Source organism: Cinclus cinclus, chromosome 15 (genome assembly GCF_963662255.1).
Source record: "Cinclus cinclus chromosome 15, bCinCin1.1, whole genome shotgun sequence".
Taxonomy (NCBI): Eukaryota; Metazoa; Chordata; class Aves; order Passeriformes; family Cinclidae; genus Cinclus; species Cinclus cinclus.
In genome coordinates, this window is record NC_085060.1 from 1,883,189 (window position 1) to 2,023,269 (window position 140,081).

The 140,081-nt window shown below is 49.8% G+C and overlaps 5 protein-coding genes across 5 annotated transcripts in view; 3 read left to right on the forward strand and 2 right to left on the reverse strand.

The window, feature by feature from the left end:
* Positions 1-11,906: 11,906 nt before the first annotated feature.
* Positions 11,907-21,519, reverse strand: LOC134050052 (ras-like protein family member 11A-like). Its single transcript, XM_062502874.1, has 4 exons — positions 21,375-21,519; positions 19,982-20,038; positions 17,603-17,685; positions 11,907-13,315 (listed from the first exon to the last, which is right to left on the reverse strand). Exons 1-4 carry the CDS (start codon positions 21,517-21,519, stop codon positions 12,848-12,850), a joined length of 753 nt encoding a protein of 250 aa, XP_062358858.1. The 3' UTR covers positions 11,907-12,847.
* Positions 21,520-27,363: 5,844 nt separating this feature from the next.
* LOC134050204 (ubiquitin carboxyl-terminal hydrolase 12-like) lies at positions 27,364-55,861 on the forward strand. The gene is made up of 9 exons (XM_062503123.1): positions 27,364-27,432; positions 40,309-40,389; positions 43,244-43,457; positions 44,264-44,490; positions 45,697-45,773; positions 46,561-46,644; positions 47,206-47,403; positions 49,646-49,724; positions 53,263-55,861. Exons 1-9 carry the CDS (start codon positions 27,385-27,387, stop codon positions 53,362-53,364), a joined length of 1,110 nt encoding a protein of 369 aa, XP_062359107.1. The 5' UTR covers positions 27,364-27,384; the 3' UTR covers positions 53,365-55,861.
* Positions 55,862-69,265: 13,404 nt separating this feature from the next.
* Positions 69,266-70,682, forward strand: LOC134050134 (G-protein coupled receptor 12-like). The gene has a single exon (XM_062502991.1). It carries the CDS (start codon positions 69,266-69,268, stop codon positions 70,310-70,312), a length of 1,047 nt encoding a protein of 348 aa, XP_062358975.1. The 3' UTR covers positions 70,313-70,682.
* Positions 70,683-85,751: 15,069 nt separating this feature from the next.
* On the reverse strand, positions 85,752-91,380 carry LOC134050122 (actin-binding protein WASF3-like). The gene is made up of 8 exons (XM_062502978.1): positions 91,248-91,380; positions 89,644-89,778; positions 89,364-89,517; positions 88,985-89,102; positions 88,648-88,823; positions 88,003-88,263; positions 86,634-87,016; positions 85,752-85,909 (listed from the first exon to the last, which is right to left on the reverse strand). Exons 1-8 carry the CDS (start codon positions 91,378-91,380, stop codon positions 85,752-85,754), a joined length of 1,518 nt encoding a protein of 505 aa, XP_062358962.1.
* A 17,475-nt stretch (positions 91,381-108,855) lies between these two features.
* Positions 108,856-140,081, forward strand: part of SLC16A2 (solute carrier family 16 member 2) — a 33,724-nt gene continuing 2,498 nt past the window's right edge. The window contains exons 1-4 of the mRNA XM_062502970.1: positions 108,856-109,189; positions 135,103-135,247; positions 139,061-139,523; positions 139,927-140,070. Coding sequence (XP_062358954.1) covers positions 108,856-109,189; positions 135,103-135,247; positions 139,061-139,523; positions 139,927-140,070 — 1,086 coding nt within the window. The remainder of the gene's footprint in view (positions 109,190-135,102; positions 135,248-139,060; positions 139,524-139,926; positions 140,071-140,081) is intronic.

Consider the following 140,081-nt stretch of genomic DNA (forward strand, 5'->3'; position numbering starts at 1 on the left):
TGGACTGAGCCAATCTCAGATTTCAAAGAAGCCCAGGCTGCTTGACTGTCTGGAGACTGGATCTAGAAAAATAACCTTTGCATTGCTGCTGTATTTTTCTTTGGGTGGATCAGTTTTCTGCCTCCATTGCCAGGTGGCTTCAGGATGTTTGTGTCAGCAAGAGGGAGAGGAGCAGCCTGTGGGGCAGAGCCAAGCAGGTGGAGGTTGCAGTGGGGCCCTACCCCCAAACATCCAATCCCATCCAAGCTCCTATTTCCATGTGCTATCTCACATGGACACAAACCCACATTTGTACCCACTCCAGGCTCTTTGGATGTCACAGATAAAAAATATAATCACAGCTTCAGCCTTCTGTGGTGGAATAGGTTTCCTGCTCCCAGTTACTCCTGTCCTACACTGAGTATGGCCAGGTAGGGGCAGGGCTGGGGCAGGACCAGGGAAGGTCTCAGGCAGCCCCATAAGTGCCACTCCCACCCCCAGCTGTGCTGTAATTATTTTGCCCTCGTATTCCATTTCCTGTTTCAGAGCTGCAGCACAATGACATCCATACATGTGCTGTAATATACTCTGGCCTTTCTCTTCCTGTGTTGTTCCTGACTGATTAAAGGAGAAATCCTTGTTCTCAGTCCCAAGGCATTTGTTCTTGCATCCCATTACCATGATCCAATTCTCCAGAGGAATGCCATTCTTCCTGTAGGGCACTGTATACGAATGGTGCCTCCCAGCTTTACAGCAGCAGCAAGTTCCACTCACGTGTTCTGACAGTCCATGCCAGGGTCCTGCAGAAAAATATTTTACAAGATTGGTTGCAAATCTGATCCCTCAGCAATTCCAGTAACTTGACCAATACCAGCCCAGTCCTTTTTTGTCCATTCTGTTATAATTTATTTTTTAAATAGTTTCCTATCTGCAGCAAAATTCTTACAGCAAGCCTTGTTTTCTGTGGTTTAACTATGATGTCCCAGCTGATATTTTGCCAAATTCTGCCCTAGCATGTCCACATGGATCAATTACACATCCATGGATATCTGGTGAGCTGCTATTCCCTTCCATTCCATCCCATCCCATCCCATCCCCAGATGCTAGTTTGGATGCCTGAGTAGGAGCAGTCAAAGCACATAGTTTGGGACTTCAGTAGTGGAAAATGTTGGCCCTAAAGTCTGGTATAAAGAAACCCCCTCCAGACAGCCCTTCTGTCCCTCACAAGTGGCACAACATAAACTTGAGTGTTCAGTGACACAGAAAAAAACCTCCATGGAAAATGTAGGGAGAATGCTACAGAAATGAGGTACAAATGAAGAACCAAGAATAATAACTTACCTTATAATTGACTTAATAGAATGCAAAACTAGTTTGCTGTTATCTTTCCTTTAAAGCCTAACCTAGCCTAGATTCCCAAATCTCAGATTTGTGGGGCTATAGAGTGCTTTTAGCCAGAAAGAAAGGATTGCCATGCACCTGCCCAGCATTTCCAGCTGAAAGATTGAAAAAGGTATTATTGATCTGCAGGGCAGCTGCAGATCTTTTGTCATGGCCTTGTAAACCATCACTGATCTGGGAAGCACAGCTGTAGCACCAGACAGTGTTCAAGCTCATTTCTTCTCCTTCTAAGAATTCAGGTTAAATTATCTTTTTTTAAAGAGGGTGAAATTTCAAGGCAAAAATTTATTCAAGAAGCTGATCCACTGAAATCAAGTGAAAAATCTCATGCACACAGAAGTACTAATAGAAAAACAGGTTGACAGTGGCAAGGTGGGGGTATTTTGGGGTTTTGTTTCTGGCTTTTTGTTGGTTTTTTTCCCTTTATAATTGCTTGAAATATGATGGTGCTAAATTTATGTTTTTAAAATTTTTGGATGTCATGAAACTAGCATAGTAGGCCGGGCCAAGTGGTTCCTTATAGTTACTTTTATTTCCTGCTCTTTTCTTCACAGGTAGTGATGATCTCTTTTTGGAGCATCTGGACTCACTGCAACACTGAGAGGTAAATTTGGTGTGAAGAATCAGAAAAACACTCACAAATCTTGGTGTTTATGTAGCTGCCTTCAGCATCAGAAACAGCAGAGGGAGGGAGACACACCAAAGAAGGAACATAACCAGAAAACTGAATTTAAATAGTATGACCCAAATTTTCCATGACCAGTTTCATCAGTATCTCCTCAGTTGCTTTTATGCCCTGCTAAGTAACAACCCAAGAGAGTCCTGTTTATTTTTATGTGAGAGCTCTTTCTGAGACCTGGATTTCTGGGCAGGCACAGCTCCTGCCATCACCAATGTTGTAATAAATGAAGATGTTTGGTGAGCTGGGATGTTCCCAGGACACTGCCACATCTCCAACTCATGGCACAGCAAGAGTGCAGCACTTGGAAAGCTGCTCATAGCAGAGAACATCTTTAAAACACTGCTTGAGCTTTAAAGGCAGGGAGATGCTGCTGCTGATGGATTCAGTCTTTGTTTTGCTCCCTGAATTCTTGCGGTCAGATTATTTACTTTATTGTGCCATTCAAAAGCAGCGGGGAGGTAGTTCTTTGTCTGTGTATTTTTCCATTGATGTTGAACAGGGCTGGATGATTACATGGGTTGTGCTTTGTTAATTATGAGCACTTAGAGAAAAATCCCTTTGCATTGTTGCTGCGGAGGGCGGGTGAGTGTGTGTGCAGCCTTTCCAGAACAAATTCCCAGCTGTGCAGCTCCAAGGGCACGGCCACATCACACAATGGTGTGAATTCTGACCAAACCAGCTCCCAAACTGGGAGCAGCAGGGCTGTGTTAGCACAGGGCTGCATTTTGCAGCCAGCATTGTTAATTAGAATGCAGCTTTCTGCTAACAGAGCTCTGCTGCTTGAAGGGCTGGGCCTGGTGTGGCTGCACTCCCTGCATGTACCAGCAGGACCCCACGACCTTCTGTACCATATAGAACCTATATGAACCTATAAATAATCCATTTGGCCATTGCTGCAATATCAGATTTGTTATGTGATAGTCCCACAGGTGGATCAGGGCTCCCACACCCCTTGGAGCCATCTGGCACTGCACAAATGGGAACTGGATATCCCAAAGGCATCAAGCCCAGTCACCAGGAATTCTTGGGCCGGGGTGAATCTCACTGGGCTATTCCTGGAAAGTGAATGCAAAATATGCACGAGGAGTTTAAAGCAAATCAGAGAGGCCACTTAACAGGCAGAGTTTTGTTTACACAGTTCTGAAACTTTTTCCGTGTGATTTCATGGAGACTCTCAGAAGATTCCAAGGCTACCCTGAACAGCTCTGGGCTTTGGGAGAAGGGTGCCCTGCTTCACCTGCAGAAGTGGGACTGCCTCCCCAGCCTCAGAGATGGCTTTTGCTAGGGATGATTTTCAGTCTGGGTTAAATCCTCTGCTAACAAAAGCCGACAGCTGGATTTCTTTTGGTCCCCAAAACTCTGGTGGTGCTATGACAATTTACACCACTTGAAAATATGGCTTAGGCATATATTAAAAAATCCCAGGCAGCAGAGAGCATTTGCAACAGGAAACCCTACGTCAGAGCAGTTATATTCCAGATCCCTCCCTTGGAGAATATTCACAAGGTGAAGAGGAGGCAGCCTGCCAACCCAGCCCTGTTTTAATTCAACTCCCTGTGAGACATCAATCTGGGTTTCTACTTCTGGGATTCACTTGCCTTAGAAACAGTTGCTCATTCCTAGGTTTATCCAGAAGCTACAGAGCTCTTGTAGCTTTTGTTTGTAATTAGAGAGCAAAGTTTAATCCCCACTTCCTGATCTATTAATAACAAACCATCAACTCTTCTCCTGCACAGGGGAGCAACAATTGAATATTGAAAACACTCTGACACCTGGCTTGCACACAGGAGTTTTGATCAATAGGTCTCAAAACACTTTGCAAAGGAAGGAAAAATAATTTTAATTTCACTGGGACTGAAGCACAGGGGTGGGACAACCACTCTGCAGTGCTCCTGACCCCTTGGATTACACTGCACCAAAACATGCCCAACAGACAGGGAATGTGGAGATATGGGGTCAGAGAAACTGCTAGTGCCCCATAAAGGACATTCCAAAACACACAGAGAAGCGCTGAAAAAGAGATTTAAATTAGGATCTTTCAGTTCTGTTCAAAGGCTGAAGCTGGATGCTGAAAACTGGTGGGTCTGGCCTAGGGAATTTTTATGTAGCCCCGTTTTAGAAATAGAATGTTTGGAGCTGTGGGCAGGATTTTGACCTTTTCCTAAATCACTCCTAAAAAGAGTTCTAGAATCCTTCTGCATCTTTAGCCAGCATCTTTATCCTGAAAGCATTAGAAGCCACATCTGCCTTAAAAATAGGATTTGTACCTCTCAGCCCACAGAAATGCTCCCTGTCCAGCTTTTCTGGCTGCATCATTCACCACTCAAAATCCACTGTTAGCAGCTCTGTTATTTAAATCTGTCTGAATCCTGGTGACAAACTGGCCTGAGGATTTCCTGCCATTAAAGGAATTTGTTTTTTTCATGCAGCTTAGGGACGAGGGGTGTTGAGCAAGAGGATTTGTCAGCTGATTCCCTTCAGACATTTGTTATCATTTGGTGGGAAGATGCAGAATTTACTATTCTCAGCAGAAGGTTGATAAACCAAACATCTCTGTGTTCCTGCCATGGGTTGGGGAGGGGGATGTCCTTATCTTTGCTCTTTGGGAGGAGTGTATTGGGCATAAATTGTGGGGTCACTGCACTGATGTGCCAGCAGCCAGTTAGTGCAGCCAGGGGCTGCAGAGGTGACCCCTGGGGGAGACCATGTTCCTGTCACACCCCATCACATGCCAAAACATCAGCCCCACAAAGGAGCACGTGGTGCTCTTGCTCAAATGTGTTTAAGGAAGAAAAACAAGGATTTGGGGTGGGCTGAGTAACCCAGGGTGAAAACAGGGAGGTCAAGGCTGTTGTGCTTGGCTTAAGAGGGAGGGCACATAGTGCATTTATTTAAGTGTTTGTGTAATTGTTTATGTTTTCTTTTTCTCTCAATCCTTGTATCAGTAATTAGAAGTTTATGTTGATTGGCAAAAAAATTTCAGTAATTCCCCAAATGAAAACTTTTGCCCCTGGCAGAGAAGGTGAAAACTACAAGGGAAAAGACAAATGTGGTGTACTGATCTGTAGAAATGTATTTTGACACGGAGACGGCCATGACTGAGTGTTCTGTCCTTGTAGGAGAGCCTGCAAATGAAATCAAACCAAGCCACTCTCAGTGTAAGAAGTGATGGTTGGTCCAAAAAATCAAATGAATTTGAAATCTGCTTTAAATTGAAGTTTTCTGCACTGGGTGGAGCACTTTGGTGCACAGAACAGACATGGTTGTGTAGGAAAAGATCCACACAGGAAGGGAAAATAAATATAGCCAGCAGTACCCCCAGAGGAGTCCCATCTCCTGCATGTGCAGGGTGCAGGAAGGACTGGAGCTGCACTTTGTGTCCGGGCACAGCAGCTGTGAGAAACTCGAGGTGCATTTTGCAACGCGGCGTGGGAACCGAGCCGGGAGCCGAGCAGGAACGCCAGGGAGAAGCAGAGGGAGCCCAGGGCAGGAAGTCCTTAAAGTCCCACACATTTGCCCATGGCTCCACCACGTCCATCCCAGCTGCTGGAGGCTGCTGGAGAATCCATCTTTTTTATTTCTCTGGATGTGTCTCTCTGGATTTAGCAGCTCACCACCCCATGCTCCCCCTCTCCTCTCCCCATCTCTCCCACACTTTGACCTCACACCATGAAACTGTCAGAGTGAGGAAACAGTTTGAATCGAAACATTCATTCCACATTACGTGATTCTAGATTAAAGGCAGGAAGCATTTAACCCTCTGTGAGCCTTTTCTCTCATCCTGGGACTCCACGGCTTTCAAACTCCTTGCAAACTATGTGTAGTGGTTGATGAGCATTGATGCCTTTAAAATGTCTTCTTTTAGCAGTGGCTCTTCCCAGAAGCCACAGCACTGGGATTCTGGAGTGTCTGGACTTTGCAAACAGAACATATTCTCTCAGCCCTACTCAAGATTTTTGATTCTTTCACCGCTGAGATGTATTTGTAGTGTGGGGAAAATGTGCACTTCCAAATGTGTAGGAATGAATCTCTGGCTCCATGTGTTTCACTTCATTCCATAGTTTGAGGTTCAGAAGAGCAAATGGCTAAAATTAAAGCTACAAAAATAGATAAAATGAGGACTTTCAGCAATTAGCACTCAGAATTTAGAAACAAAACTTCTTGCTTTCTTCAAAGCTGCCTAATAAATAACTCCCACAGAACAGCACTTACATATAAAATGTATCATTTCACAGGCCTAACATAAATATGTATTCTGGGCTTTAAAAGCTGCTCTTTTGGCAGATTAGGCCTCTCCTGAGAGCCAGCTCCTGCTCTCCAGCACAGACTGATGAACACTTGTCAGATATATTTGGTATCTGGTGCTAACTCTCGGGTTCTGCACTTCATAGGTGGTCTTGGCAACGAAAAGGGTGGAGGAGAGCAGCAACTTCAACCCTCCACTCACAGTGTTTGCACTGGGAACAGCAGCACCACGGCAGTCCTGCAGGAGCAGAAGTGACTTTGACATTGGCCTGATGGAACCACGTGAGTTTTTCACCACTGCTCCCAGTGGATGTGGATGGGAAACACTAATGGCTCTCCCAGGCCTGGGTTCTGGGTTTCCTTTTCAGCAAAGCATCTCCAGATATATAGTTCACAGAAACAACACTTTGGTTCAGCCTCAGAGAGCTGATGGTTCCCAGCAAGTCTTTTTGGGGCATCTGGGAGGTTCCTGCAGATGCTGACCTCTGCCACCATTCCCAGGTAGAGGGATTGGAGCACAGGCTGTCGAGGCAGAATTGTCACCATCACTTCCTCTATGTCCAGCCTATCACCCTTCCCAGAGCTTAAGGGAGGGGCAGTCTCCCTTATGGAAAATCAAAGGCAGATGGGAGAGTAATTTAAAGATTAGATTCCTCTTTTATTCCCTGACCCCACTGCTCTTTACTGACAGTCACAGATCTGATGGGGTGTGCCTTGTCCTGCTGAGTAAAGAATGAAGAGTCTTGTTCATTCAAAACCCAGAATCATGGAATGGTTTGGATGGGAAGGGACCTTAAATCCCATCCAGTCTCACTCCCTGCCATGAGCAGGGATAGCTCCCACTATCCCAGGTTGCTCCAAGCCCCAGTTTCCAACCTGGCCTCTGACACTGCCAGGGATCCAGGGGCAGCCACAACTTCTCTGGGCAACCTGGTCAAACACCTTTGCTAACAGTGCATGAGTTTGAGTTCAGGTCCCCAACAACTGCAAAGACATAACCTTCATCAAAAACAGGGAATCGAGGGAATAGGCCGCTACAATATTAATGTGATGATCCAAACCAGCTTTTTCATTGTGGCATAGGGAAATATTGGGTTTTGAAGTGAAATACAATGCAGAACTGTGAAGAGTGGTAGCCTCTGCAAGCATCTGGAAACCTGGATCACAATCAAAAGCGAAATAATTCAACTGTCTCTGTGAGAGTTCAAAGACAACCTCAGAAAAAACCCAACCTCTGCTTATCTGGTGAGCTTTCTAACCAGCAAAGAAGGTACAGAATGTCTCCAGATTCAGCAAAAGCCCCCCTAATATCTTTTCCAAATGACTGGTTACTGATTGTGAGTGTTCTGCATTACTGCCCAGAGAGAAGAAAAACGTCCTTAGGAACAGTCTCCACAATCATCCTTCATAACAGCACAGACATGCATAGTTTCACCCATCATCCTTGGAAAATGTGCAGCTTCCCCTTGACCTGCTGGAGGGGATGGGAAGTGTCTGTGTGATGAGATGCAGAGGCTCCATTTTGAAACCCTTTTGGATAAGAGGGAAAATGTAAAAAATGTATCTTCTAAAGAAGAGAAGATTGGTGTGACAGCTCCTGAAAGAATTGGATCCCAGGGCTTACAGTCTATCGGCTCAGCTCTCTGCTTCGTATTTGGTGTTTTTCCATCTGTAGGAAAAAGCATTATCATTTAGGATGAACTTTGTCCACTTCATGACAGATAAAATTATTGCACCAGCTACAGTTGAAGGGAGACGAGCAGTGGTTTTGCTGCATCATTTTCCATGCTCCTGTTTATTCCAAAATCTTCAATAATGGGCTAAAATCTGACAGAGCAGAAAATCACCAGCTGTTCTGAGCTTCTTCTTCACTTGCACAGCTGCTTAGAGAAGAGAATCTGTCTGATTAAACCGAAGGGATTTCAGAGGAGAGCAGCAAAATTTAAGCACTAAACAGGTTTAAGTAAGCAATGACTCTGCAACATTAATAAGCTCAACATTGTAAGTACAAAACAAGGAGAGGAAATATTGGGCTGAGCCAGTGAGAGCTCTTGGGGAGAAGTGGCAGGAATTCAAAGCACAGAGTTGTAGCTGTGCTCTAAAATGCTTTAGGTAAATAAGGTCAAAAGACTAAGTAGACACTCTTCTTTTGTTATCCGTGTTTGGAGTTCAAATATTTGGAAATAAATTTTAAACTAGCCAGCAAAAGTATGTTCCCAAGCCAAAGGAAGAAGAATTGCAGAAGTTTTTGCTTGCTAAGTTAAATGAGAGCAAAGGCATGAATGGAAAGGGGCGAGGAGGGCAGAGCCAGTGAGAAATTATCAAAGGGAGAGTCTTGCTTTGTCTCCATTAGTGATAGATTGGATCATTATCTCTACCCCATTGTCCCTGCTTTTGAGCTCTTAAAGTGAAGCTGGAGATCTATTTTAACTTGAATTCCGTGGTTTTCCTGTGTGAGCCCCAGAGGAGATAGGCACAACTAAGCAGAGCTCCGAGAATCCAGGAACATGAAATATTAGCAAGTATTTCATTGTGTTCTGCTGCCTCAGGACCGTGTGCTGGCTCTGCAAACACAGCAGTGGGATTTTGACCCCAAATCTACTTTGCCAGTGGGCAGAGGGGAATTCAGCAGTAACAATCAGCTGGCAGCCACCCAGCTTGCCTTGGAAAACAATTAGACAACTGTTTCCTGGTACAGAGCAAGTTGGTATCTCAGAAAATCATTCCTTCTTCTTCATTTGTGCACCTGACACAAATGCTGGGAGCAGCCAGGTACCCTGGATACAAATATTTCTGTCTGAGCTGTTCCCTGAAATCAGGATCTGATTTTTCTGGTTTTATCCTCTGCTCCAGGTGTAAATGTGGGATCTAAGCAACAACAGAGCTTTAAAGGAATGCAGGAGCAAGATGTGAGTTCAGACGTAAATATTTCAGCCATCCCTATGCAAATGGGGGCAATTCCTTGGTTTCTCCTTGGTGATTCTCTCCAGTGGATGCTGAGGTGTGTGACAAGTATCTGTGACCTATGGGCAGAGTTATTCAGATTAAGAGAGCTGGCCAAGATCATCAAGCGAGTCACAGGAAAAAGTTGAAAATAGAGCCTGATTTTCCCTTTTCCCAGATCACACTCCATTTCCATGGGGAACCACTGGACATGTGTGAGAAATGCAGCTGACAGGAACACAGAAACAACCATTAAGAAATATTTTCAGTGACTCCCAAGCCTGTCTTGGTGTTGCTGTAATTGTGAGGTGCCAGCCTGTCACTGAGACTTTGCTCAGTCCCTAACACAGCTGAAATTTAAGAGATTTTTCCCAACTTTTAATTACATTCCTGTGCAATGCAACTCACTGTGCTTTGTGCATACCTTGAGGGAGGGGTACAGTCTGTGAGTTCTTGTAGAGAGTTGGGAATTAATTACAAAGGACACAAGGTTGGAGTTCCTCTCAAGTACTTGCTCAGCTGTGTAACCTTGGGGCAAATCACTCAACTGCTTTGTGCCCAAGTAAACCCAGCTGTAAAACCATCTTGAAAACCAGATGGTGTTTAAAGATTTAAAATGCTCAGGAGAATGATGAGGGATGAGAAAAAAAAATTAAAAGAAGGGTTTCTGCAGCTCACTGCTGTTGGTATTGATTCCAGCAGAGTTAATCTGAATTAAATCAATAGAACTGAGAGGAGAATTTTCTTTGCTATCCAAAAATCACCCCACACTCTCAAATCCTTGTTTTCCCTCTTCCCTCCTGACTTCATGGCAGCACTTTCTCTCCAGAGGGTTAATTTTAAACCTTCAGTAGAATACATGTTTTCCCCTGGCAGCCTGAAGTTTCTAATTCAGGATCAGGTTCTACATGACTAAACTTTGATCTCGTACAGGATTATTTTTAGGCACTTAATTCTATAGCATTTTTTTCTCCCTGCTTTTCGTGCTGCCATTCAGCCTTGCCTCTGGGGCACAGTGAGGTGTCCTGGGGCTCAACTGCTGCACCCCAAATAAAAATGCTGAGCTTTATTGCCTTCTGTAGATGGTTTGTCCTGGCTTAAAACCAGTATTTGTACTCCTGGTCAATGAACAAAGGAAATACTGAAGTTTCTGTAGCAGAATAAATGTTTGCCACATGTTAGTACCTAAGAGAAGACTTAAATGTTTCAATATTTCTTGGCTTTAGCAAAAATGTAGAATTTTTTTCCCCCACAGGAATGTGGGAATCCTTATTTACATAAGGAATATTTCCAAAGCAGGGTGTTCTAGGTTGTAAGAAGGGAAAAAAATAGATTTCAGTGTAAACAAGGAATATTTAAATATGTGACACATAAATCAGCCATTTTATTAACTACTCGGGGAAGACCTTGCATATTTTTATTAATCACTAACGGAACTAAAACACTGACAGGTTTGAATTTTGGTGACATTTCTTCCCAAATCAGAAAAGATTTGAGCTGAAGGAAGTTGCAAATAAATCTACCAAGCTGGAGCACAAATTCAAACCATGTCAGCAAATTGTCTTCAGCAAATCTAGCCCTTGTTATACAGTACTGGAATGGCAAAATTGTTAATTCCTATTCAAAATTACTGATCATTTTTCCAACACAAAAATACTTCTGTTTCTGTGTGCCTTGCAAACTGTTCTATTTCTTGTTGTTGAATCTTTAGGCTCAATATTTGAGCCATTGAATCTCTAGATTCAATATCTGAGCTATTAAATCTTCACATTCAATATTTGAGCTGTGCTATTATTAATTTAAAACATTGAAATTCTGTGCCATAAATACCAAAGTGCCTGGGATGATTAATGACACTGCTCAAACACCAAATCGTTAATTAAGCATAAGCCAAAGTAAAAATTCCCTAATATAATTTGAGTCCCTTTTTGGATGATCCAACCTCTTCCCTCCTACTACCACTTCAAACTGAATTTAAAACCAGGTGCAGGGAATTTGTGGTCATGAAAGACTCTTAAATGAATCAGAGCACAAGACATTCTCAGATGAGCAGCTGTGGAAAACAATAAATAAAACAGAAAGTGAGCTGGAGATAAGGCAAATCCAGGTGATAAAATCATGGCTAAAGCTGTCTAATATAGGGAAGTGAAAAACACAAAGTACATTTTAAAGCCCTGAGCTATACAAATACTCATCAGACTCTATTTCCATTTTTGCTGCTCCTAATGAGGAAAAGTTTGATTTAGCTCAGTCTTGTCAGATGAAACTGCAGCTGGGAGTGCTTTTCCATATCCATCAAACTCGGGTTTCCCTCCAGTGTCCCTGAGTATAAATCACTGAGCTTGACTTTGTTTCATGGGCCTTGAACTGCTCATCTGCAGTGTTTGAAGAAGAGGTTGGTGCCTCAGGAATTTGACATGGTCCAAGCCCTTTCCTCCCCTCTCTCGCTGAGAACAGAGTGCTGGCAGCTCCGTGGTGTTTTATTGGTTCCAGAAATCACTTCATGGGACGCAGCCCCGAATCCTTGGACGTGCTGAGGCACAACCAGATGCTGCTGCTGGGATGTGTCCTGACAGGCTGGGATGTTCTGGGAGCTGCTCAGGGAAGCCTGAGTTTAACTCAATCAACAAAATAATGAATTCCCCAAGCCAAAAGTTTCAGGCATCATAAAACCTTTTCTTCTTAAAAACGCCCCAGACAACCTAATGATGTAAATGTGATTCCTATGAAGGCTTTGTTTCTTTAAAAGCATGTTGAACTTGAAGTCTAACTAGTTTGGGAAAAAAGGATTAAGAGTTTTAGGTGATCTCCTTGCTCTTGGTCAGCGCAGTCCAGTTTTTGCAGGCTTTAAACCACTCTGATCTATTTTTCCTTTCTGCCATTTAAAAAACCTTCAGAAAAATAAGAAATGCCATGGAGAAACTGACTACAAAATGCTGCCACAAGTTTGTATTTTTCCCAAATAATCGCTTTCTGAAGCAGTCACTGTGCTTTTGGCCAAAAATAATCTGAAAAAAATAGTGATTTAAAAAAAAAATCTCCCTTTAAAGAGACACTGTAAGGCTTAAGTTTGCATATGAACAAATATCTCCCCATTGCTCATAACTCTTTCTTTCAATTAATACTTTTCACCATTTATGCTCTTCATTTAAATGAATTAATTAATTTGTTTTCCATTCTTGCAGTGAAGCAGATCTGGTCCATTTTTCTTGCTCAGTACAGCTCCTGTCACTCTCCTCATGTCCTGGTGTAGTTCATTGCCTGTGTTTGGGAACACAACCATTCCCTAGGAGAGTCACACCTCTTAAAAGTAGGATTTCATTATTCTCATTAACAAAACCCACTTTCAAACACCAAGATATTTGACTGCACCCCTCTCAAAAAAAAAAAAAATAGAAAAAAGAAATAATTCGGGGCAAACTCTTTTTTTAAACCGCAGTTTCAAAATCCCTGCCCCAGAGCTGAATGAGCAGGGACTTTTTGAGAAAGGCATGAAAGAGTCTCTCACCCAACCCCATGGCTGAATTGATGCCCCCTTTTTCCCATCTTGCTGCCTTTTTCCCCAGGGCTCTAAACCACAATTCCTGAGCGGCCGCATCAAAGCGTGGTGGCAGATTTGCCTTTGGAAGTCAGAGCCTGCTTCAAACGCCTCTTCAAGTCCTGCATGTTGGGCGACTTGGGCCTCACGAGGTGGAGACCTCTCCTCTTCTCCCCATTGCAGCTGTTGCTGCTCCTGCTCAGCTCCTGGCACAGCTGCTGGAAAGCCTCGTGCACTCCCTCACAGTTCTCCCGCGCCGACACCTCGCTGTAGGTCCCTCCCAGCTCCGTGGCCAGCTGCAGCCCTTCCTTGGAGGACACCTGCCTGGCCCGCAGCAGGTCGCCCTTGTTGGCCACGAGCAGCAGGGGGATGTTGGCGTTGGGGTGGATCCTGCGGATGTGCTGGTGCAGAGGTCGCAGCACGCGGAAGCTCTCGTAGTCCGTGATGGAATAAACGAACACGAAGCCGTCGGCCCAGTAGATCGAGCGGTTTATCTGCTCCTGGCAGCAGATGCTGTCCGTGTCATCCTGCAAAACAACAGGATTTGCACGTCAGGAAACAGCCCCGGACACAGCTCGATTTGAACGTGGGGCTGTTCGTTCGTGTGCTGTCAGAAACCTCTCTGGGTGTAGCAGGGACATTCTCAGTGTTGGTAACGCTGTGCCAGCTTGTACAGCCTGGAGAAAAGGAGATTCGGGGATCCGAAAGGATCCAAGTGTGGGCCAGGCTCTGCTCCCTGAGACAGGACAAGAGGAAACAGCCTCAAGCTGCACCAGGGGAGGTTTAGGGTGGATATCAGGAGGAGTTTCTCCATGAAAGGGTGGTCAGGCTTTCAGAGGGGCTGCCCAGGGGTGGCTTGGAGTCCCCATCCCTGGAAATGTTCAAGGAATGACTGGATGTGGCACTCAGTGCAAGTTGGGGACCAGCCTGTCCTGGAGGTCTTCTCCAACCTCCCTGATTCCATGATTCTCTGATCCCACACTGCAGGAACACAGTAATGTGGCGTGGAGAGGGGTCAGAGTAAATTGGTGGAAGTGAAAAGCCAAAACACTGCTTTTAAAAGTCAATTCTGAGTTCTCTTGTACCCAACCAGTCAGAAACTCACACCCTTATTGTGGATAAAACTGTGATGGGCAGAGTAAGAGCATCAGAAATCCATCAGGTTTGTCACACCATGACAAGTGAACAGCTGTCCCCCAAGGCGACTTTTAGGACTTTTTCCAATTCTTTATTCAATGTCTCCATGGACAGAGTCTCTCGCTAGCTCTGTTTGGTGGAGCCTGCCAGGTTTTCCTGCCTTGCAGGTCTCCAGATAGTCAAAATTCTGGAAAAAACACCAATTTGTTACCAAGAACCAATGACTGGAACTGAAAATCAGGTGAAATCTCATCGGTAATTTGTGGAGCAGTGATGAGCTTATGTAATTTTTTTTTTGGTCACACATTTCTTGAATCCATCACCACTCCTATTTAGAGCCCCAACAATCACCAGCTCTGGGAATACAAAGCTGAATAGAGCACAGTGGGCTTGAAAAGAGAAGAGCACACTTGTCAGGATGAAGCTATTTCCAGCTAATCCTCTCCTCTTTGTTATCCCTGCTGGGTTAGGGATAACCCAGCCAGAGAGGGAGATCCCTGCTTGCTTTGGAAGAACTGATACTCCTATCAATATTACATTTCTGCAATGTTGTAATATTTTTCATATACTACAAGCATATTCTGGGTACGTGTCCATGAAGCTGGTAGAAATTGTGTATTTTAAGGGGAGTTCAACATGACAAATACAGAGCCCAAATTTTTATTATTGTTGCTAAATTCTACCCAAGAAATTTTCATCAACTTCAGCAAGACTAATAGAAAGCACACTCCATTATGTATTAATATATAGAATACATATCTGCTATTCACATTAATTCTAACAGAATTTTGTACTCAGGACTCTCCCAGTCAATTTTATTTAGACCTAAATATGAATTATAAAGCCTAACTTCAGAGAGCAGAGATGGAAAAGAATGAGTAAAACAAATCAGTTTTCTTCTGGTACATCAGATAGCAAAAGAACTACAGACAAGCTCTTCTGTGAGGAGGAAGCAGAATTTCTGAAGGGTTAGAGTGTAAATTAGGCTTAAAACTTTCCTCAGGAGTTCTGCCAGCCAAGTACCCTCTGTAAATATTTCATTATTGCCCACAAAGGCACTGGCTCATCACACCTTGAGGTTCTTTGCCCTTGCCAGCTCACAGCTAAATCCTATGAGCAATGAAATTGGTCATCAGATGCTCTTATCACTCCTTCCCAAACACCTCAAAGCCCAAAACAGAATGATGAAGAGGGATCCTCCCCTGCAGCCTTGTTGGAAAGGTTAATGAGAGTGAACTCCAGCCAGGCTGGGGCAGGCTGTGGGAAGAAGGGCAATTTGCACTGTTGGGGTCTGGGCTGTAGCCAGTCTGGGGATAATTAGCCACTCTCCATGTCCTGGAAGTCTCTTTTCACCAGCAAAACCCTTTTGTAGCAGGAAAAAAAAAAAAAAAAAAAAAAAAAGAGAGAGAGAAAAAAAAGAGGAACTAATTGCACTGGCAAGCTTTGAAAATGGGTTTGGAGAAGGTGCACATTCAGAGAGTCCTAACAGCAGAAATTCTCCCTCACTCCAGCTTGGCCCACCCAGTAGTGAGATGGATGGATGGCTAATCCCAAGTGGAATGCTTTATTCAGGAAATCAAAGGCTAATGGGCCACTTTTAAAATGGAAATCTCTGCTCCAGAATGAATTTTGAAACACACACAGGCCAAGCAGCAATGAAACACCCAACAAAACCTGCTGCTGTTTCTCTCTTACACTTCCATGTTTCTGGGGGCTTGAATCCTGAGGGCTTCCACATGATTTCCTCCTGAAACACTCTACTCAGCCTGCAGAGCGCAGGAATCTCTCATCCTTAAGGATTTTAATAAAAGAATCCAGCTTTTTCTCAGTCTTAACCTGTTCTGTCACAGTGCCTTCAGTTATTGCAGATAAATAATTTCAAGCAAACAGACACAGGGTGAGATAAGGGTGTCTATGAGAGATCTTGGAACAGCATAGACCTTGGACTGGGACAAAGAAAATTAAACTACTTCCTAACTAATTTAAAATAATTTCTGACTAAGCAGCCTCAGCTGTTGGCTTGACGAATTTTGTGCAGTTCTGGAGTCACTGGACTTAATTAAGGGCATTATTAATTTAAATAGGAAAATAGCATTTATGTGGTCTGAAAATGGGAGCTGGATTATTGCAATCCCTCCTTTCTCCATGGCACAGAAGAGAGAGGGGATTCCTTTTGTTAAGTGCTTATCAGACAACCCCAGTGGTGCCCAATCTCCCCCCACTGCTCCTCTCTGCAGGACAAACTGGCAAAGACCTTTGTGCTGGTAAATCCCACTTGAATATTTGGAGAGTTTCCACTGCAGTTTTTTGTTTGCTTCTGAGTGTCCAGAGCAAATGAGGGCTCCTGCCCTCTGCTCTGTGCACCCCAGCACAGCAGAGAATGGGATTGCATCAAAGCTTTCCCCTTCAATCCACCTCCAGTCTGAGAAGCTGGAAATGGGAATCACTGGAGCTTTGCTTATCCCGTTGTGTAAATTTGGGATGGAAGAGTCCCATGGCACAGAGATGCACACGTGGGTCTGTGCAGGTAAAACAAAGGGTGCAGAGTGTCCAGAGCATTCCCTGCCACATGAGGAGAGAAGGTGCTGTCCCCATCCCAACATATATTGGCCAAATCTCAGTTTACACTGAGGTTAAGGTCACACCTAGAGGTTTAAGCTTGGTGGTGCAAGGAGAATACCTGATTTTGTCATGAAATCTCTGCTGCTCTGTAGGAATTATTACTCATGAGATTTCCACCATTCATATAACCCCAAATTTCACTACATTTCCTGTTGCTTTGACAATTTTTTCATCCTCTTGTTCTGCGTATGAAGCAGATCTCCAAGGAGAGACAGCATAAATCCTGCTTGGAAAAATATTTCTAGAATGAAGTTCCTGGCAGAATTTGAGAATATAGTAGAATTATCAAATCATTAAGATTGGAAAAGGTCTTTAATATCATAATGGAATTATAGAATCATTAAGATTGGAAAAGGTCTTTAATATCATATTAGAGAATCATTAAGATTGGAAAAGGTCTTTAATATCATAATGGAATTATAGAATCATTAAGATTGGAAAAGGTCTTTAATATCATATTAGAGAACTATTAGGATTGGAAAAGGTCTTTAATATCACCAAATTCAACTCTCTAAAACACTGATAGAAGGAGTGTGATAAATGCTAACACCTTAAAAAAAAAAAAGGAATTAATTACATTTAAAACCAGAGTAAGGAAAGCAGAGCAAAGCACCATAGCTGGAAATGACAACTGCTGTGAAGCCTGGCCCCTTGCAAAGAAACACTTCTCTAAATCTGAGAGACTTTGGCTGTGGGGGAAGGTCCAAGCTGAGCCAGCTGGGCCTCTGGGCACGTGAGTTTTATGCCATGCAGGGACAGAAACCACTTGACAGAAAATAAAACACTGAAGCTGTTGGCAGGAGGGAACCAGATAGAGATTTTACTGCTGTTTAGTAATGTGTTGGAAATAAAACTGTTTTGATTTTGACTTGCTCCTGAAGGAGCCTGATTTAACACCTTCAAGAGCTCATTTTGGTGGAGTATCAGGTACCTCGATTAGTCTCGTGTTTGAGCCCAGGTATTTTCCTGCTGCTAAGCAGAGCTCATTACAGATGGAAATGCTGGCAACAAACATAAGACAGAATGTGTTGAAAAGCACAGAGCAGTTGTTTTACCTCCAGTGAGACAAAGGGAGTGTCCTGCACCTGCAGAGAGATCTGCTCCCCATCTATGGTGAACTTCCTGGAGTACAAAGCACCTGGGGGAAAAGGAAGATTGTTAGTCAGGGACTGTACCAGGAAACCAAAATTAGAAAGGAAAGGTAAAATGGGACTGTTGAAATTCAGAGTTTTGAGGTTTAGGATGTGGAGTTGCCTGTAGAAAAGTGAGTGGCCCTGGAGTGTTTGTGGGGCTGTTTGCTCAGTGAAGTGGGGCTGTGTTTGTTGTGTGGGGACATGTTCCGAGTGTACAGCCAACCTGGGGGCTGGAAAGGGCCACTTGGGATTGAGTCACATCCTCAAAGTGGGCACATAAATCCCATTCAGGCTCCCAGTCCATATTGTTAACTTTAAATATAAGTGCAGCTCACTTTTTATATCACAAACTAGGATTTCCAGGTATGATTGGTGAAAGGTGTTTAGTGTTTCCTGCTGCATTTTTCTGAATGCCTTTAAAAGAGGAAAGTGCTCCAGTTTTAGACACACTGAATGACTGTATACAACCCCCCCCCAGGTGCTCTTTGGGGTTTGTGTGATTTTAGCAGAATTTGGCTGAAATCCCCAAAGACTGGGCACTTTAAACCTGACTTTGGTTAATCTGGAGGGCACATATTTACAGCCAAGTTCCAATTCTACCCACCTAGACCTGATCTAGCTCTGATCTAACCACTGCTATCCCAGGCTTGAAATTTATTTTGTTACTGCATGCAGCTGAGTTAAATGACAATGAAAATTTAATATTGATCTTACAAACTCTCTGTGGTTGTAACAAGGACAGCTTCAGAGGTTGATGTCATCATCATTTTTCTTTAGAACTTAACACAAGTCACGTGGGGGTGTGAAGAAATGCTAACCCACAGCTGCTGTGTACAGGCCTTCTGTCTTGCCCCAGTACAACTGTCATTGCTGCCTCCAGAACAATGTCAAATGTGGAGAAATCCACCCACTGGAGAGTAAGGAATTCACATCAACAGGGAGCCCAGCTAGTGACAGTAATGCCCTCACTTCTGAAAATCAGCTTTGTTTCAAGGAAACAAGTGTTTTTATTCCAGTGGAAAAGAGTCTGAGCTCACAGAGCATTTTCAGCACGAGGAAATTTAGCATTGAATCCCACCTTTCCTATTGTGGTTTAATACTGTGGGGGGATCCAGCCCTGGTGGGATTTAGCTCGTATTTTAAAACGGACCTGATTTAAAGCTGTAAAGAGGGTTTTATGAGAAGACACTGCACCCCTGAAGCAAGAGCACTGTTCCCATTCCATGATGCCCTGCAGAACCAAGGGCAGGTGCTGTCAGGCACGGTCCCTGCTCTGCCCGATGATGCCTGGCACAAGGAGAAGCAGGGCTGGGTGACCCCAAGGACACTGCCACCTGTTCCTTCTTGCTGGAATATTCACTTCTCCTGCAGCATGATCGTGGACCTGGGAGCTTAATGGGAAAAGCATGTGGCTCCCAGAATTGGCTCTGGCAGCAATCGCTGCACAGCTCCCAGGTCTCACTTGATGTACAACCTCCCAGAGAAGAGGTGACACAAGAGAAGGAGCAAAAGTGCAGCCAACCATCAGGGTTACTCGGGGTCAGTGAGGGGGAGCTGGAAGGACGAGCTTTCAGATTGCATTTCCTCAGTTCAAAGGTGTCTTGTGCTGCTCCCTCCTCATCCTGAGCTCAGCAAGCATCTCCGAAGTGAAGTGTTTTCTGAATTCTGCCCACCTTCACCCCAAAACTGTGAGGTGGCCAATGTATAGGATGTGCAGCAGGGGTGAGCATGGGGTACATGGATCCATCCTACAACACTGAGTTGACATCCTACAAATCAGAGTTTTCCAGAAACAGCTCACACGAACACACTGTCTGGATTAAACAAGGAATGAATGGTTGCTTTGCTTGTCTTATGGAGAGAAGGCTTCAATTTCAAAGTCTCCCTGGTTATAAAAGCCCCTGAAATAAGAATACACAGAAAAAGTTCTGAACTACCTTTTCCACCCCTCAGAATTCCTCGGCCTTCCCTGGGGTTGCAGGGGGAGCAGCATTCGGTTTCTGTGGTTTAGTTGATGTGTAGCTTGTTCCTTGAACCTGTGTTTCAGTATAGGTATGTCCCCAAGCAAAGCTTTTACTCTGATCCTTTTCCATCAAGTTGGGGGGAGGGGGGAACAGCTGAAAGGATCATAAATAAGGAGCCTTTGATTTATTGCTTTCATAGCTCGAGGCTATTAACTGAAAATATGCACCTTATGGACATCTAACACCACTTGGCTTCCCTGTAATGTGCACCAGCCACAAAACAGAGGGGATTTCTTTTCCAGCTCTCTGCAGTGCTGCTGGGGAGAGCAGAACTCACCAGTGTTGGCTTCATAGTCCCCAATAAATCTCTTTGTGAGGAAGCGCACGACCAGGGCTGCAAAACAACGACAGAAAGGTGGGTCCTTAATGAGAACCCTGCTCCATCTTGGCACAACTCGTGTCACATCCTCCTGCAGGAAGGAGTCTCACACAAAACCGAGTTAATCTCTGGATTGCTCACGTGTTATTCTGCAAGTGCTGCTCTCAACTCTCAGCACTCACAGACAAAGATCTGGGGCCAGCCTGGGATACCTAACACAGAGTTTTTCACAGCTTGTGTTGGAAATGAGCCCTCAGATTCAGGGTGGCAGCTCAGCTCCCTGTGACTGCAGGTAAAACAATCCGTCCTTTGCTCTGCAATGATTTAGGGAAAGAGTAACAAGCCAGAAGACTGCAGCTAATCCAAATTTAAGCATTTTATGTCATGCAAGAAGCAAGGCTGATGGATGGAATGGTTCTTTCCAGCCTTAAAACCCTTCACAAAACCCATTAGTGATATCTAATCACGGCCAGCAAACAAACTCCATGTGCTCTGCACCCTTGGGTCATGCTGGAGCACCCTGGGCCCTCTTATTCACCTTAACCTGAGCTGCTTTCTTAAACTCTTTGATAAGAACATTTTCCTGTTTCTGCATAAAATATTTAAGTCCCATCGTAGCAAGAGTGACTTATATTCCTGTGGTGCTTTGATCTCAGTAGACTCCTAGTAACTTGCAAAACCACTTAATTACAAGTTAAATAAAATGTCTTTTTCTGCAATATTATTTTAGAATAGATTTCATTTCAAGCAATAATTTTTCTCGCAGTGATACTGGGTCATCCTTTAGCACCCTTAGATGAAATTGCCTGTGCAGCTGTCTTTAACAAACTATTTAAAAATAATATGAAGATTCATATTATGAATCACAATTTGGCTGCTTCAAAGCTAAAACAATAAAACATTTTGCTGAATCCCGTGGAACCACAGATGTAATAAATCAATCTGCTTTTAATAATTCCTGAAATCATGGACCAGATATTCAAATGCAGCCATGTTCCCTTTATCCTCTTCCCCTCCCTTTTGGAGAATAATAAAGGCAGATCTTGTATGCTGTGAGTTGTCTGCAGAGCATGAAACATTTACAGCAGGAGGATAAAAGCCACCTTTTAGGGTGTGGAAATTCAACCACAGCTCAATAATTTGCACAAGACCAGGTAGAAGCCTTTGTGAGTACAGAACTCCCTGCTGGCTGCTCACGCACCTACAGCAAACCTGCCTCACAAATTATCCTGTGCCTTTTCTTACAAAAAAAAAAAAAAAAGAAAAAAAAAAAGTAGTTAAGCCGCAACAAATGTCCCAGTTTTGGGTGTGTCTGGGCAGTGAAGGAGCAAGGCACACACCTGCGACTTACCTGTCTTGCCCACGCTGCTGCCGCCCAGCACCACCAGCTTGATGATTTTGTTGGGAGCACAATCCAACACGGGGTACTCCGGGATGGGCAGCAGCAGGAAGTTCGTGGAGTACTGAGACATCGTATCCTCAGGGATGAGAAGCATGCCAGAAGGGGTGGCTGTTCAACGCGATCTGGGCGAGAAAAGCAGGAGCGCGGCTCCCCGGCGCCTGTCCTCGGCTGGCTTTCCTCGCAGGGAGAAACCCTCTCATCCCACTGAAGACGCTTTCCCGAGGAATGTGAGAGCGGCCGGTTCCTGTGCTCAGACAGAGCCTTGGGAGAGCCAAGGGAACTTTTTTGATCAGCCCCCGTGAAAACTGACTCCAGCATCCCGCAGCCAATCACGAGGGGACCGGGACATTCCTGCAGCCGGGCACCGAGCGGGCTGCGCCTGCATCCAGCGCTCCTCATCCCTCCCCACGGGCTGCTTGATGTGCTGCCCCTTGGCTGGCTGCTCCAAAACCCACATTTTGGGGCTTTATGGCCGTCACGGGAGAGCTTTCAGCGCGGTACAGTCACCCCCCACGCTCTGCTCTAATTCCTGCTTGGAATAATCCCGTTCTGCCTGTCCAGTCCCTTTGCCTTTTCAATGGCTGCAGCTCCACGCTCTGTTGTTCTCCCTGTGCCGTTGTGTGCTGCCCCTCCGCAGCTGATGGGACCCTGCTCTTCGGGATAACAAACACATTTCTATCCCCCCGCCCAGAGTTTTCAGGCAGCTGTAGGATATTCCAAAATCCCAGCTGACACGTGAATCCTCCGGGATACATTTGATCTTTGTGCGTGCTCCGAGTCCTAAAGGGCAGCGCTGGGGTGGGACGCTGCAAGCTCTCCAAACACGGGGAACTGAATTTAGGGCTGGTGACAAACTTGGGAAGCTGAGGAAGTACTGGGTGTCTTTTAGAGGGAATGAAGAGAGAATGGCTTCGCTAGGAAAACTGAATGAGGTTTTAGAACGGCGGACAGGGTCTGTGGGATGACAGCCTGGAGCTGAACACTGGCTACAATCAGCTCTCGGTTCTCTGGGATAACAGGGAGGGAAGAGCACTGGGGAGGGAGCGACCCAGATAAAGCAGAACTGCAAATAATATGAAACAGATGTAAATTAAACTAAAAAAAATAATAATGTAGTTGGAGCATTCATCTTTGGAAAACTTCTCGGTAGGGAGCAGAGGCAAGGCTGGGACATGGACTCTGTCAGGCTGTGTGGGAGACATGGATGGGATTGGGAGCAAGGTAATCCCCCAGAGCTTACAGAGACCTCGGGATGCAGTTTTTCTGCAGGCAGAAGATGGGCTTGGCTCACTCTGGAGAGGCTGCAGCCACCAAAAAATCCTCTGTGTGCCCAGCTGTTCTCAGGGCTCTGCTCTGACCCACAGCACACACCTGAGCCCTCCCCAGCAGGGTCCAGAGCCAGGGTGGCTTCCCAGGGGATGGGAAATCAGGGCAGGGCTCCGGATCACTGCCCCTTCCCAAAGCACCCATCCCAGTTTCCACACCAGCATCACCCGGGATGTGCTGAGTGTGAACTGCCCCGAGGAAAACCCAGCTTTGGGGCACAGCAGTGCACTGAAATCAGCACAAGAATCCCAAGGTTTATGGACCTAATACTTTTCCAAAGTTCTGTTTCCCCTCTAAAACCTCGTTGTGCAGCAGAATTTGTGCAGCAATGCTCTGCAAGCTCCCAGCCTTGTTCCTTTGACCATCCTGGAAGCTGATGAAGAGGAGGAAAAAATGTCTGGAGGCTGATGCAGCTCATGGAACTGGGAGAGAGCTGCTGGATCCTGTGTCTTCTGGGACATGGCTCCTGTGGGAATGGTTTGCAAATCTTTCAGTGTCAATTTGCTTCCAGATTTTTGCAAAACCCCAAACACTGAAAAAAAAATCCAGGAAATCTCATTACCAGGATACTTTAATATCCCACAGGTTTTGTAAGAACAGGCAAAATGACAAGAGGAACAGGAAAAGAAAGCTCAAAATCTTGCAGTCAATTAATAGGGCAGAACTTTGAAATGTGTTATTGAGCTGGACAGTGATAAATTTGGGATTAGTTAGCAGCAGTAAGTCACTGTCTGCCTCTTGGAGTGCTGGAACCTTTGTTACCATTTGCTATTAAAAACATATGTTAGTGAGTAATATAAAAACATTCATCACAATAGTCCTCCTCCAAAACCAGTCATAGATCTGTCAGCTCCTAGGTGGCCAGAAGAGCTCCAGCCCAGGAAAAAAAAAGCCAGATAAGCTCAGAAAGACCATGAAGAACATTCGAGCAAAGACATTCCTAAAAGAAAACAGCTCTGCTGGCTTTCTCCAAGAGGGAGGCACATTCAACTGGGAAAAAAACCCAAAAACGTTTTGGGTAACCAACGGAACAACACAAAAAGGAGTCAGAGGCACATGGAGGGTGAGCTTTGGTCTGGATGAATGTGAAGCAGACAAAAAGAATGCAAACTCTGCTCAAATGATGCTGAGCTTGGATGTGGCACTCAAAAATCAGGAGTCCCAAGCACAGGCAGGGAGCAGCTGCTGCATGAGGAGGGACAGGGAAGCTGTTCCATGTGTTTGGAGGGCTGGATCTGGTGCTGACACAGGACAGGGCATGTGTGGGGGCAGGAATGAGACAGCAGTGCTGGAGGAAATGTTGAACTGCTGCTTTTGGCAGCTCTGAGGGCTTCTGGTTGCTTAAAACAAATGTGAAAGCAGTTTTAGGCTATGTGTTGGAAGCAGAGCAGTGGAGTTCGAGTTCCTTTGCTAATATGGTTCAACATTAATTTCTACTGCACCAGCCCAGGCTTCTTGTGCTTCTTCCCAAAGTTCATTCCACCCCATGCAGGAATCTCTGTGCACAGAGAAGGACTTTTAGTACAAATAAAAAAAACCAATGCATTCTCACAGAGTTTTCCATCTTCTCTCAAGCTCCTCCCTCCTTTTAACTTCGAGTCTTTAATTCTGAAAGGATTCAAGTAAAATACAGAATCAGACCCAGAGATTTTCAAACATGGTCCTTATCTGATTTTCTAGATTGCCAGAGCAGACTTTTCACGAATGAAGCCAAGCAGAAGGATTCACACTCTTTGAGATTGTATAACCCTTGGCATGTGGAATGACAATTGTTTTTAAAGGAGATATTCATTGTTTGTGCACAATGGACTTATATTTAGCTAAGAAACCCATGTTTTAAATTCAAATTCTCTTGGAAAAACAATAGCTTAAATTGGAGGGGGAATGTTTGCAAAACTGAGAGTGACTTTGGGAACATTTGGATGGTTCTGGAGGTTTCACTTTGCCAGCCCTTGGGTTGCTCGTGCAAAGATCTGTGCCTTTGCATGGTGCACAGATATTGTTATTTCCACACCAAATTTTTTACAAATTTATTTACTGGCCTATGTTGTTTTTGGCTCTGTTTGTTAGAAGATTTTCTATTTATATTGTTGTTGGCCCTCCTACACATCTTCAGAGATGAAGCTTGCTAAAAAATATTTGCCATGACCATAGTGCCTGTCACAGGACTATGCCAGAGTGCTTTAAAACTGGTTGTAATTATTCCTCATGAATTGCACAAAAGGAGTAAGAGATGAGCAGAGCCAGAGAGACCTTGCTAAGATTCCACCATGTTGGGAAAAAGTTTCTCCTCCTGCCTAGCTCTAGCAGAAATGATTTTCCCTCCAGAAGTTGACTTGTAACCATTACATTTGCCTCTGGTACAATCTTTCAAAGGATATATTGATGTTAGGGGGCCTTGAAAGAGGAACAGGGCTCTTTTCAGAGCAGAAATGGGAAATGTGGCTGCGGGGAAATGCCAGGGGCTGTGGCAGATGCTGAGACAAAACTCGTGGCTGGTAGCTCATGCACACACCCCTGAATTGACTCCAACCAACAAGAATTGATCCCTGCAGCTCTCTCTGCCCCTCTCTGTTACAAACTTGGGCCCCAAAGGTCACTTCTCACCCTGCACTCAAAAAAAATTGTATTTGAACCACCTTTCTTATCCCAGTAACTGAGTACCTCAAAGCTGGGAAAGGCAAAAGAGGAGGAGATAAGAAAGGAGCAGAAATGAGTGTGGTGTGCTCGAGGAACCAACCTCGGACTGTGTACTCAGAATTCCACCTTGCTGAGTTTAAATGAATTTAAAGTGCATCTCTATGCTCCAGCAGTGACCTCTGAAGACATCTGGGGACGAGACCACGATTTTAGCCCTGTAATTCTACTCAGCACCAAGCTGTTCTGATCCTGAGGCCAAAGGGCAAGGAAATGTCCTCAGATGCTGCTGCAACAGCTGTGATAAATCATTTTCAGTTCTATTTTGGGATGTAAGAGAGATGAACATTCAAATACATACTTCATTCTGGTCAAACACTGTACAGATTCCACAACTTCTGCATTTCCTGTCCCTAATTTTAAAGCACTGCCATTCATGGCAGCTCTGTAAGATGTACGTGGCCCTTTTCACTTTTGGGATATTTTTTAAGATTGGGGGTTTTGTGTTCCTGAAGCCTGTCCTTGGGGAGCCTGTAGTAGATGACGTGGGAAGTCCAACATGTGTACGAGAACATCGCTGCAGGCGAGCAGCTCAAATAGAATGGAAACATCCTGGCCTCATAAAAAAGTTTCTGCTTTGGAAACTGAACCGCTCTTCCTTCCCCACAGATATTCCCACAAGGTCAGGGCTGGAGTGTGGAGACAGCCCTGGCACTGCTGGGATTGTGAGCAGGGAGCTCCCAGTGCCCTCACCATCAGCTCTGGGTAATCAGGAGGGGCTGGAAGCCTTCAGGCTGGATACAAGTCTGGGTCAGGATCAGCCACATCCCAAATTTCTGCCCATTCCTCTCTGTTTCCCAAGGGCTGTTTCTTCTGAGATGTGTTTGCTTTCAGTGTGCACTGCAGGACGAGCTCTGTGGTGTCTCAGGAACGTTTCCCGTTTCTTCTCCCACCGGATTTACAGTGGACACTGTTGTCATTCACAGCACAGAGCTCCCGAAAAGCCTTTTAGTCACCCCCTGGAGCAGGGATGTGTGGTGTGGAACAGCACTGGGGCAGCACCACTGTCCCACTCCACCACAAGATCTCAGTGATGGGTGTCCCATAGCCACTGGAAGGAGTCTTGGGAATCACAGAATTCCACTGGGCACCTCTGAGGGGTTTTGGTGCTCTGGGGTGGGGTTTTGGTGACATCTCCCAGTTCCCAGCCCCGTCCCTGTGGGGACAGTGCCTTCATCCAGTGTCACCAGAGACCCTGCCCATCCCAGTGGGGCCACCAGCCTCCTGCCTGAGCCCTGGGAATCAGGGAATATCCTCACTGTGAAGGGGCCCACAAGGATGATGGAATCACAGACTCACATAATGCTAAGGGTTGGGAAATCACCCAGTGTCACCCCTGCTACGCCAGGGACACCTCCCACTGTCCCAGGCTGCTCCAGCCTGGCCTTGGGCACTGCCAGGGATCCAGGGGCAGCCACAGCTGCTCTGGGCACCCTGTTCCCCATCCTGATCCCGTTCCCGTTCCCCATCCTTATCCCGATCCCACTCCTGTTTCTTGATCCCGCTCCCTTCCCGGTCCCGTTCCCATCCCAGTCCCTTTGCCATCCGATTCCCGATCCCGTTCCGTTCCTATTCCCGACCCGGATCCCGATCCCGATCCCGATCCCGATCCCGTTCCCATCCCGGTGGCAATCCCACCCCTCGGTCCCGTTCCCATTCCCGTACCCATTCCCGTTCCCATCGCGTTCCCGATCCCATTCCCATTCCTGATCCCGGTCCCGTTTCCATCCCAGTCTCTTTCCCCTCCAGTTCCCGTTCCCATTTCCATCCCATTCCGATCCGATCCCGATCCCGTTCACCCCGGACCGAGATCGCGTAGGAACGTTGGTTGCGCGGTGCGGGCGGCGCCCTTTCGGCGGCGCACAGGCCGGGCCCGTTAGCGGGTGCGCAGCTGGCGCTGTCAGTCGCGGCCCAAGATGGCGGCGGCCGGGGGCGGATGGAGGCGCTGGTGACGGTGCGGAGACTCGCCGCCGTCTGTACCATGGTGAGAGCCCCGGCGGCCGCCCGGCCCCGCACGGCCTCTCCTCAGGGGCTGCCGGCCTTGTGCCCCGCGCTGAGCGGCGTGGAGGGCGCGCCCGGCGCCGTGCGAGCAGCAGAAGTGGCTCAGACCCATCGGTGCGGGAGGCCCCGGCGCCGGCACCGGCTGTCTGAGGGGTCGTAGCGGAGCGGCTGTGCCGGGGAAGGGCGAGGGGAGCGAAGGGAGCCGCGGCCGGGCTGAGCGCGGGGGCCAGCCTGCCCGGGGCACGCAGGGATTTGGGATAATCGGGCTGAAATCCCGATGGGAAGGGTGTTGGAGGCTCGGCAGAAACGCGAACTCGGCGCTCCCGGTGGGTGTGTCTGCTGCCGCCTGTGTCCTGGCAATGTTTTTCGGGCTGATGGGTGCTGCCTTTCGGAGAGGAAAGGAATTATCGAGCATTAACTGGCTTTGTGCCCGGGTCGTAGTCGGTTGTTGTGATAACTGAGTTCATTTTAAAGCTCGTTCTACTCGTTTATCAAAGCTCTGCAAACGCTCCACGTGCATGCGTGTATCAGGGACCGTCCCTGCTGCCAGGGAAAGAGGCAGGCTGGTAATTGCATGATTATGCAGAATTTTTAATGAAGTTACGCTGCTGTGTAAATAGAGCCCAGCAAGTGGCTGGGCCGGCGCTGGAGCGCAGCTGACTCACAGTGAAATATCGCAGCCCGCCAGTGAAACACCAAAAACTGCACAGAGAACTTTCTGGGAGGTGTTCCCTCACCCTGAACTCCAGCAGGGGCTGGAATTCCCAAATCCAGCAGAGGATCAGGCTGGGGGTGCCCACTTTGAGCAGTTTGGTTTTCATAATCCCACGTTTTCATTGCTCCAAGGACAGGTTTCCATCTCCTTCCTGCAGTCTCAGTGGGGACTGTTGCACACCAATTTTCTGGCTCTGTTTTCACCTGTGTGGAAAAGGATTTTCCTACTTTTCCATGCAGGTCCTGATTCCTAGTTTAACTCCAGGCACAGCTGAACTGAACCCAATGCAAACTGGATATTTGCAGTTTAACACCCCTACCAAGAGACATTAATCTTTTCTTTTCAAATCCCTGCCCGTGGAGCCCTCATTGGAAGTCTTTATCCTTCCCTAACCTCACTAAATGTTTTTTTTTTTTCCCTGCATAATTTGTATTTTTTAATTGCCCATCACAGACACAGGTGAGACTAAGGCCATGAGAGGTGAGTCACAGCTTTGCTGTGGAGTTCTGCACCCCAGAGGCAAGGGATTGACTCAATCCATGGAATATTTTGGATGCATTCCTGAGAGCAGCTGACTGAGCCTCAGCTTGAGAGGGCAGATGGAAGGCAGAGCATGTCCCTGGGACTGTGCAGCCAGACTTGAGCACATTCCACTGGGATTTTTGTATTTTTGCTCCTGTGCTTGCCTGGATTTTGATTGGGATGCTGGATGGAAGCTGGGCAGGTGCTTGTAGCCTCCCACTACCCCTCTTGAAGTTCCAGGGATGTTTTTTCCAAAAAACTTTTTTGTGTTGCAGCTCTGAAGAGGCAAATTCTCCCCACTGTGTTTCAAGTGGAGAATTTGCTGTTTCAGTTCTGTGCACAAATTGTAGAGCAGTGCTGGTAGCACTAAATAATTGCATGAAAGTGGCTTTCAGATTTCTTAATTAGTTGTTTAATCAAATGCTGTGGCATCTGTCAACATCAGTGTTTTAGGTGCATGTGTAGCTTGGCTAAACTTCCTGTCAATATTAGCATTTATTCCCTCCCCTAGCCCTGGAAATTAAAGTCTGGGTGCTGTATTGTAAAACTGGATCAGTTTATTTGCATGTCCAGCAAGTAAAAATAGTGTTTGGTCTATCATAAAGGTATATGGAAAAACCTGAGCCTTCTTTATAAAATCATTGAAATACATGAACAAAGTCCCTTTGGGAACTGCTTTCTTCAGGATTATGCTAATGTGTACTGATTGTACAGGACTTGACATATTTTTTTAGTAAAAGATGCATTTTTTTTACCAACATTTCCAGTCATCACTTGTGCTTCAGGCTGGAAAAGTGAAACCCAGGTTTGTGACATTGTCAGAATTCTCAGCATCACAGGGACTTCTGTTCCTTTGCTTCTCAGCCACTCCATTCCTTTCCAATATATCTTTAAAAATTCAGTTCTGAGCCTGAACTCATTAGCAGCCAGTAATGAGGTTGAATTTGAATCATCTCCCTCTCTTTAAAATAACTTCCCCATGTTTCAGCGTGGATCAGCTTTGCTGTGCCTCAGGCTGGTGGCATTTTCTCATCCTTTTTCCAGGATTTCATCACATTCAGTGGCAGCTCCAGCCTGGCCAGGACTGGGAGCTGGGAGGGAGCAGGGGTTGTTTATCTGGATGTGATTCACTGCTTGGGGAGGCTGCTTTCACATGGAAAACACAGCCATGGCCAGGAGCTGCTGCCCCAACTCTGCTTTCCTGCCACCACTTTTGTGTCCCAGCCCTTCCCTTTGCTGTGGGCTTTGGGGATTTTTCCTTCTGTTTGCAGGCAACTGCAGGATTGATGGAAATGGCAACAGAGAGTTCTGCTGAGGCATTTTTGCGTTAAAAAAATCGACAGTTGTTGTTTCAGAAGTGTTGGAAGTGGGCTATGTGGGTCTGGGGTGAAGCGGTGGGAATCCTCTCTTGGCTGGGGAGAGCAGAACTCCATGGGTCTGGCTGCATCCTCTGACCTGAGATGTGTTTTCTGTGCTCTGAGACAGTTGTGGAACTGAGTTCTTGAGTCAGAACTTGAGGATTTTGTTGCATTGACAGAGCTTTGGAAAAGGAGACCCGAACTTGAGAAAGGAGCAAGGTGCAAAGCCCAGAGCTGGGATTTTCCTCTCTGGCGGCTTGTGAGGAGTCTGTGGTAAGCTGTGAGCAGAATATTGTTACTTTGTAGGCAACTTCCTCAAGACTGATGTCTAATAGTTTGTTAAACCGGTAGGATATGCCTGAAGAATTCCAATCCAGGCCATAAATTGGGGGTAGTCTTACATACTCTGAATCAGGACATAATTATTGACTTCAGTGCTGGAGGGGAGGTGGCTGCAGCATTTGTAAGTCCCACGTTTCCATTTGCCACCTGAATAATTTACACTAGGCAGCTCAAGCAGGCCTGTGGTGTCCCTGGTGTGTAATGTCACCTCCCTGGTGCCACCTGTAGCTATAGGACTTTGGTTTGGCTTTATCAGGGAATTAACATTTATAGCATTTATTTTTATCACTGGAAGAAGGGAGGGTGGAATTAGAGCTGATGAAGCAGATTTCTGTCTCCTGCAATGCTCTGCTTCTTGACTGACTTGTTAAGATGAAAGAAACAAAATATTCATCTTTGAACTTAAAACCCAGCCTGAGAATAATTGTTTTAGGGGAGAAAGAAATACATAACTCTTTGGAAAGCAGGGAGGAGGTCACTTCAAGGTTTTCCCACATGTTGTGTTCTGGTTTAATGCTGTGTGTGATGGGGCTTTGTTGCTGCAGATTTGGGGCTGGAAGCAAAGCCAGGCTGCAGTTCAGGTGGACCACACACAAAGTTCCCTTGGAACGAGCTTTAGGATTTTACAGAAGTCCTGAACACAGAAATGAGCTTTTGTGCTGTTCTGATGTCTGCTTTGACTGTCTATAAACTTTTAAAATGTCATGCTTTAATTGTCCTCAGGAAAATGAGAGATCATGAGAGATCCCAACTGTGTTGAGGAAACTGGGCATTCCATGGTTCATTTGTTCAAAATATCTGATTATATTAGAGCACTTCAGAGCTGCTACCATTTAAACATGAAGTGTGAATACCTGGGGAAGGATGCTAAAATAACAGAATGTAGCTTGTTCAAGATGTGCTCTATGTTATTGAATCTCTGTTGTTTGGTTCTTTAATCAGGATTTAGAGCAAATGCTTTTATTGCCTTGGATTCATCTGTTTACATGCACATCACTCACTGTCTTGTTGCTATTAAAAAAGAAATGGCTTTCTATTAAAAAAGAAATGGCTTCCAGTGCTTGCTCCAGCAGATGTCAGTTTGGGGGATTCCTGCACTTGCTGCCAAAGTAAAGGACAGCACTAGATCATTATGGTTTGTTTCTATGTTGTATTTTATATTTTCAGCTCATTTTGTAGTGGATACTTAAAGTTGGCTTGTAAAACAGATGGGGATCAACTTTGTTATGAAAGGGCAAGAGGGAATGGCTTTAAACTAAAAGTGGGTTCATTTAGACTAGAAAGGAAGGACATTTTTCCATTGAGGTTGGTAAAGCACTGGCACAGGGTGCCCAGAGAAGCTGTGGCTGCCCCTGGATCCCTGGAAGTGTCCAAGGCCAGGTTGGATGAGGCTTGGAGCAGTCTGGGGTGGTGGAAGGTGTCCCTGCCATGGCAGTGGATGAGCTCTAAGGTCCCTTTCAACCTAAACTATTCCATGATTTATCCACTTAACCTCTCACACACTGAGTTGTGAATATATTTCCCCATTCAGACCCATTGATTGGCCCCACAGCTGAATTTTACTGCTCTGTGCCTGTATAATGTCCAAAGTTACAACCTAATTATAAATGAAACATAAACCTACTTATAAATGAAGTATAAACCTATTTCTAAATTCTTCACCTTCCTTCAACATCCAGTTCCTCACTGTCCCACAGCGTTGTCCCTGCACTTTTTGATGTGTGAGGCTCCTGATAAAATCTCACTGCCAGATCACAAAAGAACAATGCTGGTATACACTGGGCCTTGCACAGCTGGGAGCTGTTTGTGTTTGTTCTCTTGAGTCCCAGAGAGCTGCAGGTCCCTGAGAGCTGTCCTGGCAAAGCCTCCACTCCTGTGTGTGTTACTGGGTCAGTGGGAGAAACCCAAGGTCGGGAGGAGTCTTGTGGGTGGAGAAATCGGAGGGGTGGACTGGGAGCAGTGGTGATGTGGGAGGCAGTGACTGAGGAGACTGGGATGGACTGGGAGCAGTGGTGATGTGGGAGGCAGTGACTGAGGAGACTGGGATGGACTGGGAGCAGTGGTGATGTGCGAGGCAGTGACTGAGGAGACTGGGATGGACTGGGAGCAGTGGTGATGTGGGAGGCAGTGACTGAGGAGACTGGGATGGACTGGGAGCAGTGGTGATGTGGGAGGCAGTGACTGAGGAGACTGGGATGGACTGGGATGGACTGGGAGCAGTGGTGATGTGGGAGGCAGTGGCTGAGGAGGCTGGGATGGACTGGGATGGACTGGGAGCAGTGGTGATGTGGGAGGCAGTGGCTGAGGAGGCTGGGATGGACTGGGATGGACTGGGAGCAGTGGTGATGTGGGAGGCAGTGGCTGAGGAGGCTGGGATGGACTGGGATGGACTGGGAGCAGTGGTGATGTGGGAGGCAGTGGCTGAGCAGGGGAATGAGCTGCTGACAAAGGTCAGCTCTAAGCAGTGGTTCTGTATTTCCTGCCCTTCCTCCAGCATCCTTTCCACATGCTCTCTTCACCAGAGCCCAGCTTTGCTGTGTCACTGGAAGAACATAAAATGAGAGGCTTTCACAGGAGCGTGGCCCTGCTTTGCCTTTGGGAGGTGTGGATCCTGTGGACCTTGCAGGACCAGCTCCTGGTGGAATAAACATGCTTGGAGGAGTTTACAAAGCACTCTGCATGCATTGATTTAAAACCACTCCAATTAAGGCTCCATAGGAGTAAAGTCACTGAGAAATAGAGCGTTTGGAGTTTCTCTGGGTGACATGGCAGCAGGCAGGGTGCTCTGTGAGCTTTCCTTCCTGCTGGAAATGGGCACAGCCTTTCCTGGAAGAAGATGCCGTGGCATTCGGAAGCGTGGAGCCTTGGACAGTCTGTGCCACTGCTCCTTTCAGGATTATCAGTTTGTTTGGAGTGCTTATGCAGGCAAAGTGCTGCAACCCAAGGCTCAATTTACAGTAATTTGTTATGCCTGGAACACAGACAGCCTTCCCAGATCCATGAAAAGGGATCCTTTCAAACCCCGAGCTGACAACTCCTTTTATCTGACTTCAGTGCTCCACAGCCAAGGAGTTTTAAAGGATGGGGAAAACAACATCTAATCCGTGTTTAGAAAACCATGACAGTGTGTTCTATAAACTTGCAGCCCCAATCTGCTCCATTTCCACTTCCCCCCAGGGTAATTTTAATAGTCTTGAAGCTGGAACTATTATCTCTGCAAATACAGCAAGTGCAGGCAGACTTCTGCATCAGCTCATGCAGATTTCTTTCCTGAAAGGTTTTAAGTAGCTCTGGCTTGGCCTACTTGTTCTTTCCCCCTCCACCCCTTTTTTTGTTTTGATTTGTTTATTCACTCTTATAACAACCCTCAGCAGTGGATTTAAGCAGCTCCTCTAATCTGGAGTGCTGCACTGATGTCCCTTAGAGCCTTTCTGCACAACCTGAAAGCTGCTTCCCAGTTTGGTTTAAAGGCTAAATCTTCTCCTACTCTCATTTGCTGAAAGGAAACTGCCAAATGAGTCATTAGAGAGCAAAACTTGTGCACCAGGCATGTTCTGGACACTGAAATCCTGTATTTTCCCCTCTTTTGTGTTTCTTTAAGGGAAGTGTGTTTTGCAGGCAGGTGCTCTTTGGGAATCAGCTGGTTCCAGTCCAGGAGTTGGGATGGTGTGAAGTCCAACCCAGAATATCCTCAGGGATTTTATTTCATCAGGTTTTTACTCCTGGGTGTGCATCCAGCTGCAGTGGAAGGTTAGAGATACCCTGAGCCTTTAATTCCTTCATTTGAACTGAATTAGAGTAATTGCAAGAGAGAAATGCATAAAAATCAGGTAATGTGGAAATTAATATTTTGTACTGAGCTAAAATAATAGTAATTATCCTTAAAGAAAGGCTGAATCTTCCCGTTTGCATGGGCAGAATGGAGAGGGCTTTAAATTAACTGATTGTTAAAAGTGAGCTAATGGAGTTAATTGGTCTTGGGTGTGTTTTAGATGGGCCTAAAGCAGCTGAAGGGTGGTGGCAAGCACAGAAAACTACAGTTTCAACAAAATACAGTGAATAGATAGAAATTTTTCTGTAATTTTGGGAGACACATCCAGATTTTAAAAGTTCTCTTCTGACAATCTGCCACTGTCCACAAATGGACTGTAAATGGAGCATCTGTTGGGGTGTGTATATTTATCTGTGTCCATCTAAAGGAGTGGAGTGCCCAAAATAACCACAGCAAACTTTAATTTTAAAAAATAGAAACATTTCTTGTAGATTTTCAGTATTGAAAAAAGACCAAACTGAGTTTGTAGTTGTATTTTTGAAAAGATTGAAAGGACTTCACCATTTTAGCTAATTCCCTTGTACTTTAAGCAGCTGCTTCATCCCTGTTAAAAACCATAAATTAAGACCTCATGAAGCATTTGTTTGACAAGTCTTTCTGAATTTCTGTGTCTGTCAGTGGCACCAATGAAATCTTGATTACTTTTTGTCATTATATTGAGCTAGTATTGGCTATGGAATGGTTCTAAACCCACTGACAATTCAAAACCTGTGTCATTAGAGCCCCTCAGAACCTGTCAGAGGTAAATACCAAGACCTCTCAGGGCAGTGACATCTCCCCAATCATGACTCTTTCTTTGTTTTTTGGGTTTTTCCCTCATTTTCCAGCTCCAGTGCTCACTGCTGAGCAGCAGCACAGCCTTGACCTGATTATTTTGACAAGAGCTCAGAATAACAGTGAGGATCCTGACCCTGAGTTGTGCTGATTTTGGTTCCTTCTATTTTTTTTTCCCCCCCTGCAGCAGCAGCTGCTCCATACTCAGATGTCCTCACACTCTTCTTTCTGCTTTTCTAACCATCCTCACATGTGCAGACTTACCTCCAGAGCAGCAGAAAGCAGATATTTGGGAATGGAAATGTGGATTTCAGCCAAGTGGGAAAATGTTAGTTCAGGGTAAAAAATTGGGTAGTCTGTAGTAACAGCCCAGTAATTCTCAGCCAAGGTTTGAGGTGGATCAGGATTTCACTGCAACTTTGTAAAACTCACATTGCCAAAAAGGGAAGAGGTTGTAACTTGAAGCAGGAGCCAGGAGGATGCTGGAAATGTGGAATTCTCCCCTTCTGAGCTGTGGGGTTGTTCTTAATTACTTAAGCTTCACCAAAACTCTTCAAGTTGGAGCCTAATTGCAATTTCTACCGTAAAGCTAATTAAATATAATACAGAGAAAACTGAGCACTCCTCTGATTCCTGTCAGATAAATGAATGTAACCTATGAACCTTTTGTCTGTAAGAATAATTACAAATGCAGGAAGTTTAAGGTCACCTGGAAATTTGATACATTTCCAGTTTCTGAAATCAATTGTATCTAGGCTATGCAAAACACTGATTTTCTTTGCAGGAATAGGATTTTTTTTTCCTAAAAAGTATCAGTAATGCCTAATTATCCTTCTCTGTATCTCCTTTTGGTGCTGCAGTGAGTTACCACTGGCTAAGAAAAAGAAGTCTGCTACTCTTTATTCCACTTGCTTGATGCATTGAACTGGAAATAAATCTTTAAGACTTCTCTACTGAGCAAAAATCACTCAGAGCTTACAAGCTGGAAGAGTTGATAGATCTCTCTTCTGGTTCTGATTGGTCATTTTATTTTAAGTTAAAATTTCAGGAATACTGTTGGGATCATTGCCTCAGTGTGGTTTGGTTAGACAGCTCCCTCAGGTAAGAGGGTTTGAAACTGCTCTTTTCACATCCCTTTTCTTTCAAAAATTCAACAAACCTCGCCTTGTGTGTTCTCTGGGTAAATATTAGTTTACCCCAATGCTATTTTCTCTGTTCTCATCCAGCTCTGAGCATGGAATAGAGTCCCAGAATCATGTAGGTTGGAAAAGACCTCCAGGATCATGGAGTCCAACTTGGCAATTCCCACCTTGTCACCAGCCCAGAGCACTGAGTGCCACATCCAGCCTCTTCCTACAAATTTAAATCAAGATATTGGTGTGATATCCCTCACTGTGTTGGTATGAAAAAGTGAGGAAAACTTGAATATTAACAATTCCCTGTGCTGTTGTTTGACACTTTAATATTTGGTATATAAGATTTTTTTAAAGAGTGTTCTTTGTCTTTTCAGTGAGCACAAATGTTCTTGGATAGACTCTTCTTTTAATTAGCTGATATGCCTAAAATAAAGTGACTGCAGCTATGACAGGAAATATTTTATTGTTGTTTTTTGGGAGTTTTCTTGGCCATGTTTAGCTGTGTGTATTCCTGCTAAGGTGGTGATAATTGAGATGGGCCAGGCAGTTTTTCATTTTCCTGTTTGGCTGATAATTCCAAAACTGTGGAAGCACAGCCAGTTCAGTGAGTGGGGTGTGAACAGAAAAGGGAGCTCTGAGACAACACTTGAAGTCCCAGTCAATTCTTGAATTTCCAGAAAATGGAAAATCCTGCTTACAAGTGCAGAAACTCCTGTTGTCACCTCCCCCACCACTATGAGAGCACTAAATTCACATTTCCTTGTGTAAGCAAATCATTATTACCACACAGTTAAATGGGGAGAAGTTTAAATGAGGGAAAATTGTGTCTTATATAAATCTGGGTTTATTCCTGCTCTCAGGGCTGAGTTTGATGGTCCTGAAGCAGAGCAGCCAAAGAGTTCCTTGAGAGCATTTCCTTGCACCTCACAGAAGTCAAGGATGTACTTCTGGGGTTGTTAAAACATTCATTTATTTGCCTTGCACTAGCAGTGAGAAGTCAGTTCTAATCCTCTGCATTAATCTTTATATTCAGCTGGATTTTAGTTTTTAGTGTTTGCTCAGCTGTTCTATGCTAAGCAAGCTCAATTGCTGTGGATGAGGGATTTTTTATGGTATTTCTTGTTGCTCCCACAATATGTGACATAGTTTAGCAAAACTGTGATGATTTTCATATGGTTTTAGGTGTGCAAGGTACCACAAGATGCAGAACACACTGGCTATGGCACCCCAAATAATGTGCATTTCTTAATTCCCTAAATAATAAAATAATTATGGACCCTTACCACTTTGGTTAGATTTTTAATTCTAGACAAGATGTGACTTTTATATCTCCAAAATGATGAAGTGTGGATTGTTTCTTGTGAGGAGATATTCCTGTGATCTGTAGCAGATGGAAAAATCTTTTGGCTGGGGTGGGAAAAGATGTGTGACCTGTCAGTGTGACAACAAATCCACATTGCAGCAGGGAACGGCTCAGGCTGGACCAGATTTCATCTGCACTGGGTTAATTTGCTGATTGTTAATTGAGTTGCAAAGATCCCTGACTGGGAGGGGCTGGACTTTGACTGAGTTCTGGACCTTACCCCAAAACGTGACCGAGACCAAGTGGATTTGCCCCCCATGTCCTTGTTTAGTGCAGTTCTCCTGGACATTGACTCCATGTGAATCATCTGTGGGATGATTCCTCCGGGGGATGATTTTTCCATGGAATGCTGGGCATTGTGTTTCCTGGAGTTTTTTCACTGTTTAATTTGCAAGTTTGCATCTTCAGAACTATTTATGACTAATCTGTGATTTTATTTTTTTTTTTAGATTCCTCCCACTCGTGCTTTGAGTCCTGTTCTTTTTTTTTTTTTTTTAATGATTTAATGAATTTAGAATATTCTCTGGCAACAAACTTTAGAATCATCACAGAATCCCTGAACGATTTGGGTTGGAAGGGACCTTAAAGCTCATCCCATTCCATGGGCAGGAACACCTTCCACTATCCCAGATTGCTCCAGCCTGGCCTTGAACACTTCCAGGGATGAAGCATGAACTCTAAATAATACATTAAATATAATCTAATTTATTAAGGAAACCTTAATTTTTTAATCTACCTCTGCAGTTAATTTACCCAAATTTACAAAGTTTGGGCAATAAATACAAGCAAACACTTGGAAAAAAACTCTCCTGTAACCTGTCACATTAAATGGATAAAAGTTGGTGGCTTGACAACCCTGATTTATGGTAGGTTATTTAATTCTTTGTATCATACTTTTATTAAAAATTACAGTTCTTACGGTTTTATTTATTTGTTCAGATATTTATCCATGTATTGCTTTCCAAGTCAGGTTTCACTAGTTCTGTGAGGTTTGGTATCTCCTTTAATGGGCTTTTCTCCAGTGCTTCCATAATAAAATATTGAAGATCGTGGTGGAGAGGCAAGGAAACTGCAGAGAAATTGAAATTGAACTTCACAAACTCACAAGATTTACAAATCCTCTTTTCCTAATCTCCAAACATGCAGCATGGAAGAGCAAAACATCCTCAGCAGGAGCTGGTTCTGCTTTCCAGTGTGAAAATTCTGGAATTTTCACCTCTTGTGCATTTCCATAGAATTTTGATGATCATCTCCAATGAAACCCTTTCCCAAAGGCAATGTTGATCAGAGCAGTGGAATTGGAGAGATCCCTGTCAGCACATCCTCCCTGCTGATGGTTCTCCTGTGGTTTTTTAGGTTTGGTTTGGGTTTTTTGCGGGGGGAGATATTGGATTTAAAAGAGCTCCTTGGATGCAGGGAATGGCTGCAAGGAAATAAATGAAAGGAGCTGCCTGAACTGGTACTGATGCCTCAAAAATGTTGTGTGTGATTGCTGCTTGAGCAGAGCTCTGCTTGTAAATCTGTCAGCACCCTGGGAATGTTTTGTGGGGTATGGAGTACCCAGTTCTGAGCCTGCCTGGTTTTATCTGTTTTGAGAAATGTAGCTCACTGTAAATCTGATGGGGGATATCCAGCTGCAACTGTTAAACCAGATTATTTCTTGGTTTCTCTCCTGGTTTTTTTTTTAGGAAATTTTCTGTTAAAGACAATCTGGATGGAGCTGTCCTTACAGTCTCTACTTGTGGTTTATATTAATAGGGAGATGATGGAAATGTTTGCTCAGCGATTAAAAAGCATTGGTAGCTTCAGGGGAATAAATTAATTGAGTTTTGCTGGACTGTAATGTTTGGTTTAATGTTTTTCTGAGGTGTCTGAAGGTGACTCACCTGTGCAGAAAGATTTCTGTTTGGTCAGGGTTAGAGTTGGAGTGACTTGGGCATTTGAAACAGAATTAGGAATCCAAAGTGTTTGGATTCTGCATCAGAGGAGCTCAGGATTGTTGGAGGATCGGCAAGAAACATAAAAAAACAAGGTGGAGAGGAATAAGGGAAGGTAAAATATATATTATTATTATATATGGATATTCCCATCTGTAAGGTGTTGGTGGATTGAAAATGGAAAGAGATGAAGAAATCAGTTAGAATATAAAGTGGACCAAGTTAAAATTAAAAATAAAGCATAGGAATGCTTTAGTTGTTGCTTTTTGTGCCAAATAATAGCAGTGGTGTTTTTCAGTTGTATCTAAACCAGCAAATTCCATTCCCATTGTACTGCTGGAAACTCAAGGACGTGTCAAAATGCACTGTGAGCTTCATACATCACCTGGAAATTAAAGGTAGCTAAGCCAAAGCACTTTCAGGTGATCTGAGATGTGATAAAACTCTTCTTTCCATTCTTCTGGGGGTTTGTAATCAAAAACTTCACTTCTCTGTAGTATTTTGCAAAATCCAGCTATAAAAATACAGGATAAGTTTCTTTCTATTTAGAGTGCATTCTTGACTGAATTAAGTTGCTGTTTCTAGATCATTGTGGCCAGCCTGGTGTTTTAAGTGAGAACAGTTGATTGTGGTAATTTCCAATTAAACTCAAATGCAGAAAACCTTTCTGTTAGGTCGGGTAACTAATTTGACTGATGGAGTTGAGATTTTAAATGAAACCTTGGTACATTTATGATAATAAAGCATCATATTCATTTAATCCTGAAGAGCACAGCAAACACAAAATACTGATTTTCAATGGAAGTAAATTATTACCTAAGCTTTGGGGGGTTTTTTAGGAAATTTATATTTTTTCTAACATAAATATTGTTTTTTGTAGGGCGCCAATGCCTCTGCTTTGGAGAAAGAGATTGGTCCTGAGCAGTTCCCTGTGAATGAGCATTATTTTGGCTTGGTCAATGTAAGTGAATTTTCTATGCTTAAAACATTCACATCCTAATTTGGAGCTTAACAGGACTCTCTGAGAACTTGATTGATGAGAACTTCTCACTTAGAGTGGGACTGAGCACAGACACCACATCCTGCAGTGTGGTTATTAACCAAGAGACCATTTCATCTGAAATACAGGAAAATAAATTGATTTCTTGTGAAGTCTGTGAGAGAACCCTTCCTCCTCTGGTGCATGTCTAATTCTAGGATTTTAATATTTAGCTGGAAAATTTGAAATAATAACGTGTTTCTGTTGTTCATATGCTGTTGCAGAGAAGATTTTCCACTGATGCTGCAGTGCAGGGGAGGTTTTAAAATGAAAATGTGTTACTTTTCTAAAAACACTCCTCTCGTGGGAGGAGTGGAAGTTTTGTGCAGGAGATGAATGACATGGACTGGATGGATTATTCCTTCATGTAGTAATACTCCTTGTGGATTTTTGGCAGCCTTATATAGCCATGAACCCTCCAAAAATCAGAATTTTTGCAGGGCTAGGCACTGTGGGGCAGCAGAGTTGTGTGCCTGCATTAACTGTGCAGAGGATGTTGATCCTGGTTAGTTCAGAGCAGCAGTGGTTCTGTTGCATCCTGTTTATGATGGGAAAATGCAATTTGGGCAGAGCTCACTAGAAACAGAATTATTTTTGTGTGCTGATGGTCAAAGTTGTGTTGAAAGCTGGGAGATGCTCCATCTCTTCACACACCAAGTAAGGCCAGCTAAGTGGTATTTATTGAGCTCATTAGAGACCCAGTTAATTGACTTGGTGTGGGTTTCTAGCAGTTTATATTTCAGACACTCAGCTATCCAAACACACAGAATTCTGTTCCCTAAGCAGGCTGTTGGTGGCCATTCCAAAGCTGCTGAGGTTTGCACCATAATGGCAAAAATGGAATTGTACCAGAAATAGCAGGGCACTGAATGGTGTGAGGAGGAAAAACAGCTTCCTAAAAATAACCAGAATTATTAGAACCCCATCCATTCTGTGTTTTGAAGGACAAAACATGACTAACACTGTTGTGCTTCATTTTTTGCAACTGGTTTCTTGAGGGTGGTGTTTCCATTCTGGTTCTTTCATGATTTGGAATTAATTGGAGCATTTTAAAGAGGGCAGTTTCATGGCTTCAGCATCACTTAAATGTGTGATTTCACTGCAAATACAATTAGGTGGGCAATGGAGGACAAAACTTTGAGGTGAATAATTATTTAATTTTTGGATCAGTGAGCTAAAGCAACCTGACTCTGTTAAACTGTGTCTAAAGCCACTGCAGAATATGTGGGAAGCTGTTAAAATAGTTTGTATTTACTAAAGCCTGAGAGGCATAGAACAATAGTGTCATTCCAGAATTTCATCTCAGTTTTCATTTTAAGGAGCTCCAATCTTCAAATAAGCCTTTAGACTTTGGATGCCTATTTTGTGTTGTGTGCAGATTTATTTAGCATGATGCTTCTTTGTTTTTCTAGGTCACTAACAAGCATGTGAGTGATTCTTTATCCTAATTCATGTGTTTGTTTAGTTTCCATATTTATTTTCCTCGTGTCAGGAAGTTTTAACTGTTATTCCCTGTTGTTTGCATATGGTGTAAATCAATGTTACTGTGGCTATAATCTGTGACCTTTTGAGCTGAGTTAATTTTCTGTTTCAGTCAAAGTGATTTTTAGCTTGAAACCATTCTGCTGCAGTAATCTCACCAAACTTGGGTGAGCAGTGGCCATGTCTCAGTGTTATCACTTAAAACCAGTCTGCCCTGTAGAGATTTTTATGTTTTTTTGGTTTATTTCAAATATGTGCTCTTGGGGTGCAGAACGTAGTTACCAGAATATCCGGGGACTGGCAGCTGCAGAATCTGTGTCCCTTTTTTGAAGTAACAGCACAGTAAATTGCAGAGCAGCAGCTCTGAAGCCCTGGTATGTTGTTGTGGGTGATAAGCTGATATCCTGGTGTCCCTCCTTGCTCAGCCTTATCTGTGCCCTGACCCTGCCTTCACACAGGCCAGATGCAAACCAGCTGCTCTGTGCATGGCCCTGCATCATGTGCTGCTCAAAATATTCCATTGTGAGCAGGAAATATTGATTTGATTATGAATTTATAATACGTTCTGCCACTGGGATTGGCTCAGGTGGTCAGAGCAGGGTGTTGGTAATGCCAGGAATGTGAGTTTGATCCCTGTATGGATTGTTCATTTAAAGAGTTGCATTCAGTGATGCTTGGGAGTCCCTTCCAACTTAAAATATTCTGTGAAATTCATTATTTAGTTAGTTAGTTAGTGTCATTGGTACCTCTCCCCAGCAGTTTCTCCCCTCTCAGGATGATGAGTAGTGCTGTGTCTGCACAAATTTTGATTCTTTGCTGAACCCTTAATTGCTTTTTCTGTGTATTCCCAGTATCCTGTGAGTGTTGGCTCCTCTCCCTTCCCTTGCTGGCACAAAGCTCAGCATTCCCCCCATTCCCACCAGCATTTCCCCCCATTCCCACCAGCATTTCCCCCCATTCCCACCAGCATTCCCCCCATTCCCACCAGCATTTCCCCCCATTCCCACCAGCATTTCCCCCCATTCCCACCAGCGTTTCCCCCCATTCCCACCAGCATTCCCCCCATTCCCACCAGCGTTTCCCCCCATTCCCACCAGCGTTTCCCCCCATTCCCACCAGCATTTCCCCCCATTCCCACCAGTATACCCCAGTAAACAAGCTCTCCCAAGTGACACCTCCAGTTTCACTGTGTGACATTCTTCATGAACTCTCTTCCTATCATTCCTTTTTGACAGTTCTAATCCAAAGCCCTTTGTTTTCCTTCTGTTCTGTTTTTGTTTTTTTTTTTGACCAGTTCGGCAATACCTGCTACTGCAACTCAGTCTTACAGGCACTTTATTTTTGTCGGCCATTTCGGGAAAAAGTTTTGGCATACAAGGTGCAGCCTCGAAAGAAGGAAAGCCTCCTGACCTGCCTCTCTGATCTCTTCAACAGTATTGCCACACAAAAGAAGAAGGTGGGAGTCATCCCACCCAAGAAATTTATTTCCCGCTTGAGGAAAGAAAATGGTAAATGCATAAATTCTTTTTAATGCATTTTTAAGGATGTAAGATGTTGAATTCACATTTCTTTTGGGGTCTGAATTGTGGAGTTTTAACAGGTTTCTTGAAGATTTTTGTGGTGTGATGTTCACCACTTCCCTGTTTGTCCTGTGAGCTTGTCCTTATCTCAGTATCTGTGTTTCTGGATGTTTCTTGCACGTGTTCAGATATTCCACACTGGCACGGTGTTCTCTGGAGGAGCAAAGCACACTCCAGGTCATTGCTCCAGGCTCTCATGAACTCTCACAGGAGACCCAGCCACTCACAGCCTGTTCTCTCGCATTTGTGGTAGGATAAATTCTGTAGGATCAGAACTGGTGCTTATTTCCCAGGGCTGTTTGGTAAGGAAAAGTTCTGGCTGTTGATTTATCCTCTCAGCTTGAACTTGAAAAGATAACAGACTTCCAGTAGGGGATTTTTGCCCCTTGGTGCTGGATTTCATGAACCAGTGGCCCAAGCCAATGCATCTGAATTTCTTTATTTCTCTCCCTCTCCAAAGAAAATAAGAAAAACACTGCAAAAAACCCCAAACCAATCACGGTTTTCTTCAGTTCTGAGAAGTGGCCAAACTAAGTTTCCTTAATGGTATTTTTTAGCTGTTTGTTTCTTGCAACCTGAAGATAATCATTGAGAGAACAACAAAGTGCAGTTCTTCCCAAACTCAGCAGTGCCACCAGAGCTGTGTAACAGGGGAGAGAAGAGAAAAATCCACAGTGACCTGGTGTTGGGAAGGGTCTGTCACTGTTCATTCTCCTCCCTCTCTTCCTTTCCAGAATTATTTGATAATTACATGCAGCAGGATGCACACGAATTCCTAAACTACCTACTGAACACTATTGCTGACTTACTGCAAGAGGAGAAAAAGCAGGAGAAGCAGAATGGGAAGCTCCAGAATGGCAGCATTGAGAGTGAAGAAGGAGACAAGCCTGATCTGACGTGGGTCCATGAAATCTTCCAAGGAACACTAACCAATGAAACCAGATGTCTTAACTGTGAGGCTGTACGTGCACCACCAAACCACACCTCTTTAGCTTTCTCCCAGCTTCTGGATTGGTTTCCCTAACACTGAGCACCCTCTTTCATTCATTAGGCTAGATGAAATTGCACTGTCTCTATTAAAATATGGAGCACAGCCTATTTTAGGACTCTTATTTTCAATCCTGTGCTCACTAAGGTATGTTGTCCAGAAGAAGCCCAGTGTTTTCCCTGTTTCTCCTCCGTTTCCATCGAGGCAGCTGCACCTGGCTGATCCAAGCTGCCTTTTTGTCTCCATGTTATTCCCTGTGTCAGTGATTGAGAGTTTATGTTGTGTTTCTACATGAGAGTTGCTCTTAATTGAACTCTGGGATGAACTGAGTTGCTTGAACTGGAATTCTGTGCTCGTTGCTGGTCCTTGGCCACTCTGTTTGAGAGCAAAGAAAGTGGCATGAAGTCTAGAATTAGAACCACACCACCTTCAGACCAGGGATTTGTAGTTAGTCATATGTTCAGATTTAATAGTGCTAAAAAAAACCAAAAAACCAAAAAACCAAAAAAAAAAAAAAAAAAGATGGGGAAAAAAATAAAAATCCCAAGGAATGATTACAACAGTTCTTGGCATTTAAAATCTAAAGTTATGGCTATGTGGTGGGGAGAGGCTCTAAAAATGACATTAATAGGATTCTGTCTCAAGGTTTTTGCAGTGAAATGTGACTGTTCCACAAATGGAAAGATGGTTTTCCTCCCTGCTAACCCATTTAATTGAGGAGCCATCTGCCTGTTTCTGCCTTTCCTCTGAGTATTGGCTGTTACACCCTGAAATGCAGCAGAAAGCTGCATCAGGCTGCAGAGAAAATGGAGTGTGGTTAAAACCTCTCCAGTGAGAGCTCTGAGTGGTTAAATCTTGGGTTTGCCAGTGAAATAATCAGATGTGCCTTGAAGTCTCAAGGGGAAAGATCTTTTATGAGAAAGGATTTGGAGCTTTGTGCTTTTTTCCATGGGGTTTTGGTTTTGTTTTGTTGCTGCCTTTATTTTTTTTAATGCTCTTCTCCAGATTTTAACACCGCATCAGATTATTTAATCACTTTTAGTTTACCTCAAAAAAAGGCCTCTTTGTGTGCATGTACATTTATTTTTAATCACATTGCACCATTTCAGAGATGGTTAAAAGAAATCTGCCAGCTCTAAATTGTTACCAAATACCTCTTCTTATTATTTTCTTTTCAAGGTTAGTAGCAAAGATGAGGACTTTCTGGACCTCTCGGTTGATGTGGAACAAAATACATCAATTACACATTGTCTAAGGTAAACAGAATTCTTTGGGAATGGAAAAAAATACCTGTCCAGGTCAGAAGGAAAGAGCCTGGATTAGCTTTTCCTTGGTGCAACAGTTGTAGTCTTGGACATGTGGTAAAATATTGTGAGTTTTGAAAGGTTTCTTAGTGGGTTTTAGTAGTTAATAAATACCAGTGGTAGCTAAGATTGATTTTCACTTTCTTTTATGGGGATTTGAATTTGTTACATCACACAGTCAGGCTTTATCAAAAAATAAACATGCACTGTTTGGTTTCACAATAAATTCTTGATTATTTTAATTTCTTATTAAATTTCAGTTGCCTGGCCCTGATGTTTAGGGTCAGTTTGGTTTTTCCTGATAGTCATTTGCTCCATGTGTTTGTCTGCTCTATCCAAGGCTTATCAGCTGCTTGGATATTTAATTTGCATCCAGCATCTGGCTATTTAATAGCTGATAATGGATCTGTAATTGCTGGGAGCTGAAGGATCAGCCAGACTTTGCTACTTAATGGCTGTAGATGTGAACATTTAATTTCTGCCACTAAAGAAAACACAGAATGGCTACTAATGGAAACAAAACTCAATGTTTATTACCTTTCCTAGCCAGAAAATAGGCAGTGAGTAGTGTAAATTCCAGATTTTTCCAGCTGAACATTGATGCTGCATTTCAGGAATGATACAAATACACCTCAAATGTGTCTGGGAGCACCATGAATGAAAGGAGCTTCATCCTGTGCATGGCTTTTTTTTTGGGTTTTGGGATATCCCTGCTTACACCACTCTCTGATTTCCACAGGGGATTTAGTAACACTGAAACTCTATGCAGTGAATACAAATACTATTGTGAGCAGTGTCGCAGCAAACAGGAGGCACAGAAGAGGTAAGGGCCAAATATTCAGGCTGAGGGAGATGTTCAGTTAAAATTTCTGGGCCAATACACCCAGTGAATTCAGGCAAAAGTAAAAATAAGTTTCTCTAGGTCTGTGTTTGGTGAAGGAAAAGTGGAGACACAAAGTAACTTCTTGGAGCCTCATTTTGTGTTTCTCCCAGAAGAGTTTCTATCTGGTGTTTCCAGACATCCACATTTTCCCCAGTTAGCATTAATCAGCTTAAAGCCACTGGAAAATATTCCATCTGCTTTGTCTGGGAGCACTGGTACAAGAAATCTTATTTCTCCCCACAGCAAGAGCAGCAACACAGATTTACTGCAGCTCTTTCTTCCCATTGATGGGTGAAAAATTGATGTTGTCCTACATTCAGATATCAGTTAATAATTTGGAATAAACATTGTCTGTTCTAAGAGAGAAAAATCAGCATTTAAAAAACCCTACCAGATATTTTCCAGATACGCTTCCTCACACCAAAACCATCCTTGACCAAATCTTTCTTCGGGGTAATTCCCTAATCCTTATCCTTCATTTCCCCTACTTTTATCCTCCAGAATGAGAGTGAAGAAGCTGCCCATGATCCTGGCTCTGCACTTGAAGAGGTTCAAGTACATGGACCAGCTGCACCGTTACACCAAGCTCTCCTACAGGGTGGTGTTCCCCCTGGAGCTGAGGCTCTTCAACACCTCTGGGGATGCCACCAACCCCGACAGGATGTACGACCTGGTGGCCGTGGTGGTTCACTGTGGCAGGTACCTCTGCACATCCCCTGCATCTCCATGGACTTCTCAAGCACTCCCTCATCCCTGGGCTGGTTTGTGCCACTGCTGGGCAGAGCAGGGGTGCTGTCAGAGCTGGCTGGCTGGAAATATTTTGATTTTTTAGAAGAAATCTGTCTTTTTTTACAAGGTTTTTTTTTACCATTTTAGATTTTATTTTGCATTTTTGCTTTATAAATTTTACTTCACAGGCTAAGATTTGTCATTTTTTGTCATCAGCACAATGGCACATCACTTTTATTCCAAGTTCTTTCTTTGAGCTGTAGCTGACAGCAGTCATTAAAAACCCTTTTCCTTGGATTTCTCAAGCACTCCCTCATCCCTGGGCTGGTTTGTGCCACTGCTGGGCAGAGCAGGGGTGCTGTCAGAGCTGGCTGGCTGGAAATATTTTGATTTTTTAGAAGAAATCTGTTTTTATACAAGGTTTTTCTGCCATTTTAAATGTTGCATTTTTTGCTGTTCAAAATTTTACTTTACATTTTTTCTGTTTTAAGTTTTACTTCACAGGCTAAGATTTGTCATTTTTTGTCATCAGCACAATGGCACATCACTTTTATTCCAAGTTCTTTCTTTGAGCTGTAGCTGACAGCAGTCATTAAAAACCCTTTTCCTTGGATTTCTCAAGCACTCCCTCATCCCTGGGCTGGTTTGTGCCACTGCTGGGCAGAGCAGGGGTGCTGTCAGAGCTGGCTGGCTGGAAATATTTTGATTTTTTAGAAAAAATCTGTCTTTTTTTACAAGGATTCTTTTACCATTTTAAATTTTACATTTTTGCTGTTTTAAATTTGACTTGGCATTTTTGCTTTTTTAAATTTTCCTTCACATTTTTGCTTCTTGAATTTTACTTCACAGGCTAAGATTTGTCATTTTGTGTCATCAGCACAATGGCACCTCACTTTTTTTTTTCCTCAAAGTTTTTTCTTTGTGCTGTAGCTAACAGCAATCATTAAAAACCCCAAAACAGCAAAACCCCCACACCCCTAACCCTGCTTTCCATAAAATCTAAATGGAAGAAAAAGAAATCTTGGAAAAATACCTACTAAAATAGAATTAAATTATGTTTTTCATCTTGCTGCTGCCTAAACCCTTGAAGTTTCTGTAGAAGCTGGTGCCATCATGTGGAATAAACTGTGCACTGCTGGGTTTTTTAAACATCCTTATTTAAATTTTAGTTTTGGCAGCTTCAGATCTGGTTTTAAAAGAAAAGAGGAAAAAAAATTTATAAGCATTTTAGGAAAAAAAGATGGAAAGGAAAAATTATTTCTATCTGCCTTTAGGAAGTGTGAGTTTTAAAGCAATCAGTTATTACAGCACAGAAATGTTTTGAAATATCTTTGTGAGGAGGAAAATGCCAATAATGCATAGATTTAGTATAACTAAACTTGATATATTTCTAGAATATTTTTGTCGAAGTGCAGTTATAGTTTTTATTCCATTTTTATCATTTTAGGGTCTCATGTAATGCATTTTCTTGTATAATTTTTATTTGCCATACCTGTGCCTACACTTACATGTTTGGATAATAGTGATTAATAATTCAGATTATTAAATTATTTTTTTGGTTTTTTTTTTCTCAAACCTTTTATCCTATGTGGATCTTTTAGATTTCCTGTAACTCACCTGCTTTCAGTTCTTACTGGGAACTTACCAAAGGCTTGAGAAAAATGAGATTTTTCTAAATATTTTGAGTTCTCAGAACTTGTTTGAAACATTTTGCACGTAGGTTTTACTTCAGTTTAAAATTTAAATTAGGTTTCAATTTAGTTTTATTTAGTTGCCCTAAACAAAGGAATTCCATTCTGTGGATTGGAAACTTCCACCAGAAAATGGGAAGAGCTCTCACAGAAAGTCTGGCTGTGGTCAGGTTAAAGCACACTGAGAACTAAAGGAATTCCTCCTGTGAAATAAAGTATTTTGGAGCTGTTTGAATTCAAAATTTCACAGCAGTGGTGAGCACAACAAAACAGAGATTTAAATATTTTTCATTTTGGTTTTTAAAATCTATGAATGATGATATGAAATATTTATGGCATCGTGTGTTTGGAATATTTTGTATTTTCAAGTAACCAACAGCAGCATTTTAATTGAAGCAATTTGGCAAAAATCTGAAAACCTCAGCAGGGAAAAACTGGGAAGTGGAGCTGGGAGAGCCAGAGGTGATCCTGGGGAGGGAAGTGGCTCCTGGATAATAAATTTTCAATTCTTTTTCCTGCAGTGGCCCAAACCGTGGGCATTACATCACCATAGTGAAGAGCCATGGCTTCTGGCTGCTGTTTGATGATGACATTGTAGAGGTGGGTAAGACACAATAAACCACCCAAAAATTCTGATTTCATCCTATTTTTGAGCTCCTTTCCCTTGCTAACTTGCATTTCATTCCTGCACTTAAGAGCTTCACACGTTTTTTTTTTTTTTTGGAGGGGGGTTTGCTTTTCACCAACAAATTGTAGAAAAAAGTTATTTTTAGTGATGATGTTGAAACTGCTCCAGCAAATTCTTCCTTTTCTGACAATATATCTGTAAAGGCTGATGTCCACAGTATTTATACATCCATGGATTTCACATAATTATTAAGCACATATCAAACAGAAGAACAAATGCCTCAGCAGAGCTGCTTTTTGTAAAGATGAAAATGCTTTGTTTGTTCTGGAGATCCTGTGGCCAAGGCCTGCTTAAGTGTCTAAATAGCAAAATCCGTGCTTGTGTTGAAATAAAAATGTAGCACATTCCCCATTTTTATTTTTTTTCAATTTTTGCATAGCTTTGAGTATCAGGGCTGGCTTCCCAGTGTGTGTGGCTGTCAAGAGTTCCCTTTCTCCCATTTTAACATTTTGGGGTCATTTTCCTCTGTTTCAGAACAGAATTGTATCACCTAATTTGGAAATAGTGTTCAGCTCAATATTTTAAAATTTCTCTGTGTTTTCCATCCAGGAGATGAGCTTCACATTTTAAAAGCTGTAAAATAACCATCCTTTTATTCTGTATTTGTTTTCCATCAGTCACTTCTATGTTGTATCTTCACTTCTAGGTCAAAACCAAATTTCTGTTTATCTGCAAACACTGTTGACACTTTTATAGATGAGCCAAAAATGGTTTTTAAATGTGTGCAGTTATTGGGCAGTAAATCCAAGGAGCTGTCATGTAGTTCATCCCTTCTGGAAAAAAAAAAACAAACACTTTTTTTTTCCTTTATGTTGCTGTTCTATCTTTAATTGTGGCTTACTTTTTTTTCCCAAGTTCATCTTCTTTTATAGAATTTATTTAAAATGCTGTAAAATCGAAATTCCTTGGAGGTTTTGCATTCTAGGTGTGGCCACCTAACAAAACAGGCTTGAAAAGGTGAGTGCAAAGCTCTTGTTCACAGATATTGCAGCTGAAACCCCAGGAAAAGGATTTTCTCCCTGAAATACAGGAAGCTTTATTGCATTTTTTGTAAAAAGGATGTGAATGCACAGCTCCAAACTGAAAATAGGAAGGAGTTTGTCCTCATTACCCACTAAATGTCAGCAGTGGGGAAGGCAGATTTATTTGTCTGTTAGGATTTCATGGGAGGGCCCACTCCCAGTTAATTTGGAGATTGATCATCCCCAAACATCCTGCAGCATATGGGGGAAAACAGCAAATCCAGGGGGGCAAATCAGTCCAAGGGGGATCCTGAGCCAAGCAAAATGGATTGAGAATCCTGAGCCAAAGATCTCCTGCTGATTTGAATTTGACATTTGTCAGCAGAGAGCAGCCAGGGGATGCATCCCAGTGCCAGTGTTTACCTGGGAACATCCATCCATGGACTTCTCCACACTAAGGGGAGGCTCAGAATGCCTTTGCTTAAAAAGCACCTCAGAGATTTGACTGCTGCCAATAGGATTCCAGAATTTGGGTTTGGTTTGGAGAGCCAGAATGGATTTCTGGAAATGAGTAAAGGAGGTTTAATCTCAGTTCAGAAGAAACATTTTTAGTGCCAGGTGAGGCTGCAGAATGCTAAAGGTTGTAACTTTAGAGTAACAGCTGTCCACTGGATGTTACTCTAAAGTTACAGCTGGGTTAAACTATTATCTGGTCAGTAAGAATGGGAATAATAAAATCTATATCATCCCTTTTCAGTTCTACTCTGTTTTCTGTGGATAGGGAAATTAAGGAAGTCAGTTTTGCTGTGCTGAAACTAAAAATATCTGAGGCATGAATTAATGTGGATCAAATGTTTGAGTTGCATTCAGAATGAGTAGTAGAAATAGGCTTGATTGCATGGCAAGGGAGTTAGCACTTAAAATAAAACATGTTTGACTTGTCTGCTAAATATATTGCAGGAGCTGAGGAGTGTTCTTTCACTCTGTTTCTGTTAAAATGTGCCTCTAACAGTCTGTAGTAATGTTATGTTAATAAATGGTGTGAAAATGCACCAGCCTCAGCTGGGGATTTCAGCTTCCCCTCACTCCTTGAATGGAGAAAAGACAAAACATCTGTTTGGGTGGGGTTTTTTTTTTTCTTTCCTCTATTTTTTTGAGAGAAGGTGTTTAACAAAACTCTTCAAGAGAAGAATTTCTGCAGTTGATGCATCTTCTGCAAACTCCAGTCTAATTCTTGTGCTGGGAAAAGGCTGCTCCCAACTCACTGCTGCTTGGGAGTGAGCAGCCAGTGCTGCTGAGCTGGTGGTGATGCCAGAATCTGCTCAGGGAACAGAGATTTCACATTCTGCAGATGGGTTCTGCAGCTGAGGAGCTCTGCTGGAAGCAGAGCAGGGTCCTTTTCTTGTAAGGTGCAATCACAGGTTGGTCTCTACTCCTCCTGAGCAGGGCAGGTGTTCAACCCTTCTTCTTGTGTTTGCAACACTGCTGTACTTCCTCAACTTTACTCTTTACTTTTTTACTTTACTCTTTACTTACTTCTCAACTTTACTCTTTACAACTTTACTCAACTTTGCTTGGGAATAAAAGGAAACTTGAGGCTCATCTCCTCCTCAGCCTCTCATTTCTGTGGATCCAGAGTCCTAAAAGTATTAAAAAACTCCACCCCAGTGGAGCAGCACAGGTTCCTGGGAATGTTTTATCCAACTCACTGATGGGAAGCCAGTTGTGTTCAGGACCTCGATCAGGACATGTGGAATCTTTAAAAACCCTTCAAAATTCCCTCCAGTTGCTGCTTGCAGTAGGAGAGCAAAGCAGCTTTTCTGCACATAGGTCACAGTTTGGAATATAAGCAGATTTTAGTTCTATTAGTACAGCAAATCATAATTTTTCTTAAGACACAGACCTTGTGATAAACTGCCAGAAGGCTTTGGCTGGTAGGAAAGCTCTCTTTGACCAAAGATCATAATGAGACCCACAGAACTCATGAAGTATTTGCAGGACTTAAAAGGGTCACAATAACTTTGAAATGTGTAATTATTTTAGCTGAATTTACAATCTACACAGCGTGTACTTGCAGCTGTACAAAAATCTTGCCTGATTAGTGAGTGCATTTTTTAAAATTTTAAAAATACTTTAATTATAAAATACATAGGCAAGGTACCACCAGTGTGAGAAAAACAAATATAAAAATGTCATGTAGCCCTTTAAGGATACATTTTCATGGATCAGTTGTTTTATAGTCCAGCTTAGGGCTGCACCCCTTCTGAGAAGTTTCTTATTTCATCCTGATTTTGTGTTTTTTCAATAGCCCATCAGTTATTAAGTGGGAAAAAAAAGTTTTGTTGGATTGAATGATGTTGAAGTGTCACCCTGTCAACATTGCTTGGCTTTCCAGATCACCTCCAAGAACTGGGAATAATGGTTTGTCTGGGAAAAGGCTTTTAGGGTGGTGTGATTGAAGCTCATTACAACTTCCATTAATTTTCAGAAAATTGACGCCCAGGCCATCGAAGAATTCTATGGGTTAACATCAGACATTTCCAAAAACTCCGAATCTGGATATATCCTCTTCTACCAGTCCAGGGACTGAAGCAAAACATGGACACAAGGAAAAAGGGATCAAGCTTTGCCTGAGTGGAACACGTTTGTGCCAGCAGAGTTCGTGCAGTTCCTCGGTGCTGCTGTAGGACCAGGCCAGATGCAGGGGGAGGAGAGAGCTCCCTCCTGCCCCTGTTGGAGGATTAGTGCTGAACTGCCCTAACAAGAAGAGCTTTTGTTCCAGTTTCCTTTCTGGTTTTTTTTTTTTTTTTTTTTTTTTTTTTTAACGTGCTATCTTCCAAAATCTGTGTTACCTCTACTTGAAACCTGGCTGCTTATTTGTTCATGAACTCAAGAAGAGATTTCAAAGTAGCATTGTAGGATTTTTACCATTTGAAGTTGGCCTGAGGCTATACCTTGGTTTCTGCCATCGTTTTTCTGTATTTTAGCAGAATGATTTCAATATTCAGTGTCAGTTGAAGGCATATTTTAGGATATGAGCAGCAGCTGGTTGCTGGATATTTTTGGTGACTCAGACTTGAGAAGCAGTACAAAGCTAAGACATATTGGAAATGTCAAGTCTGTAATTTTTATAAAGAAAAAGCAGACAAACCCCTCTCTCTGCAGCACTGTAAACCTCCCCATTCTGCATTCTCTTGGGCTTAGAGAACGCTGACAGCACTGCTTCTTTTTGTACTCTTCTTTGTGCTGTTGTGTTTCTCCTGCAGAAGGCAGAGAACTGTCTCCACATCCAGCCTCTCCTGCTGTGCATTTTCCTTTGGAGGCAGCAGTTTTGCCTCCAGGCCCCTTTGCTGCAGTTTCCAGGGGAGCCGAGCAGCCCTGACCTGTCAAAGACCATCTCTGCTGTAGAAAAGTTGGGAATTGCAGCCTTTCTTGGAGCTGTTGCATAAACCAAAAGTGCCCTCATTCTGAAGCAGGATCTGCTCCACATTTCACTCAATTCCAAGCAAACTGATGCAAGTTGCATTTTGAATCTATGCTAATCCACAGAAACAGCACTAATTGGGAAGGGTTAACTGAGGGAAGGGGTATTTAGGGAACTAATCCAGGAGTTCTGAGTCTTCAGGGTAATGAACAGGTGAGAAGGAAAACCAGCCAGCCCACCAGACATCACCTGGTCAGTGTTGCCGTCACTGCTGGTGATGTTTGTTTCCATCTGGGAATCATAACACCCCCTAAAATGCTTCTGATTGTTTTACCTCTCTAGGCCTTGCTTCCCAGGGGAAATTGTTGGTCTGTCGAAGACTGAAACGAAGCAATTATCCATTATGTGTGTATATTCTAATCTCCAGGATAATTAGGAAGAAAAGACGAAGGCAGTTGGTGAGAAATCTCAGAAAATCTTGTGCAAGTTTCTTTTGGAGAAGTCCTGTTGCTGTGCCAAAGCCTGTGACAGCTGGCTCCAGCCTCCCAGTGGGGATGAGTGTTCTGCTGGGTCCCTGAGCTGTGTGTCCTCAGTGTGGCTGTCCCCAGCACAGCCCCTCATCTGTCCCCTGTGCTTGTTGTCCTTGAGGATCTTTAACTTATGCAATTCTGTGGCTTGTGCAGGATATTCAATATTTTACCAAAACACTGTCCTCAGGAAAGCAGCATTTCCCAGTTCCTCGTGCTGCCTGTGTCTGTTCCTTCCTCTCATGACCACAAAGGTGATGTTTAGCAATTAACTGCTGCCTTCAAAATGCAAATGAACCATTGCCATTGTATTCCAGCTGGGTACAGCTTCCATTCTCCTGGCACATCTCTTCCAGAGGATTAAATATGGACATTGGGTTTTGTAAGTCTTTTTTATTATACAGAGTACTGTCATTTTAAGAGACACATTCAACAGAGCAGCAAATGTTCTTGTCATCTTGTTCCTGTTGTGTGACAATTGTTCCTGGCTAAGAGTCTTCTCCCCTTCTCCACACACAAGCTGTGAGTCCTTTCCTGGTGATGCCACCAGAAGACTGTCATCACTGAGTCTTGCAAAAAATGAAAAAAAAAAAAAGAGAGCACTGAGTTAAAAATAATCTAAACAGTAAATACAAAAAAGTAATGTAGTACACTAGACATGTATTTTGTATATCTGGTGATACCTTTTTACAAATAAAATACCTGACTGAGAGATAATATTGAAAGATATATACTATAGATTAAAAACTGTTCAAAGTGCACTTTTGCTACAGATTTATAAGGAGACTAAAAGGAATTAAATGGGAAGAGAATGGTGTGATGTTACTTCTGTATAATAAATGACCCTTCCTGTCTCCAATAAAGGTCGTTATGATCAAACCCAAAGTGCCCAGAGGCTTTTCCTTGAATTTCACTCCTTAACTTCTCCCACCCTGCTGGCTGCCTGAGGATCCTGCTCTGCATCCCTGTAACCTGTGCAGAAATGGGTCAGAGCAGGAGAATGTAATAATTCAGTGTCAGAGATTGTAACTGCTGTGCTGGTACAGCAAGGAGAGGTCACCCAGGGTCTCTGCTCCTCTATCACTCCCTGGAGCTCTGCTGCTGCCTTTCCCTGGGATTTCTTCTCCCTCTTCCCCCCTGTGTTGGGCTCCCTAAGACTTTGTTGCAAATATCATCTGACTGATTTGGAACAGAGACGTTTAAAAGCAAAAACGGGAGCCTGTGCTTGGAGCTGTTGAGGTTCATTGCAGGACAGGTTTTCATTTCTTTGTGTTCACTGCAGTTCACCTTTGCACAGGGAAAATGGGATCAGTTGTGCTCCTGTGAGGGGGAATTTATGGGAATACAATGCAGAAGGAGCAAGGGAGATTGGAAGATGGCAGCTGCTCTGTTAGACCACATTGTAAATCTCAAATGCTGTCTGGTCCTTGTCCTGCTGGATCACACCTTAGCAAGAAATAAACAACTTGAGTTAATTTTATGTCTCTGAATGTGAGTTGGACTTGCAGGAAGAGCATTCCCTGGAAACTGGGAGAAAACCACCAAATCCAGAAGGGCTGAAAGCAAAATGATTTGAGCTTTGATTTCCACTAGGGCAGGACTGATGCTGGGATTTGGGAGCTGGGTTGGTCACTGCAGCTCTTCTCCAGAACCTCTGCAGGAGCAAGGGTGGAGACCATCCCACGGTTATTATTTCTCTATGAAATTGTATTTTTCTTCAGATTCCAAGGACCCTGCAGTGTTTGTGGAGAGGCTCTGCATCACGAAGGTGCTTTCTGATCTGCTGGTGGTGCTCGGCATGTTCTGGTTACCAGCAGGAGCTTTTAAAGTCCCCGTGCCAGCTCGGTTTAGGAGATATTTAAAACAAATCCCATTTGATTGGTGCAGGAAAGAAAAGGGACTGACAAAGGCCCCCGAGACAAGTCAGACCTTCCCACTGTGGGCATTTTGCAAAAGAAAACAATCCCTGAAATGTAATTTATTCCCAGCATGTAAAGACCTGCTGGTGTTTGCTCTCACTGCACTAATTAACCTCGGGGCTGATTCTGCTCTGCTTCCCTCCTGCTCCTGCAAACCCAGGCCTGGAATTTGTGTGGTCCCCAGAGCAGAATCCGGGTGGGATGAGATCTGAGAGGGGGAGCTCAGGGTAAGGGGAGGTTAGAAACGAGGCAGTGCCAGTGGGGTGGTGCCAGGGTCATCCTGTCCCTTTGTTCTGCAGACAGAGCTGCAGAGGGCAGTGCTTCGATCTGTACACATCATTTGTGTCAGAATTAATGGCCTCTAAGTGACACTGGGGCAGTTTAGATGGGATTTTGGGCAGGATTTGTTCCCTGTGGCTGCCCCTGGATCCCTGGAAGTGTCCAAGGCCAGGCTGGATGGGATTTGGTGCAGCCAGGGGTGGGGGAAGGTGTCCCTATCCATGGCAGGGGTGGATTGGGATGATCCTTAAGGTCCCTTCCAGACCCTTCCCTCCCTCATGGTGCTTGTTGGGATCTGCTGGAGTGTTGGGGATGTTTCTATACCAGTGGGAGAGGGAAAGCTGGGAAGGGAAGGATGAATTAATTACACAGCAGCAGCAACAGCCCGTTAAATATTTGAGTTGCTAATAATGAGTGCATTTAGTGGCTGTCAGTTGGTTTAAAAGCTCCTAAACACAAATAACAAACACAAATACAAAACATTGCAGTGGTTGCAACACTTCAGCTGGTGTAAAATCAATTAAAACATTCAGATAGTCCCAGCTGGGTCTTCCCTGGTGATTTCCAAGTCTCAGGCAATGTGAAGGAAGACCAGAAGGGCAAGGATGGGGTTAGGAGCTATGTTTGGAGTCAGGAACAGCCCAAATCTACCAGAGTTCATTTTGTTTTCCAGGTGGTTTTTAACTGGGGTGAAATGCTTTAGCAGAACGCGTTGTGTGAGGAATTTTGATGTAGAAAAGAGACATTTGCTTGGATTTAAGGCCTGGAATTAGATGGGACAAGCCATCAAGAGCTGCACTGAACTTGGGGCTGCTGCTGCCACCAGCCCATGGGAGGCTGGGGCCAAACTCAGCTGAACTTTGAGTGTCCATGAAATCACAGGTGGAGTTCAGCAGGAGCTGAGCTGAGTGAGTTTGGTAGTGATTAAGTGCCCTAATTAGCACTTGATGAAGTGCTTTTATTTCCTGCTCTGAGGAGCAGCCACAGCTACTCCAGCAAATCATTGCCAGGCAGAAAGCAGGGAAATGCTGAGGAGGATGGCATGGCATGACATGGCATGGCATGGCCCAAAGGAAGGCAAATCCCACCTGTGTCCAGAGGCACTGGGGACCACAGGGCTGCTATCCTGAAGATCTTTGTGAGATAAACCCCTTTTAAAGCCAGCAGGAAAATGTGTTTGGCCACGAATCTTACGTTGATGAAAACTCAGATTTCAGACCTGCTCAGAACTCCCTGTCTGGGCTCCTTTGCATCCCCCACAGTTTGGGTCTGTTGGTGTTTTTGGATTATTTGAAATTCCCTGGATATTTTGGAAGCATCAGCTGCACAGCAGTGTCCTTGCAGGCCGTGGGGACTGTGGCAGGTGGGAAGTTCTATCCCTGCATCCCAGCGAATCCCTGGATGGTGAAGCTCGTGTAGGTCCAACCCACACCTGTGAAAATCCTCCCTTTCCCATCACCTGGACAAGCTGAGGTAAAATACTTCAGTATTTTGCTCCATTTGGAAACTGCTCCCTTTATTCTCACCCTCACACCCTCAGCTCTTCCTCAGCAAATTCACAGGGACTTGGAGGAGGCAGCACGTGGGGGTGATCAGGGAAAAGGGTTATTCTTGGCCATTCTCCCCGAATCCTTTTTTTTGTTGTTTTTCTTCTTTTTTTTTTTCTTTTTTCTTTTTAATGTTAAACTGTTCGTTTTCAGATTTTGAGTCACAATATTTCTCCAAGCAAAAGACCACGAGTCTGGAAAGAATCCAGTTGATTCCTTCAGAATTCTCTGCCATCATTTCAGCACAAAAGAGCCAAAGCAGAGCTGGGACCTGCTGCTGTTGGGGATGGAGGGACAGCCCCGACACCTCCAGGGTGCTGAGGGTGCTCCTCTCCTTCCAGAGCCTCCTGTCAGGTGCTCAGGGTGTCCCTTGAGATGTGGGGACAAATGTGGCTTGGTGAGGATCAGGAAGGGGAATTTAGGGATGTCTGAAGCCAGCAGACAGAGCAGAATCAAATTACTTTCATTAACTCACCCCTAGGGAGTAGTACAGTGAAGAAATGAATGGAAATTTTACACTTTTTTTCCGGTGGTTTCTCATGGATGGTATAAAACTGAACCTAAACCCGGATTTAAATGGAATTTCTTGAACCTCTGACCCAGCAGAAAAGCCAAGCTTTGGTTTTATTAAAGTTTCCAGCAGGAGGAGGTTGCTGGATTTGGGAAAAACCAATTTCCCCGCACTGTTTCCACCCAGTTGGAGCCAAGCGCTCTCGGAGCAATGACTGGAGGACAGAAGGATTCCCGGGAGAGCTGGCAGCTGCGTTATCTCCTAAAAATATCTCCAGCAAAGGCTCCGACCTGTCCGAAATAAGGCGGGGAAGGAGCGGGATGCGGGGCAGGAATTGGAGCAGGGGGAGATGCGTCCGTCCTCGGAGCGGCCGCAGCGCAGAGGTGACAAAGCCCGTGACAAAAGGGCTGCGCTGGGAGGCAGCAGCAGCATCCTCTGAGGAGGTGGGAGCGGTGGGAAAACGGGAAGGGAAACAAGAGCTTGGGGACACTTCTTGTCCCGTCGCTCCGGGATCTTGGTGATCCCATCCCCTGGCAGCGGCTCCCAGTATCCCGTACTGGGAGGAGCCGTGGCTGACTGGGAGGTGGCTCCCTCATCCCTCCTCGAGTTCTGCCGAGTGTCTTCTGCTCCCTGAGGCTGCAAAGTGGCTCATGGAGTTGTTGGTTTTGTGTTTTTTTTTTTTTTTCTTTTTCCCGGGAAGGAAAGAAAATATTCACTCTCCCCTGCACCTTTCCCTGGGCGTGTTTAATGGTTTGCTTGTTAGTCACATTCCCGAGAAAAGCAAACGCTGCGGGATGCTGAGTGACAGCTCCTGGAGAGCCGGCTGGTTCTGGATAATTTTATTTCAGGGCTGAAAAGAAGAACGGGGATGGTGAATCTTCTGCGGGGGAGCCGGCTCTGCTCCGAGGGATCCCCAAAACTCTGCGGACCCACAGACCCCTCCTTCATCTCTGCACTGCTGATTATAATCAGAGAATCGTCATGGAATGGTTTGGAAGGGACCTTAAAGATCATTTCGTTCCAGGGATGCCTTTCCCAGGCTGCTGCGAGCCCCTCCCAACCACTTCCATGGATGGGAGTCGCGCTGCTTTGGGTTTCATCCCATCCATTTCCACCCTGATTTGGGGGTGTTTGAGGAGGTCTCCCTTCCCCCTGTGCAGCCTTGATGGATTTGAAGTGCTCCCCTTGGAAGCCAAAGCTGCACACCCCAGCACTGCTCCAGGGGCATCTCCTCTCCCTCAGGGGCTGGGCGAAGCTTGGCTTTTCCTTTTTCCTATTTCCCTCACTCCAGCCTGGCTTGGGCTGTCTCAAAAGCCACTCGGAGCCAGGAGCAGCACATGGAGGGATGGGCTGGCTGAGGAGTTTTCCAGCAGCTCTTGTGCATTAACTCCTCTTCATTTATCCTGCTGAGCAGATTGCCCTGCCCACACACAGCCCTGCACCCCACCAGGGTTTTGCCCCTTGCCAGGGCACCCGTGGTAGCCCGAGCACTCTGATTTGGGGAAATTTCTCCTGAGTCCCTCCTGGCTGGGAAGCAGAGCCAGGCACCAGCGCCCATCACGCTGCAGGGCACAGGGGAGGTGAGGCCCTGGCACTGGGCTGCGCTGCTGTAGGTGCCAGGGTTGGGACACCTTGGAAGGTTTTAAGGATGAAAATGTTGTAATTGGAGGGAAAAACACCCCCCTGGATTTGCCCTGTCCAAGGGGAGTGACAAGGAGGAAGGTGCCCACAGGGACACCTCGGGGTGCCTGTGTTGGGGCACAGGGACAGATCCCAGCCCGTGGGGATGCTCCAAACCCAGAACAGCCCCCGAGGCCCGGGCCAGGCTGCTGGGGTGGGTTCAGGGCTTGGGGACAGCCGAGGTCCCACCTGCCCTGGGTGCTCTGCAAACCAACCCTGCTGCCTTCACTTCCCTCCCCTTCCTCACCACTAATTGAGCTGAGGCACTAATTAATGCCACAGCACCCAGCTGTGCACAGAGGATGCTCTGAGCTCCCTGTTTCTGGTTTAACAGAGTCAGGAAATGCCAACACCTTGTGCTTTGGAGTGAAATCCCTGATATTTCCCTAAATTTGCGGTCAGACAGGGCTGGGGGTCGGGTCCCCAGCACAGCAAGTGCCAGAGGATTCAGGGATGCTCCAACCAGCACAGGGCGCTCCCAAGGACTGGGAATTTGGGCTCGGTTTATTTTTCCCGATATCCCCGCGATGTTTTTCCTGGATGGGGCTTTGTTTTCTTTAAAAGCCATGCAGCTAAAAATAGCCCAGCCCGCGGTGTCCCGGAGTGAATCCGTGTGCGGAGCCGACCTTCAGCAGCCCCACCCCGGGAGATGCCTCTTGTGCTGCTCTATTTAAAGAACCTCTTGTGTTCCTCAAAAAACACCTGGTGGGAAGGACGAGACTTTTTTTCCCTCGTTGAAACAGACACCTGGCCTCAGATTATCCCCAAGTGGATGATTTTGGCTGGGATTTAATTAAGAACAGGGCTGTAATGATTTAGTTGGGTGGCCATGGAGAATCTCTTCCTACTCCAAGGTTGGGGTTTGGGTTGCGGGGAGATGGCAGGACAGGATTTGAGGGTCAGGGACTCGCTGAGGCAAAGTCTGGGCAGTTGGCACTCAACATCTGAGGGGAAGAGACTCAACGAGGCAGGATTGGGGGTGCAGGGACCCAACAGGGCAGGATTTGGGGAACTCAGGCCCCCAGCGAGGCAGATTTGGGCACAGACACCCCATGGAGCACGTGGGGATTCATGAAGCAGAAGGCATTCCACCAATTCCCCTTCCATGGGCCCGGTGCTGCCAGCGTGAGGAGCTCCCAAAGTGCTTGGGGAATTTGCCAGGTTGGGTTTGGCGGGGCCGTGGTGGCTTGGAGAGGATGGAGATGGTGGGACAGGGCCTTCCCCAGTGCTGGCAGTGCCGCTGTGGCATCAGAGCACCCAAAACCTTGATGGCCCTACAGAGGTCTGGGTCTCGCCCAGTGCCACCTTGTTATTTTTCGCACCTTTTCTTCTTCCTAGTGGATTTATGGAGGGGAGAAGATGCTCTTCTCTGAAACCCAGAGCTGCTGGGAGCACAATGAGGATCTCTTAAACCCCCTGGTGCAGGAGGGATCGAATACAAACACTTTTGCAGGGCAGAGCTGAAGGCTGGAGGTTTCTTCCCTCTCTCCTCCCCGTCACGAAGAGGCACCGAATTCTCCTGATCCCCAGGAAAAAGTGGGAAAAGCACATCCCTGTCAGGAGCAGCGGAGCTAAACTTAGCCCGTGTACACAAAGCACTGAAACAGCTCAGGGAACAATGGTGAGGTAATTAGCGGTTCCCTAATGAAGAGCTGGGGGTGTCCCGGGGGAGAGCAGCATCTCTGCCGAGCTGGGGAGTTACCGAGGGCCTGCAGGGATGGACTTGGCAGAATTCCCCCACCATGTCCCTGTTAAAGTGTCCGGGAGCCTCCTCCGGGTCTGAATCTGGGAATAACCCCCCCCCCCCAGGCTGGCACGGGAGAGGGAAATGGGAAACGAGGGGTGCAGGGAGTGACAGACAAGCCCTGGGGTGCTGAATCCCAGGGGGATTTAAAGCTGGCATCCACCGAGCCGGGAGGAGATGGGTCACAGTGACATTGGGCGAGTGTCCTCGGTGACCCGGTGGCCTCATTTCCAAAGGTGACAACAGGCACAGCTCCCCCAGCCCGGCAGGGATCTCACCTGTGAGTGCTGGGATAGAGGGAAAAGCCTTGAGGAGGGATGGGGAGCTCAGCAGGGTCTCCTTCTGTCACCCCAAAACCTCTGGAGCTCCCCGTGGTGCCCAAGCCCAGCGGTCGTCCAGACCCCTCCATCGCCTTTTCCCAGCCCTGTGATGTCCCCAAACTCCAGAATGTCCCATGCCCAGGGACCTGCCTGGCCACCTCTGCATCCGGGATATCAAACTGTGCCCAAAAGTTACAGCAAAGGGGAATTTGGCCTGGAATTGTTCCTTTTTTCTGTTTGATCAGGATAAGGGAGGGATCCCCTCCCCTCTGCTGCCATCCCTATAGCAACCAGCAGCCTCTTCCTGTTAAACAAGTGACTCATCAAACACGATTATACTCGTGTCAGGCATGGTGCTTGTGACTCCGAGCTCTGACAAGAGAGCTGACCTTTCAGGAGCAAAAAGGAAAAAAAAAAATTAGAAAAACCACAGGGAAACAGCTCAAAACTGGGTGGGAAGGCACAGTTCTGGGTTTCATCCTCCCCATCCATCCTGCTGCCTTCTTCTCCCCCAAACCCCTTAAATTTGGCAGTTTTAAAGTTTTTGGAGGGGGTTTTCCTGTTGCTGCTTTTCCCATTCCCTCCTCTAAGTGCCTTTTTGCCATTAATTCGTCCTTGGGGGTCTAGGGGGGAGGATGTTCCTCAGCCAAGCCCCCCCCAGCATCACCAGGGGGAGAGACCCAGCACAGCTCTGGGGTGAAATGCCCAGGGCAGAGGGAATTCCTGTGGGACCAGAGAACCTCCCTGCTTCAAACCCCAGCCTGGAGGATGGAGAAGGCGGATTCCCAGGATGTTTAGCAGCTCTTCACTCTGGCTGAGTGTTCACACTCCTGGAAAAGTCTCTTTTATCCTGGGGGAATCCCCAGAGACATCTCTGGACAGTGGTGCTGAATGAGAAATTGCCCAGAGAGGGAGGGAAAAATACTTCTACACCTCCAAAATCCAGGTGGGAATAACTCAGGCTGAGAGTTGAGATGTGATTATGTTGCTGGCAAGCCCCACTCGTGGCTCTCTTCAGGTAAACAGATTTTTTCTGAGCCAAGCCCTTGCTTTATACAAATTATTTGACTCCCAGCAAGCAGCTGTGACATTTTCTGGGTGATATCCTAACCCACCCTGCATTGGAGACCAGAGTTCTGGATCCAGGCATTGTGGTTCCCCAGCCCAATTCCCGGGAATGTGCCTGTGCTCAGGAGGAGAGCCCAGTGCTGTGACTCCACACAGGATCCTGTTTAAACGTCAGAAGGCCGAGTTAAAATCAATAAACAGAATGGACCAGCGTGGGGGTGTCAAGCTGCCTTGAGCTTCACTTCAAAGCTGGGAATTTGTTCCCCGGGATTTCTGGAACCCAACATCCTTCCTGCCCAGCAGGAAAGGAGCTGGGGAGGCTGGGGGTGCTTTCAGTGCCACCACTCGGGGTTTTCCCTGTCTGCCTCGTGTTCCCCCCGTGCCAATCCCCCAGGAGGGCTCATCAGGGTGTCCAGGGATTGAACAGATCCATCCCTGCTGGCACACAGTGGGTTCCTGTTGGTGCTGGTTTGTCCTTTCCACACAAAGCCAGGACCATCCTGATCAGAGCTCCTTCTCTGCTGTGGCTCCAGAGTTTGGTGCTCCAGAGCAGCTCCCTCCAAACCTGCTTTTGGAAAACTCACACTGGTGGCAGCAGGTGGCAGGGGCAGAGCAGGGAGGGATGGCTGCCCAGCACTTGGATGCAAAACGTCCAGGTTTTCTATTTTTTTTTTTTTTTGAAGGATCTTTCCTATTTTTCCCCATCCAAACTCTTAGAAAACCTTCCTTACTTCTGTGCCACATCAGGTAAATTGTGTTATTGTTAATTATTAATTATTGCACTCGCATGCCCGAATATTTTGCCTCATATTCTGCATGCTCCTGGTGTTCCCTGTGGCTGAATGGCAGTTTAGGGAAACACAGTCACTCCTGATGGGGCACCCAGACAGAGCAGCATATACAGCTTGGGAGAAGGAGTAAAACACAGTGCAAAGCCCTTTATTTTGGGAAAAAACCCTTTTCCCAGAAGCCCTGCTCAGTAACATATGGTGACACAGCATGTGCCAGCAAAGGTGCTCCAAAACGTGTCCCTCTGGCTCAGGAAAGGACTTGGAGCAAAGCCATTCATGTGGGGATGATATCACTGATGGAAGGAGCAAAAATCCTCCCCCTGCCTTGGCCTGAGTGTTTGTTTGGTGGAGGAGAAGTCGGAGAGAGCCTTGGAATCGCTCCTTCCCTCCTGGCAGAGCCGGGCATTGTTCCCCTGAGTGGGTAATGTTCCCTCAGGTGTAACAGCAACAGCACAGTGACACACGGTGTCCCCACTGTCCCCAGGCTGGACAAGGCAGGGAGAGCTCACCTGGGGGCAGGAAGGTGTTCCCTGGTGCTGAGGCAGCCAAAGATGCACCCGTGGCTCTCTGACAGGTAACATCAGGCTAGCAGCAGTGATGGCAGAGGTCACCCCTGCAAGCCAGGACCTGGAAGGGGCCTGTCCCAGCTACCTGGAGGGAGGCTTTTCAGGCAAATCCGCTGTTTTTCCACAGAGCTGGATGATTTTATCAGCCACCCTCCTGCCTGCCACCCTCCAACTCCTCCAGTGCCTGGCTTTGGCATCAGCACCTCAACCACCCCAACCCACCGCGGAGCCTTGGTTCTTCCCACCAGCCTGGGGTGCTGCAGCTGGAGCAGCATTGGGAGAATTCCCATTTTTCCAGTGGCAGCAGTGAGAAAATGGCCTCGTTTCCACCAAGAATTATGCAAAGCTTTTGAATGTAGGGCTTCACGCTCTCCCCAGCGGCGCGCGGCCCCCGACGGCCCCGTTTTGGGGAGGCTGGCGGGCTCTGAGCACTCGTTTGCCACCCTGATTAGTCAGCACTGCTAATTATAGCTGTGCTTTTCCTTCTTGGAGCTCCTTGAGCACCGTTGGAGTAACAGGGAGCAACGGAGGTGCCGGATCCGCTCGCTGCGGAAAAGATGCCGGGATAAATAAAGTGCGGGGGAATGTTCCAGCAGCGGGGCTTGGAGCCTGACTCGGGGGTCACAAGGCAGTGAGCTCATGGATTTGTCAGATCAGCCACAGGATGCTCCCACAGGAGTGGGAGCCGGAGTGGGAAAAGCTGATGGGATGCTGGGAGGTGATGACGTTTCCCTAAAGAAAAGATGTAAAGCTGATTTTAATACTTGCCGAGGTAAAAATGATGGAGAATCAGAACTGTAGTTATTGCTCTGTACCACCAGCGTGCCCTTAAACAGCAGCCCTTGTCTCAGCTTTGGTTCCCAGTGGGCTGGGCCTGGGACAGCCACGTCATTAGTGCTTGCCACCCTGGTTTTAACTTGTTTTACCCAAAAAGGCACAAATTCTAAGGAAGGATGAGCCTCAGGTCAGGCCCTGATGTGAGCTGGGAGCACCCAACATCCCCACAGGGCAGTGCCATAGGAAAACCTGTCTTGTTCAGCACTGAGCTTCTTCCCGAGGGTTAAAATCCAAGGAGGATGATGAAGAATGAAGGTGGGAAACTTTCCATGCTGAACAGCATTCCCAGGTGAGGCTGGTGGCCCCTTGCTCTGTAATTGTGTCTGTGCTTAGCTTTGATCTTTACTCTTCTCTGTTGAGTCTGTAATTTAAATACAGATAACACAGATCTTAATTTATGAATATTGCCAGAATGGTCTTGCTTCTCAAGGATCTCAGAACACTGAATACAACTTAAAAAAAAGTAGATTCTCGAGCTTTGGAAACAGGGTGTGCAGTGGCCTATTCTCTCACATGCAACAGGGCTGCTCTGGGGACAGCAAGCCCTGGTTTAAAAAGGACCAGATAATGCCATTTTTGTCACCAGAAAATCTCAACGTTCTTAGGGTACCCCAGCCAGTGCTTTGCCAATCCACTGCACCCCCTTGCAGAGGTGAAACCCAAAAAAACCCTCATTGGAGACATGGAGCTGCTCTTCCTTGGGCAGGAGGACAAGCAGCTGAGATCCACTGGGATGTGTGTATGGAAAAGGGGCGCTTCTGGATAACACCTGCCAGGGACTGATATTTCTGCAGGACACAGGAAAAGCATCCAGGGGCTGTGGCAGACTTGTGGTGGGATGGGAATGCCGGGTGTTTGACAGGGTCTCTGTAGGGAGAGTGCAGGGAGGTTGGGACGCTGGATGGAGCAGAAGGTCCAGGGCAACTGCAGCGAGCCCACGGGGTTTGGGATCAGCTGGGACCCTCTGGAGCGCGAGTGTCCCTGCAAGGGGCAGCTCCAGGGGACAAGGGCCAGACTGGGTCACTGCTGCGTGCTGCCTGTGTCCCGCACCCCCCTCCTGGCTGCCGAGGGGAGCCAGGCAGAGCTCCTCACCCGCCTCCCCATTCCCGGGCGGTGCGTAATTACCGGGAGCGGGAGCGGATTCATTCAGCTCCTCGCTCGGGTTTCCTCCGCCCCTTCTGATGTCGCTGCTGTCACTCGGCTCACGGTGCCCGGTCACGCGCCCGGCGGTCCCAGGTAGATGACGATTCAATCCCCTGGGATGGGGCTTGGCCGGGTTTGGGACCTAGGTGCTCCAAATTGGGGCGGTTGGGTTCAGCCAAAATCACTGATATTCACCTAAATGTCTCTGCACATCAGGAGCTGGGAATCCTTCCCACCGCAAAGTCCCAGCCTGGAAGAGAGAGGGGGATGAAAGAGGGAAGCTGGAGTGTTATGAAACCAGCAGGAAAAAGGGGAGAAGGTGTAGATGAAATCCTGTGGATCCAGGAGCTGAGCATCCCTGCTTTTGATGATCCCGCTCCCAAGATGAATCACAGAGTCATTTATAGCTGGAAAAATAATCGTGTCTTTAGGATTTGTTCCTTTCCAGGCTGCTCCTTTCCCAAAGAGTCGGGGAGGAAGCTCTGGGGATGGGTGGGTGCTGCGGCGAGGGGGACAGACCCTCATACTCAGCGTCCTTGGGCAAATTCCAATTCCAGTGAGATCCTCCTCGTCCCAGCTTTCCGCTGGCTGGAGGGAAGCCCGTGTGGGGCGAAGGTTTTAAGGTGCGATGTTTCCCTGTGGAGGGATGCCCCTGCCCCAGCCTGGCTGCCCGGGATCCCCGAGCAGCCTCAGCCACCGTGTCCTGGAGGCGCAGGGCAGCGGTGCCGCTGTCCTGGACATTGTCCTTGAGGAGCGCGGCACCGGAGCCGCGCCACGCCGGATCGCCTCCCTCCCTTCGCATCCCCGCATCCCTCGGCACAAGCGGTAAAAATAAACCCTGCGAGGCGCCGGGGCCTGGCTGGTGCCCAAGCTGCATCCGCAGGACGCAGGTGCAGCGGGCCCCGACCTTGGGGAGGTGCGTCGGGAGAGATCATGAATGAAGGAGCGGCGGGGCGGGTGCGCGCACCCCCCGCGTGCCTGCGGGTGTGGATGGGGATGTGGAGCGGGGAGCCAGCCTTGTTGTTATTCTGATCACAGCGGCTCTGATTCACAGACTTGGATCATGAATATAAGTGAAGACTTTGACGTCAGAGTTGAGATTTATCAGCAGATCCAATGGGGCAGGAATATTAAGTGCAAGTCGATGCCAGCTCTCTGCCAACGCTATTAGTGATGCTTGCCGAGGAATGAGGCTTCGCACCAAGGGCTGGAAGGACCGGCAAGGAAAAAAATAAAAACGGGGTGGGGGGAGCAAGCTGATCCTTGGGCATTAAAACCAGGTAAAACAACAACCCCCGGCGTGGCGGCTGCATGCGGGAAGGGGTGATGGTGGCGGCAGGGGATGGCAGCGGGCTGCGGGCACAGCCCCGACCTTCACACCTCGGCTGCCTACCCCGGGCGGGGGGATTTGCTCTGCCAGGCAGGGCAGGATGCTGCCGCCGGCTGGGAGCATCTTTCACCAGCCTTTTTCCAAAGGAGGGAAAGGCAGGGAGGAAGGAGAAACTTAACGTAGGCTGTCCCTTGCCGCTGTCTTCTCCTTCCATCAGCGGCTCCGCATACAGGCGCTGGCCTATTAATAGTGTTTATTTTTACTCACTGCACGCAAAAAAGAAAGGGCTGCGGGAGGGGGGGAGCTGAGGGGTTGCGCTATAAATAGGTAGCAAAGGTGGCCGTGGCCCGGGGAGGGGAGGAGGAGGAGGAGGGGGCGGCCGGTTCCTCACCGGGTGCGCAGTGCCTGCGGACCCTGCATGGAGCCCAGCGCACGGGCAGCGGGGCGATGAGTTGTGCTCGGCCTCAGCCCGGCGGGAGATAGCGGCCAGGGGTGCGTGTGGGGCGGAGGAGAGGGGGCCGGAGGGGCGGGGATGGGGGGGCTCCATCCCAGGGAAGCTGCAGTGAGGCTGGGGGGGAGCGGGCGGGGATGCGGCGGGCGGGGGCGGCCCGGTGAGGGACGCGGTGTCCCGGGGCGGGGGGCTCCGGAACGCGGTGCGGGCTCGGTGAGGGTCTCCCCCATCGAGAGGAGGGTCGAGGTGCGGGGCTGCCCGAGCTGACCGCGGGGCTCGGCGGTTCTCCGGGGGCTCGGGGTGCGTCCCCGGCGCGCCGCCCCTCACCGCCCCCTTCTCCCTCTCTCCCCAGCGATGCTGCACGGCCCCGCCGCCATGGGGGAGCCGTGGCCGCCGCAGCCGCAGCAGCAGCGGCTCCCGGGGCTCGGCAACGCCTCGGAGCCCCCAGCCTGGCCCTCGGCGGCGGCGGCCGGGCCGGGCACGGCGGCACCGAGCGGCGGGGCCGCGGCCGCGGGGTCCGTGAGCCCTTGGGACATCGCGCTGTGCGCCACGGGCACGGCGGTGGCGGGGGAGAACGCGCTGGTGCTGGCCGTGCTGTTCTACACGCCGAGCCTGCGGGCGCCCATGTTCCTGCTGATCGGCAGCCTGGCTCTGGCCGACCTGCTGGCCGGGCTGGGGCTAGTGGCCAACTTCGCCGTGCGCTACCTGCTGCGGCCGCCCAGCGAGGCGGCGGAGCTGGCGGCGGCGGGGCTGCTGCTGGCCGCCTTCTCCGCCTCCGTCTGCAGCCTCCTGGCCATCACGGTGGACCGCTACCTGTCGCTGTACAACGCGCTCACCTACCACAGCGAGCGCACGCTGGGCTTCACCTGCGCCATGGTGCTGCTGATGTGGCTGCTGTGCCTGGGCGTGGGGCTGCTGCCCCTCCTGGGCTGGAACTGCCTGCGGGACCAGAGCTCCTGCAGCATCCTGCGGCCCGTCACCAAGGACAACGCGGCCGTGCTGGCCGTCACCTTCCTGCTCCTCTTCGCCCTCATGATGCAGCTCTACCTGCAGATCTGCAAGATCGCCTTCCGGCACGCCCAGCAGATCGCCGTGCAGCACCAGTTCATCGCCACGGCGCAGGCCACCTCCACCCGCAAAGGGCTCTCCACGCTGTCTCTCATCCTCGGCACCTTCGCCCTGTGCTGGATCCCCTTCGCCATCTATTCCCTGGTGGCCGATTCCAGCTACCCCGCTGTCTACACCTACTCGCTGGCGCTGCCCGCCACCTGCAACTCGCTCATCAACCCCATCATTTACGCCTTCAGAAACCCAGACATCCAGAAGTCCCTCTGGCTGGCCTGCTGCGGGTGCATCCCTTCTACGTTCTCCTCCAGACCAAGGACATCCAGCGACGTGTGAGGACTGAGCACGGAGCCAGAGGTGCTCCCTGGCTCTCCTCCTTCTTCTCTTTTTCCCCTCTGTCGTTATTGTTTCCTACCGGGAGGAGTCCCCCTCCCCGGTCAGCACATCTCGTTCCATGGAAAGACGGCCGAAAAGAGAGGGAAAAAAAAAAAAAAAGCAAAAGGGAAAAAGAAAGAGAGAGAGTAGAATGATAATGGTTTCCTTTAGAAATGTTATTTTCTTACACATTTTATTTTTTATTTAAAAACACAAAACACCAAAAAAAAAAAAGAAAGGAAGAAAAAGAAAAGGGAAAAGGATCCTCGCACAATGACGTTTGTCTGCTCTCGGGGTAAGGAGCCAGCGGAGCAGCGGGCCCCATCCGGGTGGTCCCACACCTCGGGGGCACATCCCATGGGAAGGCCACAGGAACGGGGGGGGGGGGGGTCGGGGAGGGGAGGGAGGTGTCACGAACCCCCGGAGGGGCTGGTCCCCACGCGTGGGGTGGCTGTGCCCATCCCCCTGAAATCAGGGCCTGCGATGCTATGCAATAATGGGGGGGCTGCGCTCAGCACCGCTGGTGGGGAGAGAGAGCTCTGGCAGGGGGGGACACGGGGACCCCTGTGCCTCCCTGGCTCCAGAAGCACTTTGACAACTTACGGAGTGAAAAATACTTTAGGTGAGGCTTGTGCAGGCTGTCGCAGGGATGGGGGTACCCAGGGAATTCTTTCCCTCTCTTCCCACCCCGGCACCCCGCAAAATGTGACTGGGGATGGGCTGGCAGCATGGGGGTGGTGAGAATAGCTGTGGTGGCCTGCACCCCAAAGTCTGGGAGGCCAAGGAAGAGCTCTCCTTGTCCAGCTGGGCAATGGGGTGCTGCTTCCCCCCCTTCCACATGAGTTGTTTACACGGGGTGGGATTTTCATCCAAAGAGGGGTCCGGGCTTGCTGGAGCCCCCGAGAGGGAAGCCTCTGTCACCACACGTGTCATTGCTGATGCTGCCACTTTACCTTGCTTCGTCAGGGAAGCGCCAGACCCCGACACTGCTGTGCTGTGTGATGTGCTTTGTGGTGTTCGTGAGACCATGATGAAGTGTCCTTTATCCTGTGCTTTCTTTTGGCCGGGAGGCGGAATCGTGCATTCACTGCTAAAGCAAGGAGGAATCCAAGCCACCCCCAGAGAGGTGGCAGGGCTGGGGGTGGGACACCCAGGGTGGCTCAGGGCACAGGGAGGTGCTGCCTGGGGTCCTGGCATGGGAGGCTTGGGAGACCCTCCAGCAGCTGAGTCTGGTACCCAAATATTCTGGAGTAACTGTTGTGATGTTGCAGAGGGACTTCGGCGAGTGTGTGCAGTGAGTGACAGGACAAGGAATGACTTCCCACTGCCAGAGGGCAGGGATGGATGGCATACAGGGCAGGAATTGTTCCCTGGCAGGGCGGGCAGGGGCTGGGATGGAATTCCCAGAGCAGCTGTGGCTGCCCCTGGATCCCTGGCAGTGCCCAAGGGCAGGTTGGAGCAGCCTGGGACAGGGGGAGGTGTCCCTGGCGTGGCAGGGGTGACACTGGGTGGGCTTTAGGGTCCCTCCCAACCTGTAACATTCTGTGAGTCTGTGACAGTGGAAGAAATGTTCTTGCTTTGTGTGGCTGCAGAGGGTACAAAGTCACTTTATGGCTGGATGCAGACAGGTCCAGGTGGATTTTGTCCCTGGATCTGTGCAATGAATCTCTTGCTCCTCGGAGCTAAGTGCACATGAGAAAGCTCTGAATCTCCCAAGTGTGCCTGGAGCTTGGACTTAATGTCTACCTGTGAGAGGTGGCCAGTCTTTGCATTTTAATGTTTTGTGGGATTTGGTTTGTTTTTCTTACATTTCCTTTCTCTGATGAATACCTTGGAGAATGGGCAGTTGGCACAATGTGGAATCAATGTAAGTTTTAAAGTAAATATATATATATATAAGAAAGACCAATGTTTATACAAACACTTTGCTCATTCTATTTCTTCTGGTTTCTTAAGTGCAGCTGGGTCCCAGCAGTTCCTCACAGTAAAAACTCAATAGCTTAAACCCTTTTTGAAACATTGTGAACATTTGAAATGTTTTTATACAACCACCCTAGCTAGAAGTCAAGATGTGTTTCTCTGGGCAGCTCATTTTGTATCTTTAGATGAAAGGTAGTTTAACTAATCAGCTCTAGGGGAACCTTGACACGAAAAAAGTTGCATTTTCTTGGCTTTCCAGTAAATTCCCTACTGCTGAAGAGCTTGATTTTAACAATGTTCTTTGTAGAGCTTAGTTGCTTAGGTAAAAAGTGTCTCAGTTTGAGGGATACACTGATAAACTTTGCCAAAGTCAAATAAGGATCAATGAAAAATTTCTTCCTGTGAGCCCCCGCAGCAAGAGGGGAAAGATTTGGGATGTGAGGAGCTGAAGCTGAGGACACAGCCCCTGCCAGACTGAGGTGGGACTGTCCTCACTGGGACACCGGGTGCTCCCCCAAACTCATTTACAGCCACTTTGGCAAAGGCAAACTGAGTTCTGGTCCTTGAGTGCAGTGACCCAGCTCACAGCCAGTTTCGGGATGTGCTACACGCCTTTTCTGTGCTCAGAGTTACTGCAAAGTAACAATCTCATTTCTTTTCTAGTGGTGGTCTAGCACCCTTCTCTTTCTGGTGTTAAAGATGCTCATGGAAGTTATTAATAGCACTGGTTAGGTTTCAGGAAAAGTTTCAAGAAACCTCCTCTTAATAAGAAACCAATTTTGATAAATTGGCATTTTTGCAGTCATTCCCCTTAATAAAAACAGTGCCATATCAAGGTGGATTATTACTTATTTTCCTCTCCTGTTTTATCAGAGGAAAAGGGGGGAAAAGAGGAAAAGTGAAGAAGAAGAAGAAGATAAAGAGGTTTAGGTTCACCTGCCATGTGCTGCCTTGTGGAAACCTCTGACCATTTCACTGCACCTTTGCTTCAGTGCTTTGCTTTTGTTTTGGTTTTATTTTCCATAGAGAAAACCTTCTACTGGAAAAGTTTGGAGTGGCAATGTTGGACATCACTGGGGAATGATGGATTTTGGAGCCTCCTCATGTGGAGCACCAGGAAAGTTGATTTAAAACCTTCAGTCACTTACCCAGGCAGTGCTGCTGTGTGCGGGTTGGGAATGTCCTGGTGTTTGGGGCTGGTTTTGGGACACGTTTAGGATGGAATGCAGGAATTGGGATGAGATTCTGTTGCCAGAAAAAGGGAGCAGCTCCCACGAATGTAATGGTATCACGTGTGGATGGGGCACCAATGGTGAGGGAATCACTGGCAAGCAAAATGGGGAATCCAGCTGGATTCACTGAGGATCCAAAATTTTGTGAAAAGAGCCCAGCAGCCCCTGTCCATGTCCTGGGCACCACCCAAAGCACACAGAGCAACTGGAGTACATCCCAGTGCTCCGTGTTTTCTGGTGTTGGATGTACTGGGAGGCCTCTTCCAACTGGAATTCTCTATCTCTACTAAACTGAGGTCTCTAAAAGCTTCTGATTTAATGATTGTGCTTTTCAGCTGAGCCAAGGGGACAGTGGCAGTCCTGCAAACCACAGGGTCTTTGGCTTGCTGGAAATTTGCAGGTGTCCTTTGATTTCCACAGAGTTCCTGTGTCCACTCCAGGTGGAAACTGGACCTGCCTGGAGAGGGCTGGGGGGTGTTTGGTTGGGGAGAGCTCCCTGTCCTCACCCTGGCCAGGATCATGCCCCTGTACCTTCAAACTCTGAGCTTTGCAAAGGGCTTTTGGTAAAGGATGAGAGGTCAGAGACAGGCTGGGCTGATTCTTGTCACTTATGGACTCTCTGGGAGCTGGTCTGGATCTACAGCAGCAGAAATGGGCAGAAAACTGGTCCTGAGTAATTACAGGTGGTATCCAACCAGCCCTGAGCCCATGGCAGGGATCAACATAGCCAGGGAAATGAATCCACTGCTTATTTGCTGATTTTTTTACAGGTTTCTGGGTGCCTTTGGCTTTTCCACCACGAGCTGGTGGCCAGCAGAATGTAGATGTGAAAAGCTTTGGGTGTTGGTGCTTGGCTGATTGAGTTGAGGGTGTGAGGAAAGGGCGAGGAGGAGAAAGAAGGAGAAAATGTTCCTCAAATACACTGTGACAAGGCCAGGGCCAGAGTGGGATGGGATGTAACCACAGCAGTGGTGGGGTTTGTGGAGATGTGCCAGGGTTGCGGGGAGCTTGTGCAATTACAACAAGCCCTTGTCCCTGTCCCAGCATGAGAAATTAAAAAAACAAAAAAACAAAAAAAACCCAAACAAACAAACAAAAAAAAACCCCGCACACAAAAAAACCACCCCTATTAAAATGTACAGACTCTACCAAAATATCTGCTTAGTTTTATTTTGGGGGGTTGTCTTCTTTTTTTCCATTTTGGTCAGTTTGGGACCCCGAGCAGTGAAAATGTGTCTTTAGCCAGCTTCATGTCAGTAACCAGCAGTAAACATTCCAAGGATCCCAGTTCTGATGTGACAGCCCAGCTTTGTTCATATCAAAGAGTTTTAATTGAACCTGGAATGACCCCCCATGAAACCATTACTGTTCTCATCAGGTGATGAAGTATCTCTTTCTTGTAGAAGCATCAAATTTGGGGTGGGGCGACCTTTTAAAAAGCCCTAGGTACTCACTTGTATTGGTGTGTCCTGACCGGCATCGAGACCCGTGTCATTGTTAACGATGAATTAACAGCTCACTTCTAATTGTCAGGAATAATTGTTGGATGCACATGGTATTTCCTTGTAATTCCTCTCGTTCGTGCTCAGCCTTCCCTCGTGGTGTGGTGAGGCAGCTCCACCTGGACCATTTGTACCTTTTCTGTTGTCAGTGCAGCTGCCCTCTGCAGATTCCCCCCCAACCCACCCCTCCCTGCTGTCCCTGCAACCCCAGGAACAGAGCTCTGCCCTTCCCACTGGGAAACCCGGTAATACAGAGCAATTCAGAGAGAACAGGGGGTTTCCAGCAGACAAAACCCAGGTCAGACCCGTGGTCCAGAGCTCTTTAGTCCCTGATTTCGAGGGATGTGAATGAATTCCAAGGGTAGCGGCTGCCTTCCCGAATTCCACTCGGTGCCAGGTGCAGCTGGGTCTGTTCCAAGGTTATCCCTGCCCAGTGTGAGGGCACTGCAGTGGGCAGGACACCGACAGCACACTGTGTCCCTGCCTACTGAAACCACAAGCACAGGTTTATAGCCTTATTGCAGGCTCTAGGAGCTGGAAAACTGCTGGCTCATCCCAGGAAAACTTGTATTCCAACTGGGCAGTGTGTGGCTGAGGATGAGGAGCAGTGCTGGCTGCAGTCCTGGGCTCTGCCTTGCTTTTCCCTAGCACTTCTGGGACTGGGCTGGTGACTGATGTCCCTTGGGAGCAGGTCAGAGCACTCCAGCCCCCGGGATAAAGAGCATCCTCCCTGGAAAGGGAATCCTCCAGCCCTGAGGCAGGGACGAGTTTCTGGTGGCAAAGTCCAGCAGGAAAGTCCCCCAGAGGCAGAGCCTGCTCCGTGCTCACCCTCCTGGGGCTGGCCAGGCTCTGGAGTTGCTGTCAGCAGTGCAGACAGGATGGGAATCAATCCTCCCCATTCCCTGCCTCCAATCCTACCTGGTGCCATCCCACAGCAATCAGGACAGCGCCTTGTTTTGCTGTCAGTGTTGTGATGAGCCTTTTAACTTGACTGGGAAAGTTGATCTCAAAGGAAAATGTACAGTTATCATTCAATTATGGTTAAATCAAGCCCCTTCGATGCACTTTATGACCGAGTGAAAACAAATCAATGCTGTTATTGCACTGTATCTCTATTGTGTATAATATTATACATTCATCTGTAAGAGTAATTTATTTTTATTACTGTAAATAAAACTGTTAAAGTGATTTGTCAAGAGGATATCCAAAAAATGGGGGGAAGGGGGTGGTTAAAATTAAAGCCTTTGAAGACCTGGGCTGCTGTCCCAGGTATGTGCCATGCTCTGTGTGTCTGTGTTTTTATTTCAGAATACAGAACAGGTCTTTGCTTTCCCTCACCCGGGGTCTGTGTTTCCCCCAGGATCAGGAGGAGCTGGATGAGGACAAGAACTGCTGGAGATATGGAGGGGTTGGGAAGGAACAGCTCCTGCTGCTCAGAGCCTCCAAGCACACACAGAGCTTTCCTAAAAGCAAAGCAGCCTCTGCCTTCTGATTACCCAGGCACTCAGGGATTAGATACCCTGGGGAATTAACTGATCTTTGAGGGCTTGATTCTCCAGATGAAGGGTTTTATAGAGATCACAGCTTTCTGCTGCTCCTTCCATGCCCTGGCCTCTAACAGAGGAGGGAGCATCACAGGGCAGATTAACTCACAGCAAAGGACAAGCCAACAAAAAGCCAAACCCGAATCTACTGTAACCTCTTAAAATCTTTATTAATTTTTTTCCTTTTTTTTTTCTTTTCCTTTCTTTTAAATTTAATTAGCACATGCATAAAGTGTCAACAGTTTGGGGGTTAAGATGACATTTCTTGAACAAATGTAGTTACAAGCGGTGCCTCGGATCGATCCAGGTTTTCCTCTCTACCCTGTACAGAGGGAAGCTCGAGCTGCCACCGCCGTCGTCCCTAACTTCCCATCCTCGTGTCACCACAGGCAGAACCCACAACACTGGGGAGAAATACACTTGTTCACACATAGCAACTGGGTAGGGGAGATAGATACGGGCAGCAACATCTACTCACCTACTGACTAAGTGCACATGGTTAAAGACCCCACCAGACAGTGAACTTCTCCTTCCTGAACTCAGCTTTGTGATAATGGGAATCTGTCATGGCCTGGATCATCCCTTGGGAAGGTGCCTGTCTCCCACCAGCTCCTTCTACCAGGCGGCACATCTAAGGAGATAGAGTAATTCTTCTGCTGTGATTAAAAAATGAGCCTTTTGCAGGAGCTCTGGGGCTGATGCTGAGGTGTCCCTGTCCCCTCTGTGTCACCCATGTGGAGCTGGAGCCAACCTCCACAAAGGGCAGCCCAAGCCCTGCTCCGGGCTCTGTGTGTGATCAGTTGGTGCCAAAAGGGGAGAAAACTGCTTTTAAAATGCTCATCTGGAGCTGGCTGTTTCCTGATGCTCTGTTTTGGGAGGATTGGTGTCCCCGTGCTCCAGGAGGTCTCCTGAGCTCAGAATTTGGGTGACGAAGAGAGGTTTGGGGGTCTGAGGTGCCTTGATCTGCAGGGCACAGGGGATGATCCTCACCTGCCTTCAGTTCCCTCCAAAATAACCCTTCTACAGCACCTGGCCTCACCCAGAGGTTTTAGTGCTCCTGCTGGCTCCAAAGAGGATGGAAAACTGGAACGAGATGGCTTCAGTCCTGCTGCAGAAGCTGGACTGGGACAGCAGGAGGAGGAGGAGGAGGAAGAGGAAGGCTCTCCTGAATGCTTGCCCCACGACAGCAGCAAGCCACATCACGTACATTTCCCACAGCAAAGTGGTGGCAGGGTTTGTCCCCTCCCCACACCTCCCACGTCCTCTGGGGACTGCTCCTGTGCCCCCAGGCTGCTGGAGCAGGTTTCCTTGGGTTGGCCAAGACTGGAGTGAAAACTGCTCCCCAAGCAGATCCTGAGGAAGGAGGGAATCCCAGAGGATTCCGTGGGGTCTAGGCAGCTCCAGGTTTCCAGCCCAGGTGAGCTCTGCCCATTCCCAGCACATTCACACCACCCACCCCAGGAGCCTCCCTGGCAGTGCCAGAGGGATCTCCGGGAAAGGCACTTGTGTCACAAGGAGCTGCCCTGGTCCCGTGGTGATCCCAGCAGGAATTCTGCACCCAAGCCCTCTGTGTGACAGGGCACAGCTGAGAGCAGAGGGGAGGAAGGTGCCGGCACAGCTCAGCATCACCCCAAACTCACACCCTGCTTCAGATCCCCCCAAAAAGTCAGGCAGCCCCAAAATTAAGGAAACCTATTAAGGTGAGGAGCCATCAGCCCCAAAAAGTCCTGAAAATGCATTTTGAAGAAAAGGGGTTTTGGAAAATTGTGGGGATTTGAGCGGGGGGGGGGGGGGGAGGGGGTGGGAAATGGGGCAAGCTGGAAGTCATGGAAGTCATCCCCATAGCAGGAGGTGGAAACCAGGCTGGAAATCCAAATAATTCTGGGATTCTAGGATTTGCTTTCTTTACTTGATCTGCTCTGACCTGAGACAAAAAACACCAGGAAAAGCAGCCCCATTTGTGGGAAACTGGCCAGAACTACAGATACAGCTGAAACATCTCAAGGTAAAATTAAATTTGGAGGGGGAGCAGTGCAGGGGGTGTTGATGTTCATGACTCTGATTTTTGGAGACCTGGCTCTCCATGGGCATCACAGGAATGTACCTGGCTCCAAGTCCTCGTCCTTTTTAACACAAGGTCTTAGTGTTTTTTCCATGGAGTCAGCAATCCCAATTGAGGCAGCACAATTGCACCAGCACCGCTAAGAGGTGAAAATCAATGGGATTTGAAACACGAGCTGGGGAGGGGTCTCCAGGAGCAAAAGCACCTCCTGTAGTGGCAGGAGTCCCTCCCCTTGCTGCACGGGGGTGATGTGGTTATTGCTTTCCCTTAAGTACCAGTTTCCTGGGGTTTTTGGAAGTGGTTCTGGTGGTACCTGCTTCATTCTGTTGCTGACTGACTGGGAAGTGTTGCTGTGCCTGACCTTCCTCTGAGGGAAGGAAAGGGAACAAGTTATCCTTCTGGAAATCATGAAACATGTGAGTTGTTTGTTTGCTTTTTAGTATTGTGGATTTTTTTTTAAAATTTGTTTACTTATTTTTGATTATTTTATAAGAATTAATGATTTCTTAACCGAGCTACCCCAAATCAAAGGGTGCATTTTAAATTGTCCACCTTAATGGTTAACTCACTACAGTCTGTGGATCATTAATGGTTCGGAGGAGCTGCTGCCTTTTAACTATTGAAATACAGTAGAAAGAGCTGTGAGTTCACATCCTTCCCTCCCAGCTGTTTATTCTGCAGCACATTTTATCTTTATTCTATTTGAGGGTCAACACCAAAACTAAGGGGGAGCAAATCAGCTGCCCTGGCTGCTGGGGGATGCTTTGGGGCTGTAACCCACCAGGAGTGGTGAGATCCCCAAAGAGGGGATGAGGGAGAGTTACAAACGTGCCAGAAATGCCCTGTGGAGCCCACCCGTGGCAGAGCCTCCGTGTCCTGAGTTTCTCCATCCTCACCTCCAGAAGGCTTTCCCCGAGACCTGACTCAGCTCCTTCCTGCCACAGCTTAATCCCACACTGACCTGGAGAACAGATTTATTCCTTCAGTGACCCGGAGAACAGATTTATCCCCCTCACTGCCCCTTGTGGCTTTGCACAGGGTTTGACCTGACTGACTGTGCAGGCTGATGTGAGCATAACTAAACTAAAATGCTGGGCTGGTTTCTTTCTGCCTTATTTTCTCCCCTCTGCACTCTTAACCTTATACAGAACCGAGTGCTGGAATTACCCCTGAGCTGAAAATCCTCCCACGGCCAGCCCAGTCCCCTGGCATTGCCACCGTGGGAAAAGCGTGCAGGGAAAAGCTCCTTTCACACACACTTGGGCTCACAACAACCAGGGAGAGGTTTAATCCTGTTCCTGGGAAGAGTGAGAGGTTAGAGGCACCTGTGGGAAGATCCCTGCTGGGAGATGCCCATGGTAGGGTGAAGCATCAGTGGTGCTGTGGTGGCCTCAGGGTGCTGTCAGTCTGTAATTCAGACACCAATTTGGGTAATGTCACATCAACTCTGCCTTCAGGGGACATTTTCCATGCAGCTCTTGCCTGGGGGTTTCCCTCAGCAAGAGTCCAACCCTCGCTGCAGGCTCTGCCTCATCACCAGGGTGGTGTCCTCCCTTGGGGACATCCCATTGTCCCACCCTGCCTGTGGGCACAGCCCTGAATGCTCTGGGGCTAACACCTCCTCCCTGGAGTTCTTAACTGTAGGCTTTGGTTGGTTTATTTATTTATTTTTTTAATTCCTTCCACCAGAAAAATACGGGCACATTTTTCACCCAGAGAAGGTGGAGCTTGACAGAGTGAGCCTAGAAAACCTGGGGTTTGTCCAACAAAAATCAGATTCACAAAAAAAAACAAGAAACAACCCTTTGATTCTCAAAAATATTGAGCTACTTCGAAGTGCAGGTTTGGTTTATAAATGTCTGGAAGGGGAAGTTTTCCATGGATTGAGGGCAGCCCTGAGGGTGTCCAGGTGGCTGCAGTGGTGCTCCCAGGTACCTTTCCCACACCATCCTGCTCATCCCAGCCAGCACAGCTGTTTGAGGGCTGGGATAGGTCCACCCTGAGGACACAGGGACCTGCTCAGGGACAAACCCAGCGTGTCTTGGCTCTCCTGGACTTGGCTCAGGCACTTCTGCGTGGGGGAGTGAAGGGACAGGAGGGCCCCAGCACTGTCACCAGTGGGGGGATGTGGTTGTGGTGCTGCTCAGGGGTCACCTAAGGAAGGGACAGCAGTCCTCAAGGTGCTGCTGCCCAGTCGAGAGGGAATTTATGGGTGAGTGAGCATTTGAGGCTTCTAAAGTGCAGTGCAGGTTACATGGTCTTTGCTGTAGACTGTAAACTCCTCAGGACAGGCTCCTTGCCCTTACTTTTATTTTGTTTCATTTATTTATTTAATCTGTAAAGTGACATTCCAGCTGAGAAAACCTTACCCCTAAATAACTACTACTACAGGAAAAAAAAACAGGAATCTCATGAAAGGAACAGCCTGTGCTCCCCTTGCCAGCATCCCATGATGGGGAGTGCTTCCCATGGCCATCCGTGGTCCACCCACAGGGAAGTGGCAGGGAGTTCCTGCCAGCTGTGGACCTCTGGAATGCACCCTCCAAAATGCCACCTCCAGTGCTACAACCTGCCTCCCTCCAAACAAATCTTCCAATTGTCATTAAAGCTGAGGTGTTAATTTGGGCTCAGGGGAGTCTGCAATGCTTCTGTTCAGGCTGTTGGGTGTCTGGAAAGGGAGAGAGAGGTGGAAAAGTTGCTGGGAGGAAATTTGAGGGCTCTTCTGTGGAAAGAGCTCTCTGAAGAAGCCAAGTTCAGCCTTAAGTTTGTCTCTGGAGTAAAACCTTCCCAAGATGAAACAGCTGCAAAAGCAGGAGCTCTCGTGGGATGGGATGATTGCTTCTCTCTGGGTCTCTTCCCTGGGTGGGAAATTAATTAGAAACTGCCCAATCCATTCTTCCTTCAGGACACTGATCCTTTAAGGGCCACCAGCACCACCAGCCAGCTCCAGTGGTCACTCTAAGTCAGGGAGACATGGAGGGCAATGCCAAGAGTGAACACTGCAGGGCTTCCTCCAACCTCCAGAAACCTGAGCAGGACCAGCCCTCACACCTGCTGTACCATGGGCACTATAAAATCCCTTTTCAGATGAACCTGGGATGTCCAAGAGGTTCCTGATGGACCTCAAGGACCACAGCCTTCCATTAATATCTCCAAACAGAACCAAAATAGCTCATTTACTGTTCCACTGACTCCAGCCCAACCCATTTGTATGTTCACAGGATATTTCCCCCATCACGTTGACAGCCATATTTATTATTTTTAATCTATGCCCATAAATTGACAAATAGGGGGAAGCAGATAAAATGGAAAAAGGAACTCTCTGGAGATCAGTTGGACTCATTAAATGTTTGGCACTCTGTGATTATCCTTTGGCAATGAAATGCCACTGCTATATTTTAGCAGGGAACACAATACCTTAATGTACAGGAGAATCTCCTCAGCCCAATTCTGGTACTCTTGAGAGAGGAGAAATTCAATCATCTGTGACCTGGATTGTATTTTCTAATGTCTGCCAAGCTAGATAAAATATTTAAATATTCACTTTTATATCAGCCCACATGAGGATTTGAGCATTTCAGGTTGTGTAACACAGCATGGCCTACTTTGGGGAGAATGTCCAGAAATAGGCACATATGTACAAAACACTGAGTGTGCAGCATGTGGGGCAGACAGACAGTGTTAATTAGTGTGGCACAATCCCAGCTGCACCAGCCCAGAGCAGCCAAGGAACTGATGTCACTTCTGTTGGATTTCAAAAGTCACCTGAGCAAAAACCAGGTGAATCTGCCTCAAATAAAGGTGGTCAAGCATGGCTGAGTCCCTCAAGTGAAGGCACGGAGGATGGAATGGCTCTCATGGGATCGGGGCTCTCAGTGCCACCATGTGGCATTAATGCTCCAGCTTGGAGATCCTGGAGGTCGTTTCCCATCTGAAGGATTCCTGGTGCTTGCGTGCCTTGTGCTGCTGCTGGGAGGGTTGGGAAGAGCTGGGTGTGCCATGGTCAGACCAGAAATGGGTGTCCAAGTCCACCCTGAGGTTACTTCTCCACCGGCTCCACCTCTCTGGCATGAGGATGGGGGATCCCACCCCTGCTACCAAGACAGCTTAAGGCTTTCCAGGGCAGTTCTGGTCCCTGGAAGAGGAGGATTATGATGTTTCCAACCAGCTGGGAGGCCATGGTGCTGCTGGCTGGCTTTGCAGTTGAGAATGTGAGCTGGGTTTGTGTTACCAGAGGATTTTGTTCTGCAGAACGGGACGGGTGAGGGTGTGCTGGGATTGCTGGGATGCCTGATGGGGGACACGGTGTAAGAACCTAAAGGTGTGAGAAAATGGGGGTGAGCCTTTTCTGCCCCCCTGGGGCTGCCAGCTGTGCATCTGCTCTGCAGATGTGACCCTGTGCACAGGGCAGGCAAGGCCTGAGTGACCTAAATCACCTTTAGGATCCCTTCCAACATTCCTATGATTGCCAAACATTTTGCCTGACTGCTGCCAGTCCCAGCACGGGTGCTCTAAAGTGACAGGGCAGTGGGAGGCCCCAGGGACAGCCCTGACCTGCCACACACCCACAGAGTCCTGCCCCAATTACCACGGTCCCATGTGACACGCACAAAGCAACTGGTGCATGGAAAGAAGGGACTTGATCTTTTAGGGGCACTGGGCTGCTCTCCAGTTCCCACCAGGACGGGCTCAGCTTTGCAGAACTGGGACAGTCACAGAGCCAAGGGATGAGCCAGCCCCGTGTGTCCCTGAGCCCTTTCCTGGGGCCAGTGGGAGTCCTCAGCTCTGCTGGGTCCCCACGGTGACTCTGCAGCACCTGGGCCTCTGAAACAGGTAAGAGCAGCTCCACCAGCCCCTGCTATTTCCTCTCTCTCACAAAGGGTTATTACTCTTCCTAAATTACCCAAATAAAGCAAATTTCTCTTTGCTTACAAACAGTTTTATGATTGTATCTACATTAATAACGCTCTACCAGAATCTCCGCCTTAAATTTTGCCCTGAATTTTTACACTGCTTCCTTCTGAACCTGCTCCAGGCCAAACTTCAGCTGCCTTCCCAAGGAAAGCAGGTCCTGGGCATTGCAGGGGCTCTCTGTAAATAGCCCTTGCAGCCATTTCAATACATCCCAGAGGGACAACATCAGAACCAAGAGCTCTCTGTGAGCGCCAGGAATTTCCTGGAGGGCGCGGTGTCTCCCTGTCTCCTCAGGCCATTCCTGCTCCTTGGGTTTTGCAGATGAGTTATTCCATGTATCCATAAGCATATCCATATCATAAGCTCTTCTGCTTCTTGCCTTGCCCTCTCCCACATCCCAAATCCATTCTTCACCCCTGCTCAAGCCCACCAGGCACCACAGCTCCCAGCCCAGGTGTGGAGGTGTGGAAGGTGTCACATCCAAGGGACAAGAGACCATTTTGTGCCACTCAAGAGAAGGGAGAGCTCCTGGGGGCATTTCCCAGTAGCTGGGCAGAAGATTCACCACATCTGGCCATGAGGGATTTGTCACTGGGGGAAAATGAGCAGATGTTTGGGACATTGCTCAACACCAGCATTTCCCAGGAAATCAGCAACCTGGTCTGGTGGAAGGTGTCCCTGCCCTTGGCAGTGGGTTGGAACGAGATGGTCTTTAAGGTCCCTTTTATCCCAAACTATTCTAGGATTTTGTGAATTTAAGGATAAGCATTTGGGTCTCCTCTCACCTCTTTTACAGGTCTGGCTGCTTCTACACTGTTAAAAATACTGCTGAAGTGGCCATCACCTACAGGGTTACTGGGAGAGGCAGGGAATTGGGCACAGAGCTCAGGCTTTCTCCATTCAGGGACTCCTGGTACAGGGGAAAACAAGAGAGGGTCTGGGGGCATCACACTGGCCAATCCACAGCTGGTTCTGGCCCATTTTCCACAGGTGGGAAGCCTCTCCCAGCTCTCTGCAGGTTTTCACACCTGCCTGTGATATTTCCAGTATTTCCCACCCCTTTGCTCTGCCTTCCTCTGTGCCTCCTCCCTTTGCAGCTCTGTGAAAAGTCTTCCATGGACCACACTGTTTTGATGGGAGAACAGAAGGTATTTTCAGTGCTGAAATGGGAGCCTGGTTACCCAGCTCCTCCATCAGCTTCCAAATGTGGGACAGGGGATGAATCAAGATCAGGTAGGGGGAATCAGTGCCTGGGTCTGAGCTGATCTCAACTGTACAGGCACAGTTCGTGGGGCTGCAAAGTGCAAGTTAAGAGTTTACCTGAAAGCAGCAGATTGTCTGATTCACTTTTTCTCAAATAACACTGAAATGGTGTCACGCTAAGGCCAAAGAGAGCTGAGGCTTGGGGAAGCTCCCTGGACACCTCTACTCCTTTCTAGAAAAGGCAGGGCAAGCCAAGATAAGTCTGTGTCTCCCTGCCAGCCACACCAGGCTTGCCTTCCCCCTTTGTTCCTGGAAAACTAGTTCTGAGGGGGGATACAGGCTAAGGTCACCAACACCTCGGGCTGCTCATGCAGCCTGGTCTGGTGGAAGGTGCCTCAGTTCTAGTTGGACCAGATGGGCTTTAAAGGTGCCTTCCAACCCAAAGCGTTCCATGATTTTCCAGGGAGCAACAACACAATGGTGTAACTGCTACTAAACGTGGCGTGTTGCTCTGTAGGGAAGGAGGTTCCTGCCCACACGCAGCCTTTGGAGCTGCTTGACCCCAAAACCACCAGCAGCAGAGTGTCCCCAAGCCCTGTGCTCCCATGGTGGCACCAGCTGTGCAAACAAGGCTTCTTCTCCAGGAGCTTCTCGTTACCACAATTAACATTTAGCTGAAAAAGCACTGCTGCCTCTGGGGCTCCCTTCTCTCGCAAAGCACACTCAGGGCCAGTCTCTGGTCTTGCTCCAGGTGTAAATCTGGAGTAATCCTATTAACCTGCCTTCAGAGAATTTTGGAAGTCATTAACTGTGAAGGTGCTGCTAATTTCTGGTCTCACTGCCTCCGAGGTGTATCCTACCAGTGCTGCTGCTGCTGCTGCCCGAAGGGTTTTTGACATAGTGTAAAAGCAAAGCTCCTGACCGAGTGGGGCCACCCGAGCCCGCCGCAGTCACGTTGGGGAAGGTGCCTATACACACCTGGAGCGGAGCTGGGAGCTCCGAGCCAGCCCAGCCCGGGGCCCCTCAGTCCGACCACTCGTTATCGTCCAGCTCGGAGTCGTCGTCGGACTCGCTGTACTCCACCGCGATCCGGCGCGACAGGATGGTCGCCACGTCATTGCCCACGGGCTCTTTTTTGGCCTCTTGTTCCCACTGCTCCTGGACTTTCCGGAGTTGGATTCCTACAGGAAAGCGGGGAAGGCTTTATGGGGAGTGCACCCAGTGTGTAGCACCCCCTCCCAGTTATGAAGTAGTGGCTGAGACAAGAGGCTCTGCTGCCCCGGTGATTACAAAGTTGTATGGGATTAATGGGATAGGATTGGTAGGACAAGAGGGAATGGCTGTAAACTGAGAGAGAGTAGGCTTAGATTGGATGTCAGGAAGAAATTCTTCCCTGCAAGGGTGGTGAGGTTCAGGAGCTGTGGCTGCCCCTGGATCCCTGGAAGTGTCCAAGGCCTGGGACAGTGGAAAGTGTCCCTGCTCATGGCAGGGGGTGGAATGGGGTGGCCTTTAAGGTCCCTTCCAACCCAAACCATTCTAGGATTTTATGAATACGTATTACTACAAAGGTGTATCATAGAATAAAGCTCCTCCTCTGCTTCCACTCAACCTGAAGATACTGAACCTTCTGGAAGGTTAATTTTACCATTTGACCTGGAAATCTGCTGGGAAGGGAAATGCAAGAGACCTCAGAGCACATCATCCACAACAGCCTGGGAGGAAACCACGTGCCTGAGAGCTGCCAGCAAATCCGTGGGGGCACCACGGGTTCCTCACCTCCACACCGCATTTACTCCCCCTACAAAATCCCGCCATCCTCACCCATCCCCTGGCCACCGAGCGCTCATGTTGTCACCAGTGCCACCCTGTGAATGAGTCCCCCCACTCACTCTCTGACTCACTCACCCCTGCGGATGGCTGCCAGCAGGTCGCTCCGGGCATCGCTCATGGGCATCAGCGGGATCTGCGGCTTGCGGGGCTCCACGGCGGGCGCGGGCGGCGAGGCGGAGTGCGCTGGGGACGCGGACACGGCCGGGGGTCCGGGCGGAGGGGGCGGAGGGGCCACCGGGGGTCCCATGGGGCCGGTCTGCGGAGGGGAGGCGGAGTAGGGCCCCGGGGGTGCGGGGGGCGGTGATGGGGTGTAGGATGGAGGTGCTGCCGAGCCTGGGGCCAGGGCGGGGGGAGCCGAGATGGGGCTGTCGAAGGCGGTCTGTGCCGATGGGATGACGGGCGGCGGCGGCGGCGGGGCCGGCGGCACGAAGTACTCGGCCATGGGCACCGGCTGCGGGCTGCAAAGGGGGGTAGAGGGGTCGGTACCACGAGAATCACAGAGTCGGGGGATGGCCTGAGTTCGAATGGACCCGCAGGGATCGTCCTGGCCCTGCACAGGGTTATCCCAAATAATCCCACTCTGTGCATCCCTGAGAGCTTTGTCCAAATGCTCCTGGAGCTCTGGGAGGTTTGGTGCTGTGATCATATCCTGACGAGCCTGCTCAGTGCCCCATGACCCTCTGAGGGAGGAATCTTTTCCTGATATCCAACCTAAACCTCCTGTGACACAGCTTCAGGCCATTCCCTCGGGTCCTGTCGCTGATCATCGCAAAGAAGAGATCAGCATCTGGCCTCCCTTCGCTTCCCCTCAAGAAAATTTGAGGACCAAATGCCTTTAAGCACTCCTCACACAGCTTCTCCTCGAACCCCTCCCCATCTTTGTGGCCTCCTTTGGACCCTTTCTAATATCTCAATGTCCTTTTTATATTGTGGTGCCCAAAATTACCCCCAGTATTCACGGTGAGGCTGCCTCAGTGCAGATCAGAGGAGGACAATCCCCTGCCTTGCCTGATGCCCTCTAGGGCACAGCTGGCCCTGTAGAGCACTGCTGACTGAAGGATGGCACCTATTACCCATCCCAGCACCCAACTGGCTGCACTCTGGCTTGGTTTGCTCTGAATCCCAATGAAAAACTCTGTCCCGGGGTCAGAATGATGGTGCAGGTCTGCTGGTGGGATGGACAATGGGTCATGCAGTGGTGGAAAGCAGGCAACACCCCAGGGGAATACCCTCCATCCACCCTGCCCTCTTATTTGGGATGATGTTACCCCAAAAGCACTCCTGACTGATTTCACCTTGAGTCTCACCAGCAGTTATGGACTGTGAAAGCTGCAGACGAGGGCTCTCCCTGCTCCATCAGCCCAGAAATGGGGTGTGATCAGACCCCCACCAAGTCTCCCTTCCCTTGGACACCCCTCCAGCAGCAAGCAGGCTGAAGCTTTACCCGTAATCCTTGACCAGGTGGGGTCTGGGCCCGTTGAGGACGGCCTCGGGGGGCGGCGGCGCGTGGGGCTGCTGCAGCCGGGTCAGGCTGTTCTGCCTACTGCCCGTGGCCGGCCTGAACACGTGCTCAGGGGGGTTGGTGGCCGCCAGCACCCCCTCCTTGTGCTCTGCTGGGGCCAGGTGGGCTGCAGGGGCCAGCAGCTGTGCGGGGTGGTTGGGGCTGGCCGGGTACGAGTGGTCGGCAGCGTCCGACGCGTAGGATCTGCAGCACAGGAAAACCCGATTGTTGTACTCCTGAGGGAGCTCGGGGCGTGTGGGTTTGAGTGTGTTTTGGGGTTGAGGCAATGAAACAAGGAGAGCCACGAAAATATCGATATACAAGACAGCGGAGTGAGAGCAGAGGGGAGGAGGACACAACAGCGCTGAACCACTCTCTTCCCTTAGCTGCGAAACAGAAAGTGCTCTGGTTTAATCCCAGTGCCAAGGCTCCTCCTGAGGTGCAGGGTGACACCCTGGGGACACCGGCTATCCATGAAACTACCTGGCTGAGCACCCCAACCCTGCTGTGGGCAACACATCCCCCACAACGACGGAAGAGCAAAGCAAAGGAGAGCCGTGAGCTGAAGGTGTAGGAGGTAGAACCTGCCTATTATCTGGGGACAGTGATCCTTCCGATGACGCCATGTGATAGGGGGATGGTGAGAACCTGTTATCCGGCCGGAACTCTTTATCATACGCCATCATGTTCCACTCCAGGCGCCGGTTGCGGGCTTTCCTCACTTTCTTCACCTCCCGGGTGGAGTCCTCCACCAGTCGCTGCTCCTGCGGGGCAAAAAGTTACGGCTCCATCTCCAGCCCGGCTCCTCCCGACCAGAAGTAGTCCCTGGGGAGCATCACCCAGTCCTGGGAGATGCACACGATGCAGGAGAGGGGAGCACGAAGGATGCACCAGGACCTCCTGTCCCCCACCTGCCCCCACTCACCTTCTGCCTGCGCTTCTCCTTCCTCTTGTCTTCTGTCGCCTGCAGCATCTTCTCCTTCCATAAGTTGAAGAAGTAGGAGGGGTCAGTGTAGAATTTGAGGCCGTCCTTCTTATCATCCCTGGAGGTTGGGAAGGGCAGAGAGACGTTTACCAGCCACAGGAGAAGACCCCCTATTCTCCTTCCCAAGGGCTTTGGTACAATCATGACCACATTGCCCCACCACAAACACATCCAACACAGTAGTCACCACCTGCAGGGTGTGAACACACATCCCGAGCATCCCATGCAATGGAGGTGGCAGCACAGGGTGGTGAACAGGGACAAATGCCTGGTCCTTGTCATGGAAAGGGTGCCCTACAGGAAGCTCTGTGCTCCATACCTGTAGGGTGTGAGGATGTTGAGCGGCGGGGGTTTGTCGCAGCGCTGGTACATCTCCATCACCGGGTTGGGGATGGAGTTGCGGGACACGACCTGCTGGTTCTGCACCGTGGAGCTCTTGAAGGCTTTCCTCATGTTGATGTCCTGCAGCGAAACTAGGGGGGGAGCACAGGAAAGGCAAGGGATGCAGGGGTGGCCTCACCCCACCAAGCAAGGCGTGACAGGGGTCCAGACCAGAGAGCACATCTGGACATCACCGCAAACCAGCTCTGGCCCCTCACCTTCCTCCACGGTGGAGTCCAGCTGTGTCACCTTGATGACCAACAGGTCCACCCTCTCCTGCAGTGAGTTCATCCTCATGTAGAAGCTGTTGGCTTCGTTGAACAGCTCTCCAAAGATGTCCTCTGCGTGCCTGCCTGGCAGGGGACAATGCGCTTGTCACCGCAGCGGGTGGCTCGCCCAGCTCAGCTCATCCCCTGGACCACCCACCTCCCTGCTGGCTCCCTGGGATGCTCTCCCCAGCCTGGATTTCTGGGAGCTCAGCCGCATCCTCTGCCAAAGTGCTGCAAGGAGGGAGGGGAGCCCAAACCAGCACCTCTTTCCAGTGAGAGCAGTACCCACAGGCACACAGAACATTCTCCAAAGAGCCCTTGGACCCATCAGGACAGGTCAGCCGAAAAAATGAACATCACACAACATGACCTGGGGAAATCCAGCCCAGATACAAAGCCAAGAGTAGGGCAGTGGGGACAGTGCCACAGCAGGGAGAGTTTGCAATTTGTTTCACTTTATCAGTTATTTTCCTGCATCTCACAGTGCATCCCTACAACAGCTTATTTATTTAGGGTTATTTATTTATGATTTTTTAGTTTTTATTAGGGTTATTCCTATCACAGAGCTGAGTGAGGTGTCTGACAGACCATTGCTGATACCTGTAGACTACAGCACCAATTCCATCCCATCCCATCCCATCCCATCCCATCCCATCCCATCCCATCCCATCCCATCCCATCCCATCCCATCCCATCCCATCCCATCCCATCCCTCCAGATCCTCAGGGTTTCCTCCAATCCCACCTATGAAACAGTTCCCAAGATCAGGGCACCTTTAAAACCTCCTGAGAGCATTCACAAGCTTGGTCATATTTTATTCCCTTTTTTCCTGGACTAGCCTGAGCAGACCTGGGTGCTACTCATGTGACCCACTGCACTTATGGCAGCCCCCTAAATTCTGGGTTTATTTTTCTGGGAGTATTTTAGAGCAGAATCTACTTCTAGAGGTGCGTAAAAGAGGGGGAGCCCTGATTAGATTCTCTCCCTATTTTAAGTGGATATTCAGTTTGAAATAAGTTGCCCCCCCCCCCCCCCCCCCCCCGTTAAACCTTCACACAGGTGTGTGCAGTGCTGTCATCTGCCCCTTTTCTGCTGAGATCAGTCCCAGGGCAGGAAGACAGCTGAGGATTTAAACCTTTGATAGAAACCTCTCTTCCTCAAAAAGCTCTAAGTTTAAAAAGAACTACTTGGAGTATTTTAAATCTTCACCTGACCTTCCTATTTCTGGCCAAGTGGAGAAACAGGGGACTTCTGAAAGTTTTCTGTCCCTCACTGCACAGACTAGCTGTGGGAGGAAAATGAGTCCCAAAATGTCTCCAAGTCCCCATTTTGAGCTTGGCCCTGAGCACCCTCCTTTTTCCAACAATCTGGATAATTCCCACTGAAGTAGGAGGAGCTGCAGCCCACACGGCTCTCACACAACCCCTGTATCTCAGTATTTGGAACTGCTGGGAGTGACTGTGGCACCCCAGTGCCATCCCAGTGCCATCCCAGCGTCATCCCAGTGCCATCCTAGTGCCATCCCACACCAGGGCTGCTGTGCCACGACTTACTGAGGCTGCCCAGCTGTTTGATGATGGCAGCCAGCGTGCTGTTGGTGACACACTCCAGCTCACTCGTCACCCCATCGGGAAGGGCCCCCCGGCACAGGTGCCGGGGCTCGATGTTCCTCTTCACCAGCGGCATGGTGAGTCCTCACACCTCTCCTGGGAGCAGGAGAAAGAAAGGAAAAACGAAAATACACAACCTTTACCATTTGCCTGTTCCCCCCACACTCCCCTCAGCTTTTCCAGGAGGTTCTTCCTGCCCATGCTGGGACATGGCAGGCACAGCAGGACTTTTCCAAGTGGGGGATGCTCGGTGAGCACACGGATGCCAGGTCTGAGGTGAGGACTTTGTCCTTACCTTTGTGCCACTGTGTTCTTTCCCACTCGCTTCCCAGAGCTGTGCTCAAACCAGGATCAAACTCCCCTGTGCTGCAGCCCTTCAGCTGGCCCCGAAAAGCCTCATCCAGCCCAAACAGAAGCGAGGAAGCGCTTGTAATGCCATTATTTCCAGCTCACTGCAGGCTCTCCAGGGTTTTATTTGTGCACACACTACACTGAGACAAGCTGCTGTGGCCAGCTCATCCCAGTTCCCTGCATGGCCCCTCAGCGTCCCTGGGTGCCCCCATAACTCCTGTGTGTCCCCACAGCATCTTTGGGTGTCCCCACACCATCCCTGGGTGACCCCATAGCTCCTGTGTGTCCCCACAGCATTTCTGGGTGACCCCCCCAGCATTTCTGGGTGTTCCATGCTCTACTGTCACCCCCCTGAACTGGGGATGGTTGATTTTCCACAGGGTTTAAGGAGATGTATGGAGATACCCACACGCAAAGGCCTCATCCCCACTGAGGGCACCCATGGGAGATGCAGGGAAGGATGAAGGATGGGCACCAGGGGGTGTGGGGTGCTGGGGACAGGGTACCCGCTGAGGTAAATGGTGAATGGTGGGAAACAGACTGGGAAAGGAGGCAAAGGAAAGGAGCATTTATTATCTACGGTGGTGTCTCCTGGGTTTGGGACACAGACACTGGGACTGGGACACAGACAGGGCTCACACAAGGAGGGTTTTAGGTGCCACCAGTGATCCGGGCACAGCTCAGCTCTCAAAGCAAAGACAAACTGATGGCTGGGCTGACCAGAGAGCACCACCAGCATTCCCAGAGAGCAGAATTCCCCCGTTTCACATCCCGAGCACTCCCCACCCGCCCCATCTTCCACAGAATTTTGGCCTCGGAGGAAAAGCGGCTCCCGTTAATTGCCGGGAGCGGAGCCGCCGGGCGCCGACATCGGAGCCAGCGATTCCGCCCGTGAGCAGAGCCAGCAATCTGCAGAGTTCACATTTTTTGGCCCCGGGAGCGTTAGAGGAACAGTTTCCCATTGAAAACACCCGGCCAGCGCTCCCAGCAGCAGCAGCAGCAGCTCCTCCGCTGTTTTCTAATGCAAATTCATGCTCCTTCCATGAAAAGCCCAGAGCCTTTTCCTAAGGACTGGGCTTTGCCCAGGGCACTGGGGGTGCCAAGGGAGGGACCCCGGTCCTGAACCCTCCGCAGGATTGTGCCATGCTTCGGGCTCAGAGCAAGCTCTGTGTCCTCCAGTGCTCCCCAGAGTCACTGCTCATGGATGTGGTGCTGTCCGTGCCTCCCAAACATCAAGATTTCTCCTAGCTGCTCGTTCCTCTGTGACAGCATTTGCAGGGGAGGCTCTGGATGTCTGCTCTGGCCATGTACAACCCCCCCTTCCTGGGCACCCCCGAGCCCCCCAGGTTGTGTAAAGAGCTGAGCAATGCTGGCAACTTCACCCCAAGCTGGTTTTATGTGTCACCCCAAAATCTGCCCTCAGAGGCTGAGCCCTGGCACATCCCAGGGCTGCAGAGACTGGAGGGCACAGGGCAGAGCCCTTAACGAGCTGCCTGGGCCCAGCAATTAGAAACGGGGAACAAAGAGCCATTCTCAGCATCCCTTTGGGCCACAGCCACGGGACACGGCCACTGGACACAGCCAGGGCACCCAGAGCTTTTTGTCCCTGCACAGGGGACCTGGGGGGAATTGGGGACACCTGAGCCCACAGCCCCTTCAAGGACCCTGGAGCAGAATGAAGGGGAAAAAAAGGATTTGTGCTATGAAACTTCGCAGCAGGGTCAGCTTGGAAGGAAAGCAGGAAATGGGTGAGGGCTGTGATGACAGACTGTGCCATGGAAGAGCATCCCTGGAGGAGGAAAATCCCTTTAATCTCACCCCGAAGAGGCCAAACAAGACTCAGAGCTTGCAGCAGAAAGAATCAAGGAGGAGTTGGGCACATTTTTATTCAAGGACAGCCTGTAAAGGCAATTTTGACCCATCCACAGGAGAAGCTGCTTTCCAACCCCACTCCCCCCCAATTAATGGAGCACAGGGATCAGAACCCCTGGGCAGCTATCCCCTGACAAGGGTTCTCTCAACCTGCTGCACCAACAGCACCAAACCTCTGACTTCTGCCTTGAAATCCCAACTTCTCACCTAAAATCTTTCATCTCTAAGCCTGTCCTGACTCGTGGGATCACAGTTCTCTGGGTGGGAATGGGCTGCACGTGACTCCAGAGATGATAATTTCATTTCCATCCTCTCTGGCACATCTTGCTCACACCTACCAAGAGGCTGCACACAAATCCTGAGCACTGATGGCCTGGCCAGAACCTCAGAAGGGGATGCTGAGCTGTGCCCAGCACTGCTCCTGCTCTTGTTGGTATTTCAGGTGATTTCTAAGACTTCAAGGAGGTGATTTTGGGTGGCAAAATCTTTCTCAGACCTTCAGGAAAAGGCTCCCAATGGCAGGGATTTTCTGGGTGCAGGCTCTAGGATGATTTACAAGACCAAAACCTATGGGATTTCACTGCCTCCTGAGTGGAAGCCAGGAGCCCTCAGTGGGAGCTGGGGTCAGGATGCAGGAGGAGGAAAATGGGAGCCAGACACTCAGCAGGAATTTCTTGTAGGGTGAAGGCAGGAGGAATGGGACCAGCCAGGGGCTGGTTCAGGTTTCAGGTGCACTGTGGGGATTGTCCCTTCACTCAGCTTTTCCCTGTGACTGGAAAGAGCCAATAGCTCTAAATCTTTTACTGGGAAATGCCACACACTGGGAGACAACTCACCAGCTTCCCACCTGCTCCCCAACAACAGTGGTGGAACTTGGAAGGGAATCACATCCAGCTGAGGTGACCAGGCAAGGGAGAACATGAGACAGAAATGAGCTGTTTCTTGTGCCCCAAGGTGCTGATTCCCCCAAGGAAGAAAATCTCAAATCCAGAGCTGCTGGCAGCACAGAGGGGCAGCTCCTGCTTCCCCAGAGCAGGGAGTTCTGGGCACTAAGGCCTGCCCCAGACCCTGTAGACCAGGCTGGGTGTGTGACTTGTAGCTGCTGGCCCACAGGTGACCCCTCTAACTGGCTCCTTCCAGATGTTATCCTTCACCTCAGCAGCCACCAGCATCTGGCAGTTTGGATCCTTGGTGTCCATTGGGGCAGAAAAGCAGCACTCATATTGTAGGAAGGTCCAAAAAATTAGTTTTGTGTCCAGCCATTGCCTTACATTCTTTCCAACAGCTTTTCATTTTGCCCTTATCCCCTCCCTGCCCCCAAACCCACTCTCTCCCACTGGGCTGTGATTTTCAACCCTGTAGGTACATCCAAAGTGGCCTGAAGGACCAGGTGTGCTCTGGGTGGGCCTGAAAGGAGGGACAGAAGAAAATCTGGTGACCACAGATTTCCCAGGTGCTGGTTAATCCCTGTGGCAGATTTTTGGGTTGGTCAGTGCCCAGCACCTGCAGTCTTGGAGCCCTGCTTGATGTTGCATGAGAGAGAAGGGAGAAGAATTCTGGCTCCCACCTTCTTTCACTGGGCCATGGTGGAGCAGAAAACAGTTTTGGGGTTTGTTTTCCATGGATGCTCCCTGCAGGAGAAACCTGGAGAGGGAGTGGAGCCATGGCAGGGATGAGCAGCACTGGTGGGAAGGATGTCCATGCTGCAAATCCAGGCACCTCCAATATTTCTGATTGAATTGAGTGGTGCATGGAGCAGCAGGAATGAGGGAAACCTCCTTTACTCTGTGTCAGACAGCCAGGAAAAACCCTGAACTTGGATTTGGGGAGAATGTGGGCGAGTGTGTGGTGAAGCAAACGCCTCAAGACTGGGAGTAGGGGTGAGCCCTGCACTAAGCTCTGTTCTAGGCTGAGCTTTGGGGCAGTCTGTTTGCTCAGCCCTTACAATCAAAGCTCTTTCTCAATTTGGGCTTCCCAGGATCCTTCTGAGCCCTGAGGAGCAGACACTGCCAGGAACTGGAGGCTTTTGCAAGGCAGCAAATCTTTGGTCAGATACCAGGAGCCAGAGTAGTGAAAAAAAACAAGGTGTTGAAAAATCTGTTAACCTTGAACAGAAACGTTTATAAGTGAATATTAAACAAACAAGAAGTACCAGACCTCATGGTGGCTGCTCAGGACCCTGTTTTGGTGCTGAACCCTTGGAATGGACAGCTGAGGAAGGGCTGGGGGCAGGAGGGAGGCACAGAGCAGTCCTGAAATAGTGAGAGGAGCTACAAAACCCCTGAACCTGAAATCGGGGAAAGGACAAGAGGCAGAGTTGACACTCAGTGGGGCTTGTAGGTGCCTGAAGGAGCTCATCCTGTGGATTTTGGCAGGATGGATCTGGTACAGAAGAGGGCTGGGAAGGATCTGGGGGTGTGTGATGCTTCTGAGCAGACAGAAATAGGTGTAGGTGCGAAAGCAGCAGGTTCTCAAGGTGTCGATTTGTGGAGCTCTGCCACAGCGTGGTGGAAACCAGCGTGGGATGGTTTAAAGAGCAACAGCACAAACCTGCAGAGGACAGAGAGGCCACCAGCAGCCACCTCATGGTCGAGGGGCACCCTCTGGCTCAGGTAGCCTTGAACTCCTGCTTTCCTACCAGCGTGGGACATAGGGAGAGCACAGCCCACGGGGGCTGAAGTTTTGTTTTCTCAGGAGAAATTCAGCCAGGAAAAACTGTGCAGGCAGCTCTTTGTGGTGTAGGGAAAAACCTGCCTGGGAGAGCTGGGCCAGATCTGCTGATTTACTTCCCACAAAATGGAGCGTGAGCTGCACCGCAAGGACTCCTTGCTCTAATTTACAAAATGCATCTGCGACCACTTTGTCATTTGTTGCCAGCCCAAATGCCTGAGAACTCCACCAGCATGACAAATGTCGCTGCTCCCTGTGAAGGTGACCATTGCTCCAGAGCTGTTGTCCAAAGGTTCATTAAATATATTAAAACCAGCCGGATCCTGGGCATTCCCCTCGCTCAGAATAAAGCAGAGGGCAGCAATAATAAATTCTCAGGGTGGCACTGGGGGCTGGTTGGGCATGGCAGAAGCAATGCCACCGCCTGCCCCTTCCTTGAGACATCTGCATCCCAAAAGAACCTGGCTTTACAAATGGTCTGGGGCCATGGAAAGCACTCCAGCCCCACTGGAAGGTCAGCAAAGCATCAAGTGGAAAAATGCCTCAGGGACTGAAAACCCCAGGGTGTGGGATGGTGTTTTTGTCCCCCATCCCCAGGATATGAGCCCGGGGAGCTGGAAGCCAGGACTGAGGGCTCGCTGTGAAATGAGTGGAGAGGTCTCAGCCCCGGGTGGCACAGAGGGATTTTTGCTGCCGGCCAGGATCAGATTTGGGTGGAGCAGGGGAAGGGCCAAGCCCTGCTGCCAAAGAGGGGAGAGAGCTGTGTCCGTCTGGCTCTGGGGCACAGCTCCCTGGCTCCCTGGCAGGTCTGGAGCAGTGACCTGTGTCCCACCGGGCAGCGCTGCCCCCACATCTCCTCCTGCCCATCTGCAGCTCCTCCTCTGCGAGGGAACACTGCGCAGCAAACTGCAACACATAAAATCATAGCTAAAAATATTCCTCGGGAGCTTTATTAGTAAATGCCACAGTTGGTGGTTTGGGATTTTTTTTCACACCCCCCCCCCCCCCCCCCTTTCTACTGTAAAATGCTTCAGCTCTAGGAACAGCACTTGAATAAACCCCCACCACCTCCAAGGGCTGTAGCACCAGCCCTGCTTAGGAGGATGCCAGAAGAGAAACTGCCTCGTTACCCTGGGGTCAGTATAGACCCCTCGTCCTGCTGCGAGTCTGGTAAAACAAACAGGTTTTATCTAAATGATGTTTGTTTTAGTGTAGGTGAGAGCAAATTATGTAAATTACAGAATGGGTTGGAAGGGACCTTAAGATGTTCAACCCCCTGCCATGCGCAAGGACACTTGCCACTGTCCCAGGCTGCTCCAAGCCCCGTCCAACCTGGCCTTGGACACTTCCAGAGATCCAGGGGCAGGCACAGCTTCTCTTGGCAGCCTGTGCCAGGGCCCCACCACCCTCACAGCCAATTTCTTCCTAATTTTTAATCGAAATCTCTCCTCTTTTGGTTCAAAACCATTCCCCATTGACCTATCACTATTTCACCCTGTAAAAAGTCTTTCCTTTCTTTTGATAAGCCCCCTTTAGGTACTGGAAGAGACCCTAGGGTCTCTCCAGAGCCTTCTATTCTCTAGGCTGAACAATCCCGTATCTGGCAAGAGGATTTTCAGGCAGTAGCTTTCCTTAGGGTTTAATTAACATGGAGTTTGGGTTCTGTTGTTTGATTTCTCAGAAATGGGAAACCCACAGTGTTCCCTGGCACTGGTCATGGAGCTGAGGGCCACAGGCCCCTTCTCCAGCTCCTTCCCATTCACTCTTTGGCTTTATCTCTGCTATGGATATAGACCAGAGTATCCGTGTCCATGAAGAAAAATAAAAAATAAAAAATAAAAAGACATCCATCCCGATACCCTAATGCTAAAGGGAAAAAGGAGGGGGAAAGCTGTGGGTGAAACTATGCATGACCCTCCTCTATCATCCCTTGGCTGCTCCATGCCTGGTTCCTGTGCGAGGAGTGCCCGGGAGCAGCGGCATTCTCTGATCTTCAGAGGAGGAGTCAGGGGCTGGGGCTGTGGGAACACAGCACACATCTCAGCTCTGTTTTGGCTGCAAAAGATCCCTGCTGGCCTAGGAATCATGTGTTGTTTTTAATGACTCTATCACCAAAGGAAAATCTTCAATGACAGCTTTTTTTCCCCCCTTTTGTGCCCAGCTCATTACCAGAAGTATCTCCCTCTCTCGCTGCCGGGTTGTGCGAGCAGGAGGCCGCTGAACAAACCAGTCTTTTTCTCCCCAGTATAGAAGGCGCTTTGATAAACCGGGGAAACCCTCGGCCAGCAGCGAGGGGCTTTCTGGAAAGCCGCTGCTGCTTCCTTTGGGAGCAGCCGTAGGACTGGCATCTCCAGCAGAGCGCTCCCAGCCAGCTCCAACCTGCTCCCTACGGGGCTGGGCTTTGCCCTCTGCTCCCCAGAGCGTCCATGTGGGTTTTCCCGGCAGTGCTGGACGTGCACCCTACAAAACTCCGGGTGAATGTGGGGAAGAGGGGGCAGATCCCACAGCCTGGAGCTGGCTGCAGCCTCGCTGCTCAGAGATGTGCGAAATGCCGCGGCTGTTGCCCGCAGGGTGCAGCTCAGAGGGTGTCTTTTGGGATGAGCAGCTCAGCAAAAAAAAAAAAAAAAAAAAAGCGTTCTCGCTTTTCTTTTTTTATTTCTTAGCACTTCTGGCTCGAGGGCTGTTGTTCGTAACTTGTCAAGATCTTGGCATCGGCGGCTGATTTGTCATCCGCCATAAAATGGAGGATGAGCATCTTTGGTTCAGAACTGGGCCAAGGCAGATGACAGCTCAAAGCAAAATATGCTTCATCTCCAGTTTCCTCCGTGGGCTTCAGCTCCCAGTAAAAGGAGCGGACATTTGGGGTCTGAGCTGCATCACAGCGTTCTGGGTAAGAGCCCTTCTCCTGCTCTGCGTTTGCGACAGCACAGCCCGGTGCACGTTAACCCTCTGCCTGCCAGAGCAGGCTGTGCTGGACTGATGCTGCCATCACCCTGCCCTCCTCACCGAGCTCTGCAACCTGCCACGCTGGGAGCTACCGAGATACTCAAATACCACCAAAATACCTTTGGTTTTTTTTGTTTTTTTTTTTTCCCAAAGAAAATGATATCAGCAATCTGTTGAGAACAGGCAATGAACTGCAGCGGGAGGGGTGTGCCTTGGCACGCTGAAGTTTGGAAGATGAATTATTAATCCTGCCATTCCCGAGCTGCCCGCACATCCCGGTGCTGCGCTCGGCTCCTCCGCCTCGCGTCCGGCTGCGTGTCCGGCTGCTGGCTCCGGTGTGCCGGGCACACCAAGCACCACGAACTCCGTCAAAAAAGCATCTCAGTCCCCAGGTATTCCATCGCGCTGACACCACCACGAGGCAGAGAGAACTCGAGTTTGAAGCGATAGAATTAAAGCTCCCTGCAAGTAGCTGAATCACTGAGCGTGGAGGCCCAGGCTCGGCAGCTTTGAGGGGCTCTGGGTTCACCTGCGGCTCTGCCCATGGGGGTGCCCCAGGCTGGGGGGGGTCACCGAGAGGGTTTTGAACGTAGCAGGGCTCCAAATCCCTGGGAGGACACCAGGATGGGGACGGAGGGATCGTGCATGGCAGGTGACACCAGGTTGTGCCCTGCTCAGCGCTGTCCCCTCTGTATCCCCAATTCCCCAGCCAGGGGTTTATGAGCCCTGCCCTGCACTGGTTGTGGGTGCACAGGCAAATCTGGGCCCACTTTATCCCCCACAGTGATGGAAAGAGGAAGGATCCTCCCTCCCCAGGATGTCAAGCAAAGCCCCCCGCCCCCACCCCGCCCCCATGCGAGGGTGCAGAGCAGCCAGGTCCCCCTCCCTCTCCGTGTAGGGATGCGAAGTGACAGCACACACCCCCCCTCCCCAGCACTAGCGTGCAGAGAGGCCCGGAGCACCGCGGTGCCGAGCGCTGCCGGGATCCCCCCCCCCCCGCCATGAAAACGTGCCGAGCAGCCTGACCCCCTCCCCTCCAGGCAAAGGTGCAAAACGTAGAGGATTCCCCCCCCCCACCTGGCCACAAATAGCTGCAAAGTGGAGGGACCCCCCCCTCCGGCAGGGATGAGAGGCGGCTTGGACAGCCCCTTCCCAAAGCAAGGATGCGAAGGGATGGAGGACAGCCCCCCGCCCCCGTGCACGGATGCAAAGCTGGGGGGGATGCAGCAAAACGGGGATGCAGAGCGGCCCTCTCCCCCCGCAAGGATGCGAAGGGAAGGAAGAATCCCCCCGAAAGGATGTAAAGGGATGGAGGATTCCCCCGAAAGGATGTAAAGGGATGGAGAACCCCTTCCCCGTAAGGACCCCCCCCGCCCCGCTGGCAAGATGTAAAGCAGCAGAGGATCACCCACCCCCCATGCCAGGATGCAGAGAGGTGGGGGATCCCCTCCACGCAAAGATGCCCACCCAAAAGAGTGAAAATACACGGCAGACCCCCACAAAAAGGCTGCAAACCACCCGATACCCAGCGAAGGGATGTCCCCCCACCCGCGCTCACACCTGGGGGGGACAGGTACCCCCCGCTTTCCCCGCGCCGCGCCATCCCCGCATCCCTTACACTCACCTCCGCCGGGTTGTGGGGGGCCGGGGCGTGTCTCGGCGGTGCCCGGCGGGGCCGTGCGGGGCCGTGCGGGGCTGCGGCCGCCGCCGCCGCTGCCCGCACCCCGCGCCCCGCTCCGCTGGCGCTGCCCGCGCCGCTCCGCAGTGCGCGCACGGCGCATGTTCCCCCGCACCGCCCCCGCCCCGCTCCGCCCCGAGCGGCACCGGCACCCCACAGCCGCCCTTACAACTTAGCTTCGGGGTTTTAATAAATCCCTAATTCCCCCGGGCTTTCCGGTGCTTCGCTGTGAGCTGCGGGTTTGGAGCATCCCGCTGGAAAACCTTCCGCTGGCGCGGGCCGGAGGGGAAGCGATGCTCCGGTGAGAGGGAGAGGTTTGGGAATCGTCTTCTCCAGGTGTGGCATTGCCACCATCTTCTTCACGCTTCCTCTGTGCCCTGTGGGGTCCCTGGGTGTCCCCCCATGGATCGGATCCAAACTAAGGTGTTGGTCCTGGGGTATTGATGGAGCCCCAAGGAAAGCATCGTCCTCCCCAGGTTGTCACTGTCACCAGCTGCTGGTGCCCGAGGATTTGGGGTCCTCTCCTTGGTCATGTCACAAAGATACTCCAAGGGCTGGAGCCCCTCTGCTCTGGGGGCAGGCTGGGAGAGCTGGGGATGTTCACCTGGACAAGGGAAGGATCCAGGGAGACCTCAGAGCCTCTTCCAGGGTCTAAAAGGGCTTCAAGAAAGACGGTGACAAAGTTTTTAGCAGGACCTGTTGTTACAGTACAGTAAGTGATGGTTTTAAAATAAAAGAGGGTCAATTTAAACCAGATATGAGGAAGAAGTTTTTTACAATGAGAGTGGAGAGGCCCTGGCACAGGGTGCCCAGAGCAGCTGTGGCTGCCTTTGGATCCCTGGAAGTGTCCAAGGTCAGGCTGGATGGGGCTTGGAGCACCCTGGGATAGGGGAGGTGTCCCTGCCCATGGCAGGGGGTTGGACAAGAAGACCTTTAGAGATGCCCTCCAGCCTAAACCATGCCATAATTCTGTGCCCCAGGACCAGCACTGGCCTATGTTGAGTGCAAACATTTGCAGGACCCTTATCTGTTTGGGGCTTTAACAAAATCCAAGCCTGGGAGTCCTAGAATCCAAAATGGTTTGGGTTGGACGTGACCTTAAAGAACAACCAATTCCAACAGTCCTGCCATGAACACCTTCCACTAGACCCCACCTCAGGGCTCTGCCCTTCTCAGGCCACTCCAACACTCACCAAGCCCATGCCAGGCTATGTCCACACTCCAGCCCCAGTGACCGGCAGGGATTTCGCAGGCTGGCTAAGGAGTGATGGGAATTATTCCTTCAGGGGCTGAAACTGCAGGAAAACCACACAGCTCTGCTCATGGCAGCTGCATATCCGTGCCAAGGATGCCAGCAGAGCCAGGGCAGGCTCCAGTGACCCCACAGCCCTTCCTCAAATCCCTGGCTGTGCCCCTGCCCAGCCAGGGCAGCCAAAGGGCACTCTGGGCTGGAGGCTGGTGGTGCAGCAGAACAAGGCACCCACAGAAATAGAACCTCAGACCCTGAGGCAGTTTTGGGCCCCTCAAGACAGATGTTGAGGGGCTGGAGCAAGTCCAGAGAAGGGAATGGAACTGGGGAAGGGGCTGGAGCCTCAGGAGCAGCTGGGGGAGCTGGGAAAGGGGCTCAGCCTGGAGAAAAGGAGGCTCAGGGGGACCCTGTGGCTCTGCACGACTCCCTGACAGGAGGGGACAGCCGGAGGGTATCGGGCTCTGCTCCCAGGGAACAGGGACGGGAGGAGAGGGAATGGCCTCAAATTGTGCCAGGGGAGGTTTCGATTGGATGTAGAGGAAAATTTCTTCACTGTAGGGGCTGTCCAGCCCTGGCACAGCTGCCCAGGGCAGTGACAGAATGACACCATCCCTGGGGGGAATTAAAGGACGTGTAGATGTGGCACTTGGGGACATGTGGGTTTGGCAGTGCTGTGGGGACGGCTGGACTCGATGAAGGCTTTTCCACCCTAAACAATTCCACGACCCCCCGATTCTACGACTGCTGTAAATGCAGCCGCTACTAGAGGGCAGAGTGAGCCAGGACAGACAGACAGGTGGTTGGAGTTTTGCGGGAGCTGGGCTGTGGGAAACGCGTTTGCTTCCCCTTGCACTGAGGCGTGTGGGGGAAGAAAGAACTTCGGCAGCACGAGGGATAATCTGTGACACGGTTTGAGGTTTGGAGGGAGATGACTCACGCTTTGATTTCTTTAAGGAGCGCTGCAGGGCGGGATTAAGCCGTGTTTGTCGGGAAGGCGCCGCATCCAGCAGCGAGGAAAGCTCCTCATTCCCAGCACATCAGGCTGCTGCTCCCGGGGCTCGTCAGGAAGAGAAAACCGGCATGGATTGAAGGGCGAGAGCACCCCAAAAGGGACAGCTGCCATCTCCTGAGCACTCACCAGGCTGGACCTAGGGGTCTGGCACAAAGCTGTGTCCCAGCACAGAGCCCGTCCTTTTAGCAGGCAGCGGTGCCAGGGCAGCTCTGTGGTGCCCGGAGGAGCTCGGGCAGCTCTGCAGCCCCTCTGCCGCACCCTCAGTCCCGTCCCTCCTGCCGGTGTCCCCAGGGACCGTCCCCGAGCAGCCAGCACACTCAGGCTGGATGTTTCAGATCCATCCTGGACTGCCTTGGCCAGCTGTCCTGTCCCTGTGCTGCTGTTACCAGAGCTGTTCTCATCACAAAAAAAATGAAGTAAAATTTTTCCGAGACCCAAACAGAGCCAGAAGTGCAACCGGTAGGGGTGAGGAGGCAGATGCTGCTCCCAGGACCATCACAGCCTGCGACAGCACCAGGCAGGGATGTGGGGAATTCACGTTTGGACGGGAGGGGAGAGCAGCCCCTCTGCTGCGCCCCAGGACAGAGCTGTCACCTCCTGCCCCCAGCCCCCACTCCGAGCTCTCAGTGCTGCCAGGAGCAGCTCAGCACGTCACAAACTGCCAGGAGCAAACCCAAAGGGTGTCACAGCTGCCCCAGACATCAGCCCCTGGAGCCCCCAGACCGTCTCCTGTATTCCTGGGTGCTCTCAGACACACACCCTCCTGAGCTTGGGGGGCACAAGCAGCATGCCCAGGGTGCCCCACACAACTCAGTAGGGTGAGAGAAGGGTGCAGACAGCAGCACCCACAGATCTGAGCACCTCCAACACCCTCAGCCCAGGCCAGCCTCAGCCCATGTTCTTCCCAGCTCTGCGCACAGCGCACCTGGGGTTTCCCCTGGGTTTTTTCCTGGGTGTCAGACCAGCAGTTCTGTCTGCTCGAGCTCAGGGGCACAAACCAGCTGCATCAAGGCTTCTCTGCTCCTCGAGCTGCTCCCCCTGCAGGTGTCTGGGCTGGCTTTGTCCTGGGCTGTGGGACAGGAGCCTGCAGAACTCCTGGCCATGCAGCTCCCGGAGATGTTCCAGGCTTGCCATGAGCCAGTTTTGTGCCATGCTGCAGCTGGGCAGTGCCCCCACTCACCAAAGTGAGGAGCCGATGGGGGAATTCACCCTTTCTCAAGGCAATTCATTCTGTCACTGGATAAACTATGCAAATATCAGTTAATAACAGTAAATTAATGAACCATAGGAAAAACTTAACCTGGGGGCACATCCACAGACTTTTTGCCAGCAATTTCCTGAACTCCTCTGGGGTTTTGAGCAGCTTGGAGTCAAGGATGGCTCCCACATCAATGACACCGTAGCCAAAGAAGCATAGTGGGGCCCAGGTGAATCCCCATCCCCAAACCTCATCACCCCTCCGCCCATCCCAACCAGCTCAGCAAGGTAAAGGAGTGGGATGCCAGGAGGCTGCCAAAACTCTTTGTTTTGGGTTGTGGACCCCCAGGTGGCCCAGGAGGGGGTGGCGGGTGCCGTGCCACCGCCGCACGCGCTCGGGCTGCTGCGAGGGCTGAGGTAATCCTGGGTAATTCCTGACTTCCATGGAAATGCCTCCGGGCCGCGATGATTATCGCTGTAATTAGCCTCTCTGATTTTTCTTGGTGTTCTATAAAATATTAATTTACAGCTGGATCCTTGCCTCCTTTGTGTGCCGGCTCGAGCTCTTCCCATCAGCAGAGCATCTCTGGCAGCTCACGCCGAGGTCCTGTGGGGTTACGTGGCAGAGCTGGGGCAGCCGCTGGCAGCTGCCTCGTGGTTGGGGTTGGTGGGGCTGGGCAGGAACTTCCACTTCCCCACAGGAACGTGCCCTCATAGCTCCCATTTCAAAGGAAATATGGAAAACTGGTGAGGCACGCTCAGAAAATGCCCTCCACACCTCTGCAGCTGGATGCTTGAAGGCGAGCAGGCAACTCAGAATCCCTTCAATACAACACAGATCCACCCTGTTCCTCTGTTTGGGCCAGAAAGAAAGAGTGGTTTTGCTCAGCTGCATGAAAAATCAGGTAGGGTAGCAGCGTGTGAGCAGCACCATGTTCCCCACTCAGCCTGGGGCCACTGGAGTGGACACAGAGCTGTGATTTCCACTGCCAAAATGGAGCCAAATGTGGGGTTTGGTGACATGTGGTGCCCTGAAAACCCACTGCTCACACTAGCACTTTTAAGTCACCTCATATTTCAGCCAAGCTAAATAGAATCGACTTTATTCTTGCTAAAAAGGTGGAAAATGCCACCTCTGATGTTTTTGATCTCAAACATTGGGAAGGTCAGGCAGAGGAAGGATGTTGCAGTGTGCTGGTCCTCTCTCTGCCTTCTCCCTGGGGCAAGCCTTGGGCTCCACATGCTGCATTCCAGCATCCCTGCCAGGGAGTGAGCTCTGACACGTCCCTAAGGCTTCCCCAGAGCTACTTTTGCCTCTGGGATCGTGTCTCTGCCAGGCCAGATATAGCAGATGCCTTAACTACAACTCCAACCTAAAGAAAGGAGCATTGCTAATGACAGGAAGGGGCTGTGCCCAGCACGTGAATGTCTCAATGTCTCTGCTGGGAACTGTTCACCACTAGAGATGTTTTCCCAGAGGTTTTGGCCCTGCAGCAGGTGCTGTCAGTGAGGTTTTGTCCTCAGGACAGCCCTACATGTCCCTGGTGCCTTGAGACACTACCCAGAACAGAGGCTGGACAGAGATAAAGAAATAAAGTAGGTATAAGTAGTACAAAGGCCTTCGAAGGATAACCTTGGGCAGCACAAGAGCCTGGCCATGGTTACACCCAAGATGGACCCTAGGTCACAAGTTTTCACATTTTCATAAGTTTTGGTCCATTTCCATATTGGGATTAATTGTCCAATCCCAGCTCCAGGTTCTGCAGTCCCATCCTCCCAGACTGCTCTCCTCAATTCTCTGTTGTTTGCACTTTTTGGGCCTGAAGCAGCTGGAAAAGGATTGTTTTGTCTAACTAAGCTGTGAGGAGAACTTGCTAACACTTTATATGAAGTTCAGAGTTACATATTAAAGCAGTACAGAATCTGAAAAACACGAAAGCTAAAACTTAAGGCATCATCCCCATATCCCTAAACCAAGCCAGGTTGCAAAGCCATTGGGAATTTGTATTCTCCGAGGCCACATCCTCCTGCAACACTTCCCAAGGTGTTTGCACAGACATTCCCACTCCTCCTCTTCTGCAAAACCAGGCACACACGTTGAGCAGGAGCCAAGCCCTTTGGCAGAGGTTTGGAGCCAACCAAGCACACGCTGCTGACAGCCACGTTTTGCCCAGGTGGCCAGGGGCTCATCAGCTGGGACATGAGGTGCTCCCTGTCAGCTCTCCAGGGATGCCAGACATGGATCTGGCAGTGCTGGAGGTGCTGCTGCCATCCACTGCATCCCTCAGCAAGCTGGCAGGCCCAGGGCTCTGAGGAAAACCATGTGGCAGACATAGAAAGGTGTTTTAGCATTGACCTCCACCAGGGAAGAGCAGCTTTGTCTGTTTTTCCTCAGTGTTTCTTTCATCTTATGGTTATAAAGCTGCAGAGCCTCTGGGTGGGATGCTCTGTGCTCTTACAGCAGGCAGAGCTGTTCCTGCCTGGGTTTCCCAGAGCTCCCTAGGCTGCATCTCCCTCCTCGACAAAACCTCCATCATCTCACCCAGCCCAGACTTTTAACCTCCACTTCTTCAGCCCCTTCTGTGATTTTACCCCCCAGTTTCACTGGTCCAGTCCAGCCCAGAGATGCTTGGGCCAAAAAATGCTCTGTTCAGGCACCGTGCAGCCAACATGCAGGAGAGATGCTGCTTCCTGGGGTTTGTGCCTGGCTCAAGGTCCAAGGAACATTAACCTCCTGTTTCCCACTCTGAGAGAGCTTTCTGCAGTTCCAGGGGGAAGAAGTCTCCATAATAAAGTGTTTTCTATGGCAAAGGGCTCTCCCACTTCTCTCACTGTTCTTTTTAATCCAGCCTTACTTTGCTGCTGTGGAGAACGAACATTTTGGGGGGGGCAGCTTCCCTGCACACCACCCGGGTTACCCCGGGCCCCTTTTCTCTCAGTTTGCAGGTGCTTAATAAAATAAAACCATCAGGCCAGGAACCTCAGCCGGCTTTCCGGTGATGTGGATATTAAAATTTAGCTGCTCGTTGTGTCGGCAGAGGGCAGTGGAAGATGCTTCCAAACATCCCGAGCCTCCCCCCCGGCCGCGCTGCGGAGATGGGGATCCGGGGAGGAGACTCCACCAGAGAGGAAGGGAAATAAAAATGCAGTTCCTCCAGCAGCGAGGCTGACCTGAGCACGGCGTTCCCGCCGGGCACCCCGCCGGGACGGGGGATTCGGGCTCATCCATCGGCGCGGCGCCCAGGAGGGAAGGCGAGGGGAGGAGACCGCGCTTCCCAGCGGCGCATCCCTCCAGCTCGGGTCTCGCCATCGCCCGCAGAGGCTGCTCAGAGCCAAGGCAGAGCCTCTGCTCCTCATCCTCTGCCTGGGAGGAAGCGGATGGCGATGGAGCTGGCAGTGATTTGCCGGCGGGAGCAGGCGGGAAGGCCGAGGAGAGGTTTTCCTGGCTGTAGCCGTGTCTCAAAGAGGTTCTCCAAGCCCGGCGAGCCGCAGCACGTAGACAAAAGCCTTCCAAACCCGCAGCTCGTGGCCGGGTGCTGCTCTCCGGCTGCGGGAGAGGCAGGGAGATGGTTCGGCCCTGCCGCCGCCTCCCTGCCGGCTCCGCACCCTGCCCTGTAATTAATATCCCTGGAGGTAAAGAAAGAGCAGCGGGAGGTTGGGATGTATTATTTTACTCTGATAGGAATCTGACACTGACACAGCCATTAGGGGAAAGAAAGAATAATAACTCAGACTTGGCATATATGAAAGTGTAAATACCTTCAGCGTGTGAAAAGACAGGCTTTAATATATTGGTGGGTTTGTAATTATTTATTGAAAGAAGAGAAAAGGCAGAGCTTGCTGCAAAACAAGGCAGAGGCTGGGGAACAGCTCCCAAAATCATTGGGTTTGGGTGGTTATCCCATGTGGAGAAGGCAGCATGGGGTCACCCGCGGCCCTGGGGACGGCCCCGCTGCTGGGGCGATGTTGGCGGCTTCCCCCCGCAAAAACCCGGCTTGGTGTCACACAAACGCTCCCCAGACTTTCCGGGGCAGAGAACGCCAAAAATTCCACGTGGTGGAAGGAAACTCATCCCCTCTCCGGCTCTTTGCCACCTGCTCGGGCAGCTCCGGGGGCTTCGGAGGGGAGCGGCGGCATCCCCCGCCGGCCCACCGAGAGCCCCCCGGGCCGCGCCCGCGGGCCGCTCCGCAGCCGGGGGACAGTGCGGGGCCGGGGGGGGAACGGCGGCTCCCGCACCTCTCCCTGCCGCCCCCCGCGCCCCGCCGGGCCCCGCGGGGGCGGCGCTGGCGGGGACCCGCCCCGGGCCGGGCCCGCCGCAGGATGCGGCGGCGGGGGCGGCGCGGAGGCTCGGCGGGCGATGCGGGGCCGCGGCCGGGCCCGGGGCCGCCTTTGAGCGCCGCGGGGGGACGGGAGGGGGGCGAGGGCGGGCGGGCGGCCCCCGCCGCAGGTAGGGACGCGGGGGCCGAGCGGCGCGATGGAGGAGGAGGAGGAGGATGGAGGCGGCGGAGGGGAGGCGGGGAGTGAGGCTGCGGCAGGAGGGGGCGGGCGGGGGGGCCGGCCGGGGGGGGCGGCGGGCATGTGGGACCGGCTGCGGGGCAGTCGGGCGGCGGGCGGCGGCCGGAGCGCGGCCGCGATGGCGCAACGCGACGAGAAGGTGCCGGCGGCGGCGGCGGGAGAGAGCGAGCCCGGGGCCGGGGCCGGGGCCGGGGCCGCGGCAGAGCAGGGACAGAGCGGGGTCGCCGCGCCCTTCCAGCCCCCCGAGGGCGGCTTCGGCTGGGTGGTGGTCTTCGCCGCCGCCTGGTGCAACGGCTCCATCTTCGGCATCCACAACTCCTTCGGGATCCTCTACATGATGCTGCAGAGCGACCTGGGCGAGGGGGAGAAGGACCCGGCGCTAGAGTTTAAAACAGGTACGGGCTCCGCGGTCCCTTCCCCTGGGCCGGGCAGGGCGTGCGGGGGGTGCCCGAGCGGAGCGGGGATGCCCGAGCGGAGCGGGGAAAGGTGCGGCGGCGCGGCCGGCGCTGCCTCCCGGAGCTGGAAGCTCCTTCTCGGCTGTGTAGAACCTCGATTGTTCCCTGCCCCCTCTATCCTCGTAGCCGTGGCTATATTTATCTCCGACAGCATCATGTGTTTCTAAGCTCCGATGTACTCAATTAAAAGTAATTCGGCTGAAAAACACGCCCTTAGCTTGTCCTGCCGGTGTGTCTTGGGGTAAAGCAGAGCAGCGCTGGTGAATCAGCTGCTGGGTGTGAGCCGCCCCCTCTAGTTCTCTTTATTATTGTTCTATTTTATGGGGTTTTCAAGCTTTCTTTCTGGCTGCCTTGCTGGCCGGGGGTGGCTGCAGGAGAGCATCTGCCCTGCTGCCACGCTCCGTCCGAGCCGTGTCCATTCAGTGGGACAGCCGGCACAGGGCAGGGCTGGCAGCGCAGCCTGCGCGGTCACTCCGAGGGCAGCGCGGGTTCACCCGCGCTTAACATCCCCGAAAAGCAAGATCCGTGGGTTGCAGCCTCCTGTGTGTTTTGGTAGGACGGACAGGCCCGGTCAGGATGCAGACTGGGTAGGGTTAATGTGGAGAAAAGGGATGGTTCTTGCTGCCAGGACCCTGCTGTTGAAGTAGACTTGGCAGAGGGACACCAACCTGCTGGCATGGTGGTCCCAGCTGGACACGGCTGTTGGGAGGCCCAGCCTTGTCCCAGGTCGTGCTATCCCCCTTGGAAGATCATCTCCATCCCTGTGATGGACACCCATGCTCTCATCTGCCGGGTGGAGACGAGCACTTGATGCTGAGGGAACCTGCCTGTGGTGCCGTCCTGCCTCTGGGTAGGACGTGAGCAGCAGCCAGGAACCAGGAGTGTGCTGGGGAGAAATGAGTGCCAGGGGTGTGTAAGGACCTCAAAGCCTTGTTTTGGGGACCAGCGTTGCCCGCTCTCCCTCCCTCAGCTGGCGCATGGCCGGCGAGTGCGGCGGGGAGCACGCCAGGATGAAATTCATTACGGGATCCACCACATCTACAATCCCAAATTAACTCCGTGATACTCTTACCAGGGAAACGACGCGACCATGTAATTACGGGTACTAACGGAGTGCCACAGCGAGCTGCGGACGTGTGGCCAGTTGTAATTAGGGTGATTGATGGGCTGGGAGTGTGTGTGTGCTGTGTGTGCGCGGGTGTGTGATGCCCAGGAAGCTCATAGTGTAGCTCTCTGTTTCCTGCTGCCTGTGATTGTATCTAGAAAGCCTAAGGCAGGGCTCTAAAGGTAGAAGTGGTAACAAAAGAAATTAAATGCTGCAAGTTCTGGTGGTTTAAAGGCTGGGTGCCCGAGACAGAGGTTGTAGGAGTCAGCATCTGCCTCTTGCTCCTGCCATCTATTTATTTAAGGCTATGACCGCACAGAGGCCTCAAAAAATAAAGGTGTGTGGGTGTGCGAGGTGAACCCAGGCTGGGTAATTAAACTGCCTGGGTGACGAATATATTCATTTTGGAATGGGTGCTTAATGAAGAGGCCGTTAATAACCGAGCCGTGGCTCCGAGGTTGCGGTGCCGAGGCTCCGGCGGCGGTGACGGAGCCCGTCTGTGGCACCTCTGGGGCTGCAGCTGCACAGGCTGGGGCTGAGGGCAGCGGGGTGCAGCCCGGGGCCCCCCTCCAACCCTTCCTCCCTCGCTCCCACCCCTCCCCGCTCAGCATTGCATAATTTCCCCGCGGCGCTCATTTGCGTGCAAACATAATCAGGAAAATATCGAAGCTCCTTTCCAAGCGCTATGGCCTTCCTGAAAAGACCGGTGCTGTCTGTTTGTCCTCCGACGTCAGTCTGAGCCCGCCAGCTGCAAGCAACAGCTGGACCCCAGGGAGACCCTCAGCCCCCGCCAAGAGGGAGCAGGTTGGGAGGACGAGGATCCGCTCCTGGCTCCAACAGCGGCATCCAGTATGGCTGTGGGCATGGCTCAGCCTTTTGTGTCTACTCCTAAACCTCCTCCGGGTTTCAGGGAGGTGGGTTTGTATCAAAGAGGGGGTTTGGAGGCAAAATGGGGAGTAATGCTGTCAGCTGCTCAGGCATCCCTTTAAAAATAGGGTTCTGTTTATGCTAAAGCGGGTGCTAGTCGGCACTAAACAATAGCCGCCCCGGCTATAATTATCAAGGTTTATTTCTTGTTTGCATTGGTCACGTTTTCTTGCGTTTGATCTTGAGAAACGCAGGATCCGTGGAGTTCAGGTCTGGGGTCAGGCTTTGAAAACAAACCCCGTGGCAGCAACGCATCGAATGCATAGGCTCCTCTCTTTAAAGAAATATACTGTGCTGCCTATGTCAACAAGCACGGCGGGCTGGGGCGGGCGGGCTGCTGCGACCACCGCGTGCCCCTTCCCCGCGGGACACCAGCACGGGGCCTTTGCGAGGCATACTTTGTGCTTTTGGGTTTGTTTTCTTGCGGGGGGAGTGGAGGAATGTTGAGACCGGAATAAAAAAAAATAATAATATACATGTGAGCACTTGGCCAAGAAAAAAAAATAATAAAAATCCAGCTTTGCTGGAGAGGTGTTGAGTGATGCTTGAGGGTGTTTGCTGGGAGATGAGTGGTGACGTTTCTCTCTGGTTGTACAAGGCTCATTCCGGTGCTGGGGGATCTATGGATCCGGTGCTGGTCCCGGAGTGAGGGCTGACACTGAGCCAAGATGAGCCATCCCAGTCCCACCCCATCTCCCCCAGCTCCAAAAGCCCTTTTTTAGTGGCAGCACAGCCCTGGTGGGCATTAACTGGGCATTAACCTCTTACATCAGCGCCTGCTCCACCACTGCTTGGATGCTGCCCCAACCATGGGACGGGGGACCACAAGGTAGCCTTGTCCCTGACCAGGGCTGTGCCCTCAGCTAAGGAGCCACCCGAGGGCTCCAGAGGGTGCTCCAGCTACCTGGGCAGAGCCAGGAGAGTGGCATTTCTTGGTGCATCTTGCTCCTCCAAGCACATCCTTGGTGCCATACCTGAGGTCTGGAATGCCCCGGTGGGACAGCCTGCAGAGGAACACAGACTCTGTTTTTTAAAACAAAAGGTGTATTTACCTTTTTCTTCTCCCCTCCTCTGCTTTGTGTCAATATCCCAGGTATAGATTAACTCTCTTTGCTTAATATTTAATGTTTTGGTGTCTGATATGGAACTGAAAGCATTCGGAGAGATGGCCTGAGGAGCTGGTCTGGCTTGGCTGCAGCTCCTCTGAATGCATCCCTGTGTCCATCAGCATCCTCTGATCTGTGTGCAAGAATTTGGGGAACAGCATCCCCCCTCTAGTCCAGCTCCAGACAGGGAGGAGGGGCTGCTGGATCTCCCTGTGCTTAGGGAAGCTGGAATGGTGCATGGACCACAGTCCTTGACTGACCAGATCCTGAGGCCAAGGCAGGGTTGATGTCACCTTTATTCCTGAATTCCCATCTGTTTTGCTGGGGAATTTCTTTGTGCTGATTTCATATCCTTAGGACAGGTGAGCACAGGTAGTAAAAGCTATTTTTACTCCAGCATTGTAATGAAGGCTTGATAGGAAAGAGGGAAGGGTCTCTTGGAGAAAATAAAGCATTTCAGTGCTATCAGTCATATGAAAAAGAGGGAGGAGAAGCCCTGGACTCCTCTCTGGGCTGAAGAAAATTCTGTGGGTGGGTGAGCATGGCTGGAGCTTTAGGAGCTGGGAAGAGAAACCCCAAGGTGAGGGTAGATCACAGAGAGCTTTGTGTTGGAAGGGACCTTAAAAATCACCACATTCTACCCCTTGCCATGGGGGGCACCTTCCCCTATCCCAGGGTGCTCCAAGCTCTGTCCAGCCTGGCCTTGGGCACTTCCAGGGGTCCAGGGGCAGCCACAGCTGCTCTGAGCACTCTGTGCCAGGGCCTGCCCACCCTCACAATTCCTCCCCAGTATTCCATCTAACCCTGCTCTCTGCCACTGGGGACCCATTCCCTGTGTCCTGTCCCTGTCCAGCTCTCTTGGAGCCCCTTCAGAGAAGGGGGGAAATCTCTTCCCTCAACATGTTTGCCACGTTGTTTTTGATTGCAAGAGGTAATTCTTGGAAATGATCCCAACTAAACTGGAATGATGGGGTCATTGTCTGTTGCTGCCCATCTCCTGAAGGTGACACTGTGATTGTCACTTTCTTACCCAAATCTGCAGGATTTGGAGCTTTAACTGATTACCAGGGGTCTTTGCTGGCCCCATTTCACAGCTTTATTGGCCAAGGGTGCTGTGGATCTCGGAATTCCTGGGGCCTTTCCTATGTCCATCCAGGCCCCCAATCCTCCTCTAACCCCACGGAGGGATGCGCTGACATGAACAGTATTTACATAGCCCAGAAGGGGATGTAAATCCAGCAAAAAGAGATAAAAAAGACATTTTTATTACCTTGCCCTTCTAGCTGGGGAGTACAAAGGGCAGCAGGGAGCTTTCCCAGATTTACTGGGGGTTTCCCATGGTGGGATGCCAATGTGCCAGCACCAGGCTCTGCCCCAGCTCAGCTGCCTCTCTTTTGGGAGCTGGAGTTTGTGACTCCAGGGAAACAGGGGGGAGTTTTAAAGGAACTGGGGTTTTGCCCGAGCTGATTGCAAGGTGCCGTGTCAGATAAAGCAGCCTGAAAAGCAAACAAAGCCCAGTCATGTTGTTAAACCTGGTTCTTGGGGCTGTCGGGAGCGATTAAGGTTATTAGGAGGCCAGAGTGCTGTTTCTAAGGGAGGTTCTTGTTTTTCAAGGCTGCAGGGGCCCTCTCAGCCAGTACATTTGCCATTTTAGTGCTTTTTAATTTACTTTTAAGTGTTCTCCACCAGCCAGCCAAGAAGATGTAAGGTTGTATTTCCTGGTGGCCATTGTCCTCGGGTGGTGGCAGCTCCTGTGACCTTGCTGTGACTTATGAAGGAGTGGGATGTAGAGTTGTGCAGTTGGTTCAGAGTTTTTTGGTCCTTTTAGTTGCAATTAAATGAGCAAAACTATCTCCACTTTGTGGGGTTTGGCACATAGGTTAAATTTTGAAGGCGCTGAGTTGCAGCTCCATCACTGAGACTAAGCTGGGAGCAGGAGGAGGATGAGGAGGAGGAGGAGGGATTGGAGGGTGAAGGGGTCAGTGCTGCCAATCACAGACTGGGATGGATGTGGTGGCACGAGGTGACAATGGGGTGTGATGCAGTGTAAGGCAAAGGAACCCTTTGATTTCCTGTTTGGGGAGAAATCCACAAGTTTGACAAGTCACCCTTTAAATCCTTAAAACACCTCAGCAGCTGGAAGCCACCCATCAGCTGGGGTGGTTCTCAAGAAACACCTTAAAATAGACCTAACCCATCGTGGTTAAAATAGACTAACCCATCCTGGTTAAAATAGGCCTAACCCATTGTGGTTAAAATAGACTAACCCATGCTGGTTAAAATAGACCTAACCCATCCTGGCAAAACACACCTAACCCATCAAGCCCCATAGCTGGGAGGTGCTGCTGATCTCGCTGGCAGTGCCCAAGTGGAGAGTTGTGGCTGGCTGTGCACAGCTCACATTGTCACCTGCCCGTGTCCTTGGGACAGCTCCTCTGCCTCTCTCCCTTCTTATCCAGAGTCTCCAGACACGTCTGTTCACAGGGATTATCCCACATAAGAGGCAGCACCATCAATCTCCCCATCCCACCAGTATCAATCTCCCAAAAATTCTGGTGGTGTGATGGCGACCATCAGGGTCGGTGGATGTGGAGCCGAATTCCCTGTAGGGCAGTTTGGGGAAGGAGGAATTACCTGGGTTTCCACCTCCCAGGGCTGATATTTGTATCCCGTGGTGTGCATGGGGCAAATTCCTTGTGTGGCAGCAAGCCAGCCCTGCTTGTGCTGTGATGACAGGGAGGTGACCTCAGTGGGACGGTGGCACTGCCGCTGTGCCTGGCAGGATTTGGCACCATTTCTATAAGAGCCCAGAGCAGCCTTTTCCTGTTTGATCCCAGTCACTCCTGAGGACCTCAGCCAGCGTGGCACTGCCAGCAGCAAGGGGACAGCACGGCCAGGTGAGGTGACATGTGGCTCTTGGGGACATCAGTGGTATTTGGGTTGATGCCATGGGGGCTTCCAAAGCTGTGCCCCCTTGCTGGAAACAAGTGAGGCTCCACCCTGGCTCCATAATCAAGGCGTAGGTTGGAAAAGGCCTCTAAGATCACCAAGTCTGACCACACTGGGGTTCTGCGCACTGTTGGCTGCTGTCCAGGTGTCGTACGGAATTTTCTGGCACGTCACCAAGTACCTTGTTCTCTCCCACTCATTTTTTTGGAATTATCACCCTTCAGGGGTTTCTTGTGACTGGGTCAGAGCACGGAGGAGGATGCCAGAATTTCCCAGCTGAGTCAGAGACCACGCACCCACATCTTGCAGCCGGCATTTTCCCTGAGGAATCACTTTTCCCCGGATCTCTGCAACCTCTGCATCCCATGACATCACCACGGCAATGGGACCTGCAGGAGACCAGTCCTGCAGGTGTGCAAATATTCTCTGCACCCATCACAGCAGGGATTTGTTGGGTTTTCCCTTCCTCTTCCTCAAAGGATGGCAATATTCCCTACTGCCAGGGAAGGAGATGCTTCCCTTTGGCGCTCAGCCCTGCGGAGAAAAGCCTGGTGGAGAGGTGTGTGCCAGGCTGGGCATGGCCGGGGGCCGTGCCCGGCTGTCCCGCCGGGTGTTGCCGTGCCAGCCGCGGGCACCGGAGCGTTCCGTTCTCCGCGGGCCCTTCTGGCGCATCCACCCCGAGACAGTTGGGGCGGTTGCAAAACCCCCATGACGTGTGCTGGGAATTGCTGCAACACGCTCTCAGGCTCGAGCCATCCCAGCCTCTCCCCGGCACCTCGCACAACAGGTCCTGCCAGCTCCGGGGGCCGGCGCTGCCCGCACACCCTGCCCGGCCCGGGGCTCCGGCCGCGGCCAGCGCCGCTCCTGTCGCTGCTCCCGGTACAGCCCGTGGGCAGGGTGGCACAGCCCTGCATTCCACCCGCATGTTTGCAGGGTTTCCCCCCCCATATTAGCCGTTTTAATTGTAGATCCCTAAAAAAATTACCTGATGCACGAGCTTGCCCCGTGTGCCCGGCCCAGCCTTGGAGAGCTGGAGCGGGGTGAAACACGGGGAGGAAACCCTCGGGAAGAGCTGCTGGGTCACAGCACTGTGCCCGTCGAGAGTTGTTTTGCTGGAACTCATCTCGAGCATCCCTGGCTGCTGTGCCACACCGTGCCGTGCCACGCTGGCCTCTGTGCAAGGAGCAGCGTGCTCTGAGCAACCTCCCGGCCCCATGTGGGATCACCTTGTGGCAGGATGGCAGCCCCAGCACCCCTTTGCATGCCCCAAGGGAGCTCCAGCTCAGGGATATCCTAAACCTCCATCCCCACACCCCGCAGGGCACAGGCAGAGGAGCATTGCACCCCACGGCTGCTTCGGGAGCTCCTGGCGCTCTGTCCCAGTGCAGGCACCCCAGTGCCAGGTGGGGAGGGTGTTTTGGGGCCAGCGCTGCAAGCAGCATGGTTTTGGGAGAATGTGCTCTGCAAAACCTCACATTGGAGGAGATGAGCTCTGCAAACCCTGCTACTCCTCACCTCTGGGATTTTTTGGCTCTGAGTTTGGATTTAGCAGCTTATGAGTTTTGCTTGACTTTCCAAGGTTGGGTTGGCTTTGAGCAAGCTGGTCCAGTGAAGGCGTCCCTGCCTGTGGCAGTGGGGTCGGACCTGCGTCTTTGCAGTCCCTTCCAACCCAAACCATTCCATGATTCCCTGCAGAGCAGCTGCCTCTCTCAGGGCAGGCAGCCCCGCGTGCTCTGGAGCAGTTCAGTGCATGGGCTGACTTGTTGGGGTTTGCCCCGGGCAAACATCGGGGCCCTTCTCAGGGAGGAGAAACAACCCTACCACAGTGCCTGCAAGCCAAGGAACCTGCTCTGAGCACCACCCCATCCTGGGGACCCCAGGCCACCCTGCCCAGCGTCATCCCCAAAGGCCCTTTTCTCAGTCATCTCACATCAGATGTGAGTACCAAAACAAAGCTTTTGTTTCAAGATCTTGGCCTTAATCTGTCCACCCGCAGATCTCGTGTGTGTAAAAGGGAGGCAAAATCCTCCCCTCTTGGGGAGATGTGGGTGTTTGCCAGGAGGCCAGAGGGTTTTTTTGCACAAAACCTGTGCCAAGCAGGGGAAGCTCAGTGAATAAACCTGGAGCCCAGCGAGGTGGGATTCACATCTAATGGCAACTCCTTCAGTGAGGGTTGTACCTCCCATGCTCCGTCTGATTCGAGTCGATGGAAAGGTATCATCTGTGATTAAAGATTGGTGGTAATTACATAATGGGTATGCACCAGATGATGCCCAGACAAGCTCCCTCCTGGGATTTCCCAACTTTTGGAGTGTTTGCAATCATCCTAAAGAGCTTCCTTCTACCAAAGAGAGGGTTATAATTATTGATTTTGCAGCAGCACACAGCACAAGGCTCAGCAGTGGCACCGTGGTCACCAGAGCCAGGCTGTGGCCACCCTACCTGCCCTGGGGTGCATGGCTCTGGGGCATGGGCCTTGAAATGCCTTGAAATGGCAATAAAATAAAGGAGAACAAAAAAATAAGGCAGCAAAGCTGCTTTTTGGATCTGCTGGCAAAGTGAGCAGAGCAGTTTGCAGCCGTGTACTTACGCCGTGACCGGTGACGAAAAGACAACGTCAGGATGTTCTTGATGGTGGGCCAGCTGTTAATCCATGTATTTTTTAAAATCCAGTTTGTTTCTTAAGATTTGTGGGAGCAGGGACAACTGGGGGTGTGGGGAGCTTGTCTGGGATTAAACCTGCCTGAGAGCCAAGCACGCCAAGCTTGCGAGCCCGGGGAGAGCTTAATTAAAATCAACGGAGAAGCGTTTCCAAGAAAATAATACGGGGTTTTTAAACGGGATATTTTCGTTCTGGGTCCAGAATGTCTCCTTTTCCCTCTTCGGTGTCAGCTTTAATAAAACAAAACGAGATCTCCAAGAAAAACAAATTGGAGCTCTTAAAAGGCGGTGCGGAGATAAAAATCAGTAACAGTGTTGCTGGTAACACCTTGGGTTATTAAAAGGGAAAGAATGCTAACGATGCAAATCGCACCGACCTTTTTTGTGGCTGCTCCCCGGCGGGAGCCTGCCCGCCCTGCCAGGGGGACACGGGCGCGGTGCCCCTCGCCCTGGACCCCGGGCTGGGGCTGCAGGGGCACCGAGGCTTTGCCCTTCACTGGTCAGGGAGATTGAGGCATGTTTGGGAAGTGCTCACACAGGGGAGGAATTTGGAATTTCCTTTCCCAAGGTTCTGGTGGCAGCTCCCGGGATCAAGGAGCGGTGTTGAGGTACAGGGGTAAAAAGCTGGTAGGAATGGCAAGGGTCAGGTTTCAGGGGACATCAAGCTTTGAAACAGCCGTAATCAGGGTTGGTGCTGTCGGGAGGATGCCACAGCACATCAGAGCTCCTTTAGAGGCAATGAACATGTGAATGGAAATAGCAAGTTGGGCTTTTTATGGCCTGAGAGCAGCTTGGCGTGGCTTTGCTCCTCATGCCAAGGCATCGGGCTGGAAAAGTGGGGCCATTTCTTCTAAATCCAGTGGCCCAGTCCCACTGGCACAGCTGGATGCCACACTGAAGGGCTGCTCCCACAGTGCCCTGACCCCTGGCAGGATCTCCTGGCTGTCTGGCCTCATGTTGCTCCCCAGGATGCTGGAGCAGGGACGTGGGAAGGGCTGGGGGATGTGAGTTTGGTCCCTCCACCATCTGCTCCTGCCTTCCCACAGCCAGAGCAGATTCAGGCTGCCCCTTTTATTCCGTGTACTCCTATCCTGGCTGGGAGCTGGGGATGGCAGTGGGGCAGTGCACAGGCACAGGGGTGCTGCTGCTGCCCCAGGTTCAGAGGGAGGAAGCTGCTGTAGGGTCCTGTCTGTCCACAAAGCAGGAGAATCCTTTCAGACAGGGTGGTTTTAAAATGCCCAGGGTGTTGAATTCGAGACCAGCTCCTGCTTCGCTGCTGTGCCCAGCTGCATCAGATAAGGCAATTACAGCTTTATCACTTAATTGCAGAGCATAATAATAGGAGTGGTATCGGGATAGGCAGTTGCCAAGGAGGGAATATTGGTGGTGTTGGGTTCTTATCTTTCCCCCTCCCCAAATATAAACTCATTGCAGGGGTTTGAGGTCTTTGTGAGGCTCCTCCTGCCTCTTCCCTACAATTCCCCTACCCAGGGGAAAATCCAGCATTAAATAAAAGCTGTGCTGACTGTCCTGGTGCCAGGGAAGCTTCTCCAGAATCGGTGAGAACCCAGCCTGGGAGAGGAAGGGGTGAGGACTGACAGGGATGTTATCAACACCTTTGTGGACAGCTTTTCCCTTGCACCTTGGGAATGAGATTTCCATCTCTTGCAGGTTTTTCCTGTCCTGCTCAGCAGGTGTGGGGTGCACACTCATGGCTGCATGAGGGCATGGGGCTAATTCTGGGGTTCTGGATGCCCTCGGGAGGGACAGCTGGGAATGAATCCTAAAGCCCTTTGCACCATGCTTCTTCACTCCCAGTGTCACGTGCAAAATGCTCAATCACTGCCCTGGAGCCCAGATGGGAAAATGAAAATTTAATATTTGGCAACTCTTTCACAGCCTGGTGGGGTGGTGTGGGAGAGGTGAGAGACATTTGCTGCAATATCCAGAGCTCTGCTTGTCTCTGACTCACATGGTCCCAGTTTTCTACTCTCCCCATAGAACCATCAGGGAGGTTGAGCACTCTCAGTGTCGGGATTTGGGGCATTTCTCCACCCAAACTGGCCTGGCTGGTGCTTTTTCTGCCTTGAAAATGGGAATTTTTCAAGACCCAGGGTGGGCTTCTCACCATGAACTAAAGTTTTGCCTTGCTTGTCCTGATGTCTGCAGGGTCAGGTGATTAAAAACGTGGTGATGTGGGGGCAAGGGATGGTGTCACAGGCTTTTAACTAGGACAGCTGAAACCCCCTTGGGATCTGCATTTTAGGAGATCACCTGAATTAAGGCAGATTCATATAAAGTCCAAGGTGTTTCTTAGCCCAAAGCTAAGAAATCATGGCAGCTCTTTTTTTTAAAAGCTGTTAAACTCTGCCCTGCTTCAGTTCATCAACCAAAGCATGAACCAAAGAGCCTGGAGAGGAGGCACTTCAGGTCCTGGTCTGACCCCTGTGCCTGGCTGTTAACTCCTGCTGGCCCATCCTAATCTCCATCTGGAGATAAGATTATCTCCAGTCTGGTTTTTCAGAGCTCGTTTCCTTCCCTTGGGACAGCATCCTTCCAACCCCAGGGTTCCCAGCCCCACCATCTGCAGCCTCCCCCCCCCCCCCGCCACAGTTTGTGTTCCACTGGCCTCATAAACAAAAAATGACGTAAAGAAAAGCCCACAGAAAAACAGTTTTTACAGCAGGCAGAGTTTTTCTACTCCACAAAGGCGGTTGTTTAGATTTTTATTGCCGGATGGAGAAGGACGGAGATAAAAAACAACCCTAAAAGCTGTTGGGAAGATGATGCGAGGCAGAGCAGTGTGGAAAACGATGTCTCAGAGAGCTTTAATGTTTCCTCTGCTTCCGAACCAGGAATTGGCTGTTGCAAAATGCCAGGCATTGCCGGGTGATTCCAGCCCCTGGCCGCACGCCGGCACTTTCTGCAGCAGATAACTCCTGCTTTATCACCCGACTGCGATGGGCTGAAGCTTCCCCTGAGCGCTGGAGTTTGGGAAGATGATGAAGAACCAAACAAGCAGGATGTGGGGCTGCTGTGGAAGCAGCAGGTTGTTGGCTGGGTTCCCCATTAGTCAGGGTGACGAGTCGATCTCCTTTCCCATTTTCTTATGAATGAATCAGTTTTGGCTCGGCCCGATGGTCAGACTGGTTCAACAAGGAGCAGCTGGTATCAGTCTCATTAGCAGAGGAGACAAAAACGAGCCTCTCCCTGGCTCTGCAAACTCCGTGTGATCCCGACAGGCCCGCGGCTGCCAGGGGCACCGCCGGGGGTTCGGCTCCTCCATCACCACATTCCCTCCCTCCTCTGTGCCTCTCCCAGCTCCTGGGCACGCTGAAGCTCCATGGACACTTCAAAACAAGTGTGGGTGCACTCAGGGTCCCGCACCCCGAGCCTTCTGCTCTCCAAGTGCATCCGTGCTGCAGCAGGGCTGTTTTAGGGGACAGTTTCAGCTCCAGGTTGTCCGTGGAACAGTTGGGATGTGGGACCCTCCCTGCCTGGGGCAGGAGCAGCGGTGATGTGTGGCTGCCTCTGCTCAGCCCTCTTGTGAGGATTTGCCGTGGTGTCACCGCTCTTCCCTTCTTTGTTGGCGCCCAGCGCCCCTGCCCTGCTCTGCCTGTCCATAATGCCACCCACGAGCGTGTGCCAGCTCCCTTGGGAAGGGGAGCACGGATCCCCGTGCCAGGATCGCTGCAGAGGCTGAGGAATGCGGTGATGCCTCAGGAGCAGCATTCCTGGTGCTGTCACAGCGCAGGGTGGGCTGGTGTCCTCCAGCACATCCCCATGGACCCGTCCTGGGGAGAGCAGAGGGGTTGGACTCACCCCGTGCTTGGTGCTTTGCATTCCGGGGCTGCCCCTGACCCCTCACATCCCTTCATACCCCAAAATCCTGGCAGATTTCAGCTCCACGGTGCTGCATCCTCTCAGCATTTCCCTGCGTTTCCCTTTGCCTCTGAGCATGGATGGGTGAAGTGGGAGCTCAGGCAGTTGAAAACAAGTCTGGGGGCTGTGGGGTGCGTTCCCTACAGCAATCCCACCCTTGGCACCTGTAGGAGGGGTTGTTTTGTAGGGACAGGGTAGTTTTGATTCCCACCCCAATCCCATATTTCCATGGGGAAGAAGAGGAGGCTCCCTGTCCACGGAGATGGGATGTAAGATTTTAACCCTGACTCTCAGGACCAAACCTCACACAGTAACCAGCAGAAGCCTTCACTAACCTGCCCTGTTGTTTATTCCCATTTCAAAGCCCTTGATGCAGCAAAGAGCGAAGGCATTTCCTCAGGAGAGCACATTAATGTTTCACCTGCCTTCAGAGCCCTTTCCTATGGGGCCACTCGGAGTGGTCGGGGCTGTCCCCAGCTCCCCTCGGTCTCGTTAAACATTGTGTGGCTCCACGGGAGCTCTGCCTGTGGCTGTCGTGTGGGCTCAAGCCCTGGGGGCTTGGTTTTTAATTTATATGTAGATGTGAGTGCGTGCATAGATCCACACAGGCGTATTTATGTATATGGATCACGGATCTCCATCCCAGGGGCTTGGGGCTGGGTTCCTGGGATGAGGATGGGAAGCAGGGGGCTCATCCTGCTGGGAGCCTCGACCGTGGCTCTTCCTCTCCTGCTTGCAGCACCAAAGGGCAGGGCTGGTCCTTCCCCAGAGCCACCCGGTGTCTGAAAAACTTTCAAATGAGAGCAGGTCAGCCAAAAGTGACAGCCCGTTGGCAAAGGGGTGTAACCTGCTTCTTGCTGGGCTTAAAAAAAAAAATAGATAAAATACTCCTGGTTTTCACTTTCCTTTAGTGGTTGGATTTGCTTAATGACAGCCTGGTCTATTTTTCTGAGATATCCAGTTGTTTTCAAATGTGATCTTTAATGTAAGGAAGCTGCAAGAGATTAAAATCACATGGATATTTTGCCCTTCTCTTGCCCTCTGGGTGTCTGGTTTGATGATGATCAAGTGTTGTGTCATCTGGGGATCCTTTTCCTGGTCCGTAGGCTCCAGGAGCACCATCCAAAGGTGATGGTGTCTGTGCTGCAGACCTAAGGGAAACTCTCCAGCACTGGGGCAAGAAATAATTTTCTGATAATAATTTTATAATTTCTCCATCAGGAGAAGAGCCCAGATGTTCCACCACGGAGCTGTTTTGTCCCACAGACACTGTGTAAGCCCAGAATGACTCTGTGCCTGCCCCAGGGCTCTGCTCAGCCTGCTTAAAAACACCTTTCCTTAATTTATTTTGATTTTTAGAGATATTCTCTCAGTGGAGGAGGCTCTCCAATGTGGTCAGTCATCACCTCGTGTCCCTCATGCCACGGGGGGGTTGGGGCTGGGGCTGAGCCCTGGGACAATGACTCCAGTGTGATGGGAGAGCTGAGGTGGAAGAGGCCATGGAGGGAAGTGTTACCTCCTTTGTGAGTGAATCTTGGGGGCAAAACAACTTAAAAGCCACCTGGCACAGCCTGGGGAGGGGCCTCCCTTCAGAAAGCACCCGGAGCAGCCACCACAATTTTCCCTTTCATATTTCCAGCCCCATGCATCGTTTGGTATTGGACAGGCTGTCTTCAGGGAAATTTGGGCTGTGTTGGGTGGAAGCAAATAAGTAACATAACTGAAATATTTTGGTAATATTGGGGTGGGTGGCTGTCCCCAGGTGCCACAGGGGAGGAATCCCAGCCCTCTCCATTTCAGGGTTTTTGCTCCAATGGGGCCGAGGCTGAGGTTGCCACAGCATTTTTTTTTTCTTCTGGAGCTTGGAGGGCTCTGGGGGGTGGCTGTGGGTGGGGGTGGCTCTGGAGATGATGCTGCAGGGCAGAGCCAGCAGTGCCAGTGCAGAGTGTGCTTGGCACTGGGACAAATACAGGGATGCTTTCTCTCAGCCTTGCTCATCCTGGGGATGCCCCAGCCTCGGCTGGGGTGTTTGGGAGGTTTGGTGTTTGGGAGGTTTGGCTTGTCCCACACCATCCCCATCCTCATGTCCATCTCATAGGATAATAGAATCATGGAATATCCCAAGTTAGAAGGGACCCTCAAGGATCATCCAGTCCAATCCCAGACCTGCACAGACACCCCAACAGTCCCAACCTGTCTAAACTCTCCTGGAGCTCTGGCAGCCTCAGGGCTGTGTCCATCCCCTGGGAGCCTGGGCAGTGCCAGCACCCTCTGGGTGAGGGAAGAACCTTTTCCTGATATCCATCCTAAACCTCCCCGACACAGTTTCATGTTATCTCCATTCCCAACACATCCACCAAGTAACGGGAAAGGACTGGCCTGACTGGGAGGAGAGGAGGGGGAATATGCAGTGCTGGGGTTGTTCCTGACAGGGGACAGGAGACATCACTGCCTTCAGCTCTCTCGAAAGTTGCAAAAAACAAGGTAATAAACTGTGTTCTCTGTCCAGTGAGGGACAGATTTCAAAGGGATGCTTGGAAATTTTGCAGTAGGGAGGGTGTTAGTCGGCAGAAATACTTGGAGGTCAAGACTGGCCCTTGTCTAGGGGAAGGTCCAGTTATATATTAAACACCCTGTAAGGATTGAAAAGATGTGTTGATGAGACACATGAGGACATGGCTTCGTGATGGGCTTGGTAGTGCTGGGTTAACAGTAGGACTCAATGATATCAGAGTGCTTTTCCAACCTAAACAACTCCATAATTCTATGATTCCAAGACTGGACATGCCCACCACCAGCGAGTTTGGAGGAAAGGCTGTGCAGAAATCTGCCAGGACTGGGAGAAGGCCGCAGATGTCCTGCGGTGGCAATTATTTGTTTAAAAACCAGTGCCAGGGCTCCTGGGTTTGGTGTCCAGCCTGCTGGGACTCTCCCCTTAATGCTCAGGGCTGGCAAAGGGCTGGTAGTATTTTTCTTTCTGAGTATCCCTTAATTAGCTGAAAGGAAAGGCTGTCAAGTACCCAGCTGGGAAGGAGAAAGATCTTCGTGAGCCTGTGACCAGCCCAACATTTCGCCTCCATTTATTTTCCCTGACTTCTTTGTTTTCCCCTTTGAAAAAAGGGTGTTTTTCTCTTTCCTTTCATTTAACTGCTATTTATTTGCTGGTAAGTGGAAGGAATTCAGCTGGGATCAGCCTGGCTCCTGCCAGCAACTGGAGTTGAAAAGTTTCCGTGGGGGAGATGTAAGAGCAGAGCAGGGGGGTTGTTTTCCACCCGCCGCCAGTCCTCGCTCTGCGGGTCCCTGGGTCATGGCCAGCCAGGTTGTATGGGTCTAATTCTCCTTTTTTTACTGGGATGTTGACAAGTGCCCATGAGGGTTGCAGTGGGAGGAGTGTGGAGCTGGGCCACAGGGTTTCTTCTTCTCCTCGCTGTTAATGGGAAACAGAAGATGGCTTGGGAGAAATTTGGCAAAGAGGGAAACTTTTCTGTCTCTTCCAGCTTGGAAAAAAGTATCCTTTCTCACCCCTGTCTCACCGCAGAGGGAGGAGGGTTCCCAAACACAGCCCAGGAGGGGGGCAGAGGAGGCAGAGAGTGCCCAGTGATTTCACAAGGATGGAGCAGCCATGGGCCACCAGCTTTGTTTCGGGAGTGGAGCCCAACCTGCCTCCCACTGGTGGCCAGGATTCATCCCATCTTCTCCCCAAGCCATCAAGGGCTTGGGATGCCCCAGGTGCTCTCAGCCTGAAGCAATGCTGGGGATTTTTGGGATCCTGGGTGTCAGGTATGATGCCACCATGTAGATGGAGATGTAGTGGTGGATCAGTGCTGGACCCTGGCTCCTGTAGGGATTCACAGGGATTCTGTGCCTGGCTAGGACATGAACCCCTGACCTTGGCATGATCCCAGCTTGTGATCCAGCCCTGCTTTGCCATCTGCTCTGAGCTGCTCTGGCCAGGAGCTACAGCTCCATGTCTGGGTGGATCACAGAGCTGGCCAGGCTGCTCCAGTGGGAGCCACAGCTCTGTGTCCCTGTGGATGGCCAGGCTGCTCCAGCTGGGAAAAACCATGGCAGCCACTCACATGGGGCAGCTGGCAGGGCAGGGACTGCTCCCAGAGTCACACTCCAACCCTTCAGGATTTTCAGGTGTGCCCCCAAAATTGGCAGAGCTCACCTGGATCACAGCCTGGGAAAGGGTGTCTGGCCCAGTCCTGGTGGTGGTGCTCATATCCTGGCAGGTGACTTCCCCCTTCCATCCCTCCCTTCCCCCTTCCATCCCTCCCTTCCCCCTTCCATCCCTCCCTTCCCCCTTCCATCCCTCCCTTCCCCCTTCCATCCCTCCCTTCCCCCTTCCATCTCTCCTGCCCTGTTTGTGAGCAGATGAAGCACCGGGGTGAATTCCTGAGGCTCCAGCACCCCAGTCCCTCAACTGCATGTTCCTCCTAGTTGTCTGTGGCCACAGGAGCTGGTTGCCAGTACAAACCTGCCAGTTACACAAGGCGGGGTTCAGAGCAGATGACACATTTTGGGGCTGGAGAGGTAGAAGGGGGGTCACACCCCACTGTTGAGGACAAGGGATGGCCTTGGTGTGGTGTGAGTGCTGAGCTGTTCCCAGGCTTTGTGACCTTGCACTGGTGACTGCAGGAGGTTAATCATAGCCAAAGCCCAGTGAAGTTTGGTCAGGTCATGGCTTTTCCAAAGGCTGAGAGCTTTGGACGTGCTGCAGGCGGTGTCTGGGGCCAGAGCTGACCCACAGTGTCCCACCAGAGTTAATTATTGCCATCAGCTTGGAACATGCCTGGCTTCAGCAGTGGGAACTCTTTCCCCAAAAACAGGGTGAGGGGCCTGGAGGAATCACCAGCCCACCAGGATGCATCAGGCTGGGGAGAACCATGTCCCTTGACCCTAAATCAAACTCTAACCCAGACCCTAATCCCGACCCAGACCTTAGCCCAGACTGTAATTACAACCCTGATATCGCCCCTGTCCCTGATCCCAAACCTTTGCTGTCCCTTTCATTTTAGAAGGTGGATATTGTGTTTATTGCCCTGTTGGAAATGGGAGAACCTGGAGCAGCCACTAGCAGCCACTCAGGATTCCCTGTTGGACTCTTGCTGTCTTCTCCCCCTGGAGCTGGACAGAGGGGAAGGATCTGATCTGATCTGGTCACCCAGTCCCAGCTGGCAGGTCCTGGGGGCTGCTGGTCCAGCCTCAAGCTGCTGTGTTAGGAGATGTGACCACTAATTCTGGGAGAGTGTAAGTCCCAAATCACTCCACATTAAGCCCAGAAATCATCAGACTTGGGTTCTGGCTTCCACTGGTGAGGGCAGGTTCTCCAAAAAAGAGCTGGGTGGTGTTTATGGGCTCCCCATGGTGCTTTCCCTATCCTTCCACTTCAGGGCTCCCATCCTTCAGTTGTATTGCAGGGGGAATGTTGGGGGGCATCATAGCTGGGGAGAAAAATGTGTATTAAAGAAAGGGGAAGATGAATAAAATCAGGAGGTCTGATCTTAGCACCATGTGTCTGGGAGAGCACCAGGATCTGGGGGGCACCTGGGTAAGTGCCATGCTCGTCCTGATGCTTTGGAAGGAGGTTTTTATCTACATATATAAAAAAATACTTTCTTCTCCCTGTGGGTGTGTTTTGAAAAGGGGCTTGGGAACAATGAGGATTAACAAGCAGATAGAGAATTAAATGCAGGGTTTGAGTCTTCAAATGTGTGCACATTTCAGAGCGCATGTTTGTGCCAAGATAAACTCCATCAGGAATAAACATCGTTTTACATGAAAGGCTAATTACAGATTGGTGCTCCACGGGTGGGAGGAGGGAATTTTCACCAATTAAAATGGAACTTTTCTGTTTTTCGTAAAATTGCTGGATGAAAACGCAGCTGGGGGCTGGCAAGGCGTTTGACAGCGCAGTCGAGGGGGGAGATGCTCTTCCCCAGGATTTGGTTTTTTCTTTCCTCCAGTGCTAAAGAGTCTTTGCCAGTTCATTTGGGCAGGAGCTGCAGGAAGGCACTGGTTCTACCCAACAGCAGCTGAACGCCAAGACAGCCCTGGGCTGTCACCCAGGGAGATGGGACGTGGGCAAACATGGTCCAACCCAACACCCTTTGGACTCACACAGCACCAGGAGAGCTTGGAGTAACAAGATCCTCGGCCTCCTTGGGTCTGTAGGTCATGGAAAGACGTCTGGATGGGACGTGGCCCATGTTGAGGAGCTGCAGCTCCTGTTTGTTGGATAACTTCAGTGTGTGGTAGGTGAATCATCCCTCAAAAATTGCAAGCCAGAGGCGACGCAGAGAAGAAAAACCTTCCTGGCCTATGGAGTGGAGTGAAGTGCTGGGAAGGAAACTCCAGCCTGGGCACATGGTGGGTTTCAGCTGCACAGCACATGCTGCCTTGTTGCTTTTGGATAGATTTCACAAGAATTTGCATTTCTGGACCAGCTCTGGAGCCTCCAAGGCTGAGGCTGTGGATGGGGAGGATGTGATGAAGCCCAGAAAATAGCTCTAACACCATTTTGCTCTAGTCAGGGTTGAGTTTTATGGGTTTGGAATGAAATGGATGCAAAATATGGCTGGGACTGAGCTTCTCCGGGATGCTGAGTGCCGGAACCCCAGGCAAACCTGGGGTTTCTCTGTGCCTCCTGCTTGTCAAGCAAAACCACAGATTTGTCTCCACCTCTACTTATCGTGGCCACAGGGCAGCTCATTTTGGGACTTTTCTCTCACATAAGCTGACATCTGTCACTTAGTGGTTACAGGAGGTGGCTTGGGCATCATCTCTTAAGAGTCCCCAGTGTCCTTTAGAGTGAGGGGAGGCAGAGAGACACAATCAGGAGAGGTGTGGCGGGCTTTTTAAAGCAAAGTACATTGCCAGCCTGCTCTGCTCCTGGGTTCTGTGCTCCTGAACCAGTTCAAAATTGGTGTTTTAAAATTCCTCCATGGCAAAGGCTGGATTGACACTTGCTGGGTCTGATCTCTGGGAAGCTGTTGCCTTATCCATGGCCATGGGATCATGGCATAATGACAGGAGCTTCCATTTTTACAACATTCACGTATTTCCTTACCCTCTCCTAATACCACCATGAACAGGGCACTGAAAGGGTCTTTAGCCAGACCTGGCCTTGAATAATTCCTCTGAATAATTCCATTTATTCCAATTTTCAGGCTGTTGTGGAATTGTTTTCAGAAGGGGGGGAGTGGGGAGGGAGAAGTCAGCCAAACCTGATCAAGGAGGACTTTGTTCTGAAGCTTTAGGGTATGGTACCAAGCAGGGCTTGCTATACAATTAATGAGTTTAGCTGGCTTTGAGCTGCACGTGATGCACAGTGGCTGCCACCACAATGCCCTGCCACCACCAGCTCTCATCCAGAGAAGCCTGGCTGCTTCAGTTTGGTGCTCCCCAGCCTTGGTTTTGGGCTCCTCAGCATCAATCTGGGGCTCCACAGCTTTGGTTTGGTGTTCCCCAGCTTCGGTTTGGGGCTTCTCAGCATCATTTTGAGGCTCCTCAGCATCAGTTTGGTGTGTCCTGGTGTTGGTTTGGTGCTCCTCACCTTCAGTTTGCAGCTCCTCAGGTTCAGTTTGATGTTCCTCAGCTTCAGTTTGAGGCTTCAGAACTTGGATTTGTGGCCTCATCTTCTGTTTGGTGCTTCCCATCTTTGGTTTGTCAATTTGGTGGTCTCCAGGTTCAGTTTGGTGCTCCTCAGGCTTTGTCCGGGATTCCCCAGCTTTAGTTTGGGGCTCCACAACTTCATTTTGGGTCATTTTGGTGCTCCCCAGCTTCAATTTGATGCTCCCCAGCTTTGGTTTCAAACTCCTCAGCTCCATTTTGCTGCTCTCCAGCTCACTTTCCCATCCCACTGTGCATCGTGTTGGCTTCCTCAGCTCTGACTTTTGCATCTGCCTTTTTTTAAGCCTTGACCATCCATCCCTAGGACAGGCTCAGCCTGCAGGGGGTGTGGAGCACATGGGGCTGAGCTGCTGGGAGCGGTTCAGGCTTCACTTTGAGAGCACAAGGGGATGACGCAAATGGCTCTTCAAGGGCACGAGATGAAACAGCTGCTTGGTTTTCACTCCAGATGTGCTGTGGGAGCCCCGCTGAGGGGGGCACAGCCGCCTGCTCCTCCACAGCCTCTGCATGGGAATGGCCATGAGGTTGCCTGGGCTCCCAGGCCACCCAAAAATCGAGCCAGGTAGGGCTGGGGAGGGCTGTGCAGATGCGCGACGAGATTTGTCACAGCAGCAGAGATTCCCTGTGCCTTTAGCGAGACAAAAAGTGATTTATTTCTTAGAGGAGAGGTGCAGGAGGCAAATTACCTTTGTCTGCCTCGTGTCTCCTCTGGGAAATGCCAGGTGCCTGAGGAAGGTGACCCTGTCCATCTCGTCCCCATCCCCTCCAGCGGCCACCCTGTCCCAGCTGCGCGGCGCGAGCGGGAGAAGCCGCGGGAAGCGAGGGAAGACACTTCCTCCAGTGGCGGATCTGAGGTCACCTCCTGGCCCTTGATCCCTCCAGCCAGGGGTATTTGGGTCAGCGGGGAAGCACAGCTGAGAGCGACGTCCCTTCCTCCTCTCTCCCTGGAGATTTGGTTTTAAAGGAACAAATAGATTTGGCTTCAAGTGCTGCGGTCTGATTTTTTAATGATGTTTTTTGGAACAATGAGCTAAATATCAGCAGGGTTTGGATCTACATCTCAGAGTGGTGAGATTCTCTTCCTTTCTCACCTTCCTTCCCCTACCTTGCTCTGCTCTCAGAAACCTTTTTCTGCTTAGGAAAATGCCAGCAACGGGAGAAGCTTGTCATCCTGTTGGATGGTCTGGCTGGAGAGAGATCTGGTCTGGTATCCAAGTGGGACCTCATGGACTGACCCTTGGGGCCCTGCCCACCACAAACACACAGACATGGTGCTCAGGGACCCCTCAGCAACACCAGCCCCACTGCAGGGGGAGCTGAGCCCCCCAACCCCCATGTGCCCATCCTCCTCTGCCATGGGGTCCCCAGGAGCTTTGTCACCCACTGGCAGGACAAGGAGAAGGTGACCAAAGCATTTCTGGTCCCTCCTCCACAATGGACACAGCTTGGTGTTGTGGGCTGGTGGGCAAATGGGTCACCTCAGTTTTCACTCTGTCCTGAATCCAGGGTGAGGGGTGCTGGGGAGGATGGATCATCCTGGCCATGCTATTGCAAGAGCTGGAAGTGTCCAAGGCCAGGTTAGATGGGATTTGGAGCAATCTGGGATAGTGGAGGTGTCCCTGCCCATGGCAGGGGGTAGAACTGGATGATTTTTAAGGTCCCTTCCAACCCAAAGCCTTCTGATTCTATGATTCTGTGATCTCCTACTCCCCTGAATCACTGTTCCCCTCGGAGATCTTCAACCACAGCATTCCCTGTCCATGCTGAAAGTCACATTGCTTTGGATCAGCCACGGGCCACCAGCTTGGCTGCCTTTGTTATGTCAAGGTGGGAAGGAAGAATTTGTGGAGCTTTAGCTGGAGTTTTCCTCTTTATGTGAGAGCTGCTGGCGGAATGTTCTCCTTGGTCAACAACTCTGCTCCAGCAAAGCAGCACCAGCCCCACACTGAGTTCTTCCCCTACCACAGAGCATCCCTAGGACCACCAGGAAGGCTCCATCAGCTCTGTCAGTGGCAGCTGGGGCTGGTGCTGTCCCCCAGCCCCCTGGAGCAGGGTGTGTGCCCTGGGGGGGGTCCTGGCTCCTCAGCTGCTCCTTCCATCCCTTCAGGAGGGGCTGTGGTGGGAGTAGGGTGGGATGGACAGGTCTGGGCTCAATGTAACTCTCAATACCAAGCAGGGTCAGCAGAGACGTAGCTGTCAGGGAGGGACAACACACCTGGAGTCACCTCTAGTATCAGCAACCCCCCAAATCAGAAGTCACGTGTGTTTTCCCCCACCAAAACCAGAGTGCTTTCATACTTTTTTTTTTGTTTGTTTAATCTAAAAATATGGTTTCTGAAGCATTTTGTGTTTCTGTCGAGACATCTCTTGCATGTCATCTGTCAAGTTGTTTCTGTCAAGATACCCCTGTCACCAGTCAGGTCCCCCCCCATGCACCCAGCTCCAAAACCAGCCCCTTCAGCTGGTGCTCCCAGGGGCTGGTTGGACTCACAGCACCCTAAAACACAATCAAGTCTTAACCCGATCCCTGTCAAAGTTCTGGCAGCTCCTGAGCTCCTTCCAGCCCCATCCTCAGCTGGATTCCCTCCACAGTTTCTTTTAGGATCTGCTCGATAAGACTCTGTGCCTCATGTGGGGGCTTGTCTGTGTTTTCCCTTATCTCGCCCAGCTTATCAGCCACAGAGGGTGGGAGGTGTGGCCAGGCTGGGAATTAACCATCCCATCCAAACCCTCTGGAAATCAGAAGTGAAAATTCCACCCCCTTTTTTTTTTTCTCCTGTGGCTTTAAATCAAGAGGTAACTTCTCCAGCATTGGAGAAGCTGTAGGAGGGAAGGTGCTGAGCCCTGCCTGGTTTCCACTGGAGGAATAGCTGCCTCTGCCCTTCACATCCAGCAGAGCCCACCAGAAACTCAGATTGCCAAAAATAAACCCTTCCTTCACTAGGGTCTATCTAAGGACAATGCCCAAAGGGGCTAAGCTCCACCTGAACTCCGTTTCTTTCCCAACTTGTGCTTTTCTGCTGTGACTTCCCTCTTCCCTTTCCCCAACCCAGGTGAATGGAGATCACTGGGGATAAAATGGGAAAAACTGTGCACCCCACTCTCTGGGGGTGTTTTGGTGGGAATCATGCTGGGATCAGAGCTGGCACCAAGGTGTCTTTTTCTCCTGCCCCCAGATTTTGTCGAGGTTTCCTTCCAGTGCTGGAGCTCGCCCAGCCCTCCTGGCTTCCCGGGGCTTCGCTGGGAAGACAAAACCCCGCTCTGGAAGTGAGGTTATTGTTCTTACTAATTTTAACTAGGTGTTCTTCCCCAAGCCTATTTTTATTCATTGCTTGTGGTAAGCTCTTTCTCTAAGGTAGAGCAATTTGCCACGGGACTTTTTTTTTTTTTTTGGGTGTGTTTACCAATTTTAATTGAGAGATATCTCCCTTTTACAAACCCAGAGCTGGAGGAGCTTTTAAGCACCCGTTGCTGAGCCTCCTGCCCTGGGTTTGCTTTGATCTCTGCAGGTGAGTGTGCATTTTTGGGGCCAGAGATTGATCCTGCCTATTTGCATGTAAATCCCTGGGTTATTAAGATCTGAATCTGGCCCTTTAAATTTAATACTTCGCTTTATGCTTTTATTTCCGCGTTTCTTAAAGTAATTTCCAAAAATAACAAACTTCAAACATGACGGGGCCATCTAACGTTTTACTGCCTTGGCTGGAGTAGAAGGAACATTTCTGGAAGTATATTATCCAATTTAACGAGCCTTTCCCATCTTGGCGTGGCTCCCACCCCTCACCCCCTCTCGGAGCTGTTTTGGACGGCTCTTTGGATCCCTGCCACCTAATCCTATTAGAGGGACTTTCGTTACACTGTGCCTTGTGTTTATAACCAAGAAAATCAGCTGGAGAGGGGGGTCCTCACCCTCTCCCTTCCCCTGTCCTGTCTTTTTGCCTGGAGTTGAGACCAGAGCCCAGCCAGTCCCAAGAGGGTCCTGCCCAGCCTTGCTTTTCATTTTATTGCCCCACTCTGCATTTATGAAGGAAGATTTTGAAGTAAATTAGGTCCTTGTGAACTTATAATTAATTTGGAAGGGTCAGTTCTTTCCAGCCTGGGGAGGGCTTATTTGTGTGGTCCTTTTGTGAAAGGCAGAGGTTGGAGAGGGTGTTCTATAGCTGGGATTTGCTTTTAATAGGGACCTGGCTATTTTTTGAAGATCTCACGGCTCTTGAAGGACCATGCGTCTGTTTTTATGCAGAGCTCTGATGAAAAGATTTGCAGAGCCCTTGGTTTGGGTAAAAAAAAAAACAAAAAACAAAAACAAACAAAACCAAAAACAAACCCTGAAAGAGGTAAAAAAAAGGTAAAAGGACCACATGCCCTGGGGCTTGGCAGCCCAGAGCGGGCACCTGGAGCTTGGAGATGCTCCAGGAGGTTCCCCCACTTTGGTACAAGGTAGGGCTGGGGGCCCTTTGTCCCTTTGTCCATCCTGCTCTGCCCCACACACCACCCAGGGGACCTCTTGCTTCTCCTCAGAGCTGTTAGAACTGAAATTATTTTTCTTACCAAGTTGTTTTTCTTGAAATCCTGCATTTCCTCCCCAAAATAGTCACATAAACCATTAAAAGGAGAAGGTGGAGGGCAGGGAGAAGATGGTGGACAAGAGGAAATGGCCTCAAGTTGTGCCAGGAGAGGTTTTGGTTGGATATTAGGAAAATTTCTTCACTAAAAGGCTGGTCAAGCACTGGCACAGGCTGCTCAGAGCAGTGATGGAATTGTTGCCCCTGGAGGGAATTAAAAGCCATGTGGATGTGGCCCTTGGGAACATGGGTTAGTGCTGGGCTTGGCAGTGCTGGGGGAATGCTTGGACTTGAGGATTTTAAAAGGCTTTTCTAACCTTAACAGTTCTATCATGGGCTGAAAAAAAAATCTGTGAATAATTAAAGTTTCTGGAAAAAAAACCCAGACAGACAGTGGTTTTCTCCAGAGTGGGCTGGAAGGAGACAGGGTATTATGGCCCCACTTGGGCATTGCCTGGCAAGGTCAGGGGTGGAATTTAACCTGGGATGAACATGTGTCTCCATCAGCTCAGGTGCAATGAAGAATCCTCACTGACCGTGGGGAAAGGGAAAGGTGAGGGGTGGGTGAGTGTGCTCCCTGGGAATGCAGGGCTGGAACTCAGGAGAGGAAACTCTCCCAAGCCAAAGCTGGGGAGCAAAGGGCTTGGAGGAGCTCAGGGGGGTTTTGGCTGGGGAGATTCCTGATGGAAGTGACATCAGTGGGGCGCAGCAAATGTTGTTTGGAAAGAGCATTGAAACTCGGTTTCAACCAAGTTCCTGGGACACAAGAACCCAGCAGAGAGCAACACAAGGAAAACCTGTCCATACTCCAACACCGTGCTCTATCCGTGGTGCCACCAGGTTTCTGTGTCATTTTTGAGTTGCACTGTTAATTAATAGCACTTAACACTGTTAATGAGCTGTGTGATGGGGCTGCCTCTCTGCCAAGACACCTTCACAGCTGCACTTGGTCCCTGGTTGGTTCCCCACTGCCCCTGTTGGGTGGCCCACCCTGACCATCACCTTTCTCCTCTCTCTCCCCAGCATGGGTCGGCTCCCTGGCCATGGGAATGATTTTTTTCTGCTCTCCCATCGTCAGCATCTTCACCGACCGGATCGGCTGCAGGACCACGGCAGCCATGGGAGCTACCATCGCCTTCATCGGGCTCCTCTGCAGCTCATTCACCAAGTAAGGCTGTGGAGGGGACACCCAGCCCCTTGGAGGGCTCCTCTTCCTCCCTGTTCCCTGCAAACCCCCTGCCAACACACTGGGTGCAAAGCAGGTGGTTCCCATCCACGTGAGAGGTGTCCTGGCATCCCTACAGCCCACGTGTGCTCAGCCTGTTCCCCTCCAAATTGAACCTTGCGTCCTTAGGTTAAAAGACAACGAATTTTCCCCAAGCAAGGGACTGTATTTTCTGGGATTTCAGCACTCAGATCCCTCATCTGATCTTTAAAACAGCAGGAAAGGTTGGTGTGCCTCTCACAGGCAGCTGCAGAGAGGCACTCACAGAGAAAACCGTTCTCCTTTGCAACCATTTTCATGTTTGCTGCTGAAAGTAAATTAATGCCTAAAATAATATTTGGTGGATTGCACCTAAGAGGCAGTTTCTGTGCAGGGCAGACAGGGAGGGGAAGGCAGACAGGGTTTGGAGCAGTTTGTGGTGTTCCTGTTCTGGCTCGTGTGTCTGCGGCAGAGTAAGGCCACTGCTGCTCCTTGTTTTCCATGCCTGATCCCATTCCATTAATTTCTGCTGGCAGGCACTGGCCAATGTGCATTTGGATGGCAGGTGTACCTTGTGTGTGTTTCCAGCCCAGAAATCAGGGTTGGAATCATTGTGGGAGCAAAAAGAGGTCACCTCTGGGGTGATTTACGTGACACTTATTAAACACAGTCTCAGAGACTCCATGGAGACACCTCCAAAGCAGCATTTGCCCCACTTTTTCTGAATGAAAACATTGCTTTGGGTTGGATTTCAGTTAAAATCAATATTGTTTTAATTAAAAGGCTTCACGGAGTTGGTTTTAAAGCAAATACACACCAGTTTTCCAGAGGTTGACTTGCCTCTGCTGTGCTCCTCCTGGTCAGTGAGACCCTTGTGCTCATCCCAACCCTCTTTCCCTGGATCCCCAAGCCCTCATCTGTGGGATGCCCCCATCATGCTGGGAATGGGGATCACTTCTGATCCCCAGGAAAAGCCCCCAGGACTGTGGCCAACTGCAGATGGGATTTTTTTGATTGCTAAAACCGTATTGGACAGCAGCGTGTAAGGAACCAGCATCTGCAGCTTCCTCCTCAGGTGCCACCCTTTGTGTTTCCAAAGATAATAGCAAAAGGTGCAGTGGGTCCTGCGTGCAGATCACAGGAGCTTCCCATGTAATCCTGCTTTCTTTTGAATCAACGGAGCTTGGGCTTTTCTCCCCCCTCTATTGTAAAATGTTTGTGAGAAGAGAAAGGGCTCGTGGGACCACACCGCTGCCAAGGGCTTCAAAAAAAAAAATCAAACTGTGCAGGCAGAGAGGAATATCATTTCCAGGAGAACTACAGGACTGAAATCCTCATTTCCTGCCTCTCGCTCTCGGACCACGTTCCTCTGGCTGCCTTTTAAGGGAGAAAGGAGCCCCTTTGGAGCTGGACCACAGCGAGGGAAGCTGGACGGCAGAGCTGAGCGGGGCTGGAGGAAGAGTAGGGAGGCTGTGGGATTTGGCAGCGCTCCATCCGGATGGTGCTGCTCCTGAAATTCGGGGCTTGTGGCTCCAGCTCTCCCAGAACAATGGAGAAGCTTTTTTTTGGTCCCTCCTGCCAAGTCCCTCCACCACAGCTGGAGATGATTCCCCTGTGATACGAGCACTGGTTCAAAGGGACACAGCCGGATTTTGGTGGGCTCAGGCAGAGCTGGATCAAGGCTCATCCCCCCTTTATCTCCTGGTTTCTCTAAAATAGATTTGTTTTGTCTAAATGGAGGAGCAGCAGTTCCCAGCACTGCACTGAGCTGTTCCAAAAACCCTCTGAGCCACCAAGACCATTTGGCAAGACCCCAGCGCCCGGCTCAATGCCTCTTGCCTCAAAACATTGGGAATTTTGTATGAAAACCACTAAAGAAACCAAATATGCTGAAAAGCAAAGCTCTGGGGGAGGCTGGATGGGGTCAATGTGAGGCTTTTCCTCTCTGCTGCCTTGCTCTGAGGTGTCTCCTACACTTGTACCCAGCTCAAGCTCTCAAGAAAAGAGAAATCCCACTTAAGGCTTTAGCTTCCCTCCAGTTTAAGTGGGCTGGTTTAACATAAGGAATGGGAGATGATGGCCAGCTCAGCAGGGCTGTCTTCCCATGCCCCCAGTGCCCTCCCAGCCCTCCTCCTCTGCACTGTGTTCTGTAGGGAGGGTTGGGTCCCTTTTCATCTGCTTCTCCTTTCCCTCCACCATTTATGCCCACTTACTCCTGCACAGAGGAATCCCCCAAACTTCTGCCAGCAAGGATGAACCAGGGCTGTTCCCACTGAGAGCTGGAAGCAAGAGGAGGCCGATAGAGGGAAACTTTCTTGTCCCTGGAGAAATCCCAATGATCCATTGGCAACCTCACCACACGAGGGGACGATGCCCCCCTTTCCAGAGAACAGCAGCTGGTTAATTCCCAGTAAGCAGGCTGGGAAATCCTGGCTATTTAAGAAGCATGGCTGAAAGGAGCCCCTGCTCATTCAGGGGTGTGTGAGAATCACCTGGGAGCAGATGGGAACTGTGGAATTTGTCTCCACTTATCCGACACGTCAGCTTAGCTGCTGCACCGGGGCTGCTGTGCCCAGGCAAGGGCTGGTGTGTGGGAGGTTGGACATGGCACACAAGGACCAGCTGCTTGTCTGGCTCCCACAGAGGGTGCTTCTGATGTGGTTTTGCTCTGGAGTGGATGGAAATTGCCTTTCATGATAGTCATTAGTCTTGGAGCCGTCAGGCACGGCGACCGTGTTCTGCTTTCTGCTCGGCAGGCTGGAGGGATGAGCGTGCAATGGAAGGAATGATGTGCTTATAAAGGTTTTCCCAACTTCCAGCTGCTCTGGTAGATGTGGGCTGCTGTCTCCTCACTTTGCTTTGGGAGCAGCATTCAGTCTTGCTCCGAGGGTTGGAGCACAGACCCTGCTTTTACAACACCCTGAGCTGCCCAAAAGTTTTCCTCACACTTTCCTGCCAGGCAGTATCCCATGGCAGACCATTGCAGCTGGATGTATGGCATGGGGATGAAGAAAAAAATTCCTTCATCTGGAGAGAAACACAACAGGTTGTGTGTGCTGCCTAAATCCAGGCTCCTTTGGCAGCTGCTTCTGCGGGGAAAGTTGGGAAGCAGCTCCTTCCAAGGGCTCTCAGGACTCTCCATCTGCTCTGCAAAGCAGCCACTTCACTCCCTCCTCGAGTGCAGCCACCAATGTAAGGTATAAATGAGATCTATTAACTGTCTAATTTAAGCTCCCAGAGGAGCTTAAAGAAGAAGAATTTAATTAACCAGCCTGGAGCCTGGGCAGAAACACCATGTTTCCTTCTTGCGTGCTGTAACCAGCAGCCTTGGTGCTTTCTGCTTCATAACACTGGGTGTAAAATGTTTTCAATTAGTCCTTTCAGTGGAAAAATTAAAAGGATTTCTAGCTAAAAATATCCTACCATCCCTACCTTAGAAAATCTTGTTTGCTGTAATTTAAAAACCATTGAAGTAGGATACATTGAACACATTCAAGACACATTGAATTAAGGTCAGCTTCCCAAGGAGGTCAGGTTGGCTGCTGCCTTCTCCTGGTGGCAGAAAGCACTTCCCAGCTACACTTCATTTTGCTGAAGATTTCATGTGCCAGCTGTAAAGTGAGGATTATCCCTGTTTTGGTGAGGGAATAAGCTCCTCGAGGTCTGAATGTGCAGCACCTGTGGTACGTGAGACCCAGATCTTTGCAGGCCCGTGGGGGAGGAGGCTTCCTCACCTGTACCTCGCATCCCCACTCCCATGTGTTTTACTCCCCCCAGGTCCCTGGAAGTTCGTTATTTCACATATGGGATCCTCTTTGGCTGTGGCAGCTCCTTCGCCTTCCAGCCCTCGCTGGTCATCCTCGGTCACTACTTCAAGCGCCGCCTGGGCTTGGCCAACGGCATCGTGGCCGGGGGCAGCTGCCTCATCTCCGTGCCACTCCCCTTCTTTCTGAAGATGGTCGGGGGTGCCATCGGGCTGGCACACACTTTCCAAGTACTCAGTGCCTTAATGTTCATCCAGATCTTCTTGGCCATGACCTACCGGCCCATCCTGACGCCTTCTTGTGACTCTCAGCACGACGGGCACGACAAGAAGGGCAGCCGGAGCGTGAGGCAGCAGTGCTGGGCCCAGACCCGCAAGTATTTCAGCCTGAGGGTTTTCCGGAGAAAGACCTATCGGATTTGGGCCTTTGGGATCGCTACTGCTGTCCTGGGATACCTCGTACCTTACATGAACCTGGTAAGAGCCATGGCTGGGGCTGGAAGGGGAGGGAGGAGGAGGAGGTGGGAAGGTGGGGATGGGCAGGAGAGGCAGAGGCACCAAAAACCTCGAAGCCAAGAAACTGCTGCACATCCTGGAAACAGGAATAGTGATGGATATGGTTTTGTGTGTCCTCTCTGTGCCAGGGTAGGCCTGGGGTCACTTCCCAGTGCCCCTAAGGACCAGCACCAGCAGCAGGAGAGGAAGGGCCTGTTGGGTTTGGGGTAGGTGGAGGGTGCAGGTCAGTGTGGTGTGGACATGAGGGTCACCCAACCACCCCAAATCCACCAGCCCTCTGCAGGAAATCTCATCCCTTTCTGGGGAGATGAGAGGGATCAACGTACTGCAGCTTCACGTCCTTGCGTCCTTCCCTCCATCCTAGGTCAAATACGTGGAGAAGCGATTTCAGGAAACCAAAAAGGACTGGATCCTCCTGGTTTGCCTCGGGGCCATGTCGGGGCTGGGGCGCTTGGTTTCGGGCCGCATTGGCGACTGCATTCCTGGGCTGAAGAAGATTTACCTGCAGGTACAGTGTGT

Coding starts and splice junctions, on each gene's coding strand:
- LOC134050052 (XM_062502874.1), bottom strand. CDS start 21,519: ATGCTTCTCATCCCTGAGGATACGATGTCTCAGTACTCCACGAACTTC. Junction 17,686..19,981: donor GGACTATGAAGCCAACACTG/GTGAGTTCTGCT, acceptor CTTTTCCCCCAG/GTGCTTTGTACTCCAGGAAG. Junction 13,316..17,602: donor CTCCCTTTGTCTCACTGGAG/GTAAAACAACTG, acceptor GTTGTTTTGCAG/GATGACACGGACAGCATCTG.
- LOC134050204 (XM_062503123.1), top strand. CDS start 27,385: ATGGAGGCGCTGGTGACGGTGCGGAGACTCGCCGCCGTCTGTACCATG. Junction 45,774..46,560: donor TCAATTACACATTGTCTAAG/GTAAACAGAATT, acceptor TGATTTCCACAG/GGGATTTAGTAACACTGAAA. Junction 47,404..49,645: donor GTGGTGGTTCACTGTGGCAG/GTACCTCTGCAC, acceptor TTTTTCCTGCAG/TGGCCCAAACCGTGGGCATT.
- LOC134050134 (XM_062502991.1), top strand. CDS start 69,266: ATGCTGCACGGCCCCGCCGCCATGGGGGAGCCGTGGCCGCCGCAGCCG.
- LOC134050122 (XM_062502978.1), bottom strand. CDS start 91,380: ATGCCGCTGGTGAAGAGGAACATCGAGCCCCGGCACCTGTGCCGGGGG. Junction 87,017..88,002: donor CACCTGGTCAAGGATTACGG/GTAAAGCTTCAG, acceptor CCCCCTTTGCAG/CCCGCAGCCGGTGCCCATGG. Junction 85,910..86,633: donor GCTGGCAGCCATCCGCAGGG/GTGAGTGAGTCA, acceptor GCTTTCCTGTAG/GAATCCAACTCCGGAAAGTC.